Source organism: Sus scrofa, chromosome 1 (assembly GCF_000003025.6).
Source record: "Sus scrofa isolate TJ Tabasco breed Duroc chromosome 1, Sscrofa11.1, whole genome shotgun sequence".
Lineage (NCBI taxonomy): Eukaryota > Metazoa > Chordata > Mammalia > Artiodactyla > Suidae > Sus > Sus scrofa.
Window position 1 is genome coordinate 182502874 of NC_010443.5, and position 144179 is coordinate 182647052.

Here is a 144179-nt window from a genome sequence, read left to right on the forward strand (position 1 = left end):
ATGCCATGGGTGCGGCCCTAAAGAGACCAAAAAAAAAAAAAAAAAAAGATTTTTATTTTTTCTATGTAGTTGATTTATAGTGTTCTGTCAATTTACAATTCTGTCAATTATGACCCAGACATATATATATGTGTGTGTGTGTATATATATATATTCTTCTTCTCACATTATCCTCCATCATGTTCCATCACAAGTGACTAGATATAGTTCCCTGTGCTGTACAGCAGGATCTCATTGCCTATCCACTCCAAATGTAATAGTTTGCATCTACTAACTCCAGACTCCCAGTTCATCCCACTCCCTCCTTCCCTTAGCAATCACAAGTCTGTTCTCCAAATCCATGAATTTGTTTCTTTTCTGTAGGTAGTTCCATTTGTGCCATATATTAGATTCCACGTATATGATATCATATGGTATTGATCCTTCTTTTTCTGACTTACCTCACTTAGTATGAGAGTCTCTAGTTTCACCCATGTTGCTGCAAATAGCATTATTTTGTTCTTTTTTATAGCTGAGTAGTATCCCATTGTGTATCTATACCACATCTTCTTAATCTATTCATCTTTTGATGGACATTTAGGTTGTTTCCATGTCTTGGCTACTGTGAATAGTGCTGCAGCGAACATATGGGTGCATGTATCTTTTTCAATGAAAGTTTTGTCCAGATGTATATCCAGGAATGGGATTGCCAGGTCATATGGTAATTCTAGATTTGGTTTTCTGAGGTAACTTCATTAAATTTTCTTGGTTCAGAAGATTATGAACCTATGGGCTCAACCACTAGTGGGTTTTACTTACTAGAACATAATTAGATGGTTAGATAAGTTATTGATTACTTTGCCAGCAACTCTGATGCCCCCACCATGGGATTATTGCTTTTGAAATGTTAATTTTTTATTTTATTTATTTATTTATTTATTTATTTATTTTTTGTCTTTTTGCCATTTCTTGGGCTGCTCCTGCGGCATATGGAGGTTCCCAGGCTAGGGGTCTGTATAATCGGGAGCTGTAGTCTCTGGCCTATGCCAGAGCCACAGCAACGCAGGATCTGAGCCGTGTCTGCGACCTACACCACAGCTCACGGCAATGCCAGATCCTTAACCCACTGAGCAAGGGCAGGGATCGAACCCGCAACCTCATGGTTCCTAGTTGGATTCATTAACCACTGCGCCACGACGGGAACTCCGCTAATTTTTTTTAAACTTCCAAGATTCTTGCTGATAGTGCTAAAGAAAATCAGGGTTCCTCTCGTGGCTCAGTGGAAACGAATCCAACTAGGAACCATGAGGTTGCAGGTTTGATCCCTGGCTTCGCTCAGTGAGTTAAAGATCTGGCATTGCTGTGAGCTGTGGTGTAAGTCACAGATGCAGCTCAGATCTGGCATTGCTGTGGCTCTGATGTAGGCCAGCAGCTGTAGCTCCAATTAGACCCCTAGCCTGGGAAATCTCCATATGCCGCAGGTACAGCCCTCAAAAGAAAAAAAAAAAAAAAAGACAGAAAATGATTCTGACACTTGTTAAAACAATAAGGAAAACTTTCCCAGGACTGTTGTAGTCAGAGCATTGCAGTAGGGGAGAGAGAGGAGACTCAACTCCAAAAACAATAGACAGCTGGGGATTATAGCCAAAGAGTAGAGGGAGCCAGGTCAGGGGATGGAAAATTACTAAGAGGAGACATCAAGGGTACAGAGACTTGTTAAACCAACTTAACAGGATTCTTGCTGAAGGCAGGTCAAGGACATCTACGTCAAACGTGGGGGATGCAGAACTTGATCCCAGCAAGGATGAGGGCCAAGGTCGAAGCCTAGTAGAGAAGAGTCTGACTCAAGTTTGGTCAAGGAGAGAGTCGTTGTCCTGTGTGCTGAATCCGGGCTTCTACCTCAGAGAGGGGAGTGGGGCCTCGGTACAGTTTATCGGAGAGGGGGAAAGACCCTTCTCACACTTGTATTTGGCAGGTTGTACACACAGGGTTGCCCTGCAAGACCCAGGGTCAGCAGGTGGGCAGTGATTCTTGGGGGCCAGCCAGAGCTTCCAGGCCTCTGCCCGCTGTGCCTCCTCCTCCACCCACCCAGTCCAGCCAAGCAATTTGGGTCCAGGGAGACTTCGCAGTTTTTATTTTTCTATGTTCCAGAGTCAGAATAGAATCAGATCACATTTTATTAGTTTTACGTATTAAACAATACTGGAGGGAGTTCCCATTGCAGCTCAGCAGTAACAAACCTGACTAGTACCCATGAGGGTTCAGGTTTGATCCCTGGCATCACGTAGTGGGTTAAAGATCCAGTGTTGCTGCAAACTGTGGTATAGGTTGAAGACACAGCTTGGATCCTGCATTGTTGTGGCTGTGGAGTAGGTTGGCACCTGCAGCTCCGATATGACCCCTAGCCTGGGAACTTCCATATGCCACAAGTTCAGTCCTGGAAAAAAAAAAAAAAATCCTGGAAATACATTTTTAGGTTATAAACTTGACCTTGTCAAGTAAAGCTAATTCAGCTTTTTAAAATTTAGTATAAAATATACAAAGAATGAAATTTACCACTTTAACACTTTTTTGAGTGTATAATTCATTGGCATTAAAATCTATTCATATTCTTAACCGTCCATTTCCAGAAGTTTTCCGTTATCCCAAACTGAAACCCTATACCCACTAAACACTAAGTCTCCAACCCCTCCCTCCCATTAGTCCCAGGAAACACTGTTCTGCTTTCTGTGTCTGAGTTTCTGTCCTCTGTGAGGTACTCTTGTTCCCTCATGTAAGAGGAATCATATAATATTTGTCCTTTTGTGACCAGCTTATTTCTTATTTCACTTAGCATAATGTCTTCAAGTTTCTTCTGTGTTGTAGCATGTATCAGAATTTCCTTTTTTTTTTTTTTTTCTCTTTAGGGCCACACCTGCGGCATATGGAGGTTCCCAGGCCAGGGGTCAGATCGGAGCTACAGCTGCTGGCCTACACCACAGTCACAGCAATGCCAGATCCGAGCCGTGTCTGCGACCTACACCACAGCCCATGGCAACACCAGATCCTTAACCCACTGAGCGAGGCCAGGGATCGAACCCACAATCTCCTGGTTCCAAGTCAGGTTCGTTAGCCACTGAGCCATGATGGGAACTCCCAGAATTCCTTCCTTTTTAAGGCTGAGTAATATTCCATTGTATGTGTATATCATATTTTGTGGGGTTTTTTTTGCTTCATGTATCACTGGACAGTTGGGTTGCTTCCTTTTGGCTATTGTGATTAAGGCTACTATTAACATGAGTGAATAAATATCTATTTGAGTTGCAGCTTTTAGTTATTTTGGGTCAATACTAGATCATTTGGTAATTCTATTTTTAATTTTTTGAGGAACATCATACTGTTTTCCATTGTGGCTGCACCATTTTACATTCCCACCAGCAATGCACAAGAATTCCAAGTTCTCCACATCCTTGCCAACACTTCTCTTCTGTTTCCTTTTATAGCAGCCTTCCTGGCGGGTGTGAAGTGACATCTCATTGTGGTTTTGATTTGCATTTCTCTCATGATTAATGGTGTTAAGGACCTTTCCATGTGACTGTGGACATTTGTATATCTTCTTTGGAGAAATATCTATTCAAATCCTTTGCCCATTTTAAATTTGGGCCTTTTTTTTTTTGAGTTGTAGGAGTTCTTTATTAATTCTGGACCATAATCTCTTTCCAGATATATCATTTGCAGGTATTTTCTCCCAATCCATAGGTTGCCTTTTCACTATGTTAATAGCGTTCTTCTGAAGTTCCCTGGTAGCCTAGTGGTTAAGGATCTGGTGTTATCACTGCCCTGACTGTTGATTTGATTCCTGGCCCAGGAATTTCTGCATGCTGGGGATGTGTAAAAAAAAAAAAGTGTCCTTCAATACAGAAAACTTTTAAATTTTGTAAAAGTTGAATTTATTCATTTTTCTTTTATTGTCTGTGTTTTGATATCATGGCCAGATCCAGTGTCATGAAGCTTTTCCCCTGTGTTTTCTTCTAAAAGTTTTATAGTTTTAGCTCTCACATGAGGTCTGTGATCCATTTTGAGTGCATTTTTATGTATGGTGTAAGGGATGGGTCCAGTTTCATTCTTTTGCATGTGGTCGTTCAGTTTCCAAGCACCGTTTGTTGAAAAGACTGTCCTTTCCCTTGTTGATCATTCAGTTCTGTTTTACACCAAGAAGAGGAAATGGTTAGAATTACATTTACATTTATTCTTAGATTGACATTTCACTTTTTGATAGGTTTTTAAAATCTGTGCATCTGTCCCAGTTTTTGACCAGCTGTTTGCTCCAAGTCGATGGGGGTAGTGACCTTAACCTCTGCAAGGGATGACAAAACTCTGCCAGTCTGATGGTTTGGGGAGACCCAGACTCCTCCAGACTTTCTCCGTTGGGCATCCTGAAGGTTGAGCTGTCCTCCTAAGGAACACATTCCTTTAGTTTAACAGACCTTTAGGATGCCAGTACCCATGGGAAGAGGACAGAATGTTAGTCACTTACATGCCAGTGTGAATTCATTTACAACATTGCTTTCCTCCCAGCTGATTAGCTGAGAAGAAGGGAATTTTAACTTGAACATGATTAGAGGGTTGGGGTGAAGTAAGAAGAAAGGGAGAAGCACTGTTTTAAGGACAAGGCCACATTTCAAGGAGGACAAGCCCCCAGTGTGGCACTACCCTGGACAGCATGAGACATCAGGCACCTTGGATAGACACAGAAGAAGGGACTATGGCCCCGACGGGGAAGTAGGAGAATCTAAAGATAATTTTGCCTAGTCCACAGCTGTGCCGGGGAGAGGCTGTGGAAGTGAGTATGAGTAAGCCATGGACGTGCAGAACCAAGGCCCGGCCCTTTCATGTTTATTTTAAAGCAGTGGCAGATATTTCTCCAAACCTGGCCTCATTGCTTTTAGGTATTGTCTGTCCAACCCTTCTTTTTAAGGTAAAAATGAAAAGATTGCAGTGCTGAAGAAATCTCACTGGAGGAATAGGGCCTCTGGGGCAGCAAACGTTTCTGTGACCCCTGCTTTCACACCACACCACAAAACCCGCACACACCCACACCTTCTTGGGGCCTTGTCATAATTTCGTAATGATCCTAATTTGAGCTGATTACACATATTTAAATAACAGATATTTAAAATGTAGGCTAGGAGTTCCCGTCGTGACGCAGTGGTTAACGAATCTGACTAGGAACCATGAGGTTGCGGGTTTGATCCCTGCCCTTGCTCAGTGGGTTAAGGATCCGGCGTTGCTGTGAGCTGTGGTGTAGGTAGCAGACACGGCTCGGATCCCGCATTGCTGTGGTTGTGGCTGTGGTGTAGGCCGGCGGCTACAGCTCCGTTTCGACCCCTACCTAGCCTGGGAACCTCCATATGCCACGCGAGCGGCCCAAGAAAATGGCAAAAGACAAAAATAAAAAAATAAAATAACGTAAAATAAAATGTAGACTATATTGTTGATGCTTCTATACCTTGAGGACTGTACTGGGTATCTTAATTCTTCCATTCATACATTTCAAGAACTAGAGTGTTTTTAAAATTATTTAAGATTGGAGTTCCCGTCGTGGCACAGTGGTTAACGAATCCGACTGGGAACCATGAGGTTGCGGGTTTGGTCCCTGCCCTTGCTCAGTGGGTTAACGATCCGGCGTTGCTGTGAACTGTGGTGTAGGTTGCAGAGGCGGCTCAGATCCATCCTGCGTTGCTGTGGCTCTAGAGTGGGCCAGTGGCTACAGCTCCGATTGGACCCCTAGCCTGGGAACCTCCATATGCCGTGGGAGCGGCCCAAAGAAATAGCAAAAAAAAGACAAAAAAAAAAATAATAAAATTATTTAAGATTGACATTTTGTCCCATAAGCTCTTGTTTCTAGCCAGAATCATCTCTGCTACACAGTAGAGACAAATAGTTTTACGGTTGGGTTTGGTTATCTTTAAAATACCCTTTATTCACGGAGGGAAAGATGTGTTTAGATCACATTCAAAATTTCATTCATGCCTCATTATCAGTTAATTTGGCCATCTAAGACTTGACCATTGCTGGGTGTTGGTTCCATAGAAAGTGCCACTGACGCCGCTCCTTCCCACCCTTAGCTCCCTGCTGAGGATTTCCCTTTTCCGTGGCCCAACTACTTATCTCTCACTTAGTTGTACTGTCACAAGAGCTCTGACTTGTGACACTGGCTGGAGGACATCACACGCTTTTTCTCTTTAGCAAATTGCACTTGACTATTGTTAAGAAGTTAATCAGAGAGGCTATCTTGTGAGATAGTTAGGAAGTGGGCCTTCCAATTTCCATTATCTTTCTGCCAGCATCTAGTTTCTTTTTCTTTGCCATTTCAATGTTGCTCAACACTTCAGGCTGTCAAGTGACCAGTTCCCCGTGGGCTATGTGACCATCCCATTAACAGCTCTCTCTCTCTCTGTATGTATATGTTTATATGTATGTGTGTGTGTGTATATATATATGTTTACCAAACCAACAAAAGCATATTTTAGTACAGTGGTGCACATCTTGCTTGATCAGCTCATATATTTTCTTTATTTGCATTTTGAGGAACATTTTTTTCCTCTTTGGAATGATTACTGTTATTTGAGGTAATCTTTGATTAAAAACAGTACAATAGCTAGTAAGTTTTTGAATAGGGTAGAATAGAAAATACCTTTAATCTTAGATAAAATATTTCTGATAACATTTTTTTCTTTTTAAAGATTACAGTGTAGTGTCATGGCATGTATATGTACAAACTCATTAAGTTGCAAAATTAAATACATACAGGGATCTTTGGTGTATCAATAATGTCTCAACTAAGCTGCTTTTAAAGAAATAACTTTGGGAGTTCCTGTTGTGACTCAGCAGGTTACCCACCTAGTATCCATGACAACGCAGTTTCTATCCATGGCCTCGGCAACCAGAGAAATGCAAGATCCAGCAATCACTTCACTTTTTAAATTTTATAAACACTTTTAAAACTTTATTTTTTGTCTTTTTTGTCTTTTTAAGGCTGTTCCTGCAGCATATGGAGGTTCCCAGGCTAGGGGTCGAATTGGAGCTGTAGCCACCGGCCACAGCCACAGCCACAGCCACAGCAATGCAAGATCCAAGGTGCGTCTGGGACCTACACCACAGCTGATGCCAAGGTGGGATCCTTAACCCACTGGATGAGGCCAAGGATTGAATCCGAATCCTCATGGATACTAGTTGGGTTCGTTACCACTAAGCCACAACACAAACTCCTGTGAGGTTTAAATGAGATAAAACATGTATAATGTGCTTTGTTAAGTTCTTGCTCAGTAAGTGTTAGTTATTAGTGGAGGATCAATATAGCAGAGATCACTTAACATTTTTATTCTTATTTGGCTTTGAAAATTTTTTTCTGCTTGAGTGTGACTTTCTCTGGTATTTGAGGAACATGTTGGGATCCCACTGGGGAAGGTTTGGCTGAGAAGAAATTAGAAGAGGTCTCCTGCCCTTGTAGTGAACTTGGAAATTAACACCCAAATTTTATCGGCATGAGATTGTCTTCAAATTCCTAACAGAAAATGATAGTGGAGAAACCCTCAAATCTTTTTTCCTTGTTTGCTTTTTGAATTTTTTGTTTTCTTTTTTTTTCTTTTAGGGCCATACCCAGGGCATATGGAAGTTCCAGGCTAGGGGTTGAATTGGAGCTACAGCTACCAGCCTATACCACAGCCACAGCAACTCGGGATCTGAGCCATGTCTTGACCTGCACCACAGCTCATGGCAATTCTAGATCCTTAACCACTGAGCAAGGCCAGGGATCAAACCTGAAACCTCATTGATCCTAGTCAGGTTCATTAACCATTGAGCCACAAAGGGAACTCCTGAATTTTTTTTTTTTTTTTTTCATTTTTAGATAGCACCTGTTCCTGCTATGTTTTGCTTGGGCCAGTATTTAAATTGGCTCTGTTTTTTAACTTCAAAACAGCTAGTGGTAGGGAGAGAAGGCTAAGATTTTTGGACCTAAAAATAGCAAAATAAATAATCCCTAGCTGGCTTATAAAAAAACCAAGTATGTAACCACATTCACTCTCAGGCCTGGAGTACACTTTCCTCTGTCTGTCTTTCGTTAGAAATTTCCACCTCCAAGCCTTCCCATCATTGCAGGAAATCTTTTCCTTTGTGCCTGAAATACTTACTTACCCTCATTCATTTTGTGTACCTTCTCTCTCCCACTGAAGGGGCATGGCTGGCAAGCCTCTTTGTTCTAAGACAGGGACACACAGCAGTAAATCACAAGGATCTTGTGGGGACACAGAGAGGGCTGTCAAGGGAGTTCCCACTGTGGCACAGTGGGTTAAGAATCCGACTGCCCAGGCTGGGGTCCAGGGTTTGATCCCTGATCCCACATAGTGGATTAAAGATCTGGCATTGCCACAGCTTTGGGCTCAGACTCAGTCCCTGGTCCGAGAACCCCCATATGTCCCAGTACAGTCATAAAAAGGAAAAAAAAAAAGGAAAGAAAGGGTTGTCAGGGAAGGTCTCTCCTGGTTCCTGAGCGCCCACCTTGTGTCGGATGAGAAGGGCTCCGTTGGTCTCTCTTGTTTGCTTTACTTACTGTTGGGTTTTGGTGTCATTTTTCTATAAAAGGCCTAAATGGAATTTGCCAGAACGAGCTGGCTCTGAAAACTTCTTTGTGGTGACAAGCTTTCCAGATCCCTTTACAGAAGTTCCTCTGAGCACCGCAACGTAGTTTGTTGTAGAAAAGCAGATTTCGGCACATCCGCAGAGGGTCGGAGTTCTCCTCACCGCCCCTCCCCGGTGGCCGAGGTTCCCACGCTCAGGCTCCTTATCCTGAAATGGAAGGAGCCTGTTTCCAAAAGGGAGTTGGCCTTCCCGGGCGTCTTCTCCATGACCCCTTGTTTTGGAAGCATCAGTGTGTGATCCTCCTTTGTCTTATATTTCTATAAAACTGCTTTTGTCATTGTTGCTTTCTTATCTTTGGTCTCCGCTGCTTTTTTTAAAAAATGTAAGCGTCTGTATAATGAAGGTTATGATGATGCTGTACGTGTGTGTATTATTTTACATGTTTCTGCAGGGTGATCTTGGAGGGTTTGTCGCCCTCACCTTCTGGTTTCCCCGTCTGTACTTCTGAAGTTGTTGACTAAATTTGGCTTCATTTGAATAACTCAAACGCATACCGCATTACTCCACATGATTTTCTATCATGTATCTTAATCAGTTTCTTTCTTTTTTTAAAAAAAATTCCTCTCGGAGTTCCCGTCATGGAGCAGCGGACACAAATTCAACTAAGAACCATGAGGTTGTGGGTTCAATCCCTGGCCTTGCTCAGTGGGTTGAGGATCTGGCGTTGCTGTGGCTGTGGTGTAGGCCGGCAGCTGTAGCTCTGATTAGACCCCTAGGCTGGGAACCTCCAAATGCCGCGAGGGTTCGGCCCTGAGGAGACAAAAGACAAAAAAAAAAAAATTTCAATTTTAGGTTTTCACAAATATTTATTGAGCACCTATCATTCCCTCAGGTTAGAATTGGCATTTTCTCACTGACCTGGAACCTGGCTTCTAATCTTCCTGCCCTCAGGCCCCCTGTCCGGCTTCTCTCCCATCTTTCAAGGCCCTGCCATGTCCCCCACATCAGGCAGTGTCCCTGGGCTGCTTGGGCCCACAGCTTCTCTGCCTCCTGAGCACTTATCATTTCCATCTGCCCCTTGCAGTTAGTCATAACCAGCCATGTGACATGTACCAAACTTGTGTACAGTCTTACTCAATTACTAGAGTCTTTTCATCTCTGGTCCCTACCTCACTTAATAAAGTACTTTCTGCCTTCTGAGTGCTCAAAATAATAATTTTTTTTTTTTTAAGATAATAGCTCCTTGCCATCTGCTTCTCCAACTTCAGCTTCAGGAACCTACTTTGGTTTTCGGGTGACCAAGAAAATTTCTCCCTTTCTCAAAAGAAGAGTCAACCACACAGCGTACGTGCCTCACCAAGGAATTCATCTGAATTTCTAGATCTCTTGCTTACTTAGAGACAGAACTCAATTAATTATGTGCCAATTAGTTATTAGTTGCCTAAGAAATTGCAAAAGACTATGCCCCAGGCTTTGATGGAGCACAGTTTCTTAGTGCAGTTTCTCAAAATATAAATCAAGGGCAAAGGTTTATAATCAAATTTCATAAGTTTAGAAATCAGTTTTGCTTTGAAATCAACATAATTTGATCTCAGGCATTTCTTGGGACTAGAGGAAACATTTTTACTTCATGTTGTTTGCCTAAAAAGAAGAGTCAAAAAAACAAAAACTCTCTGGAAGATCTACATTCCCCAGATTCATCTTAACTAGTGAAGATGAACGAAAACATCTGTCCAGTCCCCTCTTTAAAGATCTTCGTAGGAGGAATTCTGGGCATGTGAAAGGAGTCAAGGTCACAGTGTAGGCCTCCGTCTACCATCCTGCCAGGTCTGCAAGGAACTCAGGGCGTTGCAAGGAACTCAGTTCTGGCGTCCTGCTAAGGATAAGTAGAAGGCATTGACTCTTCACTATGTGGTTGCTTTCAACAAAATTTATGAGAAAGCAAAAGGAAGTTTCTAAACTACTGCCAGATGGCAAGAACTTGGAGCACTGAAATGAGACTAAAACCCAATCAGAAAGAAGCATAACCTATTTAGGACAAGACATCGGGGCCTCTTGTGAAACTGAAGCATTTCCAAATCTTCTGTAAAGACATAAAGTCTGACCAGACAAAATTATTTCCTAGGTGTAACATTCAGAAATCAAAGTCATACCTGAGTGACAACAGTCTCCCATTTGCTGTCTGTTCTTTGTTCTTAAGTGAGTTTCTTCTCTGTTGAAGCTGCTTTTGAAGAATCCTTTTCCCTATCTTGGGGACAGATCAACTGGCATCGTCACCCTTCTGGTACAAATGATGGCTTTTCAAAATATACCCTTGTAAGATAGCTGTGTATGTGCCTAGTTTAGTCCATTGTCTTTTTTTCTATTGTCATTGTAGCCACTTTTGGGGTTATTTTTTAAAAGTCTTCTAACAGTTTTACTTACCTGTACTCACCCCTTACTTTGGTACTTTATGAATAGAGACATTTTTAAAACAAACAAGTCAAAAGAGATTTTAGGCATTTTCAAGTTTGCCTATATATAGCAGTGGTTTTTATCTAACATAGAGCCTACTGGCTTTCTGTTCATGAATTTTAAAGCACATTTCAATCAGGAAAGCCTCATTCCTTGAGAATCATTATTTTGTTCAGAATGTCTCACAAAGTCAGCATCTGAAGAAGGCTATTTCTGAAGGACACAACACCTTAACCGGAGAACAACACCTTAGCTGGAGAAGTAAGTCCTTGCTCCTCTGCTCTGACCTGGCTGGTTTAATAGTATTTGGGTTGACAGCTTCACAACTGCTTATGAGTAATAACACTGTAATTTGTATATTGACCAAGCCTTGAGTTTAAAGTTGGTTTTCTGATTGAGCTGATAAATCTGTTCTTCTCTTGCCCAGGTCCTCCCCTCTTGTTACTAAGCCTGCACGTTTATAGAATAATGATGCCGCCTGTGAGCATGAAACAAAGCAAAGCCATCTAGACCACAAGGGGACTGAACCCCTGACTCTGGGCTCATTAGCTCCATTCTTCAACCAGGGCAGCTGAACAGTCAGCCAATTAGTGATTCACTTGGCAGCAGGGGCCAGACTCAACGTGCTGATCTAGTCCAGACCCAGGAAAAGTCTCTCAGAACAGAGTGGCAGCTGTCAAGAGCAAGACTTGCTCACTTCTGTTTGTAATGTTAGAAAAATCTTGCATGTCTTAAAACTTGAATCATACATACACTGTGCTCTGCAGCTAGATTTTCGATTTCACATTAGGTTGAGATCCACCATGTCATTTTGTGTAGTAGAATTTATTTACCGCTATTTTGATTCCGTTTTATGGGTAATATAGTTTATCCATTTTACCACGATCGACATTTGATTTCCAGTTTTTTGCTGTTATAATTAGTTCTGCTGTTCATGTTCATGTGCGTGTTTCCTGGTTTGCACATGCAAGAGTTTCTCCAGGTTCTTCTGCGTTACCTAGAGGTGGAATTGCTGGCTTGTAGGAAACATCTTTAATTTTCCCAGATGGTGTCAAAGCATTTGTGCAGGGCTCTGTTTCCATTTACACTCCCACCAACAAGTATTCCGGTGATTCGCCATCCTGGTCAATACTTGAAATCGTCAGACGTTGAAAATTTGACCAATGAGGTACATGTGAAATTGTATTTTAATTGTATTTCAAAATCCGCCCCCCCCCACTAGTTTGGTTGAACAGTTTTTCATAGATATACTGGCCCTTCGGTTTTCCCCTTTTGTGAAGTACCCATCTCAGCATTCCATCCATTTTTCGCTCAGCTTTATCAGTCACCGTGTGCATTTGCATTATGGATGGTAATCCTCTGTCAGTTGTGAGCAGATATCTTCTCCCAGTTTGATTTGTCTTGTTGCACCTTATATTTTTATGATAAGCTCTCATTTTAAGGTAACTGGTTTGTATTTTTTGTGTCTTATTAATACACAGAATCTTTCCTCAGTGGCATGTAAATGCTGTCCTCTGTTACCTTTTCAAGTTTTATACTTGCCCTCCCTATAATTACTTAATGCATTTGGAATTGATTTGGACTACGACATATGTAGATGAGGTGAGTGGTCCAGATTCCTTCTGTAATGGGCAGTCCTTCATGTTTCATGCTGATCTGCAAGACTGGCTCTCAGAAATCAAGTTTCTGTACATGGGCATGTTTGCTTTTGGAGTCTGTTTGGGATCTTATATGCACCCCTCTGCCAACCCTACACCTTGCATCTCTGGTTACAGGATGTCTTGCTATCTGGCAAGGCGCGTCCTCTCACCTGTTGTTCTCCAGAACTGTTCTAGCTATTCTCGGCCCTTTGGTCTCCTGGAATAGAAGAAATGCTGTTGTCTAAATGTTCGTTCTAAGAGCTAACTGAATTTGTAGTTAGGCAAGGAAGATAGAAACCAGGTTTTTTGGTGTTCTGATCAGTAAATCTGACAGTAAATATGTTTACTTGAATTATAAAAAGTTCATCTAGATTTGAGGAGTTCCCATTGTGGCTCAGCAGAAACAAATCTGACTAGTATCCATGAGGACGCAGGTTGGATCCCTGGCCTTGCTGAGTGGGTTAAGGATCTGGCGTTGCTGTGAGCTGTGGTGTAGTTTGCAGATGCAGCTTGGATCCCGAGTTGCTGTGGCTATTGTGTAGGCCGGCACCTGTAGCTCTGATTCGATCCCTAGCCTGGGAACTGCCATATGCCACAAGTGCGGCCCTGAAAAGACCAAAAAAAAAAAAAAAAAAAAAAAAAAAATTTAGATTTGAGATGAAAATTTATGCTCAGAAAAAGTGGGTTTTTAAATTGTGCAGTATCTACAAACCATATTAATACAGGTAAGTTAACCCTGTCTGGTTGATTTTGCTGTTTTTAATCACAAATTTAATTAACATTGAATTTGGACCACTTCCCTGAGCAGTAATACAGATAATGTGGGACCAGTGAAGCCACATGAAACTGTAATTAGATCTCATGAAATAATGGTCTCAAATTATTTTAAGTGCTTGTAATTTTTAGTAATATGCAGGCCTCTGCACAGATATCAGAAGGGAAACTCAACTAGGGGCGTGTGGGTGTGTGCTGATAACTATTTACTAAGGGAATAAATAGAGAATCTTAATGTACACATTCAGCCTGGGAAACTTTGTATTGTTTATTAACAGAGAAAGCAAGAGAGGAATCTGCACAGTGGGAAATAAGGTCACCAGATAAGGCTTTTTTTGCTACTGTTTCCTGTTCTGGGTGGCTCTGCCCTCCACTCCGAGTTCCATTCCTCCTGCCCAGATTGACAGTTTCCCATTTCCTGTCACTCTTTACCGACTCCCCCATTCTTGAGCTGCCAAACCAAAGCAGTTCAAACAGATAAAGACATAGTTAATTTGCTGAAGAGCACAGAGCTTTCAGTAAACAGTTTCTTCCTGGATCTTAACTGTGTAGAGACGATAGGAACCTTATCAGCAGAGTAAGAATTGGTTCAACTTATTGTCTATTAGGTTTACACCCAGATGGCAAGTCAGCTCATCCTTGCCTTTCTTTGCAGCTGTATAGCTACAAAAAGGGGGAATAGTTATAGCAGCCACAAAAACGCTTTGGGAGAGGGTGGCAGGAATTTTTGGAATCAGCATCTCCATTTTTAGAATAAAGCGGAGCATAGACGGCAGCTGTGCAGGATCATGCATGTAGGAGAGGCATGTAGGAAGTATCAGTGATGATACTTTGTCACAAAGGGATGGAATTCAGAAAGCCCTGCTCTTATTTTCTAAATTATCAAAGTGGTGAAGATGTTACCATGTTCTGATTGATAGTCTAAGAACAGCAACAGCCCTTGTCAAATTGAATTATGGGGGGAGAAATAATTATGAAAGGCATGGGGATAGGGTTGCCGTCCAGAAGCTTAAAAAAGTTTGCGTTGAAAAAAACCTAACAGTTGGAGTTCCCTTGTGGTTCATTGGGTGAACAAAACTATAGCATACAAAATGAAACAAGCAGTCTGCCACACTGCTGCTTCCTGGCCTGTGTAAGAGCAGGTCAAAACTGAAGTCTTCTTTCCACAAAGCTTGTGTCTCTGGGGTGATGGGTGTGTTAATTAACTAGATGGTGGGAGTCCTTTCATAGTGCGTACCTACATCACATCACTGCAGTGCACACTTTTAAGTACCTTACAGTTTTGTCAATCACACCTCAGTAATGCCAGGGGAAAAAAAAAATAAGTTCATGCCTCTGGGTCTTTGACTTTTGAAGTTCAAGGTTATGTAAAAAAATTGTCCCCAGTGAAAATTATTAATTAACTCCATCAAGGGCTTCCAACTGATCTCTAACCTGCTGACGTTAGAGTTGGAAGGGAGGTTGGTTGGTCTCCTCTGCCCTGTGCCTTCATGGCCCAAGCAGATGAAGATGAGTCACCAAGCAGAAACCAGAAACTGCATCTCTGGAGGCCCAGTCAGTGTTCATCACATTGGGCTTCATTTAGAAAATGAGGAGGTCGGATTGCATCAATCTTTAGAAGAGATAATGTGGAGTTCCTGTCATGGCTCAGCAGAAACAAATCCGACTAAGATCCATGAGGACGCAGGTTTTATCCCTGGCCGTGCTCAGTGGGCTAAGGATCCAGTGTTGCCATGAGCTGTGGTGTAGGTCTCAGATGCAGCTGGAATCTGGCGTTGCTGTGGCTGCGGCGTAGGCCAGGGGCAACAGCTCTGAACCCCTAGCCTGGGAACTTCCATATGCTGAGGGTGCAGCCCTAAAAAGACAAAAAGAAGACATAATGTATATGAAAGCATTTAGCATGCCTCTTAATGCATAGTTGGTGTGCAAAAAGGTTTCTGTCATGTTAAACTATGCTGAGGCTGAAAAATACAAAATTATAATTTGTATTTATTTCTTTATTTCCAAAATAACCATCATTATACTCAATAAATACATAGTTACTGATCCTAGGTAGAAACCATGAGGCTCAGATCTGGTCCTCAAAGATGTAATAATTTATTAGAGGCAATAGGATATACTCAATCCTAATAAGGATGATTGCTCTTAAGTTCCAAAAAGGACCAAATTTAGTGGCAGTTCAGAGGAGAAAAAGAAAATGGTTACAAGGAAACTTGGAAGTATTTATGGAAGAAAGAACACTTAAGTTCTAACATTTCTAAAATGTTAGAAAGCTGAGATTTGGACAGGGGGCATCTAGAAGATTTGAGGATGAAGAGATCCCAGGTTTGCGGAGTGACGTGGAGAAAGGCAAGTACAAAGTGTGTCTGGAGAATGGGAGCCCACAGTTTGAGTGAATTGCCAGAGACTTTGGGAGATAAGAACACACAAAAAAAAAGTGAGCTGGAAACAGACCACCAAAGATCTCTGAGCACTTGGCTGGGGCTTTCAGCTTTTATGCTGTGCAACCAGGTGTTATTAGAGCTGAAATACAGCCAGTGCTGTGCTGGGGCTAAATTAATGTCAGAATTTCTGGGAGGGCAGCACGGCACACCAGAGCTGGGAAATCAGCACAGAGGCTCTTCTCCTGTGTGGGGTTCAGGTATGCCAGAGACTATACGTTAAGGCTTTTAGCAAATGAATGTACAAGTTGGTGACCTGTACTTAAGATGAGGAAAGGAAACACATCACATTTTCTTTCTAATGGAAAGGAGCTCTTAAAAAAGTTTCAGAGCGAGGCCTATTATGACCTGGCCTCAGAGTACGAAGAAGAGCCATGGAGAATGTGACACAGACCAGAGACCTGATTCAGGTGATGGTGAGGGCAAAGACAAAAGAGACACTGGGCTGCAGGAGGGAAATATCAACAGGGCTTGGCCTGATTAAATGCAAGCAGTAAAAGATAAAGTCCAGAACTGAAGCTTTGAGTCTGAATAATGATATGATAGCAGCAAAAATAGGGAGTAAGTTCATAAAAAAATGTGTTTCTTAAAAACCAAGTCATTTTGCTGTTTAAACCCAGTTCTGCCCAAGTCAACAACATCTGTTCATCTGTCATATTTCTGATTATAGCTACATTTCTAGCATATAAATATTTTACAGTTCATTCTCAAGCAGTAGGAAAAATAAATTCTCAATTTAAGTGGAAGAATCCATCTTAGAGATTAAGTATGTCTCTCTGGTGACACTCCAGAATAAAGTTCTCACAAGCTGCAGGTAGTACATTTCCAAAAGGTAAATGTTCATTTGAACAAAGTTAACACCATGCAACAGTAAAAACAAGAAGTACGAAAGAAACATTAAATAAAAGATTTTGCTTTTATTTAAAATAAAATGCATTTATACAGTCTTTAAACCTTGGCTTATTGGACAATACTGGTAATCCACCCCTCCCTGGCACCCTTTTGGGCTACGTGAGCTAGGAATTTTCTGACTAGCACCAATGCAGATTGTAACAGCGCGACAGACTAGAACACAGCCAGTCCAGGCATTAGTTAAGGACACTGTGGCAAATCACAACTATGATGAAGTCACTCTTAATTTAGCAGATATTAAAACTGCACATTAATTATATTTTAAGGAGCATTTAATTAATGCAAAGATGCTACATCTAAGCCATTTGCTAGTTGTGAGTAATTTTTAAAAAAACTGTACAATTTTATAAAATTTGTGTTTGTACATTAGTTACACAAAATGCATACTTCATAGACCTTTACTTCATATTGTAATGCAAAAGTTGCATATTTTAGGCAGACAGTGAATATGCTGGTGAATACTAAGTGTCATAATACAATACGGTGTAAAAATAAAAACACAAGACAATATACATACATGCTTATTCAAGGACAAAAACCAGGTGTAACGACTAATAACATTTTTCCTTCAAAATCAAACAATGACATTATTAAATATCAGGCATCTTTTGAGGCCTAATTTATTTTGGGATAGGGAGGACGGATGACAAATGGCTACTAGAAGTAGAATGTTTTTAAAATATAAGGTCAAATTAAAACATACATTAAAACACATGCATTAAACATGACAAATAGACTTCATATAGTTTAAGCCCTGGATAGCTTTAAAGTAGATGGCTTGAATTTCTTAAGTGTTTGGCTAGCTTGAACCAGTGATGTTTTGTTCCTCACTTGCCCACTACTTCAGTTTTCAATTTCATGGCCCCAAGGAACGTGTGCCATATTAAGTCCGTATATTGTATCATGATAGCAGATTAATAGTCGTGCTTGTTAGTGCACATATTAACTGATTTGGTAAGGCAAAAAAGTTTTCATGATAAAATAATAAATTTCAAGCTTACTTTATTAAGCAGCATATAACAAACAACAGCTTTTAAAGTTAAATAACTGTTATGGCCGTGGAGTTTCATTACACAGCATTTCTATTCACACCCAACCACTGGTAAGTTTGTAGAACATCTCTTCATCTAAACTCTCATTTTGGTCTTTTGCACGTGTCGAGAGAAATATGTAGCCACCAATGAATTCATGAACCACTTTGCAATCTACTTCAGTACAGATGAAGGACAATCGTACTTCATCTGCAAACTCTACAGTGACCTGGAACAAAGACAGAGAACTATCAGTCCCAGCAAAACTCCAGATGCTGTGCTATTTAAGGCCTGTCCTTGTCACAAAAGCTCAAATATTTTTTTAATCCCAAACTAATAATGCATTCAAGTCCAAAAGAGTAAGTAGAGTTTACTAGCCCCTCCTCTCTTCCTTTTTAGTTTCCTTGTTCTGAAAAGGAAGACTGAATGCAAGGGGCTTAGGTCATTAAGTTCCCAAATGGTCTCTGGTGATTTAATTAATGAGAATCTCTCTCTTCAAATCCTGGGAGAAAACCTACTTCCTGTGTTTAATTCAATATCTGCTTTAGATATTTAACCTTTAGGTCTCATGTTTGAGTGTTTCAGAAATACAAGATTTTATACAGTAACTGAAATTGATACAACAAACCCAGTGACCCTAAAACAAATGACTTATTAGTGAAATATTGTTTCTTTTTAAATGATATTCATATATTCCAAGGCTGGAAGTAGCATGATATATAGATGTGCCAGGCTTTAGAGACGTAAGGATCCAAGTCTGAATCCTGATTCTGTTGCTGAGTGTGTGGGCATGGACAAAGACGGCCCTCAGTCCAAGTTTTAGTGTCTTCATTTGTAAAGCAATAGGATAATCCATCTACCTGAGAGGGCTGAGGTGAGGTTTAGAAATGGGGTACAATTGTAAAACATCTAGTATCATGCCTGGCACACAGTAGGCATGCAATAAAGAAAAGCTGTTCTTAGTGGAAAGGATTTATTCAGTATAGAAAGACAACTTCAGAGATCAGGCAATATTATAATTAGTATGTTCTTAGGATTTATACCAGTTTCACGGTGTCTTGATTACCACAGCTTCGTAATATTGCCTGAATTCTGGGAGAGTGATGCCTCCTGCTTGGCTTTTTGTTCCTCAGGGTTGCTTTGGCAATTCTGGGTCTTTTATGGTTCCATAGAAATTTTTAGATTGTTTGTTCTAGTTCTGTGAAAAATGTCATGGGTAATTTGATAGGGATTGCACTGAATTTGTAGACTGCTTTGGGTAGTATGGCCATTTTAATTATATGAATTCTTCTAATCCAGAAGCATGGAGTATCTTTCTATTTCTTCGAATCCATGTTTTATAGTTCTCAGCATATAAACCTTTCACCTCCTTGGTCAGGTTTATTCCTAGGTCTTTTAATTTTTTGGGATGCAATTTTCAAAACTATATTTTTATATATTCTTAGAATATCTGGGCTAGTTATGAAATAGGCAAGTTTAAGTGGGAAATGAACAGAATAACCAACCATGTGTTTTGTTTTGTTTTTGTCTTTTTGCCATTTCTTGGGCCGTTCCCGTGGCATATGGAGGTTCCCAGGCTAGGGGTCTAATCAGAGCCATAGCCACTAGCCTACACCAGAGCCACAGCAACACGGGATCCGAGCCGCATCTGCAACCTACACCACAACTCACGGCAATGCCGGATAGTTACCCCGCTGAGCAAGGGCAGGGATTGAACCCGCAACCTCATGGTTCCCAGTTGGATTCGTTAACCACTGCGCCACGACAGGAACTCCTATAGGCCTTTTTAATTCATTCGTTTTTATTAGACGGCCTATCTATGTGTTCAAACAGCACAGCCAAAGCTTACCATTTTTATTTCCCAGTTTACATTCCACTGTTTCATGTTACTAAAACGCCACGTTTTCATAGCATCTCCTGTGCTGGCATCCATCCTAATCAATCTGTTGTACGCAATTCCAATAAGTTCTTCTTTTTTGCCCCCTTGGAACCTACAGCATTAAAAACATAAATAAATGTTTTAAAACATGTTAGGGGTGGTTAAGGGGACATTTCGGTCTATTTTTCTTCTAAGATATGTGCTTTTTAATTCTAAAAAAAATAGTGCTACTCTTAAACGACTAAAAACAAAAATGCAATCATTTTGAATTTTTGATGAGAAAAATTTAAGTATATAAAATAACATTCCAACATCTAAACTTTACTTGTAATAGGTTAATGGATCTCAGTAGGTAGGTAGCATTAAATGCTTAATTTCTTCCTTTTTTTTTTTTTTTTTTTGGTCTTTTTTAGGGCTGTACCCACAGCATGTGCAAGTTCCCAGGCTAAGGGTCAAATCAGAGCTGTAGCTGCCAGCCTATGCCACATCAGATCTGAGCCATGTCTGTGACCTATACTGCAGCTTACAGAAACACCAGATCCTTAACCCACTGAGTGAGGCCAGGGATTGAACCAGCAACCTCACAGATACTAGTTGGATTCATTACCACTGAGCCACAACGTGAACTCTGTTAAATGCTTAATTTCTAATTATATGAAGTAGACTAAGTAAAAAGGCACAGGTTAAGGTTTACATATAGGTGATTAGTAGAACCACTGACCTTGCGATAAAATGTGTGATGCCAAATTCTGGTAATGACTGCCAAGCTTGAATAAATCTCATCTTGGCTTCAATTAGACTCATCTGAGCTACATTCTGATGGGCCTCCAAGATTCTTGCTGTTATCTAAACATGATTAAACATCATCTTTACCATTACATATTATTCTTTCATGGTACAATAAAGACAAAAAAGATTTTTAAAAATTGAATTACATGCCCCACCCCAAAATTACATGTTACAAGAGTTGGAATCAGGAAATATTTGAAGCTACATTCAAGAATTTTAATAAAATAATGAATTTCCAAAATTTAAACTTCAATTTTTTTTTAATTTGTTTTCATATATCAAGAAACAGTAAGTACTATTAGGAGTGGATAAGTGGCATTTTTTGAGAATATTCATGTACACATATATATGATACTGTCCTATAAAACCACATTTCTAATCTTCATATATATGACGGGTTTAAAATTCAGCACCAAGGTACATAATCAGAATGAATACCTAGAACACAAGTTTCTTTTCTTTTTTTTTCTTTTTTTGTCTTTTTGCCTTTTCTAGGGCCGCTCCCGCGGCATATGGAGGTTCCCAGGCTAGGGGTCCAATTGGAGCTGTAGCCGCTGGCCTACACCAGAGACACAGCAATGCGGGATCCGGGATCCGAGCCGCGTCTGTGACCTACACCACAGCTCATGGCAACGCCGAATCCTTAACCCACTGAGCAAGGCCAGGGATCGAACCTGCAACCTCATGGTTCCTAGTCAGATTCGCTGACCACTAAACCACGACGGGAACTCCACAAGTTTCCAACAGGAATATAAACAGCTTTAAAGGACTTGGAAATCACCATAATAATTTAAAATTTTTTCAAAAGGAATCATTAGAAAGGTTATTATTATTATTTTTTGCTGCACACATGGCATGTGGAAGTTCCCAGGCCAGGGAGGGACTGAACCTGCACCCTAGCAGTGACCCAAGCCACTGCAGTGACAACTCCAGATCCTTAACCACAAAGGAACTCCTGGAAAGGTTAATTTTTAATTTAAATTACACTCATTTTGGGGTGATTATTCCCTCAAAGAATAGAAGGAAATTAATCCATGAGGGGGAGATTGTAGCTAGGGCTATAAACACTTAAAATTTATTTCTTTTTCTCTCTCTTTTTTCTTCTTCTTTTTTTTTTTTTTTTTTTAATATGGAGAACTTACCAAATCTCTTATATAGCCTGGCTGTAGATGGCAATGCGAGGAAAAGGAAAAGGAAGCAGAAAGAAAAAAAAAGGCAATCAGAAAAAACGGCAATGAAGCAAAGAAAAAGTTGCGGTAACCTGCAAACCAAAATTCCAGCCAAAAACCATGCAAAAAAATTGCTTTAGGTAGAAACCAAGCAAAGTAAATAAATGCAAGTATGAAAATGAAAATGAGAAAGGAGTAATTACTTTCCATTTAGAATACTGAGAAACACTCCACATTATTTTAGATTGTTATGTGTTACTAAAATTAAGGGTAGAAATTTATAGGGAGAAAATAAAAAGAACAAATTTTAATCTTTCCCCCCTCATGTACCAGTTCTTACTGGTTAGGGTAAAGCTAATTATTATTTTAGTAGCAAAATAAATATTAATATTCCAAAGCTTTTAATACTGTCTCATATTGAGTCAGATAATACAATCCATGCACTTCTTTCCAGAAATAAGTTGAAGGCATAAAATAAGTGCAGTGACCATACTGTTTCTTTGTTTACACAAGAAAAGCAAAGCCCTCAATTACCATCTGTTTTTTGCATCCTTTTTCCTGGAAGGGAAGATAAAAATATGCCATACACTAGGAGCAGTGGCTATAAATGTATTATTCCATTTCAATTTGGATTAACATGCATACAATGTAGAACAACTCTTTTCTTTAAAAAGTAAAAGTCCAGTTTGGGGGTTATATTTATGTAAAAAGTATCTAGAGAAAGTTTAATATATAGTGTTGAGGAATTAAAGTAAACTACGTATAACAAAGACTTTTTTACTTGCTGGATGGACCCAAGGACTTTAATCCCTGGTGGTGCAGTTGAATGACCCCAAGGCCTGCACATCTTAGACTGACCTAACTTTTGAGTGCCACTGGATTACAGAGGTTAGCAAACAATTACTGAGCACTGTGTCCAGTGACTAGTACAGCACCTGACATAACGGCAACCAAACTCCTGCCTATTAGCACCGACTAGGTGTCAGGGCAATACCTGGTCTCCGCCTTCTAGGAACAACCTCCAAGTCTAGCTAAGGAAAGGAGAATTAAAAAAGAGTGTACATTTGATAAGATGCCAATGTGGCAGACAAGGCTAGAAAGATCCTTCACGTCAGATTGCATACATACTGCTATCCTGCCTGTTAAAGACAGTCACACGTCCTTTGTCCTCAAGAGAATTTTCAGCTAGCCATCTAGTCAAGAATCGAGAGAAAAGTATCTTTTCAAAGGGAAAATGATCACTTTAAAGGCTTCTGAGAAAACAATTCAATACTTGTCTGACAGCTAAACCAACATTTGGCAATCTTCACAATTATACTTTAAGACCTTTTTTTCCTGATGGCTGACAGGGAAAGGAAAAGACTACTAAGATTTGAAACTATTTACTGCCTTTGAAGGCAAATAAATCCACTTTTAGAAACAAGTCTCATTACGAATAAATTTTAAATGAATTAACTAAGAATAAAAAATGTTAGTACTCGATTCACTTTCCCTCTTTAATTTAAGATCTACATTCCACAAAGCTCCCCAGGGCAGCACTGCCTCCATTCCTTACTACTCCCACGTCATACGACTGTGGGAGAAACAATTTCCATGGAGCTTACACAGCTCTGAGACTTAAGACAAGTACTTGGTGATTAAAACTTCTGAATATTTCTAACTAAGCGATTTCAGACCTATATGATAAACTTCACATTTATTGCCAAGAAAAAGTATTCTGGGTATGTCAAGACTGGGCCTTTTTAGTACTGTTTTGAAATTATTCCTTAACGAAGATACAAACGAAACTAGATTAAAACGAAATATTTACTTTAAAGGTCTTCTTCATCCTTGTCCCAAACCGAAGCCCTTTCCTTTTATGGCATTATGCTGGGTGTAGGGACTACTGGGGGCTATCCCAAGTGAAACTCCCCTGCAAAGAACCTTTTATGTTGTACTAAAGAACCATTTTTCTAAACAGCGATCCTTTTATGGTACTAATTTCCAAGAAAGGAATTCTAAAGAGTGAACAAAAGTAGTGAATTTAAAAGAAAATATACCAAACTCTGTCACTTGACACAAACCTTACTAGGTTTGGACTGCAAGTATTAAGTAAAGACAAAGTTAAATGTGGACTACTTATATTAATAAACTCTTGTAAAGTTTACTTCCAAAGCTGGAAAAGTCAATTTCGATAGCAAGAAGAATCATCACAGGTTTGGTTGGGAGATGCTGGCTGTGCTCTGTATCAGGCTTATTTTATATAAGGAATAAGCTGCATGAAGTAAGAAACACAAAGCAGTAAGACCACATTCACTTCCCTGAAAGAACATCCTGTTAGCAGGATGATTTCCTCTGGTTGTTTAGAATAAATATGCTCCCAACTATTCCACCTCCTTATCTGTCCTATTAAAATAAGTGTTTTTTTTTTTTTTAAATGACCAACTTAAAGTGACTAAAAGCTATTTATTTCTTCTTTTACATTTTAACCACCTGACATGAAATTAAGACTACCAATTAGGACTAAGAAGTTGGGGAAAACGAAAGTATATATAGAAAATTGTACAACAAGTTGTATAACAAATAACAAACAAACCAGTAGAAAATAGTAGATGAAGTAAAGTGAATCAAATACCTGCTTGTTCTTGTACTTTTTTAGATAGCGAGGGGACACCAAACATTCAGGATTTATATCAGTTGTGATCTGCTCTGGTATTAACTGAGGATCTGGATTTAAGTGTTGCATCTTCAGAAAGGAAAGAATATTTTGAACTTCTACATTATAAGAACTGTCCGCCATAGTCTTGCCTTTGGAAGCCAGCCTGCAGGCTGCCATCCAGTGCGCATATTGTTTTTCCTGTGAAAAGAAGTATCAAGGCTTGAGACCTATCACAAGATGGGTCCTATGAGTATAAAATATAAGAATGAATGGTCAACTCACTAAGGAATCAAAAAAGATTGGAATTTACTTTTAATCAGAAAACTCACATTGTCACAACGAAGCCAGATTTCATTCATGCCCTCTGCAACAGGAATGAGGAGTTTAATGTTAAATTTTTGGCCTGAAATGTTCACGTCTGGGGTAACTTCACACCCTGTAATTAAAAAAATTATTAAAATGGTCAAACTTACTGTTAAGAAATCCCAAGCCAATACAGGCAGACTTCATTTTATGGCATCTCAACATGCTGAATTTGCTGTCATGGAATCTATAAATCAAGGAATAAATTCTTTACGCTCAGTGATTTTGTTTGTGGTAGAGCAAAGAATGAGATCTAATATATGAGAAGTTAACTGCACAGAGTTTGTGGCCCTCACAATTCAGAGAACTTGTGAAGAGTTGGAAGAGAAGGAAAGGATCCTATTAAAAGGATATTTTACCAACATCACTTACAATATGATGTATCCCACAAGTTTTATACTTGTAGTTTTAGTATCATTCAGTTCCTCCCAATCTCACGTTATCTGGGATTTTTAAAACTTTCAAATGTAAAGGCGTTTTTAAATATCCTTCTATAGTTACATTCTAATTTAATTGTGTTTTGGTCAGAAGAAATGACTATTATGACGCCTTATAAAAAAAAAAAAAGTCTATGTGGGGGGGGATAGCCAGTTTGAGCTGAAGTCCTATATGAGGGCCTCCTCAGGATCCCACTGTTCCTAATTCAACTGTTCTCCCCTCTTATTCCTGTGCAGAAGGAGAAAGCCTAATGGCACTGGGGAGGTGGGGTGGCAGAGGGGGGTCGGGTAGAGAAGCAAGGCTCTCCTGATTCAACTGAATGCTCCTGGGCACAGGCGTCCTTCCAAAATTCCAGGGTATTGGCATACTAAACTAATAGTTCAATTCAGAGGGTGACCATCTGAACAAAAATCGTTTCTTAAAGCCATTTCTTTGTAGATATGACTCAATCCATTGATCAACCGTATGCACAATATTTTAGGAGTCCATCTGGTATAGAAGGTAACATAAACTTACATACTTTGGAAGTCAGTATGAAAATAACTGGCATTCAGAATTTCCATTTACTGGCAAGTTTTCAGTAACACATACATTTATGGATAACAAAAATCCATGTACTCAACTCTGTTAACCATTACCTGGTGGCTTTACAGAGGAGAACACAGATTTACTGAATGTATAGTCCGTTAAGTAATGGGGCAATGGTCAGCATAAATTAGTAACCAGTGAGGAAGAGCTCTTAATCAGGGATTTGGGTCCCAGACCTTGCTCAACCACTCATATCCAACTGATTTATGCCCAAATTTCCTGACCTTAAACTCTACCTCACTGATGCTGCAAGGATCATTAAGATGATGTACATGTCAAAGCTCCCTAAAGGGTATTCCAATCATTTCTGCTTTTAGTTCATGTGTCCCTCAGTATGTCTCATCGCCATCCAGCAGGCTCTATGAGGAAGGACGTAAACAGTTAGCAAGGCCTGCCACTGCCCTTTTCTCTTTGTACTGAAGCAACTTCTCCCAGCAGAGAGAGTATAAGGAACAAGAATAATAAACCTCTGTGTATCTACCATATAGAAAAAATGTTTAAATTGTCACTTTTCCCCCTTTACATAAATGTTACAAGTATCAAATTAAAGAAACAGAACATTTTGGATAAGGGATAGATAGGTCTGTCTCCTCTCCAAAATTAACTCCAGTCATGATTTTGGTGGACTCCCCCCCGCCACCCTTTTACTTTCTTTTAAAAATATTTACTGCACATAAGTAGCTGCCATAGTTGACTCCTTCTACACAATTACTAGAAGTGACCAGGAGTTGTGTGGCAGTGTGTTTAACCTATGAAGTTAAAACAAAGATGACTGGAGATAGACCATCTTTTCCATAAATTTCATTAATCATTCAAGTAGATTTAAAGTACACAAAACCAGAGTTCCCATTGTAGCTCAGTGGTTAACGAACCCGACTAGCATCCATGAGGATACGGGTTCAATCCCTGGCCTTGCTCAGTGAGTTAAGGATCTGGCGTTGCTGTGAGCTGTGGTGTAGGTCACAGACACAGCTCAGACCCCGAGTTGTTGTGGCATAGGCCAGCAGCTACAGCTCCAATTCGGCCCCTAGCCTGGGAACCTCCATACGCCGCTGCTGCCAGTGAGACCCTAAAAAAAGACAAAAAGACAAAAAATAAAAATAAAATTAAAAAAAATACAGTACACAAAACCAAAATAATTAGGTTTCTTTGTAAAGTAAAATACCAAGACAATTAAAAAGAGAGACAAAGTGGTAACTCAGGCTCATGTAGGCACAGAGGCACTCAGTGGCTACGCCTCCTTGCTTTCTCAGCTACCTGCTTCGGTGGTAACGTGCTGGACAACACTATAACCCAGTTACCAGCCTCTGAAATGTTAAATGCAAACAGCCCACTGTGATCACAGTCTTCAATCCTATATCTCAAATTCTTTGAGAGACCCAATCCGGTGAGCGCACAGCTTTCTCCCCACCCACTATATGTTCCCACCTTCCTTCCCTGCAGTCCAAGCTAGACACCACTTCACCAGATGTCACCTCCAGCTCTCCAGACTCATGGTCTTTCCATCACATACACTTAGCAAAACCTTAACTCTGGCTCAACCCAATCATCTACCGTTTACTTGCTTATGTTCTGGCTGCTGAGCACTCTAGAAGCGGGGAGGGAGTCACAAAACTGAGCAGGTAAGTTTCACTAGAAATTCATCAGTTTTCAACTTCAACCTGACCCATGACATTTACAACCTGTCTTTAGGACATTCTCAACAATGTTTATTTCAAATCTTAGACCTCCTCTGCCACTTGCTCTTAGGGGACAATTTCATCTGTTATTTTTCCAAGAACATGAAAGCCATCAGAAATGAGGTCCCCCACCTTTCTGCCACCACAGCAGAAAAAAACCTAGCTGCCCTCATGTCCACACAGTGAAATGGGGTCTAAGCCCCTAAGGCCCTCCTGTCTGAGTGGGCTGAGCTTTCTACCACCACCAGGAACCTTGCTCCACCACAGAGACCCACTCCTCCCACTTTCCCTCCTTTCTCTGCAAGGTGATGTTTCCATCAGCATTTAACCTCCCGAAGTCCTTCTCATCTTAAACTATAAAATGCCTCTCTCTTCTACTTGATACCTGTCTCTTCTATTACTGCTCTCTTTCCTCTTTCCCTGTCACAGATAAGGTTCATCAAAAACTATCTTTATTTCCTATTTACTTCTCAAAGACTATACTTTGGCTACCATACCCAAAAATCCATTGAAACCTGCTGAATCTGTTATTTAAAAAAAATTTTTATTATACCTAACTTAAAAATGTTGTCAATTTCTGCTGTACAATATCAAGTAACCCAGCTACGCACATATATATGTTCTTTTTCTCCTATTATCTTCCATCATGTTACATCACATGTGATTAGATATAGTTCCCTGACTGTACAGCATTACAGTCCCATTACTTATCCACTCCAAATGCAATAGTTTGCATCTATTAACCCCAAACTCCCAGTCCATCCCACTCACTACCCCTGCTGAATCTATTCTAAATCAAGGCCACTAACCACCTCCATGTGGCTAAATCCAATGGAAGCTTAATCTTTATTTTACTTTCCTGTAGCATTTGACACTATTGACTACTCTGTCCTTTTTAAAACACCTTTTACCTTAACTTGTATCATCCCTCATTTCCACAGTCTTCCTATGCATTTTTTTTTTTTTTTTTTTTTTTTTTTTTGCTTTTTAGGCGTACCCACGGCATATGGAGGTTCCCAGGTTAGGGGTCTAATTGGAGCTATAGCTGCCAGCCTACACCACAGCCACGGCCACTTCAGATCCGAGCCTCGTCTGCAACCTACACCACTAACGCTGGATCCTTAAATACACTTAGCGAGGCCAGGATTGAACCCGGAACTTCATGGTTCCTAGTTGGATTTGTTTCCACTGAACCATGATGGGAATTCCTCCCTATGCATTTTTCATTTTTGTTTCCCTTTCAAGTTCCTCTCCTCCAGTCTGCCCTATACCTTAAATATGGGTGCCCTGCAGGGTTCTGTTCTCATTAGCCTTTTCGTATTATAGACAACTATTTCAATGGCCACATATATTTTTAATACTAACTGCTACAACATCATTATGTGCAGCATGCATCTCTCCCATCTCCAAATAGATATCCCACTGGCACCTTAAATTTAAAATAATCCAATTAAATTAAGTTTATTTTTCTCCCCAAACTCACTTACTCTCAATCTTAATCTCACCCTACCCACCCAACCATACAAGCTAGAATCAAGTCTCTCCCCTAGCCTCTCGCAGGTCTGTCGACTGAACTTCCTCAGTATCTCCTGAAGGTGCACCCTTTTCTCTATCCATATGATGAACCTAACCTGAATCACTACCACTGCTCTGAAATCTCCCCGTTTTACTATAGCCAATATAAATATGATGGATCCTATCATTTTCATGTTAGGGTCTCAGTGTTACTTCATCGCTCCTGATTTTTTCCTTAACATTTTTATCCTCTGACAGCATTACCTCCCATGTTAGCAAGATATGGATATGGATATTCAACAGCTATTAAGGAAGGAGTCACCACCCCTGCCCCCACACCTTCCATTCCACATTCTAGCAGCACAACCCCCGCTACAGTTGCTGATGCTTTATTCCAAGCATGTTTACACACCAGTCTCTTTTACCAACTCTTTTCTTCCACGGATCACAATTTTCTCTTTTGGATGTTCACTCCAACATAATTTCCCCCATAAAGTCTCTCCTAATTCCCTCCACCATCACGGAAGAGTAACTGATAGAGCACCCTTACCTCTTTGCTCCTTTGACTTGCTAATTACTTTTTAAGGTACTATTTATTGCCCAAGTTATAACTGTTTATCTCCTAACATACCCTAAATATCCTGAAGGATAAGATTAATCCGTGCTTGCTCACATCTCCAGTGCCTGGCACAGTTTGTGGCACAAGAGATCAATCAGCATCTGTTGAACTGCATTTTTTAGAACTTTGCATTTTAGGAATCTTAGGGGCCCTAGAGAGCATCTAGTCCACAACTCACTACTCAGAGGAAGATGCTGAGGTCCAGATAGGCTATTTTTCCCAAAATCATAGGGCTTGTTTAGTGGCAGAGCAGAATCTAGGCCATTTGATTCTTGGGCTAGTGTTACCTTCAACCAGTGTGATGTGCTTAAAAAGCACTCCTTTGGGAGGACGGGAGAAGTGAGACCAGGACACCCTGTAAACTGTTCTCCATACCAGGACCTGACTCCTCACTTATACAGAGAGAAGATTAGGGATGTAACAGGGACAGATAAGACAGAGGCCAGAAGACAGCCTTGAAGGGAAGCAATATGAAAGCTGTGATGGGGAGTTCCCGTCGTGGCGCAGTGGTTAACAAATCTGACTAGGAACCATGAGGTTTCGGGTTTGATCCCTGCCCTTGCTTAGTGGGTTAAGGACCCGGCATTGTCGTGAGCTGTGGTGTAGGTTGCAGATGCGGCTCAGATCCCGTGTTGCTGTGGCTCTGGCGTAGGCCGGTGGCTACAGCTCCGATTGGACCCCTAGCCTGGGAACCTCCATATGCCGCAGGAGCGGCCCTAGAAAAGGCAAAAAGACAAAAAAAAAAAAAAAAAAAAAAAGCTGTGATGGATTCTGACAGTAACAGGGGACTTCCTGCTGTGGCACAGTGGGTTAAGAATCTGACTGCAGGAGCTTTGGTCACTGCAGAGGCGTGGGTTCGATCCCCAGCCCAGCATAGTGGGTTAAAGGATCTGGCATTGCCACAGCTGTGGTGCAGGTCACAGCTTCAGGAACTTACATATGCCATGGGTGTGGCCATAAAAAGAAAAAATGATAGAGACCGAAAAGTTAGACTCCTGACCTAGAAAGGCAGTGAGACTAACTAAAAGCTTTATGAAAATTACAGAATTGCAATGCATGGGCATAGCAATCTTCTACCCAGGGCAGAGGTTTTTCTATTTTTTAAAATGTGCGTAACTATAAAGCAATAGTTTGGCTGACTACCAGGAGAATAGAGACAGGGTAGAGATTTGGATATCTTGTTGAAATATACTAAAAATATTCCAATGTACCAAGCAAAATTAAGAATAAGATCTAGAGATTTAACTCCAGAGCCCAGAAGCACCTAACTCCTTTCTGAACTGCCTCTCCAACCCCTTGACTCAGTTGGGAATTCAAGTCTCACAAGAATGCATCTGATTGGAATCTAAATCTCGCTGGAAATGAGTCTGGAAAATGTATTTTAGTCTTCTAGCTTTTGCTATAAGGGAATTCACAGTAAAAGGAGTGTGGAATAGTGAGGAACTGATCTACTGCATCCTCTGCCAAGCATGCTGGCTACCAAGAGTGCAGTGAGTGCTTTGTGAGCTGGTGAGAGAGCAGTTCTCAGGGGTACATCTTCCCAGAGGAAGTGGTATCTAAACTGGAAGTGAGCTGGGCAGTTTTAAATAACATCACCACAAGTGATGAGAGAGGATCTTGGACAGTCTGCAAAACCAGCTAAAGGCCGTGCAGAGAAAGAGGTGGCAGGATGTGCTCCAGCTGCAAAAGAACCAGACCAACCTGGAGAGGAAACTTTCCTACCACCTGAACCAGGGCATCTAACACATGAAAGTGGTGAAGGAATGGTGTGAAGAACTAATACAAGTAACTAAAACCGCAATGAAGCTCTAACTCCACAGATCTGAATGGGGGAAAAAAAAGACCAAACCCAGTAGCTCTGAGCCTTGGCCAGGCTCAGTCCAGGCCACAGGAAACAAGCCTGCCACAGCTGCCACAAGAAAGCAGAAACAGGTCTAGCTACATGTGCCTCAAATGCCAGCCCCTGTTCTGAGACAGCTTTATATTTGAAGAGACAAGAGGAAACCAATGAGATTCAGGATGGCAGCTAGAAGAGACAAGAGGAAACCAATGAGATTCAGGATGGCAACGAGGTTATCCTGGGACTGTCCCAGAAGCCATGATGAAAACAGTGTTAAAGATGACACTTTAACAGGGAAGAAGTGTTGGCAATAAGGAAGAACCTTGCCAAACCCTGCTGGTGTCAGCTAACCCACTGGTGAGCCAGAAAATCAAAAGTCTGGGGATCTGAGCTGGACTAGCTTGTCATCAGTAAAGGTCAGGAAGAGGAGTAGGATGCTGATGAGGAAGAGAGAAACCAGCAAAAACTGGGAGGTGATGACTACAGCACAGATGAAAATTAAGCAGAATCTGAAACAGGTAAGCAGGCAACTCCTGCAGAATGAGGAAAAATTCAATGTCCTGATGCTGAAGAATAGGAAAGAGATACCATAAATTTTCTTAGGATAAAAGTAGAGGAAGTTCCCGTTGTGGCTCAGTGGTAAAGAACCCGACTAGTATCCATGAGGATGCAGGTTTGATCCCTCACTCAGTGGATCAAGGATCCAGTGGATCAAGGATCCAGCATTGCCGTGAGCTGTGGTGTAGGTTGCAGACATAGCTTGGATGTTGCATGGCTGTGGCTGTGGCATAGGCCAACAGCTGAAGCTCTGATTCAACTCCTAGCCTGGAAACTTCCATTTGCCACACATGTGTCCCTAAAAAGCAAAACAAACAAACAAAGAACAGTAGAATCCCATACTTCAAGTGAGGACTGCAGAGAGACTACAACAAAATATTCATGTGAAATTGAATACATACCTAAAGGAGTAAAGGAGCTGCTAAAAAATTTCTCCCCTTAGCAAAATGAAATTTATGAGTGTTAGCTAATAGATATTCCACCATCAATACTGGTCATTGCAAGGCTTCCCTTACCTCTTAGGTTCATCTGATGAGCTGGTGTGCCACTGGATTCTTCTTTGCTCTTATAGCAGGAAATAGATGTATCTTTAAAGGTGCACCAATATTGCTTGTAACCTTTTAGAGTCAGCTTTTTTGGCCTATGTGTCAAATAGAATTAGGAGGAAAACACTTTTGAAATAACTTTACCAATGCTATGTTTTAGCAGCAAAGTTTCACAATGTTAAAAGCCTGAGACCAAGCTTTACATATGCTGAATTCGATTCCCTTTTGGCCATTATATTCAAAGTTGCTATTATTGGATTTGCCCCTTCTTTTTCAATCAATCTTCTCAGGAAGATCTTACAGTGAGTAGGCAGAGAAAGAGAGCAAGACCAATATTCCAGTACTTCTGTCAGTTGTAGCCATCTATATCACTAGCGGGTCACATAGGAAGGGCAGGAAAATAAAGGTGAAGTAAATGTCAATAATTGGAAGGTTCCCAGGTCCTGTAATTAACCTCATGGTGCCCGTGCAACTGCCTCTTGTTTATCTAGCAAGACTAAAGGTGAGGGAAGTGCCTATCTCTCAGGGATGTATTTCAGTGGTGACTTTAACTTACCACTTATGTCAAACTTGAAGCATGAAGAAGAGAGGATAAGGAAAAATATAGGTCAATGCCAAAGGTGTTTATAGGGAGAACAAAGTGAGGTTAGGAAGTGGCATGTGACGTTGGGCTATCAGCTCAGATGTGCTCCATATATGGAGCTGGTATAACACTTAGCTACAGTAAATGGTTTATTTCACAATGGCTTATATTCCATATCACCTCTTTTCCTCTTCCTGCCTTAATGCCTTGCTCTCTTGATTCTGTGCAATATGACTGATCAGATCAATTTTTTTTAGAAGTCTGGATAAGATACACTAAAACCTTGTTATAAATGTCTCATGAACAAATGAATAGAATTCAAAGATTCTGGGGCTCTGAACAAAGAAATAACTACTGACAACAGCAGCTCATTATCTACTGCTTTTCCCCAGATGGGATGCTTTACACTGATAAGCCACTATGTGGGTCAGAATCTGCATGATGCAATCCACCTAGGTTTCACAATCCCGCTCCCTCTGCCCCTCCCACACACCCCTCCCCCTGCCCCTCCCACACACCCCTCCCCAGGCTTAAGAACAATGTTTATCACATAAAACAACTTAATAAAATTAAAAAAAAACCCACAACTTGAATGAGTATTGTAATTTTAATTTGGTAAAGAAGGTTATTTTCTCTCATTTCAATTTAGTGTTCATCTAATTGGTAAATGTTCTTATAGATGCATTTGACAGTCATTTAACGGTAAATTTAAAAGATGTGACCATTGCTATAAAACTGATTTATTTATTAATATTTGGAATCTCTCCCCTTTCTGTACTTACTTGAAAACTTTAATATAGTCAGCAAGTTCAGGAATGGAAGTGATGTCACCCTAGGAAAAGAAATCATTAAAAAAAATTTTTTTTTTAATTTGAAATTCTAATGTTTAGTATTGACATCAAGAACCAGCTTATTCAGGAGTTCCTGTTGTGGCACAGAGGAAACAAATCTGACTAGAAACAATGAGGTTGTGGGTTCGACCCCTGGCCTCACTCAGTGGGTCAAGAATCTGGCGTTGCCATGAGCTGTGGTGTAGTTTGCAGACACGGCTCAGATCCTGAGTTGCTGTGGCTGTGGTGTAGGCCAGAAGCTACAGCTACGATTCGACCCCTAGCCTGGGAACCTCCATATGCCATGGGTACAGCCCTAAAAAGACTAAATAAATAAATAAATAAATAAATAAATAAAAGAACCAGCTTATTCAATAAATAATCAAAATTACTTATAATAGATATTACAAAGATTTTAAAGGCCAATCAATATTATACGGCCATATAGTACAATGGTATTTTTTTTTTCTTTTTAGGGCCACACCTGTGGCATACGGAGGTTCCCAGGTTAGGGGGTGGAATCAGAGCTGTAGTCGCCAGCTACTCCACAGCCACAGCAACGCAGGATCCGAGCCTCATGTGTGACCTACACCACAGCTCACGGCCACACCAGATCCTTAGCCCACTAGTGAGGCCAGGGATTGAATCTGTGTCCTCATGGATGTTAGTCAGATTTGTTAACCACTGAGCCATGCTGGGAACTCCTGGTATTTTCAAATGACATAAAAAGCTATTAAAAATTTTATCTGGAGTTCCCGTCGTGGCGCAGTGGTTAACGAACCCGACTAGGAACCATGAGGTTGCGGGTTCATTCCCTGCCCTTGCTCAGCGGGTTAACGATCCGGCGTTGCCATGAGCTGTGGTGTAGGTTGCAGATGCGGCTTGGATCCAGCCTTGCTGTGGCTCTGGCGTAGGCTGGTGGCTACAGCTCTGATTCAACCCCTAGCCTGGGAACCTCCATATGCCGCGGGAGCGGCCCAAAGAATTAGCAAAAAGATGAAAAAAAAAAAATTTTATCAAAATACCAACTTATACAACCCACAGGAATATATCATTGATTTCTAATATAGCTAAAACTATCTGTAGCTCCATATAGAAATTTTGTAAAAAATAAAAACACTGAGATAAGTATTTCTTATGTAAAAACTAATTCCTAAGCACTTAAAAATTTTCCAGAGACCTATTTTTTTCTTCTTCTATAATACTTCAAATTTGGAGAACTCTAAATGGATTTGACCATGACTTGAGATTAACATCTCTGCAGAAGGGGGAGGGAGTGGGAGGGATTGGGAGCTTGGGCTTATCAGATACAACTTAGAATAGATTTACAAGGAGATCCTGCTGAATAGCATTGAGAACTTTGTCTAGATACTCATGTTGCAACAGAAGAAAGGGTTGGGGAAAAAATGTAATTGTAATGTATACATGTAAGGATAACCTGACCCCCTTGCTGTACAGTGGGAAAATAAAAAAAATTATTAAAAAAAAAACAAAAAACAAAAAACAAACATCTCTGCAGAAATGTCCCCCCACTACTTGTTAAGAGAATGTGTAGTGTCAGAAGATCTACCTTTACTGTGTTGGAAGTACTAGACACTAGAACATTATTAAGAATTTTCCTGAAAGTTTCCAGAAAACCAACGTCTGTATTCTCTAAAGCAAAGATATTTCTCTATATCCCCCAAACACTTCCCAAATCCTAGTTCCACAAAAAGGTATAAGCATCAATTAAAATTAAATGAGAAGGTAAAAGATTCACCCTACCAAAATTGTGGATGTTTTTCCCCCTTCCAAAGTAATCTCCAGGTCTGAAAGGGCGGCATCAACTTCATCAACTTCTTTGTCACTGTTGTTCAAATGATTCTCTGATGTCATGATTGACAGCTTATTGATATGATACTGAAACCAAAAGTGATATTTCGTTTAAATGACTGTTCTAACTAGGAACTTTAAAAAAATGAGATTCTATCTGTACCTATACTGAATGCTTTTTATCACCTAATCTGAAAAGCTAAAAAGTCTCCAAGAATTAGAAGGATAGGAAAATAGGCATGGCACCTGAAATCAATATCCTAAATCTACTAATATTTACTCAAAAAAAATAGCATCTTTGGACAAATACAATTAAATTTGGTTTGGGAGTCCCTAGATTTAGAGAGTTAACATATTCTCCACCAAGCTCTATATGAGGAGAGACTTTTAACTGTCTTTTTTTTTTTTTGCACTGCAGTATTGCATATCCAGAATGCAACCAGAAACCAAGAGATAATGAACAGAACAGAATATGCATAAGGTCTTCTGTAGAAATGGATTAACAGTGATTATATTAGTACTATTATGTTGAAAACTAAAGTTTCACTTTCCTTTCATCCTCAATTCAATGTTGGAAACATGATCAGAGGGAGATGGCATTCATATTATCTCTCACACATTAGAATAAGATAGATTACGTTTATATGTGAACACACACACAACCCCGACACACACACAAATACCCACATTTACATATGAGTGTATGTATAATGAGTAGTGGTAACTACTCCTATAGGTAGACAGAAAAATCTTTGGGTACAGAGCAGCTAATCATAATCTTAAATACATTTAGGTAAGTGACTTAGAACAAATATTAATGATTAGATTTTGATGCTAAACTTTACAGAGGTTTTATACAAAATTAACCAGAACTTTTAAATGACTTAATCAGTTACTTTTCAAAGCACTAAGTAGCAATCCACATTTTTGATGGGTTCATTCACTGAACACAATCTAGTCATCGGAACATTTAGTGAGATAATCCTGAAGCCAATTATCAACATTCCTCTGTATTTTAAGATTTAGTAAATTAGTAATGACTAGTCTCTGGCTGTAACTTCACTTGTGCTGAAATGAATCCTTACAGTGGTAGAAGCTTCCATATTCACAAATCATGGAGAAAGAGGTAGATTGAGGCCCTCAGGCAGTAGCCTAAAACATCAGGGTATATTAAGAAACATACGGAAAGGTGGTTAAAAATAGAGATTCTCAGCTTTACCCCAGAGATTTTGATTCAGTAAATCTGGGGTCCAGTCTGGAACTTGCAATTTGACTAAGTGCCTTACATGATTCTGATATAAAGGGTCCTTATGAGTTAAACTGGAAAAGTCCTGACTATGAACGGGAGTGGTCCTAAAATCCAGATTTGCCTTCAAAAGTCACGGGTATCGGGAGTTCCCATCGTGGTGGTGCAGCAGAAACGAATCCAACTAGGAATCATGAGGTTGTGGGTTCAATCCCTGGCCACGCCTCGCTCAGTGGATTAAGGATCTGGCGTTGCTGTGAGCTATGAGGTCACAGACACAGCTTGGATCTGTTTGCTGTGGATGTGGCATAGGCAACAGCTCCGATTAGACCCCTAGCCTGGGAACCTCCATATGCCACCAGTGTGGCCCTAAAACACAAGATGAAACAAAAAAGTCATGGGTATCTATTAGATATTACAGTACATCACTGGACCGAAATGCTTGAAACACAGGGTTACTAACTTATTTTCCTTAATCCACAGTTTCTTACTTTGAATTATTTTATTTCTTTGAACTAGAAGCTTTAAGGAAGGGACAGTTCAGAGTACAGCCTGTATCTAAAATAAAAAATACTAGGCATCTCCTTGCCATACTTTCAGAGTTTCCACCTTCTTGTACTGGATGGCTTCCAAGAGGCTTTGGGTCAGTCACTGGGAAGGCTTCTGACAACTCATGGTATTTTTAGTCCAAAATTCTCTCAATGAATCTAGATTCCCCCCACACACACACACCCATGGCATGTGTAAATTCCTGGGCCAGGAATTGAACCTGCAACATGGCAGTGACAACACTGGATCCTTAGCCTGCTACGCCACAGAAAACTCCCGAATTTAGATTTTTAAATGGTCCAGGAAAGCTATTTTGGAGCATTCAGTTTCCATGAATTAAAATCCGTGGTTCTGAGGTGTTTTCTACTGCATCAAAATGGAACATCTAATGTTAGGTGAGGATGGGGATTGGGGAAAGCTGCAAAATAATCCCATTTCTGTGACTACACAACTGTGTGTATAGTCATTCAACAGTTATTTTTTTTTGAACACCCACTGTGTGCCAGGCACAGTATAATATATCTGTTGGCTTTAAAAAAAACATTATTTTTATAATAAAAAGGTAAGAAATACTATACCAAAAAACCTGTGGTTCTTCTGATGTATATTTTATATGTCTTATTATTCTGTCACCAGCAAAATTTCACTTGAAAATTACGAGCCTATATTCTAAGTGAGAAAGATATAGAGAGAACACCATAACCAAGTGAGGTACTTAATTTAATTCAAGTAATTCTTCAGATAGTCTGAATCATCCAGAAACACAATAACAGAGTCTTAACTAGTTGATTAAGCAAGACTTTAGAAAATAACTAGTTAAACTAATTCATCTATCGTTAAAGATTATCCCTGCCTGAGCTTCATTTTAATTCCCTTCTTCCAGTAATATAAACTATGGATAAATGAGCTGTTCTTCCTCTGTGAAGGACAACCTTTTTTTTTTTTTTTTTTTTTTTTTTGCCTTTTCTAGGGCTGCTCCTGCGGCATATGGAGATTCCCAGGCTAGGAGTCTAATCAGAGCCGTAGCCACCAGATCCTTAACCCACTGAGTAAGGCCAGGGATCTAACCCGCAACCTCGTGGTTCCTAGTCGGATTTGTTAACCACTGCACCACGATGAGAACTGCAAGGACAACTTTTTGAGTCTTAACTGAGAAGGCTTTCTGGGTACATAGAAGTATTTGGAAGACTGAAAGCATGTTTGTGTTCCAAAGAAAATATTAAATCATTATTACAATTAAAAGCTTTTCATAACTGAATGTCAGCCTTGCTTCCAGTACTTAAAAAACATCAATTTTATCAGAACTCTAGGTGAAAACAGAATTCCACTATAATCCGAAAATACTCATCAAAGCCTCACTCAGAGGCTTTGAAATGTAAGAAATATTAATCTAGGGGTCGAGGAGACCTCAGTGTCTCCAAGAATGCTGCTCTGTGGATGCCACCCTAATATGATTTTACCAGAGGGAATAACAGTAATGAAGCGGACAATTAATTTTTTTAGTAAGCCCTACTGTAATTTTGAAACAGGTGGTATGCAAGAACCACATTTAGAAAAATACTGGTTTAATATTAGCTGTCTAGTTCTTAAGGATTCTCATTCTAAAAACTTAGTTATGTTTAGTTTCACTAGTCTCTTAAAATTTTATAATCTTGAAAGTTATTCATTTCTGCCATAGCCCATTTTACAAATATTATCATGCCCAGTTATTTATTAAATTATGCAAAAAAGCTTCATTTCAGCAATCTGATTTTTACTATAGATTTTATTTCCAGGGGGAAAACTGGATAGTTTGAAGCTAGTATACATCTGGGGGTGGGAGGATATTTTTCTCCTACAGGATAAAGAAAAGTAACTATTAAGTATACCACTAAATTCTTACATAAGAAAATACTACACTAAATTCACATTTATTTTGCCTTCTACGTGTCTATTCACTTTAAGATTTTATTTTTTCTGTTAGAGTTGATTTACAATGTTCTGTCAATTTCTGCTGTATAAAAAAGTGACCCAGTCATACATACGTATATACATACACACACACACATTCTTTTTCTTACATTATCCTCCATCACAAGTGACTAGACATAGTTCCCTGTGCTACATATATAGCAGGATCTCATTGCTTATCCACTCTAAATGCAACAGTTTACATTTACTAACCCCAAACTCCCCCCTCTCTCCCCCTCCCTTCTATTCCCTTTCTACATAGGAAAAAGTAAAATGCTATCAAAATGTTACTGGAATTACTATGCCATTTCACCATTTAAATAATCCCCTAGCCTTTTCCCCTGCAAACTCCCATTAACCCATATTCTCCACTACCTGCAGGGCTGCAAACATCATCATTTCTTCTTCGGTGCATTCAATTTCTTCCAAGAGGATAGCCCATTTGGCCTGCTCATAAAGCTGATTGATTCTGATTGCATCATACTGCAACAAAAGACACACAATTCTTTTGTAATATATCACCTTTAACATTAACAATAAAGACAAAAAGCTATCTATTCAATATACATATATATACACACACCTAACTGTTCATTAAAAATGGCATTAAAAGATGCCAAAAGATTTTTATGTATTTGGTATTAGAAGTAGCTTTTGTCTATTTTTTTCCAGGGAAATAACCATTAGGTATCATAGCCCTTAACAAAAGGAACTTAACTTGAAGACATTAAAGTGAGGTAGAACTAACTCCTTTTCAATATTATTGTTGCAACTTACCACACTAACATGTCATAACCAGAGAGTAAATCAGTCATTTCAAGGAATATTTGCTCACTGTGGAAAAGCACACCCAGACAAAGTGGCAGGTCCACGGAAACTAACCATTTTAAGAATCCAGCAGTTCCCATTGTAGCTCAGCAGTAACGGATGCAACTAGTATCCATGAGGATGCAGGTTTGATCCCTGGCATCACTCAGTGGGTTAAGGATCTGGCATTGCTGTGAGCTGTGGTGTAAGTTGCAGACATGGCTGGGATCTGGCGTTGCTATGACTGTGGCATAGGCTGGCAGCTCTGATTCAACCCCTAGCCTGGGAACTTCCACATGCCATAGGTGTGGCCTTAAAAAGCCAAAAAAAAAAAAAGAAGAATCCAAAATAGAAGGTGTGAGTATGTGCGCGCATGCGCGCGCACACACACACACAGGAAATATTTACTTATACTGAATTATCCATTTAGTTATGTTAATAAAAATAAACAGTAATATCTTCACAATACTATCTTAGGATGGTAACAGAATACACAGCCCCCTCCCACTCCCTGCAAATGTAACTATATTCCCAGAACAGCTTTGACTTTACTAAAATTAGGTATGATATAACCTAAAAAGGAATTTAAATGACTTTTAATAATTCTACTATATATGTTTTGCTGTTGTATAATTATTTAAACACATAATTTGAAATGATACACACACATATATATACATTAAAATCTAGACTATAACCTAGACACAAAGGGATGAGAATCAGTCAAGAGAGGCCCCCTCCACCCACAAAATTCAAAATACAAACAAATGAAAAGCAAAAGATCCAAATCTCTGTGCTGTGTGTTTTCTTGGGCAGGGGGCTGGGGAGCAGTGGGGTTGAGGGGAAACATTCCAGATCTCTATAGCAAATTAAAATCTTAACAGAAAAGCAGAGTACTTCAGTAGTACAGATGATGCCAACCATCTGATGGTAAAAACATATTACAGTGTTTGGCTATTAAATTGGAAGACATGCAGACTATAAAAAAAATTTTTTTGAAGCAACATCTTCTGAGATATATAATTAGAAATCTGAAAGTAACTGAATAGGCTATCTTTCAGAAAACTTTTCTTTTACCTAAAGTACAACTGAAGAGAGATGTTAAAAAAAAAAAAAAAAAAAAAAAAAACATTAACTTTACCAATTCTGTAGTACCAAGTGCCTTTATTTTTTTTTATTTTTTTATTTTTTTTGTCATTTCTTGGGCCACTCCCGCGCGGCACATGGAGGTTCCCAGGCGAGGGGTCGAATCGGAGCTGTAGCTGCCAGCCTAGGATAGGCTAGAGCCACAGCAACGCAGGATCCGAGCCGCGTCTGCGACCTACACCACAGCTCAGGTCACGGCCGGATCTTTAACCCACTGAGCAAGGCCAGGGATTGAACCCGCAACCTCATGGTTCCTAGTTGGATTCGTTAACCACTGCGCCACGACGGGAACTCCTGCCAGGTGCCTTTAAAATACAAATCAACTAAAAACTCAATTATCTTAACAAAAAAGAAAAGCATTTAGTTACGCTCCCAACGTAATAAAACAATAGACTTATTTAAAATACAGGTGCCTTTCTCCAAAGCTCTGAGTTTTTAATATTATTCAAGACTTGCTATATACAGCCAAACAATTCCTCACCCCAACAACCTCCAAAAAAAGCAAACAAAAAGAACAAAAGAGATCCCTCTAAACCCTCGATACCTTTGGATTCAAATCAAAAAAGCTGTAATACTTGAATCGGAGCAGCAAGGCCTCATTTTCCTTCACATCTTGTTCCATGAGAGATCTTGAGGAATCAAGCCACCTGGGGAAATTAACAAGAGCAGTGGAACATAAGCAAGACAGAATTAATATTTCTACCTCTATGTGGATAAAGATATTTATTTATTTATTTATTTTGCTTTTTACGGCCATACCCTGGGCATATGGAAGTACCCAGGCTAGGGGTCGAATTGGAGCTACAGCTGCCGGCCTGTATCACAGCCACAGCAACACAGGATCCAAGCCACATCTGCAACCTACACCACAGCTCATAGCAACAATGGATCCCCAACCCACTGAGCAAGGCCAGGGATCAAACCCACATCCTCATGAACACTAGTCAGATTTGTTTCTGTTGTGCCACAACAGGAACGCCAAGAAATTTTAAAATTATGTCTATACTTTAAAACTTACCCTTGGTTGATTTTTGCTTTGTCAAGAAGGGCTTGAGGCTTGAACATTTTCGCCAAGATTTCTGGTGATGTTATTGGTTGACTGACGGCAAGTATACCGGGGTTGCCTTCTGACAAAGCACTGTCACCGAACCAAGCAGAAGTCGGTGACAAGGGGCTTCCATCATGAGCATCGTAAGTGGGGGTCATTGTTTTACTATAAAGTCCTGGGCTTGAATATATACTTCCTAATAAATAACATGAAAAATAGGTAGTTAAGTATGAAGCATGGTATATTAGTTTTCAGTAACACATGCTATAATGATATAAAGCATACTCTGAAACAAAAACTTCATTCTGGAATGGAAAGCCACAGTACATTATTTTACCTGCCTTAAAAACATGAAATTAACTCTTTGTATTAAAAACACATAATAACAGGCTCAAAAAATATAATTAAATTGGTGGAAATTCTAGGGAAAAAATCAGTTTGAGAGTTAGAATATAAGTTAAGGATATTGCTGAAGCAGACAGACCAACATTTTTGTTTTTAATTGTGCCAAGGCTCACCTTTCAGAGGGCCAATGTAAAGAACATCAGTGCCTATAGGAAAGGAAAGAAAGGAATTCAGAAGGTAAAGGAAAAGCAATAACAGAAGACAGAAACAAAGAATGAAAATGAAAAGAAGGGAAAGGAAAAAACAGATTTTTTTTCCTAATTGTGAATCATAAACTGAAGTAAATATTTCCAGTGGATTTAAGAGTAAAGAACCTTAGAAGCTATAACCTATTAAGTTTTTGTCCAATTCAAAACAATGAGGTTGTGCTCTAGTCACATGTTTAGTGACAAATATGTTTACATTTATCCCCCTCTAAAATCACCACAGTTTTAAGACAGCTCAATGTAACTGAATAAATTCACATAAATTAAGAGAATAATTTTATGTTGATGTTTTCTCAATGAATAGCTCAACCCATTCCAAAAGATTTACAAATAAAGTATTAAAGCAAAGGGATGGGTAAAATTTTGTCTAGAAAGAGGCTAACAAAGAAAGGTACATTTTATAATTAAACCCCTCAAGGTAGAGATACTGTCTTTTTAATCTTTCCTGCCTCAGTGTTAAAGGGGTAGGCATACAGTAAAGGCTACGTTTTTTTTAAAAAAGTTGAATTAGTCCACTGATCATCTATTCTCTGTCATTTAAACTACAAAAATTGGAGTTCCTATCATTGCTCAGTGGTTAACGAATCTGACTAGGAACCATGAGGTTATGGGTTCAATCCCTGGCCTTGCTCAGTGGGTTAAGGATCCAGCGTTGCCATGAACTGCGGTGTGGGTTGTAGACGTGGCTCAGATCCAGCGTTGCTGTGGCCCAGGTGTAGGCCAGTGGCTACAGCACCGATTAGACCCCTAGCCTGAGACTCTCTATATGCCACAGGTGTGGCCCTAGAAAAAGACCAAAAAAAAAAAAAAAACCTACAAAAATTAAGGCGATTATATTAAGACTTAAAAAAAAATTCAGAATGACACTAAGAGCACCTCCCTTTCAAAGTCCTAACTCTGTTAATTATATTTTGTCCTGTAGTCATAGTTTTTAAAAAGAAAATGTGTAAATGTGTGCCACATTATTAATGAATGATGTTATTAAATGGAATGGCTGTTTTCCTTACCTAGTTTAGGAATATGCTTAAGAATTTCTCTCCTCTCTAAGGATACACTACCCCCAAATACACAATGATAGAAACAATTACCTATTTAAAAAAGTGGTGGTAATACTAGAGATTTTTGAAGTTGTAAAGACAGTCTAAGAAGAGAACACAAAGTGAGAAAAAGGAAAACAAAAAACAAAAAAAAAAAACCCAGCCTCTTACTAGCCACAGGGTATCTGATTTGATGTCCCTAAAAATGTGTTCTCTCAATGAATACTAAAGCAACTTGCAGAATGTGAACACTGTTAAATAAGCAACAAAGACAGCTGTGAATGATCCTTTTTGGCGTTCAAGGAAGAACACTGGGATATTTCGTTGTACCTTTAGAAGCAAGAACCGTAACTCCAAGGGCATTTTGTGATAAGGTTACTTATTAAAAGGGCTGAAAACATTACTCCAGCTCAGCTCGGCAAAAAAGAATTCTGCTATAGAGAGTATACATGTAAATAAGGTGTGGAAAAACATTAACTTCTAGGCAGAATCTTCTCATGGTTTATTTCAAAGATCTAGCAAACAAATCTTTTAAGAAACAATTAGAATATTGCCAATTCACTCCTGGTATGATGAATTATAGTTACTATTCTGAACTGAGTAGAGTAAGAATTAACAATTTTCTTTATGAAGTTTCTAAAACAAAGAATGTAGGGGAATTCTTGCTATATGGCACAATGGGTTAAGAATCTGACTGTAATGGCTCAGATCGCTGCAGAGGTGTTGGGTTCGATCCCCTGGCCTGGTGCAGTGGATTAAAGGATCTGGCGTTTAGATTTAAGATTTAAAAATAAAAACAAAAGATTTAAAAATAAAAACAGAAAAAGTAGAAAATACAGTCCCTTAAATTACGCAACATTTAATAGAATCAGCCACCCAATCACTTCCCTTCCCTCTTTCTTATACTTTGTATAATTTCCATTTCATATTTAGTTACTTCATTTTTCCCATTTATTCTTTTTTTGTTAAGCAATCTATAGTAAGAACTCATTTAGTGCTCCCAACAACCCTATTCTCATTTTAAAGGAGCCAGCTGAGGAACAAAGAAGTTAACATACTTGTCTAATGTCAAAAGCTATTAAGTTGGAGAGCCAAGCTGTAAGTCAGAAGACTGAAGCTGAACACACTGCCTCCCAGGTACCATAACTTATTTAAGCCATTCTCAACTGGGGTGCATTTACTTATTTTATGAGTTTTATTACTGATGTCACCACTGCTACTGCAAGCAATGCCTTCCAATAAACACTTGTACTTATTTCCCAATTCTAGCAGCATTGCTAGGTCAGAGGGTACTGAAATTTAAATTCCTTTTAAGTCTCAGTTCAATGATAATCCCAACTAGTCTGTATTCCTGATTGCCCAATTTAAACCACATTTGAAGTAGAAAACTAATACAGGATAAGATGAAGCATCATATGTACTCAGCAACAAAACAGGAGTTTGCTAAACAACATTGAGCAATAACTTAAAAACCATAAGGAGAAATAAATACTTCAATAAGCTCTATAGTCTTGGGCCACCTACTGTAACTATTAAAAAGCCAATGTAACCTAATTGCTCCTCAGAGTATTCCTATATTTTAATACAGTAGAATCTGCCTCATAACTTGGTTATTATATATTCATATATATCTTAAAAATACTAGAGTACTTAATATACTTAAGAAACTTTTCCATCAAAATATCTAGCTCATACTAAGAAAACATTTACACTTAATTTAAAAAATCAATGTTGATATTACAGATAAATTAAAATACATAAGTATAAGTATGAAATAACTATAAAAGTATTAAGAGGACATAGAGAAGACTTTCTATAATATTTGTGAGGATTTTCTTAAGAGTGAAAATCTAGAACTATAAAGTAAATAAGAGATTTGACGACATAAAAATGTACAACTTTAGTATAGTAAAAAAGACTACAAACAAAGATTTTTAAAATGCTAGTATGGGTAAAATATTTCTCACATTAAAAGATTAATATCACTAAAACAAAAATATAGATAAAAGAAAATGGGCAAAGTCCATGATTAGAAAATTAATAGAAGAAATAGGAATGCCTAATAAATATATGAAATATTACTCAACTATCATTCCCATTATTCACCAGGAAAATTAAAGTAATTCTGAGATTATTGTCATACTGGCAAACATCTGTAAAGATCTGCAACATTTAGTATTGGGCAGAATGTAGCAAAGGGGCATTTACATATACTGTTGATAGGAATGTAAAGCCATCACCTTTATACTTTTTGGAGTATTGTCAACCCTTGAATGTCACAGGTTTGAACCAGGTGAGTCCACTTATACATGAATTTTCTTCAACAGTAAATACTATTGTACTACATGATCCATGGTTGCTTGAATCCATGTATGCAGAACCTTGGATATGGAAAGCCAACTACAAATTATACAAAGATTTTTTTTTCCTTCCTTTTTAGGGCCTCACTTGCAGCATATGGAGTTCCCAGGCCAGGGGTCAAATCAGAGCTGCAGTTGCCGCCCTACACCATAGCCACGGCAATACAAGATTCAAGCCGCATCTGTGACAACACCAGATTCTTAACCCACTGAGTGAGGCCAGGGATCAAACCCGCAAGCTCATGGATACTAGTCAGGTTCTTAACCTGCTGAGCCCCAATGGGAACTCCTATACAAAGTCTTTTGATTACAAGGAAGGTGGACCCTCAAGCCCCACACTGTCCAAGGGTCAACTGTATGTTTCAATTTCGGGGAAAATTTTTGAATTATCTAACATAAAAATTAGATTCTACCTAGCTAGAGAAACAGTTAAATGTAGTTTCTCTACATGGAAAAATCTGATCCTATATACAGAAAGATAGGTACACCTACTCTGACACAGAAAAATTACCAAAACATACTATTTAATGAAAAAAAAACTCACATTGCAGAACAATATATAATTATTAGTCTCTCATTAATGTTATAAAAAATAAAACTAGACATGCTAATAGATATAAAACACAGAAAAGATACTGGCAAGTTGTATTCCAAATATTTACAACATAGTTACACACAGCAATCAAGAAATGGCTACTTCCTGACAGGGTTTAGCAAGAGGTAAACTGAAGTCAAATTTTCACCTTTGGTTTAGTACATTTCTGTATTACAGTACTTCAATTTTTATGAGACTGTATTAATGAATAACTTTTGTACTTAAAAAAATGGTATGATGTCCCTTACTATGTATCATTGAGCGAAAAACACAAATTACAAATGTGTGTATAACTCAGTCCCAGTTTCATCATTTAAAAACAAATACAGGAGTTCAGGTCATGGCGCAGTGGTTAACGAATCCGACTAGGAACCATCAGGTTGCGGGTTCGATCCCTGGCCTTGCTCAGTGGGTTATAACGATCCAGCGTTGCCGTGAGCTGTGGTGTAGGTCGCAGACGCAGCTCGGATCCCGAGTTGCTGTGGCTCTGGTGCAGGCTGGCTGCTACAGCTCTGATTAGACCCCTAGCCTGGGAACCTCCAGATGCCGCGGGAGCGGCCCAAGAAATGGTAAAAAGACCAAAAAAAAAAATAAAAAAAATAAAAACAAATACAGGAGCTTCCAGGTTGATGAACGCCTGGCAGCTCCAAGAAGGCAGGGAAGTTCGCACTCCTTCCGGGAGCCTTGCCTAAGCATCTTTCATCATAAACTGCTTCCCACTGACCACAAAACTCAGCCCACATGTGAACACTGGGAGGAAGTTGGTGTCCATCTGCCATGATGCATCAACTTGACTCTTTGGCCACTTGTTCACGCAAAGTTACTGAGGGAAGAGACAAGACGGTGGAATAGAAGGACTCGAGCCCACTTCCTCTCATGAAAACACCAAAATCAAAACTAACTGCTGAACAACCATTGACAGAAAACACTGGAACCTACCAAAAAAGATATTCTATAACCAAAGACAAAGAAGAAGCCACAAGATGGTAGGAGGGGGGCTTTCACTATATAATCAAATCTCATACCTGCCAGGTGGGCAACTCATAACTGGAAAATAATTATATTGCAGAGTTTCTCCCACACGAGTAACCATTCTGAGCCCCGTGTCAAGCTCCCCTGCCTGGGGGCTCTGGCATCAGGAAGAAGAGCCTCCCCCCTGCCCACCGCCCCAAGCATTTGGTATTGAAGGCCAGTGGGGCTTGAGTGCAGGAGCTCCATAGAACTGGTGAAAACAGAGACTCTACTCTTGAAGTGAGCACACAAGGTTTCATGTGCAGTGGGACCCAGAGCAAAGCAGTGACTCCAAAGGAGCCTGGGCCAGAGCCTACCTGCAGGTCTTGGAAGGTCTCCTAGGGAGGCAGGGGTTGGCTGTGGCTCACTGTGGGGACAAGAATACCAGGGATGGAGGCACCAGGAAATATTTATCAACATGAGCTCTGTTGGAGGTCACCATTTTGGCATCAAGACCTGGCCCAACTCAATAGCCTGCAGGCTCCACTGCTGGGATGCCTCAGGCCAAATGACCGTCAGCAGAAAGGCTACCTAAAGTCACCCTGAGCCCATAGCCTGCTCTGAACATACCCCTTGACACAGCCTTGCCCACCAAAAGGACAAGACCCAGCTCCATCCATCAGTGGGCAGGCATCAGTACCTCTCATCAGAAAGCCTGCACAAGCCCCTGAACCAACCTTACCACAAATAAACCCAGTTAATCTATGACAAAGGAGGCAAGAATACACAATATAGAAAAGATAGTCTCTTCAATAGTGGTGCTGGGAAAACTGGATAGCTAACATGTAAAAGAATGAAATGAGAACATTCTTTAACACCATACATAAAAATAAACTCAAAATGGATTAAAGACCTAAATGTGATAATATAAAACTCTTAGAGGAAATCATCAGCTGAACACTCTGGCATAAACTGCAGCAATATCTTTTTGGATCTACTTCCTAGAGAAATGAAAATAAAAATATAAATAAACCAATGGGACCTAATTAAACTTGAAAGCTTTTGCACAGCAAAGGAAACCATAAACAGAACAAAAAGACAAACCAAAGAGTGGCAGAAAATATTTGCAAACAATCCCAACATGGGATTTCTCTCCAAAACACACAAACTGGGAGTTGCCTGGCAGTCTAGTGGTTAGTACCCACCGCTTTCACCACTGGTCTGAGAACTAAGACCCCACATCAAGCTGCTGAATACTGCAGCCAAAAAAGAGAAACAAACAAATAAAATATGCAAACAGCTGATGCAGCTCAATATAAAAAATATAAACAACCCAATCAAAAACAGGCAAAAGATGTAGACATTTCTCCAAAGACAGAGAGATGGCCAAAAAGCACATGAAAAGATGCTCAACATAACTAATTATTAGAGAAATGCAATCAAAATTACAATGACACAAAAATAAAAATAATACACTGTCTCCCATGAAAAGATGCTCAATAATTATTAATTATTAGAGAAAGCAAATCGAAGTACAATGCTGTTTGACCTCACACGGGTCATAACAACCATCATCAAAAAGACTACAAATAATAAATGCTGCAAAGGATATGGTGAAAAAGGAACCCTCCTACACTGTTACAATAGTGGTTGTAAACTGGTACAACCACTATTGAGAACAGTATGGTGGTTCCTTAAAAAACTAAATATAGAATTGCCGTACAATCCAGCAATCCTACTCCTGGGCATATATCCATAAAAAAAAACATTATTTGAAAAGATACAGGAGTTCCCGTCATGGCTCAGTGGTTAACAAACCTGACTAGGAACCATGAGGTTTCGGGTTTGATCCCTGGCCTTGCTCAGTGGGTTAGGAATCTAGCATTGCCATGAGCTGTGGTATAGATCACAGATGCAGCTCAGATCCCATGTGGCTGTGGCTGTGGCATAGGCCAGCAGCTACAGCTCCAATTAGACCCTTAGCCTGGGAATCTCCATATGCTGTGGCAGTGGCCCTAGAAAAGACAAACAAAACAACAATAATAAAATAAAATAGAAAAGATACACGCACCCCAATGCTCACTGCAGGACTATTTATAGCAGCCAAGACATGGAAGCAACCTATATGTCCATCAGAGGAATGAATAAAGAAGACGGGGTACATATAGACAGTGGAATATTACTCAGCCATAAAAAGGAATGAAATAATGCCATTTGCAGCAACATGTATGGACCTAGAGATCAACATACTAAGTGAACTAAGTCAGAGAGAGACCAAACATCCTATGATATCACTTATATGTAGAATCTTAAAAAGAAGTGATACAAATGAACTTGTTTACAAAACAGAAACAGATTCACAGACTTCAAATTTCTGGTTACCAAAGGGCAAAGGCGTAGGAGGGGCATAAATTAGTAGTTTGGGATTAACATATACACACCACACTACTATATATAAAGTAGATAATTAACAAGAACCTCCTGAATAGCACAAAGAACTCTATCCAATATTCTCTAATAACCTATATGGGAAAAAGAATATGAAAATGGATATATGCATATGCATAAATGAATCACTTGCTGTACACCTGAAACTAATACACTGTAAATCAACTTAATATAAAATAAAAAATTTTTAAAGTATAAAAAATATTTTTAAAAATCAAATACATATCTCTGTTGTAATATGTGAATTTTTGCTGTGAGCATGCATTATTTTTACAATTGAAGAATAGATTTAAAAAAAATGTTTGGATGTTTAAAATGACAAATTCCAACTGGAAAAATGGCATCCTATATGTTGATTTTCCTTACAATACCAAGTAACTGAATTATTGATTACTTTCTGTATTACCTTAGGACCCAGACATTTCCTTTGTCTGGCTGCTTTAAGATTTCTTACAAGTTTCTAACAAGGTAATTTTCTAGTTCTATTACACAATAAATCCCAAAATTAGTAATTTGTAAGTCAGCACTATACAGTAATTTTTTACTTGGAAAAACTGTTTCCCACAGACATGGGATCAAACCACTTCATCTGGTTCCCTACTCATAGGTTCTTAAAGATTAGATATTTACCCAGCTATGGCTAGTAAGCGTCAATATATTCTAGAGCATAGCCCATAAAAATAACAGAATTTTATAATTCTGATTAAGAATTTAACTAAAGTCTGAGAATCATTCATTCACTCATGATCCTTTACCTCTTAAAACATTACTTTTTTTAAAAAAGGCTTTTTTGACGTATAATTTATACACCAATATTTTATCTAACATTCCTGTTAGAATTCAAGATATATATATTTTTTAATGGCCACAACTGCGGCATGTGTAAGTTCCCAGGCTAGGGGGTCGAATGGGAGCTGCAGCTGAGGGCTCTACCACAAACACAGCAATACTGGATCTGAGCCACATTTCTGACCTATGCCACAACTTGTGGCAATGCTGGATCCTTAACCCACTGAGCAAGGCCAGGGATTGAACCTGTTTCCTTATGGACACAATGTTGCGAGTCTTAACCTGCTGAGCCACAATGGGAACTCCAGAATTCACAAAATATTTAAATATTGTACCTGGAGAGATGATACTATATAATGGTTAGAAACATGCATGCTAGAGCCAGACAAACCTGGTTTTGAATCCTAGCTGTGTCCTAATTAGCTCTGTGACCTTAGGCAAGTTAAAATTACTTAATCCTTTTAATGTTCTCGCCTTGTATGTAAAATGGGGATAATGCCACCAAAATCACTGGTGTTGAGAGAGGATCAAATAAAAGATTATGTATTAAGTTATCATTATTAAGTTATCATTTATTGAATATATATATGTGTGTGTATGTATATAAAATACATATAAAAGTGTTAACCATGCTCACACTGAGCATATATATAAAAGTGTTAACTATGATCACACTGAGAAGGTCACAATTCAAGAAGCACATGGGAACTGAACACTGAACCTGTTTCCTCCTCAGTAAAAATGAAGATTATGCCTACTCATTACCACAACCTGTAGTACAGGAACATTTGTGAAGCACTGAGCACAGTGTCTAACATCCCAAAGATGTCATAAATTGAGATATATGGACATTTTGCTAATAATTATGGACAAAACACACAACTGATCGCATTTCTCAGTAGTTGGTCGGTCTAAATAATTGACTAACATGACTCACAAATCATAAAAGCAGGCAAACCAGATTATTTAACATTTCTTTTAAAAATTAATCATGGGGAGTTCCCACTGTGGTGCAGCAGAAACAAATCTGACTAGTATCCATGAGGATGTGAATTTGATCCCTGGCCTCGCTCAGTGGGTTGGGGATCCAGCACTACCATGAACTGTGGTGTAGATCGCAGACGTGGCTCAGATCCCAGGTTGCTGTGGGTGTGGGGTAGGCCAGCAACTACAGCTCCAATTCTACCCCTAGCTTGGGAATGGCCCTAAAAAGCAAAAAATAAAAAATAAAAAATTAATCATGGGAGTTCTCATTGTGGCACAGTGGGTTAGGAATTCAGCTCCAATAGTTCAGGTCACTGTGAGGCAGCAGGTTCAATCCCTGGCTTGGTGGAGAGGGTTGAAGGATCTGGCATTACCCCAGCTGTGCTGTAGTCACAGCTGCAGCTCAGAGTCAATCACTAGCCTGGAGACTTCCTCATGTTGTGGGTGTGGCCATAAATTAATCACATGTTTATAGGATTAAGATGGTGGAACAGAAGGACTGGAGCTCACCTTCTCTCATAAAAAGCAACAAAATCACAAGCAACTGCTGAACAACCGTCAACCAAACAGACTACAAACTATTAAAGATATCCTAATCCAGAAGACAAAGAGGAGGCCACAATAAGATGGCAGAAGGGGCAATTACATGATAAAAGGAACCTCATACCACAGAATGGAAAGTAACCGTATCACAGACACTCACCTATGGGAGTAAGAGTTTTGAGCCTTATGTCAGGTCCCCACGCCTGGAGCTCTGGCATTGGGAGAAGGAGCCCCCGGAGCATTTGGCACTAAAGGTCAGTGATGATTGTGTGCAGGAGCTCCACGGAACTGGGGGAAATGGAGACCTATTCTTGTTTTTTTGTTTTGTTTTGGGTTTTTTTTTTTTTTGCTGTTTTAAGGCTGCACCTGCAGCATATGGAAGTTTCCAGGCTAGGGGGTCAAATCGGAGCTGTAGCTGCCAGCATACACCACAGCAACTCAGGATCCGAGCCACGTCTGTGACCTACACCACAGCTCACAGCAACGCCAGATCCTTAATCCACTGAGCAAGACCAGGGATCGAACCCACATACACATGGATACTAGTTGGGTTCAGTAACCACTAAGCCACGAAGGGAACTCCTTTTTTTTGGGTTGTTTTTGTGCTTTGTTTAGACTCTTTTCTTGAAAGATACACACAGACTTTCATGTGAACTGGGTCCCAGGGCAAAGCAGAGACTCCCTAAGAATCGGGATCAGGCCTGCCTACAGTTCTTGGAGGATTTCCTGGGAAAACATGGGGTGACTGTGGCTCATTGTGGGGGAAGGACATCGGAGGCAAAGGTCTCAGGAATAATCATCAGTGTGTTCCTCTTGAGGTGGCCATTTTGCAAAAATCTGGCCCCACCTGTCAGGGCTGAGAAGACCCAGGCCAAACAATAATCCAAGGGGATCTAAGCAAACAGACTGCCCAGGCTGGCTAAAGACTCCCCAGGCACACAGCAGCCTCTAATCCCACCCAGAGACAAAGCCTCACCCACCAGAAGGATAAGAATCAGCTCCACCTACCAGTGGGCAGGCACCAGTCCCTCCAATCAGAAAGCCTACAGCAAGCCCCCATACCAATTTCAGCCACAAGGGAGGTGGGCATCAGAAGCAAGAGAGGCTACAACTCTACTGTCTGCAAAACGGAGACCACACCAAAAATCTATACAAAATGAAAAGGCAGAGAATTATGACTCAGATAAGGAAACAAAAAAAAAAACCCAGAAAAACAGCTAAGTGATCTGGAGATTATCAACCTCCATGAAAAAGACTTTAGACAGTGAAGATGATTCAAGACATTAGAAATCAAAAAAAAAAAAAGACATTAGAAATAAACTGGAGGCAAAGATTGATAAATTACAAGAAACACTGAGCCAAGAAATACAAGATGTAAGCATTAAGCAAGCAGAGATGCAAAATACAATAAATGAAATAAAAAATTCATTAGAAGCAACCAAAAGCAGAATACAGGAGGCAGAATGAATAAGCAAGGTGGAGGACGGACTAGTGGAAATCACTGACATGGAACAGAAAAGAGAAAAAAGACTGAAAAGAAATGAAGACAGTCTAAGAAAATTCTGGGACAATGTTAAAGGCACCAACATCCGTATTATAGGGGTGCCAGAAGGAACAGATAAAAAGAAAGGAACAGAGAAAATATCTGAGGAGATAAGAGCCGAAAATTTCCCTAACATGGGAAGGAATCACTCACTCAAATCCGGGAAGCACAACGAGTACCATAGAAAAGAAACCCAAGGAGGGACAACCAAAGACGTATATTAATCAAACTGACCAAAATTAAAGATAAAGAGAAAATACTGAAAGCAGCTAGGGAAAAGAAGCAAATAACATACAAGAGAACCCTGATAAAGTCATGGGCAGATTTTTCAGCAGAAACTCTGCAAGCCAGGAAGGAGCACAATATACCTCAAGTGATGAAAGGAAATAACACCGACCAAGATTACTCTAACACAGCAAGGCTCTCATTCAGATTTGAAGGAGAAATAAAAAGCTTTACAGACAAGCAAAAGCTAAGAGAATTCAGCACCACTAAACCAGCTCAACAACAAATACTAAAGGAACTTCTCTAGGTGGAAAAGAAAAGGCCACAACCAGAAACAAAAACATTACAAATGTCAAGGCTCACCAGTAAAGGCATATATATAGTAAAGGTAGGAAATCATCCACACACAAATGTGCTACCAAAATCAGAATTCGTGAGAAGAGGAGGGTACAAATGCAGGAAAATGGAGATGCAATTAAGAGACCAACAACTTAAAACAATATTGTGTGTGTGTGTGTGTATATAGACTCCTATATCAAAACTTCAGGGTAACTGCAAACCAAAAATCTATGATAGATACACTAACAAGAAAAACAACTCAAAATACAACACTAAAGATAGTCATCAAGCCACAGAGGAGAACAAGAAGGGAAGAAAAAAGCCCAACAAAAACAAATTCAAAACAGTTAATAAAATAGCAATGAGAACATACATCAATAATTACCTAAAACGTAAATGGACTAAATGCCAACCAAAAGACATAGACTGGCTGAATGGATACAAAAACAAGACCCATATATATGCTGTCTTCAAGAGACCCACACGAACTGAAAGTGAGAAGATGGAAGAAAATATTCCATGCAAACAGGAATCAAAAGAAAGCTGGAGTAGTAATACTCATATCAGACAAAATGGACCTTAAAGAATATTATAAGAGACAAAGAAGGATATTACATAATGATCAAAGGATCAATCCAGGAAGAAGATTTAACAATTGTAAGTATATATGCACAGGATCACCTCAACATATAATGCAACTGCTAACAACTTTAAAAGGAGAAGTTGACAGTAACACACCCCACTTACAGCAATGGACAGATAAACCAGAGAGAAGATCAACAAGGAAACACAAGCCCTAAAATGACACATTAGACCAGATGGACTTAATAGATATTTCGAGAACATTCCATCCAAAACAGCAGAATACACAATCTTCTCAAGTGCACACAGAACATTCTTTAGGACTGATCATATTCTGGGACACCAATCAAGCCTTGGTAACTTTAAGAAAATTAAATCATATCAAGCATCTTTTCCAAACACACTGCTATACAACTGGAAATCAACGACAAGAAAAAAACTGCAAAAAACACATGGAGACTAAACAATATACTACTAAACAAACAATGGATCACTGAAGAAATCAAAAAGGAAATTAAAAAATACCTAGAAGCAAATGACAACAAAGACACAATAATCAAAAACCTACAGGATGCAGCAAAAGCAGTTCTAAGAAGGAATTTTATACCAATACAAGCCTACTTCAGGAAACAAGAAAAAGCTCAAATAAACAAGCTAACTTTACATCTAAAGCAACTAAAGAGAGAAGAACAGACAAGGCCTAAAGTTAGCAAAAGGAAAGAAATCATAAATATCAGAGGAGAAATCAATGAAATAGAAATGAAGAAAACCACAGAAAAAGATCAATGAAACTAAAAGCTGGTTCTTTGAAAATATACACCTTAGATTCATCAAGAAAAAGAGTACTCAAATCAATAAAATTAGAAATGAAAAAGGAAAAGTTACAGTAGACTTCACGGAAATACAAAGGATCATAAGAGACTACTAAAAGCACCTATATGCCAATAAAACAGACAACCTAAGAGAAATGGACAAATTCTTAGAAAAGTACAATCTTCAAAGACTAAACCAAGACAAAATAGAAAAGATGAATGGATCAATCACAAGTATTGAAATTGAAACTGTGATTAAAAAACTTCCAACAAACAAAAGTCCAGGACCAGATGGTTTCACAGGCAGTCTATGAGACATTTCGACAAGTTAACACCTACCCTTCTGAAACTATTCCAAAAAATTGCAGAAAAAGGAATACTCCCAAACTCATTCCATGAGGCCACCATCACCTTGATACCAAAACCAGACAAAGATACCACAAAAAAAAAGAAAATTATAGGCCAATATCACTCATGAACATAGATGCAAAAACTCTCAACAAAATACTAGCAAACCAAATTCAGCAATACATTAAATGGATTGTACACCATGATCAAGCGGGATTTATCCCAGGGATGCAAGGACTCTTCAATATCCATAAATCAATCAGTGTGATACACACCATTAACAAAATGAGGAATAAAAACCATATGATCCTCTCGATGCATGCAAAAAAAGCTTTTGACAAAATCCAACACCAATTTCTGATAAAAAACCCTCCAGAAAGTTTTTTACCTACCACAACATGATAAAGGCCATCTTTGACAAACCCAGAGCTAACATCATTCTCAATAGTGAAAAGCTGAAAGAACTTCCACTGTGATCAGGAACAAAACAAGGATGTCCTCTCACCACTACTATTCAACATAATTTTGGAAGTCCTAGCAACAACAGTCAGAGAAGAAAAAGAAATAAAAGGAAACCAAATTGGAAAGGAAGAAGTAAAACTATCACTATTTGCAGATGACATGATACTATATACCTAGAAAATCCTAATGATGTTACCAGGAAACTGTTAAGAGCCCATTAATGAATTTGGTAAAGCTGAAGGATACACAGAAATTGTTAAACATACTAACAATGCAAAATCAGAAAGAGAAGTTAGAGAAACAAACCCATTTGCCAACGCATGAAAAAGAATAAAATACTTAGGACTAAAGCTACCTAGAGACAAAAAACGCTGATGAAAGAAATCAACGGCGACACAGACAGACAGAAAGACATACCATGCTCTTGGATTGGAAGAATTGACATGGTCAAAATGACTATACTACCCAAGGCAAACTAAGATTCAATGCAATCCCTATAAAATTACCAATGACATTTTTCAGAGAACTAGAACAAAATATTTTAAAGTTTGTTTGGAAGCACAAAAGACTCAGAATAGCCAAAGCCATCCTGAGAAAGAAAAAGAGCCGGAGGAATCAGGCTCCCTAGCTTTAGACTATACTACAAAGCTATAGTCATCAAAACTGTATGGTATTGGCACACACACACACACACACACACACACACACACACATACACACACACACACAAAACAAAAAAAAAACAGAAAGAGATCAGTGGAACAGGATAGAAAGCCCAGAATTAAGCCCATGCACCTACAGTCAAATAATCTATGACAAAGGAGGCAAGGCTATACAATGGAGAAAAGACAGCCCCTTCAATAAGTGTTGCTGGGAAAACTGGACAGCCACATGGAAAAGAATGAAATTAAAACACTTCCTAACACCATACACAAAAATAAACTCAAAATGGATTAAAGACCTAAATATACGAGCAGATACTATAAAACTCTTTTAAGAAGAAAACATGAGCCAAACAGTCTCTGACATAAACCACAGCAATATCTTCTCAGAGACACCTCCTAGAGTATTGACAATAAAAACAAACAAGTGGGACCTAATTAAACTTGAAAGTTTCTGCAAAGCAAAGGAAACCCTAAACAAATGAAAAGACAACCCACAGAATGGGAGAAAACATTTGCAAATGAAGCAATTGAAAAGGGATTAATCTTCAAAATTTATAAACACCTCCTGCAGCTTGATACCCAAAAAACAAACAACTCCATTAAAAAACTGGCAGAAGAACTCAACAGACAGTCTCCAAAGAAGGCATATAGATGGCCAAAAAACACATGAAAAGATGTTCAACATCACTAATTACTAGAGAAATGCAAATCGAACCTGTTATGAGGTACCACCTTACACTGGCCCAAATGGCAATCAGTCATCAAAAGGTCTACAAACAGGAATTCCTCAATGGTCGTCATCAAAAAGTCTACAAACAGGAGTTCCCATTGTGGCACAGTGGAAACAAATCTGACTAGGAAACATGAGGTTGCAGGTTCAATCCCTGGCCTCGATCAGTGGGTTAAGGATCTGGCATTGCAGTGAGCCACGGTGTAGGTTCCAGACGTGGCTTGGATCTGGCGTTGCTGTGGCATAGGCCGGCAGCTGTAGCTCCGATTAGATGCCTAACCTGGGAACCTCCATATGCCATAGGTGCAGCCCTAAATATACAAAACCCACACACAAAGTCTACAAACAAGAAATGCTGGAGAGGGTGTGGAGAAAAGGAAACGTCTTGCACTGTTGATAGGAAAGTAAATTGGAGCAACCACTGAGGAGAACAGTATGGAGATGCATCAGAAAACTAAAAATAGCATTACCATGTGATCCAGCAATCCCACTCCTAGGCATCAATCCAGAGAAAACCATTACTCAAAAGATACATGTACCCCAGTGTTCACTGCAGTGCTATATATAATAGCCAAGACATGGAATCAACCTAAATGTCCATCAACAGAGGAGTGGATAAAGATGTGGTACATACTACAATGGAATATTACTCAGCCATTAAAAGGAAAGAAATAATGGCATTTGCAGCAACATGGTCAGACCTAGAAATTATCATGCTAAGTGAAGTCAGTCAATGAGACACCAACATCAAATGCTCTCACTTACATGTGGAATCTAAAAAAAGGACCCAATGAACTTCTTTGCAGAATAGATACTGACTCACAGACTTTGAAAAACATGGTTTCCAAAGGAGACAGGTTGAGGGGCTGGGGGGATAGGCTGGGGGTTTGGGATGGAATGCTACAGAATTGGGTTGTGATGATCACTGACAAATATAAACGTAATAAAATTCACTGAGTTAAAAATAAAAAAAACCATGTTACTTTTCACATGCATATAGGATTTTTCTGTATAGATAATCAGTCTTTGTGATCATCTATCTTCGTATACTTTCTCAGCATTTTACATCAACTCCTCAAATATTTTTAACTATACTGCTTGAGTGTAGAAGTGTTTTTCATCAAACTCCTTGGGTGTAGACACTAAAACCCACTATTTTTCTTTTTGCCTATAATATTTTTTAAAATTTATTGTCATATATTTGACTTACAAAATTAAAACCTCTTTTAAAAAAAAAAAATCCTTCACTCAAAACACTGTCATTTCACAGACACAAGGGAGCACAAAAGTGCATGGTTCCATTCATATGAGGTTCAAGAACAGACAACACTATTCTGTGCTGAGAGAGGCAAAAAGTGGTCATTAGGGAAAAGACATGCAAGAGGCCTTCTGGGTTTTCGGTATCATGCTATATGCCAGATCATGTTTCTGGATGGTTACAAGGTGTATACATCTGTAAACATTCATCAGTAATTTAATATCTGTTCATTTTATTGTTTGTAAAACACACACAAAAAACAACTCAATTTAAAAGAAAAAGTTACTTACTCTAAAAGATCTGTCATTTTCCCTCATCTTAATTCATCATCCTTTGTCTTCAAATTGTCTTTTCTTCCCCCCCCCCCCTTTTTTTTTTTTGACAGGCTAGGGTTTGAATCATAGTTGCAGCTACTGGCCTATGCTACAGCCTCAGCAACACCAGATCAAAGCGGAATCTGCAAGGTACATTGAAGTTTGCAGGAACGCCAGATCTTTAACCCACTGAACAAGGCCAGAGGTTGAACCCATAATTCTCATGGACACTATGTTGGGTTCTTAACCCACTGAGCCACAACAGCAACTCCCAAATTGTCTTTTCTTAAAGCACTATATAACAGCTCTCATTTGCAGTTCTAAAACCAATCCTACTAGATTTTAACCACTCCAAAATAATCCCATAAATATACTTCTCCATGCGGTTCTTTGAGGATTAAATGAATTTCCATTTAAACTAAAAAAGATAACTGCAGGTAGGGGCTATGTCTAATGTCAGATGCTTTCATCTATATAAATCAAGTTTACATCAGGGTTTAAAATTAACATTCTAATGACAGACACAATCTTTTGTTCTCTTTTACCTCCTTCATCTGTCGACTTCTACCACAACTCAAAACCCTTTCCTCTCATTCCCTCCTCCACACTTCACTGGAATTAAACTTGATACTCTTTCCAAAAATTCCTTCGTTTTGTAACATATTTAGAAACCAATGACTCTACAATGCACTAAATTCCTTGGCCTGAAGCTCCTTGGAGGTCTCTCGCCCATGAATTGGCTCAAATGGCTTATTTACACATCTTGTTCTTTTCTTTTGCCAGGATGTCCTTTGTTAATATCATTCTTTCTGCTTGGATGGCCTTTTCTTCTCATGAAAATCCCAGTCACTGGAATCCTAGCTAATTCACAACTTACTAACCCAAACCATAAACTGAATATACCCTATTTGGAATTGTTTTGTCTTCTGAATTCCTATAACATTATTTTCTACAACATTCATTTAACTTTTGTGTATTACTTCCTTAAATACAGTAACTGTGTTTTTCAACTAGCCTATAAATTACTTAAGAGTGAGGATTCTCTTATTTCTTGGTACCTCTCAAATGTAATCAGTACATGAGTAGTGACATAAAAGTTACAAGGTATGTGACTTTAGACATTCCTAACTTTACTGTACCATAATATCTTCACCCATATATGTGAGAAATAACATAATCCACTTCAGTGGGTTGTAATGAGAATTAAATGGATTTCCATAGGTAAAGTGTGTGAAATATTTCTGGGCATGCATAAACTCTATGTTTACGGTTTACTTTCATTACCATCATCATCACCCCAGAATTTAAAAAACAAGGAGTGAACTGAATTAGTAAAATCAGCTTACCGATTTGCTTCAGGGTTTTATGCTAAGAAATGGATTTGTAAATGTGTGGCCAATGGGAACATGGGAAACTGTAATGTCCCAGGACTAGAGAACTGTGTAATATAGTTAATTAGTCATATCACTTCCCCAAAGACACTACCTATGTTCCTACTGAATGCCATATGCTGAGTTTGGTCCTGGTAACAAAAAGGTGAGAAACAGTCTCTTCATACAGGGCGCTCACAATTATTAGGGGAGAACATAATAGTGTAATACAAACACATAAAGTCTGGTGACTTATGACTTAAGGGTACCTAATTCAGGTTGGGGAGTAATGGAAGGAAGGAAATCTGAGAAAGCTTCTTTTTTTTTTTGTCTTTTTGCCATTTCTTGGGCAGCTCCCACGGCATATGGAGGTTCCCAGGCTAGGGGTCTAATCGGAGCCGTAGCCACTGGCCTACGCCAGAGCCACAGCAACGTGGGATCCGAGCAGCATCTGTGACCCACACCACAGCTCACGGCAACGCTGGATCATTAACCCACTGAGCAAGGGCAGGGATCAAACCCGCAACCTCACGGTTCCTAGTCGGATTCGTTAACCACTGCACCACGACGGGAACTCCTCAGAAAGCTTCTTAAAGGAGCAACACCTTAAAGGAAAGGGTAGGGAGGCACTAAGAGACCAGCATATGCAGAGCACAGAGAAAGATTTCAGTAACCTGAAAAAAGGAATAATGTCTTAACTAAATAGTGGTGGTTTTCATAAAATACCAAAAAAAAAAATGGAACTAAATACTGAAAAAAAAACTACCCAATTTCCACAAAGCAGAGAACTGAGCCCAGTTAAGCTACTGTCCCCTTTTGACTTTTCCTGAGCAGAGAACCAGCTTTTCTTTTTATTGATGCAGCTGTTAACACTTGACATGATGATCTGTACATGACAGACTGGCGATTTCAAGACTGAAAAAAAGATGCTGAAGGTGAGTGTTCTTCAAATTGACCACTCTCCTGAGCTACAGTCTGTTCATTCCACTGTCAAAACACATAGGCAGATCTACCATATATCACAAGGAACTATACTCAGTATCTTATAATAATCTATAAGGAAAAAAAATCTGAAAAAGATTATATATGTGTAACTGAATCACTGTGCACTATGCTTATACCTGAAACCAACATGATACTGTAAATCAACTATACTTCAACTAAGAAAAAAAACAACACAAAGGCACACAGTCCGTGGTTCTGACATGCGGCCAGTGCTTAGTCAAAGCCTTACCTGGTCCAGGGGTGATAAGAGGCCCCTCTAATTCAAGTGCCTCATCCTCAGACTGGTCATCTAGCTTTTTCTTTTTTTTCTTTGTTGGATCTCTCGGTTTTTTCAAGAGAGAAAGCTCTTCAGGGTGTCTGATATCTGTTAAAATAAGAAAACATTATTTTACTAGAATAATGGAAAATTCAAACATTTAACACTTGGTAAATCTATTAATCCATTTCAAGATAAGAATTTGTAATTTCCTTCTATGTATGTGTTTGTGTTTTGCCAGATACTAAAGCCATGCAAAAGACTGAAGTATGACACTTTTAAAAACAATATACCAAAGCAGTCTTAATTCATTACTATCCAATAAATGTAGTTACCTCAAAGTGGAAAGATAATCATCCACTAGGGTATAGAAAAAAATATTAGAACTCACTTTTTTAAAAATCCAAAACTCTAAGAAGTTAAAGGTTTGTATTGTATGGTAGCCCTCATTGATTCTGTATGCCATAAGTTACACCAGATACATCAAGTAGGAAGTTCCTGTGTGGTGCACAGGTTAAGGATCTAGCATTGCCATAGCTACAGCACAGGTTCAACCCCTGGCCTGGGAACTTCCATATAGCACAGGTGTGGCCAAAAACAAAACAAAACAAAACAGGCATGTCAAAATACAATGCTACCTTTCCTTTATGCTAAATTTTATATTCAGTAATAAAGATATACCAGAATTATGAGCCAGGATCTATTTATAATAAACTACATAGCAATAAAATTTAATGTTCAAAATCAATATAATGTTATCAAGTAGAATACAAATCTAGTGGAAGATTAGACTACATGAACTATACATATAATTACATGCTATATAAATATAATACAATATGTGTCTCAAAAACTATGGGGCTGAAGTAGTGGGAAACTTAGGAGAAAGGTTCTCAGGTGAAAAAAAAATCAGATTTTAGTTTAAAAATGAAATTTTCTTGACGTTTCCATCGTGGGTCATCAGTAACAAACCCAACTAGTATCCATGAGGACTCAGATTCGATCCCTGGTCTCGCTCAGTGGGTTAAGGATCCAGCGTTGCCATTAGCCATGGTGTAGGTTGCAGACATGGCTCAGAACCCAAGCTGCTATGGCTGTGGCTGGCAGCTGCAGCTCTGATTCAACCCCTAGCCTGGGAAGTTCCATATGCCACAGGTGGGGCCCTAAAAAGAAAACAAACAAACAAATAGAAATTTTCTTTAGTTTCTGGTTAAACATGTATGTTGAGTCTGTGCATTATTTTCACTCCTTTCCAAAAATCATACCAAAATGTAAAGAAAACATGAACCTAAAAGGACAAAAATAACTGGAGAAAAATAACAGATAAGCAACAGCAGAAAAATGCTGAGACAAAAGCCAGATGGCACATGACTTAGCCAAGTAGACAAATAGAAAATCAAGGTGTTTGTAGGAGATACCAATGGGAAACACACAGACTCACCATGCCAAACATGAAGCATAATCAAGTACTGAAAACAGAGAGACAAGAAAAAGGAATCCTGTCCCATATTGGACTAAACCTACCCCTTAGATACACACTACACACTCCTTAGAGGAGAATTCCTTAGAGGAGAATCTCAATAGCCCTAGGGAAAAGATCTTTTAGATACAGATATTTGAAAAAGCTTGCTTAACATCTAAATCTACAGAGGGATGACAAGCTAAACACCATTCAACTGGAGCTTCCCATTAGGTAACTGTATGAATGGACAATCAATGACTGACAAACATTAGAGAAAGGACTCTGTGGCAAGTAGCATTCTAGAGATAACTCCTGAAAATTCCTGTCCCTGGTTATACAATCATACACTAATCTAGGGACTGCTGTGAAGACACTTTGCAAATGGAATTAAGTGACCAACTGATTTCAGGGAGATTATCCTGGATTCTCTCATTGGATCCAGTGCAATGAACAAGGAGCCTGCCTAAGAGAAGAGAAAGGCAAAAGAAAGCAGAGGAAAGATTAAGAGAGGAGAGGTCATATAGATTCAAGGAGTTTGAAGAACTGGACTTGCTATTGCTGGCTTTGAAGAAGGAAGTGAACCACAAGTCAAGGAATTTGAGAGGCTTCTAGAAGCTGGTAGACAAGCCAGGGGAGCTTCAGTCCCACAACCACATGGAACCCAATTCTACCATGCAGAATTTTTCTCCTAACCTTTGAGAAGGAATAGAGCCCTGCTGACACCTTGATTTTGGCCTTCTAAAATTCTAAGCAGAGGACTCAGCTGAGCCATGCCATGCTCAGATATTCCACCTACAGAAACTGTGAGATAATAAATATATGTTGTGTTAGGCAGCTAAGTATATGGCAGCAATGGAAAACTCATAGACCTTGTACTATGAAAGAGACCACATGAAAAGCAAAAGGACAACTTGGGGAGACAGATAATCCAAAGAACAGAACAAAACCAAACCAAAAACATTTAATTACAAATCTCAGAAAAATAAGACAATGACATCCATGAGAGATGAAGAGGATGTTAAAGAATAACCAGAAATGAGACGGCGATCTTGGCCATTAACAAGGGGAAGGGGAAGGTCTTAAGTCCACAACTCCTTTTTTTTTTTCTTGGTGTTTTTAGGGCCATACCCATAGCAATATGGAGGTTCCCAAGCTAGGGGTCAAAGTGGAGCTGTAGCTGCTGGTCTACAACACAGCTACAGCAAAGCAGGATCAGAGCTGGGTCTGTGGTGCACACCACAACTCACTGCAATGCCAGATCCTTAACCCAATGAGTGAGGCCAGGGATTGAACCTGCATCCTTGTGGAAACTAGTCAGATTCGTTTCTGCTGAGCCAGACAAGAACTCCTTAAGTCCACAACTCTTAAATGTGTTTGTGAATACCTGGGTAATGAACATCCAGAGAGAAATATAAACCACTGAAAATTAAAATTTGATACCCACAATAAAAAATCCAACAGAAGATGTAAGTCAGGTTAAGAGGATCAATCCAAGAATAATGTCTGACTAATCACTAGCAACAAAGAGAAGAAAGAAGACATGGGAGGAATAAAGACTCGTTACCATGAAATCTCACAAGGGCAAAGGAAAAAAAATCCTAAAACATTCCAGACAGAAGCAGCAATCTACAAAGAAAGGATGAAAATAAAAAAATTAAGAACACTATCAGGACTATAAACAGCAATATTGGAAACTAAAACAACTCAACAATGATTTCCCAATTCTGAGAGAAAATATTTTCAACACAACATTCTATCAAAGTGCAAAATAAAGACATTTTCAAATTTAACAACTCAAAAATTTATATCCCATTCACTGCTGATGATGGAAAATACAGTCCACCACAAAGGATTAATCTCTAAAATATACAAACAATTTATACAACTCAACAGCCAAAAAGCCAACAAACCAACTGAAAAATGGGCAAAAGACCTGAATAGACATTTCTCCAAAGAAGATATACAGATGGCCAATAAGCACATGAAAAATTGCTCGACATCACTGATTATTAGAGAAACGCAAATCAAAGCTACTTTGAGGTACCACCTCACATCAGTCAGAATGGCCATCATTAATAAGCCCACAAATAACAAATGCTAGAAAGGGTATGGAGAAAAGGGTACTCTCCTGCACTGTTGGTGGGAATGTAACTTGGTATAATCACTACAGAAAACAGTATGGAGGTACCTTAGAAAACTAAATACAAAACTACCATATTACCCAGAAATCCTACTCTTGGGCATATATTCGGACAAAACTTTCCTAGAAAAAGACACATGCACCCACCTTTTATATTCATGGCAGCACTATTCACAAAAGCCAAGACATGGAAACAACCTAAATGTCCATCAACAGATAAATGAATTAAGAAGATGTGGAATATATACACAATGGAATACTACTCAGCCATAAAAAAGAGCAAAATAATGCCATGTGCAGCAACGTGGACGGAACTAGAGACTCTCATACTAAGTGAAGTAAGTCAGAAAAAGAAAGACAAGTACCATATGATATCACTTATATCTGGAGTCTAATATATGGCATAAATGAACCTTTCCACAGAAAAGAAAATCATGGACATGGAGAACAGACTTGTGGTTGCCCAGGGGGAGGGAAGGGAGTAGGATGGACTGGGAATTTGGGGTTAATAGACACAAACTATTGCCTTTGGAATAGATAAGCAATGAGATCCTGCTGTATAGCACTGGGAACTGTATCTAGTCACTTATGATGGAGCATGATAATGTGAGAAAAAGGAATGTATATGTGTATGTGTGACTGGGTCACCTTGCTGTACAATAGGAAATTGATTGAACACTGTAAACCAGCTATTATGGAAAAAAATAAAAATCATTAAATAAAGAAAATACAGTCCACCAAAATAAAAGCACAAATCAACACTGAGGAAAATGCAAGGATCATTTGCCTTTTTTTTTTTTTTTTTTAAGGGCTGCGCTCGCAGCATATGGAGGTTCCCAGGCTAGGGGTTGAATCAGAGCTACAGCTGCCAGCCTACACCACAGTCACAACAATGCCAGATCGGAACCACGTCTTTGACCTACACCAAAGCTCACAGCAACAGCGGATCCTTAACCCACTGAGCGAGGCCAGGGATTGAACCCATAACCTCATGGTTCCTAGTCAGATTCATTTCCGCTGAGCCACAACAGGAACTCCTCATTTGCATTTCTGCACGTGCATTGAGACAGAAGGCATTTTCTTTGGACATTGGTGAAGGGAAGTTTTGGGGCTATGATTGTATACTTTGACCTGGAAGCAATGTATTTCAGATTGGGGCAGGAGTATGGAGAGACTTCAGAGTGTGTTTAGGAAGAAAAAAAAAAGGAGGGAGGGAAGAGATTATCATCAGATAATGCATTTGATCATGAAAATTAGAGAATCAAGAAGGTAGAAGAATCAGCAACAGAGCAGGTTAAAAATTAGACAAATGAAATAAGGAATATAAGATAGGAAACATAAAAGTATACACTTTTCATTTAGCAGGTAAAAATATTTACCTTGTTAAAATAACATAAACAATGATACCAATTTAGTAAAAAACTGTAACAGTTATAATAAAGAGGAAAAGAAAACGTTGAATAAAAACAAGTAAACAGATATCTAAAATAGATAAACCAAGAAATAACAGTATAAGCACATATTTAAATTATGGAACTAAAAGTCTGAAACAGTAAAAAGTAGAAAGTGGTAGGGTTGTGTATAGGGGCTAGGGAGAAATAGGGCAGAAAAGTGGTTTTATGTTATATGCTTTTTGAACTCCATATCTATGACTTTAATTAAAAAGTAATTCTAAAATCTTTCTGCTTATTGCATAAAGAATGAATTGGAAGGAATAATAATAGATAAAGGAGACCATTTAAGAAGCTGCTGGAACAACCTAGGAGAGAGATGGTGGTGGTGTGGACTATTAGAGCAGTAAGGATGGCAGAAATGGAAAGATGTGAAAAGATTCAAGATCTTGAAGGCAAAATTAACACTTTTAGGTGACTAATGAAATGTGTACTAAGGAAGACAATGGTGCTAAAGATGACTCCTAAGTTTCTGGCATGTCTATCTGGGACAGTGCCTTCATGATATGGAGACTTACTTCTGAGGAGCAGAGTGGGGAAGAGGAAACACAGGTTTGGAAAGGAATGCCTTGAGATCAGTCTCGAACATGTTCAATTTGAAATTTCTGTGAAAAAAATGGTTTTGTTATAAATAATGTTTCAATGAGCAAATGATGGCTTTCTAGAAAAAATAGATGGCTAGGAAAAAAAAAAGAGGATAAATTAAGAACAGTCTCAACAAGAATCTGATTTATGCACCCCCCACCCCCACTTTAAACAGTAAGAAAGTAAAAGAAAAAGGTTTTCAGATGTTAGACAACAAGAAGCACAGGAGATTAGAGAAACAACAGAATGAGCCCTTTGAATACAGCAGGTTACTGTCCAGCAGTAGTTCAGGGTAGGGAGGGAACAAACAGAGTCAGGTCTTGCTGAGCTGAGATATCTGAGATTGAATCCAGGGAGGCCCAGATAGCTATAATTTGTAGGTCACAGTACCAGGGAGAAGAGAGTTCCAGGGAAAGAGAGAGAGGGAGTGCTCTGGAGATCTGAGGCTATCTGCTGGGGTCTGGCTGAATACTGGTCTGTGCATTACTGAAAGGAAAGTCTAATATACAGGGTATTAAGAATGCCCAAAAGGAAATTAGCCCATGGCTAATGGTGGCTCCTAACATGCTCTAATGAAGCTTAAAAGCAGGTATCAAAAAGATCCCATTCTAAGTAATTTGACTGTTGACCCAAGGGGGAAAAAAAAAGCCAACACTACTTAAAAAAATACAAAAAGAAATCCAGTTACCAACAATGTAAAATTAATAGACTCCTCTAGGAATTCCTATCGTGGCTCATCAACAATGAACCCAACTAGTATCCATGAGGATGCAGGTTCGATCCCTGGCCTCGCTCAGCAGGTTAAGGATCCTGTGTTGCCGTGAGCTGTAGTGTACATCACAGATGTAGATCCTGTGTTGCTGTGGCTGTGGCATAGGCCAGCGGCTACAGCTCTGATTTGACCCCTAGCCTGGAAATTTCATATACCATGCTGCGGACCCTTAAAAAAAAAAAAAAAGACTGAAAAATAAAATCAAATGAATAGACTCTAACATTCAATCAAAAATTACCAGACATAAAAGAGGCAGGAAAATATGACCTATCACCAGGAGAAAGCAGTTAAAAAAAAAAAAAAAACAAAAGCAGAAATAACTACAATGATATAATCAGTAACCAAACATATTAAAAAAGCTATTAAAATGCACTCTAAATGTTTAAGAAAGGGGAGTTCCCGTCGTGGCGCAGTGGTTAACGAATCCGACTAGGAACCATGAGGTTGCGGGTTCCGTCCCTGCCCTTGCTCAGTGGGTTGACGATCCGGCGTTATCGTGAGCTGTGGTGTAGGTTGCAGACGCGACTCGGATCCCGCATTGCTGTGGCTCTGGCATAGGCTGGCAGCTGCAGCTCCGATTAGACCCCTAGCCTGGGAACCTCCATATGCCGCGGGAGTGGCCCAAGAAATAGCAAAAAGACCAAAAAAAAAAAAAAAAAAAAAAAAAAATGTTTAAGAAAGGATAAAGAAGCATACAAATAATGAAGAAAAAATTAAAAGTTTTATGGGGTTTTTTTGTTTTGTTTTTTGGTTGTCTTTTTAGGGCTGAGCCCACGGCACATAGAAGTTCCCAATCTGCCAAAACTCACAAAAGAAATAGACAATCTGAATAGGCCTATATCTGTTAAAGAAATTGAATCAACAAATAATAATGTTTAAAAACAGAAATGGCCAGATGGGTTCACCGGTGAATTCCACCAAACTTTTTTTTTTAGTTTTATTGAGGTATAACTGACATATAACACTTTAAATTTAAGGTGTATAGATAGCATAATGACTTGATTTATATTGTGAAATGATTACCACATTGATTTTAGTTAACATCCATTATCTCATAAAGATATCAAAAAAATTATTTTCCTTGTGTTAAGAATTCTTGGAGTTCTCCTGTGGTGCAGCAGGTTAAAGATCCAGCATTGTCACTGTAACGGCTCAAGTCGAAGTTCCTGGCCCGGGAACTTCCACATGCCACAAATGCAGCCAAATCTGCAACCTACAGTGCAGCTTTTGGCAACAGTCATATCCTTAATCCAGTGAGCAAGGCCAGGAATTAAATTCACATCCTCACAGAGGCAACATCAAGGTCTTAACCTGCTGAGCCACAACGGGAACTCCAAGGATGTCCTTTCTTATCACTGCTTTTCATTACTGTACTAGAAGTCCTAGCTTATGCAATAAAAAGAGAAAAAGAAAAGGTGTACAGATTGGGAAGGAAGAAAACTGTCTTTGTTTACAGATAACATGACCATCTCTGTAGAAAATCCAAATGAACTGACAAACACTCCTAAAACAATTATAGCAAGGTTTTAGGACACAAGGTTAATATAGAAAAAGAAATTGCTTTCTAGCAGTGAACATGTGGAATTTGAAATGTAAAACACAATACTACTTACATTAGCACCAAAAAGTGAAATACTTAGGTGTAAATATAACAAAGTAGGCGCAATATATAAGGAGAACTACAAAACTGTGATGAAAGAAATCAAAGAAAGAAATAAGTGGAGAAGGAATTCACTGCTGGTCTAGTGGTTAGGATTCAGCACTTTCATCTCTGTGGCAGAGGTTCAATCCCTGGACTGGGAACAGAGATCCTACAGTAAGCCATTAAATGGGATGAAAAAAAAAAAATCCAGATTCTGTATAAATCCCTTATAACATTTAAGAATAATATTTAAAATATTAGACATGTGAAGCAGAAAAATGAGACCCATAATCAAGAAAAGGAAAAGTCAATAAAAGCAGAATTCACAAAGTCTCAAATATTGGAATTAGAATGTAAGGTCCTTAAAACAGCTATAGTAAATATATTTAAAGATGCATGGGATAACATTAATATATTGAGTAAACACATGCGGGAGTTATCAGCAAAGAAATACACTACCTAGATATATCAGAAATAAAAAGTATGTATCTGGGAGTTCCCTTCATGGCTCAGCGGTTAACAAACCCGACTAGGATCCATGAGGACAGGAGTTGGATCCCTGGCCTCACTCAGTGGGTTAAGGATCCAGCATTGCTGTGGCTGTGGTGTAGGCTGGCACCTGTAGCTCCAAATAGACCCCTAGCCTGGAAACTTCCATATGTCGAGAGTGCAGCCCTAAAAAGCAAAAAATAAAATTTTAAAAAATAAAAAATAAATAAAAAGTATGTATCTGAAATTAATATATAGGTATAATTTGAGTCCTAGTAGTGGAGAAGGAAGAGTATGGAGTAGAATAAAATCTGAAGAAACAGGAGTTCCATTGCGTCTTAGTGGGTTAAAGACCCAACATTGTCTCTATGAGGATACAGGTTCAACCCCTGGCCTTGTTCAGTGGGTTAAGGATCCTGTGCTGCTGCAAGGTGTGGCACAGGTTGCAGATGTGGCTTGGATCCAGTGCTGCTGTGGCTATGGCATAGGCCTCAGCTGCAGCTCCAGTTCAGCCCCAGTCCAGGAACTTCTGTATGCCACAGGTGTGACTGTTAAAAAGAAAACTAAAGAAACAATGGTTGGAAATTCTTCTAGTTTGGTGGAAAACATAAGCGCCTACAGATTGTAGAATCCATGAAATCCAGCTAGAATAAATAGAAAGAAGGAAAGGAAAGGAAAGGAAAGAAAAGTGAAGAGATGCTCCATGTTGAATGACAGGAAGACCTGATCTGTCAGGATTTCAGTTCACCACAACTATAGATTCAATGCAATCCCGATCAAAACCTCAGCAAATTATTTCATAGGTATTGACAAATTAATTCTAAAGTTTATACAGAAAGGCAAAAGACCCAGAATACCCAAAACAATACTGAAGAACAAGAGCAAATTTGGAGGACTGATACTAAGTGACTTCAACTCTTACTGCAAAAAGCTATAGTAATCAAGACAAGGTGGCATTAACAGATAACAGCAAATAGATCAATGGAACAGAATACAGAGCCCAGAAAGAGATCTACATAAATACAGTCAACTGGTCTTTGACAAAGAAGCACAGGCAACACAATGGAGAAAAGATAATTTTTTAATAAACTGTGCTGTAACAACTGGACATCCACAGCAAAAAAATGAATCAAGATCATACATCCTTCACAAAAATTAATTCAAAATGGATCACATATAGTCACGGAAATTCAGATTATATACCACTACACATCTATCAGAATGGCCACTATCTAGAGCACTGACAACACCAAATGCTGTGAGGACCTAGAGCAATAGGAATTCTCAGTCACTGCTGGATGTGAATGCAAAGGGGTATTAGGCACTTTGGAAGACAGTTCAGTAGTTTCCTACAAAACTAAGCATATTCTTACTGTATGATCCAACAATCATACTCCTTAGTATTTACTCAAAGGAGTAAAAATGTATGTTCACCAAAAAACCTGCACATGAATGTTTATAGCAGCTTTATTTATATAAGTGCAAAACTTGGAAACAACTAAGACATCTGTCAGCAGGTGTGGAAAATAAACAGTGGCATATACAGTCAATGGGATATTATTCAACACTAAAAAGAAACGAGCTGAAAAGACATGAAGGAAATTTAAATGCATATTGCTAAGTGAAAGACAACAATCTAAAAAGACTACATATAGTATAATTCCAATTGTATGACATTCTATAAAAGACCAAACTATGGAGACAGTAAAGGGTACCTTCTGCTCAGTTTTGCTGTGAACCTAAAAGTGCTCTAAAAAGGTTATTAATTTTAAAAATTGATAAAGGATAAAACAAGCAATGCAAAAAAGAAACTGAAATGGCCATTAAAGACATACAAACATAGTTATCTTATAAATCAAAATGAAATACTGTTTTTTTTTTTCACTCAGAGAAGCAAACACTAAAAACTGACAACATTCAGGTGTTCGTGACAACTTGGGGCAATGGGTTTTCACACTGCCAGCTGGAATGTAAACTGGTATAACCACCTGGGAGAGCAATTTGACAGTATCTGAAGTGAATTATGTGTATACTTAGAACACAGCACTTTTACTCTCTACTTCTACATAAACCTGAAATAGAAATTCCTCCACATATGTATAAAATGTCATAAGCAGATAGCCATACAGCAATTGCAGTAACATGCTTTGTTTGGGGATATTTATACTCACAGACATGGATACATGTGTGTACAAGTACATATATGTGTGTTTATGCATTTTCAAATGTACTGGAAAGATACAACTAACCTTACAATATTAGTTGCTTTGTGAAGGGAAATTGGAGGAGAATTTGAATCAAAAACTTTACCTATATGATTCTGACATAAAAAAAAATTTAGCAAAATGATACAATACTGGTCACTCTGCTTGTACAGCAGAGACTGACAGAACTATTAATCAACTATATTTTTTAAAATGATAAAATATCAGCTATCAATTCTACATAATAGGATTTAGGTAACTGCTATATATATTCTTTTTATTTTTCTTAAAAATTCCATTAAACATAAAAACCTTATAATTTCAGTCATTATATCAAAAGAGTAAGGTCCTGTATCTTTCCCAAATCTATGGTACAATAGTTACATACTGATGATAATGCCAATGGTTCACATTTTCTCTGATGGTCGAATACTTCCTGTCACATGACAAAACTGGGTCAGCCAAAAGTAATCCACACCTCACTTCAGAAAACATAAACAGAACTGCCAAAAGAATGTTCAAATTGCAGACTGGTTAAGGAAGACAACACTCAAAGTCATTTCCTTAGGAACTGTGTCAGGCCTTTGCTAAAGGAAGTGACACAGTTTGCCTGAATTATTAAAATCGAATACTGACTTACATGAAGGAAATGCTACGAAACTACATTCCTCTGAAAATAATGCCTGCTCTCTTTCCTTCCCATGAAAACAGTCATCAGAATGAGGTATTAAATAATAATAAATATATGATATACTTCTAGTAAGGAAAGACCTCTACTAGTTTCCTCCCGTTCCACCTTAACTTTATCTTAACGTAATATAAAAACTTTAAGGAATAAAGTAACAGTTTCACATACACACAAACATAGATAGCTCACTCCAATCTCTACTCCTTGAGATAAACCAAATGTCAGTCATGAGTTTACACACATCACACAACTCAAAATTTTGTGAAGACTTTATCTAATACTTACTGAAAGTCTTACAGATGTCAGAAACAGCTTTGAAGACTCTATCAGAGAAATTCACTTTCACCTTCACATACTTCATGTTGGGAAGTTGCAGGCGGAGCAGTTTGTGCTGGGGCGTGAACTGAAGCTTAGCATCTGCCTGAATGCCATACTTATCCAAGGTCCAATGTGTCTTGAGAAGCCATGTTCTCTTCTTTTCCCACCACAGAGCGTGGTCAGACCAATCTTTTTTTACATCTATTAAAAAAACAAACAAAACACTTAAAAATCACCAAGATTTGGAGTTCCCATTGTGGCCCAGTGGTTAACGAATCCAACTAGGAACCATGAGGTTGTGGGTTCAATCCTTAGCTGCGCTCAGTGGGTTAAGGATCCAGCGTTGCCACGAGCTGTGGTGTAGGTCGCAGACGCGGCTCGGATCTGGCATTGCTGTGGCTGTGGCGTAGGCAGGCAGCTCCAGCTCCAATTGGACCTCCAGCCTGGGAACCTCCATGTGCTGCGGGTGCGGCCATCAAAAGACCAAAAAAAAAAAAAAAAAAAAAATCAAGATTACATTGAGAGAAATTCTAAGCAGAAAACCAAATAACTAGGTACTTAATATAAACAATTAGTTAAATACTAAGTGCCTGTTATGTGTCAGGTACAAAAGAAATACTAAACTGCAGAGAAAACACACTCTGTCCTTGAAAACTGGTAGCTAAGGCAAAATACACACAGTAACTAATGATACTTATGGTAGACTCAAAAGTGAAAGCACTCACAGAGTAAGCACTCTGTGTGGGCATTCAGAGATCAAACACAACCCTGGGGACTGGAATCAGAAGGATCAGTAATGAGGTGGAGTTGGGGGTTCTGAGGAAGGCTTGATGAATGGGCAATATTCTGATGATAAAGTAGGTGTGAAGGCTGAAGTACACAGGGCTGTGGATGCATGTGGAGGTTAAGAAGCAGTGAAAAGTAAGGTAGAACCAAAGTGAACAAAAACCAATATCCTAGGTGAAGAAGAGACTGGAAAAGAGAACATCCATGAGTTACACTTAATAACTTAAAAGAAAACAAAAACAAAAAACCTACATCCCAACCACACACCCAAATACATTCCAAGAAAAAATGACTTACAAGTCATACTGTCCAACATTTTTCCCCAATATATATTTCAGTATAAGTATAAAAGAAAGCATTAATATCTGTTAAACTATTTAACATCCTTATGCAATTAAATTAAATGGACTCAAATAAGGAAGAGTGTAATTTACACAGGATTTGGCTGCCCCCAAATATGGCAGATCAAACAATAAACTTACAAATAAAATTAATTTCAGCTAATTCTTAAAGTAACAATAGAAGTAAAGACTTTTTGGATCAATTATTGTTAAATTAAGAACCAAAAAAGGGGATATATTTATTAAAAAAAAAAAAAAACAAAACATACAACAGCCAAACAAAACAAAGCCTTCCAGGGGAAGAAAGTGAAAATGGAAATTATGATCATCATTCAGATATAAATCTCATTTTAACATAGCTTTAAAAACAGTTGGTCAACTTTAAGAAGGTAAATTTAAAAGTATATACTAACCTGAAATGTTTTTTAGCACTACTTGTCTACCTGAAAGCCTCAGGGAGTAAAAAATCAAATCATCACATTGATTATGAGCCTAGAAACATCTTCTGTAATGGTGACATTTACCTGATATAATTAACTTCTCCTCTTTATGGAAGAAAACACACCACAAGGTGGAAAAAGACCTACAGTTCTCCTGACATTACAACAGTATTTTAGGAGTTTCTGCTGTAGAAGGGTGGGTTAAGAATCTGACTGCAGTAGCTTGGATCACTGCAGAGGTAAGGGTTTGAATCTGAGCCTGGTGCAGTGGGCTAAAGTATCCAGTGATGCTGCAGCTACAGCATAGGTCCCAGCTGTGGCTCAGATTCAGTCCCTGGCCTGGCAACTTCCATGTGCCATGGGTGTGGCCATTAAAAAAAAAAAAAAAAAAAAAAAAAAAAAGATCTAACCTTTCCCATCAACTCCACCTTGGTTTTCTATACCACAGGAATAGCCCCTCCTGCATCCAGCAAGAATAAACAAGGGCAAGAAGAACATATAATCCAAAGATTATGTACTAGAAACCTTATGAATTAGTTTGTTTCCCCATAGAAAGAAAATCTCCTACTGACTGGCAGCACTGGTAAGATCAGTCTTTTTTACCCACAAAAAATAGTGGATAAATAACAGTATAGGGAGGGAAATTTATGCTCAATAAAAGCAAAAACAGGACACCAGAAAAGATCTTCAGTGTCGATAGTGCACATGCCAAGAGACAAAAGAGAGAAAAGCAGGCATTCTGACAGCAAAAATAGTTGTCAGTATCAGAAGATGGAATTGTTGGCCTATGGGAGCCTGTGACACGTTCAAGTAGCTTAATTTTTTGAAGCATGCTTTTTTTTTTTTTTTTTTGGTGTTTTCAGGGCCACATCTGTGGCATATGGAGGTTTCCAAGCTAGGGGGGTTGACTGTAGCTACAGCTGTGGCCTGTACCATAGCCACAGCAACGCAAGATCCCAGCCACATCTGAAACCTACACCACAGCTCATGGCAATGCCGGCTCTTTAACCCACTGAGGGAGGCCAGGGATTGAACTCACATCCTCATGGACACTAGTCAGATTCATTTCTGCTGAGCCACAACAGGAACTCCTGAAGCACTCTTGAAGACCCCAAATGCCAGCAACCTAATCAGCATCAATTACAAGATAATTACTAACGCAGAGGAAGAACAAACAGCATCTATAAAATATTAATTCCACAAATAGCTGCTGAACATTTCCTACATGCCAGAAGGCACAGTTCTAGTGGTAGAGATACAGTGATAAGAACAAAGTTCCACCGTCTTTGAAGAAGGCCAGTACAACCAGAGTAGAGAAACAGAAGCATCAGAGAGCTAGGCAGGAGCTTACGTTCATGATTTTTAAATCCAGCCAAACCTTCTGCTTAGAGCACCAGCAGACTCTACATTCTACCGCATTCTACCCCATATCTATACCTGGGTGTCTCACAGGCATCTCAAACTTATATATCCAAAATTCAATCCAATTTTCTCCTAGCCTTACTGTTACTAAATAGCCCTAACCATCAACCTAGTTGCTCTAAACAGGAATCTAAAAAGTAATGAATTCTTCTCTTTCCCCTACTCCTCTATCAGCAAGCCCTTTAGTTCCACTTCCCAAAATCTCCACTGGCAGAACCCTTTTCCAGGTCACCATTATCACTCATACTAACTACTAATTCTAGCACACTGCACAGGTGACTGGCATATATTTGATAAATGAATCCTCAATACTGAAAATTTTAAAGATCCTTCATTACTTCACAAAAACATTAATCCTGGATTTCCCACCATGGTGCAGCAGGTTAAGAACCTGACTGCAGCAGCTTGGGTTGCTGCAGATGCGTGGGTTCAATTCCCCTAGACGTGAGAAATCTAACCCTATCAACTTTTTCTTCGTTCACTGAAGACAATTCCTATTGTATAAAATGATTGTTTCAAAAGTCCATTTGTAAGTCTTAGCACTTAGATTTGCCACAAAGAAACATTATAAATAGGTCCCAAATCAGACTATGCTATTCAAATCTAAAACAGCCCAAAGTATACTACTAGCAATCTTACACTAAACTGATTATCATAAGGCTTTTTGTGGAATATGGTTGATGTTGAACTAGAGATATAAAGAAAACTGGTAAGTGGCACCTGCACAGTGAGTTAGAGGGAGGGGAGAAAAAGACTGTTGTTGGTATGTTGTGAAGGAAACAGGAATTCCTGCTAAAGTAGGGCACTTGGCCACCCTCTTGTCATCTTTCTTCCATAAACCCCAGAAATTAACTGGCCTCCTTCCTTTTACCCAGCTACAATCTGTTGTCTCAGGCCAAGGTTTCTTTCCTTTACTAAAGCTCCTCGTAATAGAAGAGCTTTAGCTTCTGTTTTCCTCTCCAATCCCTGAAATATACAACTACTCTAATGCTCCAAATGAGGTTATTGCCAATAATGTGTAAGGACAGAGTCTAAAAGTTAAATGAATGCTTAAAGTTTTTAAAATGATCTCTATAATAATGGTATCCCTAATGTTTATTGAAATTTCAAGAATATTAAATATTAATTTTATGTTTCAATCACATAATCTTTTGTTCTTAAGAAATCCTTACTCTCTTCTAGGTCTCTCACCTCCCAAACTCCTTTTAATTTCAAAGCTGAGGGGGCTAAGGGTACCCCTCCGTTGCTTTTGGGATGTGCCCTTTTGTTCTTATCTTTCTAATCAACTCAGATCCTCAAAAAAGGAAAGAGGCAAAAAGGACTAAGTATTGCTCTTCAGGTACACAATCAATAAATGAATAAACATTTTCCAAGGATCTACCATATGCCAGACACTAAGCTAGGCCATGGGAATATAAAGTTAGTTACATATGAATTCCCATTCTAGATGTGCTTATAGTCCAAGTGAGGGACATAGACAAATACAATGAGCTAAAAAGATAAAAGAACAAAATGCAACAGGAGCAAAAAACTTTAAATGTGAAAGAATGATTAGGCTCTGAAGAAGAGGTGACATTTTACCTGGGTCTTAATAATGTGGGAGTTGGAGTTCCCAACATGGCTCAGCGGAAACGAATCTGACTAGCATCCATGAGGATGGCAGGTTCAATCCCTGGCCTTGCTCAGTGGGTTAAGGATTCAGTGTTGCCATGAGCTATAGTGTAGGTTGCAGATGCACCTTGGATCTTGTGTTGCCGTGGCTGTGGTGTAGGCCAGTGGCTATAGCTCCAATTCGACCCCTAGCCTGGGAACTACAAACAAAACAAAACAAAACAAAACAAAACAAAACAAAACAAAAAAAAACCCCACAATGTGGGAGTTCTAACATGTACGAAGAGTAACTGACCTACAGATAACAGAGACTCTCAATCAGATGGTTTGATGAAGGTAATTATGATGGGATTATGGAAAATAAATCAGAAAAAGGAAGAATTTGGCAGCAAGAAATTTACTGCAGTATTCTGGGATTAGGACCTGACTTCAAGCAGAAGCTAAAGAGAAGGAGCCAAATTCAAGGGACACATCTAAACTAGAATCACAGGCATCAATGATACTGATGAGAGGACAACTGGAAGATGATGATGAAAGCTAGAAAGTGTCTGGCTTGAAAATCAAATGGACAATAACAATAGCACTGATATTTGTTTACTGAACATTTAGTATGTACAGTAGCACTTAACATACTCTCATTTAATTCTCACAAAAATGTTAAGTGGTAAATGCTAATATAATCCCTGTTTTAGAGATGAGAAATCCAAAGGACAGAGGAGTCATATAACTTGAACAAAGGTCAACAGGCTAGCATACTCAGAAGTCAGGATCTGAATCCAGTGAGTTCCAAAGTGGCATTCTTAAATAACTCTCCATTAACAAAGAAAGTTATTCAGAAGAGAAGCATGTTTGGACACACCAAATTTGGGAATAAAGAATGCATTTATAGTTCAGAGTAAAAGCCTGATGATTATCCTGCACATTTCTTGTAGGAAATAGGTATTTAGGAGTGAGAAAGATGACAGACTGGACATCTATAAGGAAGTCAAGAGATTATTACATAAAGTGGGAAGGGGTCTTGCCAGAGAGACAAGTGAGCAATGAGAAGTGAAATGTGGGACTGGACAAAAAAAAAAAAAAAAAAAAAGAGTTCCCCCCATGGCCTAGTAGTAATGAACCCAACCAGTATCCATGAGGACAAGGGTTCGATCCCTGGCCTTACTCAGTGGGTTAGGGATCCAGCGTTGCTGTGAGCTGTGGTGTAGGTAGCAGATATGGTGTTGGTAGCAGATGTGGCTCGGATCCTGAGTTCCTGTGGCTGTGGTGCAGGCCGGCAGCTGTAGTTCTGATATGACCCCTAGCCCAGAAACTTCCATATGCCGCGTGCGGCCCTAAAAAAAGGCCTGCTCTTCTTTACCTTGGCACCTGCTTTTCCTACCTCAGAGCTGAGTGGCCTGCCCTGGGAGGAGGACTACTGTAAGGTAGATTTCTAGCAATCTTGAAGTCAAAGAGCTGTGGCAGAATAAAATTCTGGAGAGAGTTTCCACAATCTTTCCACAAGTCTGACATAGCTTGTGCTTTTCCCCTGCCCGTATCACAGGGGTGCTTACAAGGCCCACATAAACTGGGAATTGAAAAAATCCTCAGAAATCAATCCAATCTAAATTCTTCCTATAGATAAGGCAACCAGGTCCAGTGGAGTTGGTGACTTGAGGCCCCACAATTCCTCAGCGACAGAGAGATCAGAATCAGTTCTAAGAGATATCTCATGTGTCAACTGAAAGTCAGCATGAAAAAAATGGGTTCACAGACTAAATTTATGTTCACTCAGCTCTTTCCAAGGTAAACAAACATGACCTTCCAGGCACAGAGAAACCTTGTCATCAGAGACTGCTATTTCATTAGGGGCTCAAGGAGCTATGGTTAAATAGTCACTCAAACCACTCCATTTCTCTTCTCCGATACTACCCATACACTAGAAATGTCAATTTATTTATATACAATGGACACTAGTTCTCACATACACCAAGAAACTAATCAGTTCTAGGTATACCCTAAGAAAGATTAAGTACTACACCAGATAATTAAGGACTGGACCATGGTAACTGTAATACAATTGAGAGTTGGTTTCAACAGGCCCTGCCTAGAACTGACCAACACTACAAAGTCTCTCATTAGTTCACTCTCAAAACACCTTATGTGAAGGTGTATTTGTAATAGTCATATGTTTGACTGATTTAATAATGGCAACTACAGGATTTCCCACCATGGCACAGTGGGTTAAGAATCTGGCTGCAGCAGCTCGGATCGCTACAGAGGCGTGGATTCAATCCCTTGCCTCAAAACCTCCATGTGCCACAGGTGCAGCAATAAAATAATAATGATGATGATGATGATGCTGATGGTGGCAGCTACAGACAATAAAACTCAAAAATATTATGGTTAGTACCCATTTAACTACTTGAATGCATATACTACTACACAAAATTAAACTGAGGTTAAAACAAGTGAAGAACATGAATATCAACTGCAAAGAAGCATATTAGAAAATAAACCATTTTTGATTTTATATCAGAAATTAAAAGTATAAAATGAATACTTTATCATAATCTAAAAATAACTGAATTACCTTCCAAGTCATTTCTCTCTTAAGACTGTTCTAGAGAGACCAGAAGTAAATTACTCAATTACTTTTAATCTTATTTTAGAAGAGCAACCTTCCCCTTCCAGAACTACCCTTTATTCTGGAGGAATAATCCCCAAAGGATTCTCAGCAGTGCAACACTACCTACAACTTAACTAAAGTTACTATAATAGAATTATTTGTATACTAGAAAGAAGTATATTCCTGATTTTCCAAGCTATGAAAAGAAGAAACAGATCACTTTAAAAAGTCCCAGAGCTGGAGTTCCCGTCGTGGCTCAGTGGTTAATGAATCCCACTAGGAACCATGAGGTTGAGGATTCGATCCCTGGCCTCGCTCAGTGGGTTAAGGCTCTGGCATTGCCATGAGCCGTGGTGTAAGTAACAGCCGAGGCTCGGATCCTGCGTTGCTGTGGCTGTGGTGTAGGCTGGCGGCTACAGCTCCGATTAGATCCCTAGCCTGGGAACCTCTATATGCACAGGAGCGGCCCTAGAAAAGGCAAAAAGACAAAAAAAAATTTTTTTAATTAAAAAAAAACTAAAAAGTCCCAGAGCTAACTCAGCTAACATATACCTTTGTTAATGAATAAAATGAAAAAAGAAACATTGCCAATAAAGCATGTAAATATTCCATAATTCAGTAATTGTCCCTCGCTCATCCCATCTAGTCGACAAGGGAAAACTATACTAAGATCATTTATTAACCTAATCTTTTAATCTTTAAAATTAACTATATTTCTCCAAGGCCTAGTTTACTTCTTCTCCCTCAGTTTTTCTTTCTATCCACATACTATGTAATTAACTTCCCAAACTGCCGTTGTATCTGTCCCTTCCTTTCTTTATACACTGCTCTAGTTCAAGTCCTCAAGAACTCTTACCTACTATAATCCCATTTTTAAAAATAAAACTCGGGAGTTCCCGTCGTGGCTCAGTGGTTAACGAATCCGACTAGGAACCATGAGGTTGAGGGTTCGATCCCTGGCCTCGCTCAGTGGTTTAAGGATCCAGCGTTGCCGTGAGCTGTGGTGTAGGTCGCAGATAAGGCTGGGATCCCGAGTTGCTGTGGCTCTGGCATAGGCTGGCAGCTACAGCTCCAATTAGACCCCTAGCCTGGGAACCTTATCCATATGCCCTAGAAAGACAATAAATAAACAAATAAAATGAAAATAAAACTATCTGAGCTATCTTTTAAAACGCAAATTTGGCAATTTTGCTTCTGTATTTAACTTTCCAAGTCTGTCTGTTGCTTATAACCTCTTAATAGGTTATACAAATCCTAACCACCATACCCACACTACTTAGCTATCCCCAGGCACAGCTCATGCTCTGGCATAATTTCTGAAACAACCTGGTGTCTTGTGCCTCTTTGATTGGATGCCTTCCAGGATGCTATCCTGGTCCTACTCATCAAGATGACAAAATTCTAAACAAAACTCAAATATTACCATCTCCTGGAGTTCCTGTCGTGGCTCAGTGGTTAACGAATCTGACTAGGAACCATGAGGTTGCAGGTTCGATCCCTGGCCTTGCTCAGTGGGTTAAAGATCCGGCACTGCCGTGAGCTATGGTGTAGGTTGCAGACTTGGCTTGGATCCTGCATTGCTGTAGCTGTGGCTTAGGGGCGGCTACAGCTCCGAATGACCCCTAGACTGGCAATCTCCATATGCTGCAGGAACGGCCCTAGAAATGGCAAAAAGACAAAAAAAAAAAATTTACCATCTCCAGTCTTCACTGACCTTCCTGTCAAAACAGGTACATCTTAGCACACTGAATAATATATCGCCCTTGATTATAATTAATCTTGTGTGATTCATTTTATGTAACTAACTTCCTCCTCTTAATTAAGGGTCTTTGATCTTATTTATCTTGTATCTTAAAGGCAGAGCCCAGGGCCAGGCACATAGAATTAAACCAATAAATACCTGTAATATGCAGTTAATATGCAAAGATATTTTATTTTTTTAATTTTAGTGTTTTTTTTTTTTTTGTTTTTTGTTTTCTTTTCTTTTTAGGGCCGCACCCACGGCATACAGAGGTTCCCAGGCTAAGGGTCTAATCAGAGCTACAGCTGCCAGCCACAGCAACACGGGATCCACGCTGCATCTGCAATCTACACCACAGCTCACGGCAACGCCAGAACCATAACCCACTGAGTGAGGCCAGGGATCGAACCCACAACCTCATGGTTCCTAGTTGGATTCTTTTCCACTGTGTCACGACGAAAACTCTGTTATTTTAATAATTAATGTGGAAAATTATAATTACTCATGACATTGGAGTTCCCATTGAAAACTTACAATTCTTTGTAAAAATTTGTCAAGTATAGTTAAAATACTACTTTTCTATGCATTGGCAAATTGTCATATTCCTTTCTAAGTTTGGATCAATTCCTAACATTTTATATTGTGTACTTTCAATATCATGAAATATCTCTTAAGAGTTCCTTTAATTGGCAGTATTTTGCTTGTCTCTTCCTCCAAAACAGCTTCATCTTTTGTCATATCACTTTTCTCATTTATCTCGATAAGTTTGCCTTCACTAAATTCCTTTGGTTGTGTACCTAGAGTCTCTCAAATGGTGACAGCACCCACATTCCCATGGTGAACTGTTTCTTCTATAACTCCATTTATGTGTGATTCAAATTTCACTTCTGGCATCATCAGTTTTTGGTTTTTTTGCTGCATATTTACCTTTGTTGGCCAATTCCCTCTTTCAATTATCCATTTAAAAAAACAAACAAACCTCATGAGTTTATCAATAGGAGACAAAGAGACACAAGTACACACTTCGCTGCCTATGCATGAATATCAATATATAATGACCAGGCTTCGAAATAAGTGACTTGACCAGTCACTGATCATGATACACATAGGCTACTGACATTGTCTACAGTTCACTGTAGACTGAAGAGCCAGAAGCCAAGTTGGTACTTTATGCACTTACTCAAAGTATGGTGGTAACTAAAATGTGAACCATGTTGTTGGATAACTGGTATTAACTAACCATGATGACTGAAACCTGTGCATATTAAAACTGTGCAGGATACTGATTTTTCCAAAAATCTGCCTGATTCGTTCTATTCTATTCTCTCTCTCTCTCTCTTTTTTTTTTTTTTTTTTTTTTTTTCGGTTGTGCCTGCAGCATACAGAAGTTCTAGGGCCAGGTTTCAAATCTGCACCACAGCAGCGGCCTGTGCCACAGCAGAGACAATGCTGGATCCTTAACTCAGTGAGCCACCACGGAACTCCGGATATGTCCCATTCTTAAAAAAATGTTCTAAATCTATAGGAGAAGTGGTAAACTGCTTCAAAGTTTACATAGTATTCAAAATGTCAACATATTTCAATTAAAGTACCCAATTTAGTTTTAGCATAAGCAAATTACTGCTGTACATTCAATGACTAAAGAAAACGGATTGGCCAGTTACCAAAAAAATTTAGAAATTGCAGTTCCCTGGTATTGGCACTGCTGTGGCTTGGGTTCAGTCCCTGGCCTGGGAATTTTCCTCATGCCATATGTACGGCCAAAAAAAAAATTTAGAAAATTAAAATTTTTTTTTCTTTTTTGGCTGCCCCAGAGGTATTTGGAAATTCCTCGGCCAGGGACTAAATCTGGGCTGGAGCTGTGACCTACACCACAGCTGTAGCAATACTAGATCTTTAATCCACTGTGCTAGGCCGAGGATGGAACTGGAGCCTACAGGGACAAGCTGGATCCTTAACCCCCTGAGCCACAGCAGGAACTCCAGAGAAACAAAGTAAACTTCTGATAAAAAGTAATAAATTGGTGTTTCTTAGACAAGGCTAACTTGATTGAAAATTTAGGAAATCACTCATCAAAACAAAATAAAATCAACTAAGTTTACAGATCGCCTTTTGAAGTTACAAACCCAAAATAATATTTATTAATTTCAAAATCAATTATTTGCTATCACGAAATATACTAACTCAAAGTAGATGAGAAATTACCAGATCTCATAAACCATGCATGCAGTTATAGAGTGCACACAAACAGAAGGCAAGCTCATTATTCATTTCCAGAGGGTGGATAACTTTCTATCCAATCCTGAAGGCTTACTACTAATTTGGTTCAACTTGGCTTAGTTCCTAGAAGACTGGACTCAGTCCATGCAATGTCAACATCTGACAAATTCTGAGAGAGTAACATCAAGGCTGAATTTATCAATTAGTGTTTGACTCACACAAGTACTACAGTTAGTATTTGACTCATAGAAGAACTAACGATTTGTCTTTTTTTCTTTATGGCTCCACCCACGGCATATGGAAGTCCCCAGCCAGGGATTAAATCCAAGCTGCAGCTTTGGTCTACGTGGCAGCTATGGCAACACTACCTCCTTTAACCCACTGTGCCATGGATCAAACCCGAGCCTCCACAGCAACCCAAGGTGCTGGAGTCAAATTCTTAACCCACTAGGCCCCAGCAGAAACTCCTGGATTTGTTTGTCTTTTAAAGTTGGTCAAAGACATTAGCTTTTCTATAGTTCAAAAAAGAAGTAACTTGGAATTTTTATTGCCTTTGACATTTAAAATTTATCCCAGAAACAAATTCTAACACAAGATTGGAGTGTAGACTAACTGAAAAAAATATGTCTTGGACTCCAAGAGGCCTCTTTCTGCTTGTATCTTATGTTACTGGCATATACATACATGATGAACTTCAAATTTCATTTTTTTATTTTTTATTTTTTTATTATAGTTGATTTACAATGTTCTGTCAATTTCTGCTGTACAGCAAAGTGACCCAGTTATACATATACATATATACCATTCTCTTCTCACATTATCCTCCATCATGTTTCATCACAAGTGACGGAACTTCCAAGTTTTAAAGATATGATGTCTCTTCCACTTTAAAAGCTTTTATTGGCATCTCGCAGCTCTTAGTATAACACTAAACCTTTTTTTTTTTTTTTTTGCTGCACCCACTGCATGCAGAAATTTCCAAGCCAGGCTCTGAATCTGAGCCGCAGTTATAATCAGAGCCATAGCAGCAGTGACAACACCAAATCCTTAACCACTAGGTCACCAGGGAACTCCAATACTAAATCTTTAAACCTGGTTTACAATGCGCTTTAAGCACTTGCTGCTGCTTCTCTCTTTTTTTTTCAGTGCCACACCTGTGGCATATGGAAGTTCCCAGGCTAGGGGTCCAATCAGAGCTACAGCTGCTGGCCTACACCACAGCCACAGCCACGCCAGATCTGAGCCACATCTGTGACCTACACCACAGCTCATAGCAACGCCGGATCCCCAACCCACTGGGCGAGGCCAGGGATCAAACCAGCAACCTCATGGTTCCTAGTTGGACTCATTTCCACTGTGCCATGACAGGAACTCCCTCACTTGCTTATTTCTTAAGCCTGTCAAGTCACTGATTCCCCAGGACCACTGCTCCATCATCCCTAGACTTGTTTTTTGTTTTGTTTTGTTTTTAGTTTTTTTTATTATAATCACTAGATGTCTTTCGGTTCCTCAATGGCAGCCCTCCTTTGCTCCCATGCTCTCATGCAGGGACTTATCTTCTCCCAACCTATTGTTCTTTTATCCCATGCCCTCACGCTAAGACCCTCTGCCTCTCTTCTGGCTAATTTCTACTCCATTATCAGCCCTCAATTTAAAAGTAATTTCCTCCAAAAATCCTTCCCTACATACTACATCAGGTTCCCTGGTTCACACTCCCATAACTATTTCAATTATCATTACACTCATCACATTATCGGAACAACTTACTTAAAAACTCTCTCACCCCTAAGACTGCAAGTTGAGTGACTGTAAAGAATAAACTGTTTGTTTACTTCTTGTCTCTCTCATTCATAGTTCAGCTTCTAGCATTAAGTTCTCAGTTAAAACAGCTAAGCGGGTAAGTGAAGGAATAAGAGAACAGACTATCATTTCCTCACTTAACTATATCTCTCCTCTCTATAGTCTTACCTTCTGCTTCTCTAAGCTAGTCTCCAATACACCATAAACACTGCAATCCTCAATCTGGAATGCCTTTCTTTTCACCCTGGCTCTTTTCAAATAAAGCCAGATTCACTCATGCTTCTAAACCTTCACCATTTTCCTATACCTCTTATTTGGCACTTTACAATCAGACTGTCAACTCAAAGCAATCTTGTTTTCATTTTGGTACTAGAAAGCTGCTCATATTTTGATTGGGGAGTTATATTCCACTGCCTAATATAATGCTTGGCCCTCCAGAAATATTTGCTTACTTCTACTACTGATGAGGTCAAGTTCATGTACTTTCTTCAATCACCACAAAAGCTTCATGCTATAGGAGTTCCTGCTATAGTTCAGTGGGTTAAGAACCTGCCTAGTATCCATGAGGATGCAGGTTTGATCCCTGGACTTGCTCAGTGGGTTAAGGATCCAGTGTTGCAACAAGCTGCAACACAGGCCGCAGATGTGACCCAGATCTGGTGTTGCTGTGGCTGTGATGCAGGCCAACAGCTGCAGCTCCCATTTGACCCCCATTATGTATTCATTTAATCCTCACAACAACCCTATGAAGTAAATATATTATTATCCCCGTTTTACTTGTAAGAAAACCAAGTCATAGCAATGCTGGATAACTTGACAGAATGACACAAAGCTTATGCAGAGTGAAACTCACCCTCAAACCCAGGCAATATGGTTTCAGGGAACATACTCAGAGTTCAGAACCATTAAATAAAATTTACAAAAGCAAGAAATGAGAAGTGGTTTCTGGTTAAATACTACATAAATACAATGAAAACAAATTAGGCTACTTCAACCCACAGTTTGTTTTAGGTTTACATTGTATTTGAAGGATAACCAAGGATAACATTTTATCATCTCTTTATACGGGCATTCTACTAATTACCAGGGATTCTGTTAACACTTTTTTTTTTTAGGGCCACGCCTGCAGCATATGAAGTTCCTAGGCTAGGGGTCGAATCAGAGCTATAGTTGCCGGCCTACACCACACCCACAGCAACGCCAGATCCAAGCCTCATCTGCAACCTACACCACAGCTCACAGCAACACAGGATCCTCAACCCACCGAGCAAGGCCAGGCATCAAACCTGTGGCCTCATGGATCCTAGTCAGATTCACTTCCCCTAAGCCACAACAGCACCTCCAACACTTTTAACATCATTCTTAGTTCTTACATTAATTCCAAGTAACAGAGAAGTAAAGTAAGGTTAAGTGAGATTAATAATCAGGAGAAGTTAAAAGAACATGCCAAGGTCATATATAACTCCAGGTGGCCATGTCTTAAACTTATGTTCTTTTTTTTTTCCCTTTTCTCGGGCTACACCCATGGCATATGGGGGTTCCCAGGCTAGGGGTCTAATTGGAGCTGTAGCTACCCGACCTACACCACAGCCACAGCAATGCCAAATCCAAGCTGCGTCTGCGACAAGCTGCGTCTGCGACCTACACCACAGTTCACAGCAACGCCGGATCCTTAACCCACTGAGCAAGGCCAGGGATCGAACCCACAACCTCACAGTTCCTAGTCAGATTGGTTAACCACTGCGCCACGACGGAACTCCAAGACTTATATTCATAAACACTAATGAAGTTCACCTTTTAAAGAAGGCATCTGCCTAATCGAGGATATTAAATTTACTGAAAATACCCTCCATTTTAGCAAAATTTACCTGTAATTTTTTATATATTGGAACAGAAAACCTACTGTTTCTAAAACATCTTGGTCACTTTTTAAAATTTTTTATGGCCACACCAGCAGGATATGGGTTTCCAGGCCAGGGATCAAATCCAAGTTGCATCTGTGACCTATGCCACAGCTGCAGAAACACCAGATCCTTAACCCACTGCGCTGGGCTGAGGATAGAACCAGCAATGCCACAAAGACAAGCCAGATTGTTAATCCACTGCTACACAACAGGAACTCCTGTCATACTTTTAAAAAATAATACGACCCAGAGTGATGCAAGGTTACATAATAAAGTTAAAATACATTCCTAATATGGTAGAGAATAAGTCAGCACTCTTTGGCTTACCTTTATAAATGATACATTCTCAATCTTTTATAAAATATTATTTCTCTAGCTCAGTAAAAGAGAAAATTTAACACAGCTACATTTCAGTCATCAACATAGCTACATTTACAGGAGTTTGGGGTTAGCAGATGCAAACCATTACATTTAGAATGGATAAACAACAAGGTCCTACTCAATAGCATAGTATATCCAATCTCCTGGGATAAACCATGACGGAAATATATATATATAAAAAAGAATGTATAAACAGGTATCACTGAGTACAGCAGAAATGGGCACATTGTAAATCAACTGTACTTTAATAAACAAACATACAGAACTACATGCACAGAGGCTATTCTAAAAACACTTAATGTATATTTACTAGCTTAATCCTTACAATTATCCTAGGATAAAGGTACTGTTATTATTCCCATCTTACAGATGAGCAACCAGAGGCACAGACAGGTAAGTCACACAGTACAAGGCTGCACAGCTAGAATATGGTAAAGTTAGGAGTTCCCACTGTGGCTCAGTGGAAACAAATCTGATTAGCATCCATGAGGACACAGGTTCAATCCCTGGCCTTGCTCAGTTGGTTGAAGATCCAGCATTGCCATGAGCTGTGGTGTAGGCCGCAGATGCGGCTCGGATCTGGCATTGCTATGGCTCTGGCATAGGCTGGCAGCTACAGCTCCGATTGGACTCCTAGCCTGGGAACCTCCATGTGCCACAAGTGCGGCCCTAAAAAAAAAAAGAGAAAGAATATGGTAAAGTTAGCACTATGACACAATTAGGAGGCCCTCCCACAGTCTATGTTCCACAACTAGAGCTTTCTATCATAGCAACACCTTGCATAAAACTTCGCATAAAACTTCACAGAACACCTTGCATAAAACTTTAAAATGATACAGCAACTGCTTGCTTTTTTCAAGTTACTTTTCATTTCAAAGGTTATGAAATTTAGGAACTACATTAAAGAATATTAAGCTAGGAGACACTTACCCAACAGACATCATCATCTACAATCAATAATGCTGGCACTTAATTGGTGTTTTATTTATAACCTTGAGTGTTCCATAAAGAAAAAGATATCAAAACCATCATTAACACTGATGCTTTAAAATTACAATTGATCTTTAAAATACCTGATGTAGTTTTTAGTTACAGCATAATATAAAAATAAGATAGGTAAATATCCGGAAAAAGAGGCACTACAGATTCCAAAGCAAATGTCACCTTCTCTGGGCTCCATAACCTTAAAAACTGTATAAAGGTGGCCCAAGAATGCACTGAAGCTGGATGGTCCTTATACAAGTAAATAGTAAATAATGGAGTCTGAAAACTGAATTGTGAAAGGAAGGGAAATCCAAATGTAAACTTCACATTTCAATCATTTATTGCTTATCTTCTTAAGTACACTAATTCTCTCAGAAGCAGAATTATTGAAACTGAAAGAAAATATCAGAAAATAATTTGCAAAACATTTTACCACATAACTCTGAGTCACTCTGAATAAATAGTATAATATCTTTTTTTTTTTTTTTTTTTTTTGTGCCTGTAGCATGTGAAAGTCCCATGCCAGGATCAAACCCACTCTACTGCAGTGACCCCAGCTGCTGCAATGACAATGCCGTATTCTTAACCTGCTGTGACACAAGGGAACTCAAATAATTTTCTTTTTTTTTGTTGTTGTTCTTTTTTTTGTTCTTTTAGGACCACACCCACAGCATATGGAGGTTCCCAGGCTAGGAGCCAAATCAGAGCTGTAGCTGCAAGCCTATGCCACAGCCATAGCAACACAGGATCCGAGCAGCATCTGTGACCTACACCACAGCTCACAGCAACACCAGATCTTTAACCTACTGAGCGAGGCGAGGAATCAAACCCATGTCCTCATGGATGCTAGTCAGGTTCATTACCCGCTGAGCCACTATGGGAACTCCTCAAACAATATTCTTTTTTTTTTAATTTTTTTTAATTTATTTTATTATTATTTTGTTGTTGTTGTTGTCTTTTTTTTTGCTATTTCTTGGGCCGCTCCCGCGGCATATGGAGGTTCCCAGGCTAGGGGTCTAATCGGAGCTGTAGTCTCCGGCCTACGCCAGAGCCACAGCAACGGGGGATCCGAGCCGCGTCTGCAACCTACACCACAGCTCATGGCAACGCCGGATCATCAACCCACTGAGCAAGAGCAAGGACCGAACCCGCAACCTCATGGTTCCTAGTCGGATTCGTTAACCACTGCGCCACGATGGGAACTCCTCAAATAATATTCTTAATGAAAGAAAATAGACCAGGATTTAAATAATGACCCTTTGTACACAACAGTACTGTTGCAGTTTATCTTCTAGCTTAGAGATATCATATTTGAAAAGCAATTTTCAAAGAACTCAAGTAACATTACAAAGGTAAGGGAACAAACATAAATGAAGACATATTCTGTATTTATCTATATTGTACAGATAAGGAAACTGAGATCTTAACATGAAAACTCTGACTTAAAAAAAATAAAATCACACAGCTATTAAATGGGATGGTCAGGACTAGAATCTAAACTTAATTCTTTCCATAATATTTCTATAATATTATACCCTGAAACTTTAATCAAAGATGATTCACTACAGATCTATTTTCACGACAAAAGTTCTTAAAAATCTAAGTTTCCTAGTAGACTGATGATATATCAGCTTTTATTGGACTGTTATTTTACATCTTGCATTCTACCATATTAAAGTTGTAATTAATTATTTTAAATTGGTACGATGTAATACTTCCTTGCCGATATATTACAACTATACCTCATATATCCCTCCTTTAACATATAAAAATAAACAGAAGCTATACAACTTATAGAACAAAAATCATGCAACCTTGATTAGGCAATTTTCTTACATAAGACAAGTATTTAAAAGTTCAATCCTGGAGTTCCCGTTGTGGCGCAGTGGTTAACGAATCCTACTAGGAACCATGAGGTTGCGGGTTCGATCCCTGCCCTTGCTCAGTGGGTTAACGATCCGGTGTTGCCATGAGCTGTGGTGTAGGTTGCAGACGCGGCTCGGATCCCGCATTGCTGTGGCTCTGGCGTAGGCCGGTGGCTACAGCTCCGATTCGACCCCTAGCCTGGGAACCTCCATATGCCGCGGGAGTGGCCCAAGAAATAGCAAAAAGACAAAAAAATAAAATAAAATAAAGTTCAATCCAGAAAAAAAAAAGGTAAAATGAACTTTCTCCAAATTAAACACTTGCCTCTTTGAGAATGATACTTTTAAAATAAGAAGATAAGCCACAGACTGGGAGAAAATACTACAAAACATGTATCTGATAAAGGACCTGTATCTAAAATATAGAAAGAATTCTTAAAACTCAATAAGAAAACAAACACAACTTAAAGAAAAAAAAAAAAAACAGGCAAAAAATATGAAGACTGATGGCATATAAGCAAGTGAAAAGCTTCCCATCATTGATCATTAGGGAAAACTGAATTAAAATTGTAAGATACCACTACATACTTTATTAGACTGACTAAAATTGAACAAACAAAAAAACATCCACAATACTAAATTAGGGAAGACTGAGAGCAATTGGAACACTCTTAAAAATTTTTTTTCAATTCCTATACCCTGATAGTCATGCAAAATGATGTGGTCACTTTGGAAAAGTTTACCAGTTTCTTACAAAAATTTAAGTATATACTTGGGATACTATCCAGCAATCCCCCTCCATGGTAATTATCCGTGAGAAATGAAAATACATGTTTATGGAAAAGTTTACAGCAGCTCTATTCATAATCTCTCCTAACTGGAAACAACACTGGTAAACTAGAAACACTGGAAATAACTGGTAGATGGATAAACTGTGGTACACATCCAAACAATAGACTGTAACTCAACAATAAAGAAAACTGATACACATGAATCTAAAATGTATTAAGCTAAAAAATTTTAAATAAAATGCATTAAACTAAGTGAAGGAAACTACACTCGATATTACATGTTTTCATTTACATGACATGCTAGAGAAGGCAAACTATCAGTAGTTTTCAGGAGCTGAGGTTGAAAAGTTGGGCTGATTATAAAGGACACAAAGACATTTTTTGGAGTGTGGGGAAAGATCTTTTTTTTTTTTCATTTTAGGGTCATACCTGCGGCATATGGAGATTCCCAGGCTAGAGGTCGAATCCTACACAACCACAGCTACATGGGATCTGAACCCTGTCTGAGACCTACACCACAGCTCACAGCAACACTGGATCCTTAACCTACTAAGTGAGGTCAGGGATCAAACCCATGTTCTCATGGATACTAGTTGAGTTTGCTATCACTGAGCTACAACAGAATTCCCAGAAAAGCTCTAAATCTCAACTCGTTGTTTTACAGAACTGCATACAATTGTCAAAACTCAGCACATTATACTAAAATGTATGAATTTTATTATATGTAAATTATATCTCAGGAAGCTTGACATTAAAAATTAACAAGCAAAAAATGCAACAATTACGCAAAATTTTGTTACAAGTGAATTAGAATGGAGATGAATTTGTAATCACAAACCCAAGTGTAGAATGAACAATTAAAAAAATTATTTTAAGAGTTCCCTTGCATTGCAGTGGCTCTGGACACTATTGTGGCACAGGTTTGATCCCTGGCTCAGGAACTTCCACATGCTGCAGACATGGCCAAAAAAAATTATTTTATGATATTCTTTTAGAATATTTGTTTACCTTACGCTGGACATATATACCCATTTTGTAATGTATCACAGCATTAGCATTATAAATTTTTATTTCAGTAAGATAATTACAGAAATAAAAATACTGTATACATTAGCTTTTTTCTTAAACTACTTTCATTAGTTCCTGAATAGACTCAATGTTTTCATATGCCAAGACATGATTCTATATCATTTATTTGTTATAACTGAATAAAAAACATACTCCTGAGGCCTCCATGGTTATAAATTTTTCGAATCTCTGGAATACCACCGTCCACTTATTGGTCCACTCCATTTCAGAAATCTCATGAAAACAGTAAATAGTTCTTCGCCACATTACAAAGGCAGGTGTGTTTGGAAGTGAGCAAAAGGGTGGAATGATAGCTATTTTCCTTGCTGTTTAGGGGGTGAGAGCACAAAGCAGTCCCAAACCAAGCTCCTTTTGAGGAGTAGACTTCTCCATGATTAAAGGTGGAACCTATTAAACAATCTAGATAACATTTTAACTTCTTTTCAAAGGAGTTCCCTTCCCCCCTCTCCAGTTCAGTATACTCAGGGACTCTAAATGCCACTGAGAGGAGTTCCCATCGTGTCTCAGTGGTAACGAACCCAACTAGGATCCATGAGGAGGCAGGTTTGGTCCCTGGCCTCACTCACTGGGTTAAGTAAGGATCCAGGGTGCCATGAGCTGTGTTGTAGGTTTCAGACATGGCTCGGATCCCTTGTTGCTGTGGGTGTGGCTATGGTGTAGGCCAGCAGCTGCAGTTCCCATCAGACCCCTAGACTTGAAAGTTCCATATGCTGAGCATCCGGCCCTAAAAAGTAAAATAAATAAATAAATGAATAAATAAATGCCATTGAGAAAATAGCCACTCTCATTTGTATAGCACAAATAGTCCACACAATGCATCTTTTACCCGTAAGATCTCTTCTCAGCAAGACCTATGACAAAGGCATTTTTAATTTGCATTTTACAAATGTCAAAACCCACTCAGCAGGTTATATCAGCTGTCCAAAGATGACCCAAGCCAATATGTGGCAGAGCTAGAATACTGTTTATTATTCTATGTATACATTAGCATCTACTACAGTCTAAAGACAACCGACATTATGGGAAATCTATACCCAGTGATATCTAAAAATACTATCTCTACCTTATCTGATAGATAAGAAAACTGAACTTTAAATATTAAAGTATATGAAAAAGGACCTATAAAAATATTCTGGAGTGAAATTCACAGATAAAGAATCTCATCATTGAAAAAAAGTTAAAATAATGTATTGAAAAGACAAAGGCTAAGGAACTGGTCCATAGGGTGGCTATGAAGTCTGGAAACAAGTACTATTACTATACATGCATCTTAACATAATTTTTTTTCTTTTTTGGCTTTTTAGGGCTGCACCCACAGTATACGGAGGTCCCCAGGGTAGGGGTCAAATCAGAGCTACAGCTGCCAGCTTACGCCACAGCCACAGCCAGGCGGGATCCTCGCCTCATCTGCAACCTACACCACAGCTCACAGCAACACCAGATCCTTAACCCACTGAGTGAGTCCAGGAATCGAACATGCAACCTCATGGTTCCTAGTTGGATTCGTTTCTGCTGTACCACGATGGGAACTCCTTAATGTTATATATATATTTTTTTTTCTTTCTTTTTTTTTTTGTCTTTTTTGCTATTTCTTTGGGCCACTCCCGCGGCATATGGAGGTTCCCAGGCTAGGGGTCTAATCAGAGCTGTAGCCACCAGCCTACACCAGAGCCACATCAACGTGGGATCATTAACCCACTGAGCAAGGGCAGGGACTGAACCCACAACCTCATGGTTCCTAGTCAGATTCGTTAACCACTGCACCACTTCGGGAACTCCTCCTTGATGTAATATTAATAAAGCACATATTACCTACTCTCCTACAGTTCTAAACTTGGTAGCCATTGTGTATATTAAAGTAGACTAAGTAAAGACATAAACATAGTGACAACTAATTGTTGAATGAGACACTGGATGTAAAAAAACAAAGGCCAATACTAGAACAACTGGAAAATGTGAATATGCATGCATGTTGGACAATAGTATTGAATCAGTGTTAAACTTTCTGAATTGGTAACTGTAATGTAATGCATAAGAGAAAGGCTTTGTTCTTAGGTGATTACATATTTTAAGTATTTAGACATGAAGGGTTATGATGTATGCAACTTCCTTAAATGGTTCCCAAAAATATCTGTGTATAGTATACAGAGACACCAAATGGCAAAATGCTAACCAATGATCTAGATGAAGATTATAGTATTCACAGTTATTATTCTTGAACTTATAAGTTTGAAATTTCAAAAGATGAAGAGTTGAGGAGTTCCTACTGTAGCACAGTGGGGGTGTTGAGATTCCGACTGTAGCAGCTCGGGTCATGGAGGAGGCACAGGTTCAATCCTCGCCCGACATAGTGGGTCGACACAGTGGGTCGAACGATGTGGTGTTGCTGCAACTGTGACATGGACTGCAGCTAAGGCGCAGATTCAATCCCTGCCCTGGGAACCTCCATGAGTGCAGCCAAAAAAAAAAAAGAGAGAGAGAGAGTTGAAGATAAAAGGCAAAATATTAAGTTTTCTTTTAGCTTTTTTCAACAGCTAATAGACATTTCCAACAAGATCTTTTCTAAGAAATTGAACTAAAAATAGATATATTCTTTTTAGTGCCTCTATAAAAAAAGTTAACTTTAGTTAGAATCAGAGTATTTTGTTGATTTTTTTAAAATATGGTATAAAACGTGGCAACAAACAACGGAATAGCTTATACTTTATCAGGTTCTATGAGAATTTTAGCAAAATTTACATACTGTCCTTTATTTTTAAGGAGCTTCAAAAGTGCTAAAAACAGACAAAATTCAATGTCCAGTCCTGTGGATCATTAACAGCACTCTAAGCCCTGAGTAAACTTGCTATCAGATAGTACATATTTAACTAAAATTCAACTCACTCTAATATATTTGATTTCCCATTAAAGTGTTTCTCCCACCCCACTCCAAAAGATTTTCAAAATTTTTTATCTTAATATTAGGAATGCAGTGAGGCTGCATCAGAGACATTTTATTTCCATTAATTCAACCATAAGGCGGGGTGGGGTGGGGGGGGGCACAGGATTTCAACAGCAGACACACCATTCAACTAAATAAGTATGCCTTCCCCCAAGGAACATGAAGCAGGAGTCTAAGAAGGGAGCTGTCCAGTAACATATGCACTTCTCCCTATGACCTCATGCCAAGCTCTGATCCTAGTATTTAAAGAATTTTTGTGTAACAAAGCCCCTAATGCAAGCCAGTTTTTTCATCCGGTGTGCACCTAAAGAAATTTATTTTTGGAGATTCTGAAGGAAAAACTGAATATTCTGTACTTCTTTGGGATGGAATGAATGTATGAAAACCATACTTCATGACCCCTTTAAGGGATTTTTAAGGTAATTTGAACCAAAATCTTTTTTTTTTTTTTTTGTGGGAGGGGTTTGTCATGTGTGCTAAATTCACAATTTAACTCAATCCTAACATGCAACTCCAACATCAATGTTCTCTATTTCATTATTATGGCAAGAACATGACACACTTTACGTCAAAGCAAGGATGACGTCTTTCCAAAGGGTACAGCCAGAAACATATTCCTCAAATTTTCTAAGTCAACACCATACATTTCTTGTTAGTTACTCCTGAGCCTGCCAATTTTCATTTACATTTTTCCACTGGATTATTATTTAATCTGAACAACTTCTACATTTTTTCTACTCATAGAATCAGAACTAGAAGAAACTAAGAAATCACATAGCCTACTCCTCCCTCCAATCTCACAGAGCTGTTAGCTGGAGACTTCCGTTCCCTGAGCTCCATGTTATAAAAAATTCCTTACTCTCCAACTAACATTAATTTTTATAAAAAGGTAAAAATTTAATTGCACAGTTTTAAAAAGACAATTTTTATAAAGTGATACTAAAACAAAGTGAAACAAAGCATTGAATCCTCAACATTTACTAAGCTCTGAATCCTACTGAGTAAGTTTTAATACTTCTCAGTGATCCTCAGAGGAACATCAGAGAACCCCCTAAAACTTGGCTCCTTCCTTTTAACACTTATTTTAAAATACATTATTTTATTTTTATTCTGATGTCTTATTTTTATAATCCTTAACCCTGATGTTTTATATTTTAACTCTTTTCTTAAAAAAAAAAAAACTATCGGCTTTGAAAATTGTTTTTAACAAAAAGTACAATAAGTTTTAAAAATTCTACTTAAAGCTTTCAGTCTAGATTTTTTTTTTTAAGTGAAATAACTTCACTTTCAGAATGAGGTATAAACATTGGGGGGACTGATGTGGAGATTATTTGCCTAGCATCAACCTACAATAAAGTCACAAATGTAAAGTTTCTGTGACATCAGGATATAATTCCCTAAAGCCCACTTTTTCATGGTGTGCACTCTTTACTTTCTTTCAAAAGATTAGTGCAGAATAACAAATGCATTATATACTAAAATTTAAGAAACAGTTCAGATCTTTGAATTAAAGTCACAAACCTAAGCATCATGGTGGAAAGACCTTACCTGAAGCTCACAGGTTCTTTACAAAATTCTAACTAAATATAAAGATGTTGCTGACATAGTAAGGAAACATTATTTATTTTCAGCTTGCTTAATTAAAGTGCCTAAATCTGGGATGAACACTATACCTTCAAAATAAGCCTGACCAACAAGGGCCAAACCTTACAGTTGCGTCATAACCTTTTTTTTTTTTTTTTTTTAACCAGAGACCTCTTTGAGAAACTAACAAAAGCTAAGAATCCTCTTCCCAGAAAATTTCATATGTCCACATACACACAAAATTTTAAGGCAGTGTTGAGGGGAGGGAGGAGTCACACAGACTCCACCAATCACAGAGAAATAACTGCTACTACTGATTATATGGAAGACAGCCTTAAGACATAATGTTTTGGTATTCGTACACACTCTGCTGATGAGAATAAGGGTATCCAACAGGCATCTGGAGTTTGAATGCTGTCTGTGGTACCATAACTGTTCCAAGGCTAAAGGAACCTGGTTCTGCTAAATGTGTCCACCACTGCTCTTCAATCCCTGACACGGGAGACCCTGTACCCTCTCATCCCTACCAGGATCTCCACCTCTTATTATCCAGACTTGAGACTGGCAAGCTGCTTTGATCTACTTTAGCTGCTGACAAGTAACCATCCAGCATGCCCTTTAATATCTTCAGTAACACAACTTAGGGCTCCAGAAGGCAGGCCCACTCCAGTTTTAGGCAACCCTGAAGAATTATAAGGTAATTTTCTAATTTGATTAGCCTGGTTTGTAAGTTTTAAATCCTGTTCTGAATTTCTCCTCTATTTACCTGACAATGGGTAACAAAACAGCTTGCTACTCACAGTATCCAGTCCTAAAACCAGGAGCAAACAAATAATTTAGCTCTACTTTGACCAAACAGGAAAGTCAGAATTACGCTGAAAAACACTTTCTATTTCAAAGTCAAAATCTAAAATAATTGGTATTGGTTCAGTTTAAGAACCATGTAAGGCTTTCATGTACACATTTCCTACCTTGTTGGGCTTCTTTTCACAGCAAAAAATTTTTTTAATGAATTAAATTAAAAGATTAAAATTATAGTCACTGAAAATTAACATCAGTTCTATGTACAAATAGTTTATTCTCTGTATTTCTATTTATGCCTGTGATTCTGTAATAAAACAGCTCTAATCAATGCAACATAAATATAGATGTCATTATTTATTCATGAGGTAAAGCCTGGCTTTCAAGAACTATAAGTTGTCTCAGTCACCTTCAACAGCTCCTTTTTCACAATAACAAGCATCTCTTATTGAAACCAGTTATTAATAAAGCAATCTCTGAAGCAAATGCTTGTTTCCTTTGAAAACAAAGGAAATATAAGCAATAATATTTGATATTTTCTTCCTTAAGTAATTCCACCCTAGTGTTTAAGAAGAAAGGTTCAGAAATACTTTACAAACAGTAACTGATTTAGTCAAATAAGATAAGAACAATGCTAACCAACAGTTAAGTGGATAAACATAGAGCAAAATCTCATTTTAAAAGGGCTACCCAGGGGGCTCCTTCCTGGGCTGTGTCTCAGAAAGCCAAACAATGCACACAATCCTAAGGAAGAGGCTACCTTGTAAGGAGCTTCTTTACAGTCCTTCAATAATTAAACCTCCTGCAGGGCTCCAAAGGTCCACCAAAATGAATTTTGTCGTATTCTGCAAACTTCACAGAGGCACTACTTCGGTAAGTTTATATGATAGCTATACACTAATCCCTTGGTAAGAAATACACTTCCTGACAACTAACCACTTCTCTACTTTTCCAGAGTGCTTGTAGAAGGAATGCTGTGTTTTAAGACACACCCACAAAGCCTAAAAAGACAATGCCACACATATCCACTTATCAAAACTTGTATTACAAACAAAAGGCACATTAAAGCTCAAGAAGAGAGTCCTCTAAGCACTCTCTTGTAATAAAATCATCTACTGAATCAATTTGGTTGATTCTTTCAGATGAAAATGGTTTCATCCATCACAAACATGATATGAAAAATTTTCTTACACTTCACATTGTTGGATATTCCATTATTTAAGGTCAGTTTTAAATCAGTGTATTTGTACCCAAGAAAATATTGTCTATCTCGAATCAGTTCAAGAATGTCTGTTTTTTTAAAACAAAATTCTTTCACTAGCTTGGTGTTTTTTGGGTTTTTTTTTTTTAGGGATGCACATGTGGCATATGAAGCTCCCAGGCTAGGAGTCGAATAAGAGCTACATTACAGCCACAGCAACCTGGGATCAGAGCCAGCTCTGCGACCTACACCATAGTTCACGACAATGCCGGATCCTTAAACCACTGAGCGAGACCAGGGATTGAACCCTCGTCCTCATGGATACTAGTCAGGTTTCTTACCCCTGAGCCACAGAGAAAATTCCTCACTAGCTTGTTATTTACTTACATAAAACCGCTCAAAATAGCTTAAAGACTAGACTACAGATAGTCAAAAAATGCCCCACCCCTGAAAGAGTGGATGACTGGAACATTTTAATATACTCCATCACGTAGCAGTACAGCTACAAAACCATCATACTGGCGCCAGAAGTTGCACATTTTCCGGCAGAATTTGTTCTTAAATAGATTTTACATCATCCTCAGAACCAAATGTCACCAACATTCAGGTACACTGATGATAGTAATCGATAACCACAAACCCTGTGATATAATCTTCTCAATATTCACTTGCCCACTTTTCTCATTTCTTTTAATGTGAAATCGCTAAATGTAAAGAATTAGGAGTTTTCTTAGGTAATTAAGTTTATTAACTGGGAGGCTGGAATTACCACGTTATGAAAACTTCAAAGAATAACAATACAAAACAAGATTCAAAGGGAAAACGCTCTAAATACTGAAAGATGTTACACTTTTTTAAAAACAGTATTTTCGGGATGCCAAGGAAGATTTCCAAAACTCACCCCTCCTCCCGCCTTAAGTTCCCCCACCCGCCGCCCGCCGCCTCTAGTCTGGTAAGTCGTTACTCTGACGCGGCTGGGATGCTACTTACCGAGTTTTTCCACCAACTTGAGCATCACCCCTCCAATGTGCACCTCCCCGGTCACTCTTAGGGTGACATCGCGGTTCAGGTCCGTCACATGAACGCTCAGTTCCCACGTCCCATCCGCATAGCAGCCATCTGGCATCCTTATCCCGTCCAGAGCCATGGCTCCTTCCTGCGAGCACGGAGGAAATGGCTCTCGTCAGCGTCACTCCCCCAAAGGAAGGCAAATCCCACCGAATTCGCAGAGTCGGCCGCGGGGTGGGAGAAGGTGGAAGACACGAGGGTTTCCGCACCAACTCGGGAGAGCGGCCGCAGGCCCTGCTGCGGGCAGGATTCTGCGCCCCGCGCCGCTTCCCGGCGGCCGCTCCACGCTCCCGCCCCGCCGCGGCCCTTGGCGGACGCGGCGCAGCCCGCCCGCCAGCCCCGCGCGGCCTCAGGCTAGCGGCCCTCGCCTAGCGGACCGCGGCGGGCTTCACCTGCCTGCCGGCCGCACCCAGGGCGGGAGACGCCGCCCGCGGACTGCACAGTCCGCTCCCCCACCCGCCCTCCTCCTCAGTCCCCGCCGGCCCGGCCCCTCACCGCGCGTTCCTCCAGCTCCTCGCGCTCCCAAGCCCGGGCTCGCGCTGCAACAGGCGCGGGGGCGGCGGCTCGCCGAGCGGCGGCGTCGGGTCCCCACCTCAGCAGGCAAGCGCTGCCTCCCGGCCGGAGCGACTAATGGAGTCCGCTCTTCACGGCCCCTCGCCTCTCCCTCCGTGCTCCACCCCTCTCTCCCCGCCCCCTCAATCCCAGTCCAGCTCAGGCCGGGCGCGCCAGCTCCCTCCTCCCCGCCCCGCGGAGCTGCCCGCAGCGGGTCCAGCCGCCTCGCCCCTCCCCCACAGTCCCCAGCGGCCCCGCTGGGGGCCAGAGCCGCTTGGACTCCCGGGTGGGGGGCGGGGCGGCGCACGGCGGGGGAGCGAGCTGTGCGGGGGAGGCGGGGGGCGCCCGCGGTGGCAGCAATCTCGGCCCCGCCGATCCGCTGCCCTTTTATGGAAATGAAGGACCCGGCGTAGGGATTGAGTCCAACATCCGGGCTCTCGCCGGCGGGACCTGAGGAGGGGGAGCTCGGGGAACGCAGAAGCCTCCTACCCAGCGCGGGTGGGCGCTGGGCGCTCCTTGCAGCGCTCGGGTCTCAGGCTCGGCGAGCGCCCGCGGCGGCGGGTGTCTTGGCTTCCAGCTGGATGAGGGGGCCGGTCCGTGAGAAATGGTTACAGGAAATTCCCAGGACAAGGTCGTTTTCAGGGAACAAAGTCCCCCGCCCCCTCCCCACGTCTGGAGCGAGCCCAAAAGTCTCGGGGCGATGAGAGGTGCCGCTCTCCGGGAGCTGGAACTGGGGGTTGGGGACATAAAAACTTTTAAAAAGTAAATGCCCAAGCCAGCTCCGTGAACATCCGACAAAAGAATGAAAAAACCCAAAGGGAGTTGAACCACAAAAATTGCTTTGCAAGCAATGTCCGGCACAACCAGCAACTCCTACTGGACTCCTAAGAGTTTGCTTGCGCTCTTAACCCATTAGGAAGCTCCAACCAGAAGTGAGTCACATAGGTTCTACGATGCTCGTATGGGGGGGGAGTGCAAATCAGGGAAGTGAGTTTTATTCGAAAACTGTTTCTGCAGCCTCTTCAACTCTGTACGTATTTGTATGTTTTTAAATATGCAATTTAGAACTAACAGTCTACTAAGGCGTTTAGATCGATATACATCCTCTACCCCACCCTCAGCCACACCTTGAAGGAATTTTAATAGCTCCGGACCGGGGCCAGCAGGTACTGGAAGAAATAAAGAGCTTTACCTGTTGACGCTGACCAGTGATGGAGAACGGTCCTCCTGCTCCCAATTTTCTTCCACTTCCCCCTTTTACTGCCACACTCTGGGGAGAGGGAGCCAGTCAGAAGCAGCTAGCGGGGGAAAGTGCCTCGCTGGCAAAAGCATGGCTCAACAAATTTAAGTCAGGGAGACTCGGATAAAATGTCCCAGATTCCATAAAAGACCCCAGTTTTTAAAAGTCTCAAAGTCTTCTTGAACCTGTGTCAGTCTCTTCGAAGAGGACCTCCCCCTCCCCGCAAACAACGATGTGTTCAGCAACACAATTGGGAAACGAGGTTAGAGGCCTCAAGAAAGGGGTGGAACCCATAAAAGAATGAAAGAGAAGCAGCGAAATTTAGTCAGATGCCAGAGGTTTGGCACCAAAAATAGGGTAAAACACTACAGTATTTTCAGCTACTCATCATGGAGAAATTGATGCCTCGAGTCTGTAGTCTCTAATCTCTATTTCTACTCATGGATGTTCCAAATCATTCACTTGGAAGCAGTATGGACAACCAGAGAGGAGGGAACGTCTATGTAAATTGCGGTGTTGAAAATATCGAGGAAAATGTTTTTTAATAAAGTAGAGAAAAACTTGTTAGGGTTAAAAAATATGTACATGTAGTTGTAAAATCACGAGCATATTTTGTCTTAAATATTCAGAGCAGAGAAAAAAGACTGAAAGGAAATACACCAAAATATTAAGAAGCTCTCTGGTGTTGAGATAATAAGAGTTTTTTTTTGTTGTTGTTTTGTTTTTCCCTCTTCTTCATTTTCATTCAGGCTTTGCATTCAAGACTTGTCTGTTACTGCCTTGAATTACATTCAGCATATCAATTTCCATGGACATGCCATTACATTCAAAACGATAGACACAACTGATAGAGTAGCTATTGGACACCTGGACAGGACTTTTGGGGGTTTCCTTATGTGTTTTTTAAAATCCCCCAGTAAATTATAAGTTCTTGGATAGCAGGGACTTCAGATTCTTTGCACTGCACAAAGAAAATGGAAAACATGCTGGTATCAAATTAACACAGATGTCCAGGACACACTAGTTCTGCCCCATGGAGATATTTCAGTACCGGGGAAGTCCTGACTTGTAAATCTACATATTTATTTCTACACTTTATCCCCGCAGGGATGTGTGGCAATGTATAAGGATACATAAACTTTGAGATAGCATACATGGCACAAAACAAGGAGGAAAAAAAGGACAGGAAGCAAGGGTTCGAGATTTAAAATGGAGCCGGGAATGAAGATAAGAATTGTACCTTAAGACCTTTGCAAGTGCTCCCATAAGCTCCGAATAACTATGGTTTCTCAAACATGCCTTTCAGAACCAAAAATATGCACATCCTTTCCTTCCGACAAATTTGTCGAAGTCAACTGTCGTCTAAGAAACCATTTTACTACTCAGTTTCCACATTCTGGTTCTTGCCTCACTCTTCAGTGAGTTACTTTCTGAACAATCTCCCACCACCTCGCCGACTTCTCTGACTGCTGCCCACTTCTCTGAGTGTTTCCTAAAGGAGAGGGAGCAGGGGGTGGGATAACATTGCATATAACAGCCCCATTTCTTAGCATTTGAAACAGCTTAATTATTGCTTTATAAGAGACTTTACTAGTTTAGAAAATCAGCAGTTTGTGTCTGAGCCGTATAAAGCACAGGAAGCCAAGGACCTTCGAAAGAACCATTGGAGCAATAGATTGAGAAGGATGCAGCTGGTCTCTTTAGCCTTCTTTTTGAGTATTTCAAGCTGTTTCTTGCTTTGAAGATTAAAGAGGAGTCAGACTTGAATCTCTGAAACTGGGGATTTTTTTTCCTAGATTGTCAAGTGAGACCTTCAAATGCATTTCTTAAATGTTACTTCCACCTAATGTTTCCTAGTGTGTTCAGATGTGGAATCTTATCTGAAATCCCCTACTAGAACCTCTAAGACAGTGCAATACTTGTGGTACTTACATCATACTGAAAAGTAGCCGAGAACTCCAGTGTTTGGAAGAACGGCTCAAGCATTGAAAGCAGCAATATCCAAATAAGGTCCCAAGCACTGGGCTTAGGTTTAGACCAAATGATACCTCGCAGATCTGCCGTCAAATGCAGCCCTCGGGTTTAGTAATCCGCAGGTTGACTTCAGCTTCTTCTCTGAGTCTACTTAAATTGTGCTTTACATTCTTAAACGGTTAATACAAAATATAACCACTGAGTTTGGGGTTAGGAGAAAATAAGGGAAAGAGAGCTTGGGGTTAGGAGAAAATAAGGGAAGGTTTGTATGAATGTGAATGGGTAAGGGTTAGTTTAAAATGCATTTAAAAATGCCATTCAAGGCCAGCAAGATGAAATGTAATGAATTATTCCTGTCAAATAACCAGGTGAGCAGAATTCTCTCTTTGTCTCAGGGACTGCCAAAACTGGTAAAGCTACTAAGGAGGTAGAAATCAAGGGGCATGGAATGCGAACTAAGAATGGGAAAGAAGATTGCAGGGGCTACTTTTCTTTTGATAGAAGTGGGCCTTCACTGGAAACGTCAAGAAAAGGATTGCCAAACTGAGCAACAAGGATGATTTGCTGAGGAGACACAGACCTAAAGAAAGCCTCTGAGATAACAACGAAATCACTACTTCAAGGGGAAGGAAAGGTACTGTTGGAATTTCTGCTCCAGATTATAAAAAGCTTTTTGTAGAAAACCATGCTGAGTGATACTTAGGAAAAAAAAAAAGCTTGAACTTCACATCACCTTGTGAAATGTTCTGCCTCTGAAAAAAATATGAAATGTTCGTATATATACTCACACAAACAGCGTAGCTAATGGTGTGCTTAGCACAGTGCAGGGCACTGAGACAGACATGTAGATATATATCATATGCCACAACCTCTTAAGAAACACCAATCTAATATAGGAGACATTTAAAACACCAGAAAGGGAGTTCCTGCTGTGGTGCAGTTGGTTAAGGATCTGGCACTGTCACATAGGTCACAGCTATGGCTCTGATTCAATCCCTGGCCCAGGAACTTCACATGCCACTGATGTGGCCAAAAAAAAAAAACAAACAAAAACACCAGAAAGGATATCCATATGCAAAAAGAATGAAGTCATACCACTGCCTTATACAAAAATTATATACAAAAATTAACTCAAAATGGATCATAGACCTAAATGTAAGGTCTAAACTTTAAAATTTTTAGGAGAAAATGTAGGAGTAAACCTTTGTGACCTTAGATTAAACAGTGCCTTCTTAGATAGGACATCAAAGCAAAAAGGACAAAAGAAAAACTAAGCTGGATTTTATCAAGATCAAAAATACCTTTTTTCCCAAAGTGTAGCATCAAAAATGTGAAAAGACCCACAGAATAGGAAAAAATATTTGCAAATCATTTATCTTTTAAGGGACCTATATCTAGAATACATAAAGAGCTATTACAACTCAACAATAAGAAGAAAAACAGCCCAGAGTTCCCATGTGGCTCAGCAGCTTAAGAACCCAACATAATATACATAAGGATGTGAGTTTGATCCCTGGCCTCATTCAGTGGGTTAAGGATTTGGTATTGCCACAAGTTGCGGCATAGGTCTGCAGCTGCAATTCGGTCCCTAGCCTGGGAACTTCCATATGCCACAGGTACAGCCCCAAAATTTAAAAAAAAGAAGGAGAAGAAGAAGAGGAAGAAAAATAACCTGATTAAAAATGGGCAAATGAGGAGTTCCTGCTGTGGTACAGTGGGTTAAGAATCAAACTGCAGTGGCTCGGGTCACTGCCAAGGCCCATGTTTGATCCCTGACCCAGTGCAGTGGGTTAAAGGATCCTGCACTGCCACAACTGCAGCTTGAATTCAGTCCCTGGCCCAGGTACTTCCATATGCTTTGGGTATGGTGACTAAAAAAAGGGGAGGCAAATGATCTAAATAGATAGATAGTTCTCCAAAAAAAGATGTGCAAATGGCCAATAAGCACATAATAAGATGCTCAACATCACTAGGCATCAGGGAAATGCAAATCAAAGCTTCAATGAGATACCACTTTTACACCCACTAGAATCATATAATACAAAAGATGACAGCCACAGATGCTGCTCGGATCCTGCATTGCTGTGGCTGTGGCTGTGGCCGGCAGCTGTAACTCCAATTGGATCCCTAGCCTGGGAACCTCCTCCATACGCCACGGGTGCTGCCCTAAAGAGCAAAAAAAAAAAAAAAAGACAGGAAGAAGTACTGGCTTCGATGTGGAGAAATTATAACCCTCAGACATTGCTTGTGGGAATGAAAAATGGTCAGCTGTTTTGAAAAACAATTTGGCAGTTCCTTAGAACATTAAACATAGAGTTACCATATAACGTAGCAATTCTATTCTTAAGTATATACCCAAGAGAATTGAAAGCATATGTCCACACAAATACATATATGCAATTCTTTTTTTTTTTTTCTTTCCTTTTTAGGGCTACACCCATGGCATGCAGAAACTCCCAGGCTAAGGGGTCAAACTGGAGCTGCAGCTGCTGGCCTAAGCACCACAGCCATAGCAATACCAGATCTCAGCCGCTTCTGCAACCTATACTGCAGCTCACTACAGCACTGGATCCTTAATCGACTGAGGAGGCCAGGGATTGAACCTACATCCTCATGGATACTATTCAGGTTCATTACTGCTGAGCCACAATGGGAACTCCTATGTATACAAATATTACCAATAGCCAAAAGATGAAGACAACCCAAATGTATTTCAAATGAGGCATGAAAGACACTTGGGTTATTTCCATCTTTTGACTATTATTAAATTCATTTAGAGATATTTTTTAAATGATTCATTAAAAAATTAGAAGGGAGAAAAATTCTATTACTCTAAAGACTAAGATGTGAAATACAGGCCCCCTTTGAAGACTGTGACAACCTAGCCCCTGAAAGAAATTCATCAATGCAGCCAGAGAATGTTTTATGAAAATAAATCTAAGCAGATCTGAAGGAATAGGCAGAATTTGGCCTTTCGAGAGGAGTGGTATATGAAATCATGAGGTAAGTGAGCATGGTGTGTTCACCAGCCAGGGAGAGAAAGGAAGAAATGCCAAGGAGATGCTCTGGGAAAGAGCGAGCATAGAGCGAGGCTGACTAGGGAGGATAGACGTTTAGAGTCCAAGATAGGAAATGGGGAGCCATTGAAAAGCTGGTGCACAGGAGTAACATCATGAAAGCAACGTTCAAATGAGAGTAACTCAAGAAGAATATGCATGATGGATTGGAAGAGCAAGGGACTAGACTGGAATCTGTTCATAACTTTGATGTAAGAAAGAGTTTTGGCTGGTAAGGTAAATCATAGGGGGTAGGAGATAGAGGAAATTTCAAAAAATTCTTCTATTGTTAAAAGTTTTTAGGGCGTTCCCGTTGTGGCTCAGTGGAAACAAACACAGCTAGTATCCATGAGGATGTGAGTTCAATCCCTGGCCTCATTCAGTGGGTTAAGGATCCAGCATTGCAGTGGGCTGTGGTGTAGACGGGCAGCTGCAGCTCTGATTTGACCCCAGACTGGGAACTTCCATATGCCGCAGGCAAGGCCCTGAAAAGAAAAAAAATAAAAAGGCTTATAGGAGTTCCTGTGTGACTCAGTCGGTTAGGTACTCAGTGGCTTGGGTCACTGCTGTGACACGAGTTCAATCCCTAGTCCAGGAACTTCTGAGTGCCACAGGTGCTGCCCCCTCCCCAAAAAAAAGCTTTTGTGTATTTTTGATGTTCTAAGTGCTGTGACTTACATGTTCTTCACAACACCACGAAGTTTTATTATTATCCTTATTTGATGTGAATTAACCAAGAACCAGACTTATTATCTGGTTATATAACTCACTCTAGAACACATGGCTGGTATATGGAAGAACTGGGATTAAAACCGAGGTCTGAAAACATAAGGTCATAAATGCTTCCAAGTGTTTACGTTTGAGTGACTAGTAAAAAACAATGGAGTTACTGATCTGGGAAAGGGAAGTTGGGAGGAGCTGATTTCAGGGACCATGGGAAAGACAAGGCTTTAAAAAAAAAAAAAAAGAAAGAAATATTGAATTTAGGATGAAAGCCGTTTATCCCAGTGGAAACAGAGGACAATTAGATAAATAAGCTAGGCATCTTTCGAGAGGACCAGGTCACACAGAGTAAAATCATTACCATAGAGGTGAGCCTTCATGGATGGCTCAACTCCCTAGATGAGATTGATTCTTGAGGGACTGCTCCCTAAGGGCAGAAGCAGGAAGAAGAGGCATCTAAGGTGACAGAGAAGAAAAGGATCAGAGGCTGGAAAAAAATCAGGTTAGTCCAGGGTCAGGAAAGCCAAAACAAAGAAAGAAACCATTTCAAGAAGGAGAGGTGGTCAGTAGTATCAGATGATGCTGAGAAGTCCAGAAGAATAGAGTGCTAGAAGAACACGAGGCTGGGGAAAATCATTGTTCACCCTGCAGAGACCACTTTAGAGCTGACCCAGGACAGATTGCAGAGAGCTAAGGAAGAAAGGGGAAGTTTATCAATGAAAGGAAAGCAAGAAATAGGAGGTGCCACGGGAGCAAAGATGCTTTTCAAAACAAAGGAGACCCGAGCATTTGTAAAGGCTATGGAAGATATAAGGGGGAAATTGTTGCTTAATACTAAAACCAAGATCCCTCTAGGATTGTCTGGGATAATGCCAAAGATTCAGGGGGGAACAGAAGCAGCCTTTGCCAAGACAGAATTAAAACATGACATGTCGCAAGAATAGAATTGGGTTATTGGAAGCCTCTAGCCATCTTATAAAAGTGGAAAAGCATAGCAGGATACAGCAAATCGGTGCAAAAACATATTTAAATAATGATGTTAATATTAGTCAACAAGAGGGTGGAGCTGGCTGGGTTATTGTGCTGCTCAGATGGACACCCTCCCAGGAGGTCAGGTTGGGGCCGGGATGTAAGAAAGGAAGGATGTGATTAAGAGATTATTTCAGTACAAAAAGGGCAGATTCAGAGGCTCATAAGGGAAAACCAGTGGTAACAGCACAGATGCCAACTCGCCTGGCCCAGAGGTATGGCTGGGGGTCAGCTGGCCTGGGGACAGTACGGCCATCATTATAAGTCACTGAAAGGCCACAGGCCAAGAGGTCAACCCCCAAAGCTGCCTTCATGCAGTCAATTCCTGCAACACAATAGAAATTTCCACTGATCAATATTTTCTTGTTAATGAACATGCTAGCCTCCTCCCTGATTTTCAGCATTATTTATTGTCTAGCCAGTTCCTTCTTATTTTCAAGGCAGGTAAAGGGCTGACTCCCAACCCCCATTCTGAGAAAGGATCCCTACCCTTTGTGCTTTGTATCACAATGTCCTCTTCAAATGCATAAACCCCCTATTCTTCCCAAACCTGGAGTTCCAGTTCCACTAAAAGAGCCAAACCAGAAAGTCACCTACATTTCCAGTTGCCCAAGGGCCAACTCAGTCCAACTCCAGAAGGACAAAAGTGATTTTGTCCACTTGCTCATAAGTAGGTGCTCAAGTGACAGAAAATTGACCGCAGCTGAACATCACCACCTGGTGCCTGGGAGGTGTCACTGCAAACCTTTTCTCTCCCTTGAACTAAATCCAACAACAATTTCATTAAGAACTTGGCAAATGGCTGGAGTTCCCGTCGTGGCGCAGTGGTTAACGAATCCGACTAGGAACCATGAGGTTGCAGGTTCGGTCCCTGCCCTTGCTCAGTGGGTTAAGGATCCGGCGTTGCCGTGAGCTATGGTGTAGGTTGCAGACGCGGCTTGGATCCCACGTTGCTGTGGCTCTGGCGTAGGCCGGTGGCTACAGCTCCGATTCAGCCCCTAGCCTGGGAACCTCCATATGCAGCGGGAGCGGCCCAAGAAATAGCAACAATAACAACAACAACAACAACAAAAAAGACAAAAAAAAAAAAAAAACAAAAAACTTGGCAAATGGGGAAAAAACGCACCTGTTAAAAGATAAACTCTTCACTTTTGGATCCCATCCTTTCTTTAGGATTGGGCTTTTGAAAGTATCCACCCTATTCCTGCATCAGCAATTTTCCCTTGTTTCTAGGTCATTGACTATTACCATATAAACAAACTCTGTCATCTCCCATTTAAAGAAAGAAAAAGGAATTTCTTGATGACATGTACCCCTCCACTGCCCATTACTGCTACAGTTCCCTTGAACACAAAACCACACAAATGAGATACCTATATGCAGCATCTCTACTTCCTCAAGTCTAAATTACTTTTAAACTCACCCCCAAATTCGTCTGTTTCTGCCGCTCCACTGAAACTAATGACCTCTATGCTGCAAAGCACACAGTGCCTTTTCCATCCTCCTCTCACTTAACCTCTCAGCAGCATTAGATGCTGTTTGCTCTTTCTAAATTCTCGCTCCCCTTAGACTCCAGAAATTGCCATCTCTTTATTTTTCTTCTGCCTCCCTGTCCTCTTTTTTCAGTTGCCCTGCTGGCTCATTTGCCCCTAGTCAATCTCTAAATTCAGCATGGTAGGTGTGGGATGCAGCCTGTGACCCCTTTTCTTCTCTGTGTGCATTCTCTCTCTAGCTGAGCTCCTCCTACCTCGAGACTTAAAATACTGTCTCTAGATTGATGATTCCCAGTCTCTAGCTCAGAAGTCCTTGGGACGCCACACTTGGAGACTCATGCGTAACAGACATTTCAAACTAACCTGTGCAATATGAGACTGACTTTTCTCCAACATCTAGTTCTGCTCCAGTGTGTTCCATCTCTGTGACACCACCCATTTATCCCTTTAACTGGGTGTCACCTTTGACTTCCCACATTCCTTTACCATTCCTCTTCCAATTAACTAACTTCACCTAAGTCTGTCTGTAAAATAGATCCCCAATTCATCCACATCTCTACCTCTCCACTGTCACCACTCTAGTCCTGGCCACTTCTCACTTGCGTTACTTATTCTATAGCTTTTCTTCCTTCCTTCCTTCCTTCCTTCCTTCCTTCCTTCCTTCCTTCCTTCCTTTCTTTCTTTCTTTTTTTGTAGCTGAGTCCAGGGCATGAGAAAGTTCCTGAGCCACAGCAGTGACATCAACAGATCCTTAACCCCCTGGGCCATCAGGGAACACCTCAATAGCCTTTTTCTTTTTTCTTTTTTTTTTTTTTTTTTGTCTTTTTGTCTTTTGTCTTTGTTGTTGTTGTTGCTATTTCTTGGGCCGCTCCCGCGGCATATGGAGGTTCCCAGGCTAGGGGCTGAATCGGAGCTGTAGCCACCGGCCTACGCCAGAGCCACAGCAACGCGGGATCCGAGCCGCGTCTGCAACCTACACCACAGCTCACAGCAACGCCGGATCGTTAACCCACTGAGCAAGGGCAGGGACCGAACCTGCAACCTCATGGTTCCTAGTCGGATTCGTTAACCACTGCGCCACGACGGGAACTCCTCAATAGCCTTTTAAGTGTTCTCTCTGCTCTTTCTTTCTCCAGCCCTTTTACTACACAATACCTAGAGTAATCCTTTAAATATGTAAACCACAACATTTACTCTTCTCTTGGAAATGTCAATAGCTTTCCATCGTGCTTAGGATAAAGTCCAAACTCCTCACAAAGGTTTAAAAAGCTTCCCTGGACCCACCTGCCTCACTGACCACTCACTACTTCCAGTCATCAGGCCTCCTTACTCTTCCATGCCGTCATCTCCCATTTCCCACTGAACATTGACGCCAAGGGTAGAATTTCCTTGGCTCCCACCCTCAGCCTGCCTGCCTCTGCACAAGGGGTCCTCTCCTCCTTTCTGCCATTAGGCAGAAGAGGCATCCATGTTCTGATCAAAGGTTAATCCATCTGTCCTGCATCCCATTTCCTCCTATTCTTGATTCATCAATTCTCAATTCTTCCTCTCCAGGGTCTTCAAACACTCGCCTTGATCAATGGGTCAGGGATCCAGCATTGCTGTGAGCTGTGGTGTAGGCCAGCGGCTACAGCTCTGATTCGAACCCCCGCCTGGGAACCTCCATATGCCATGGTGCAGCCCTAAAAATGTAAAAAAATAAACTGCTTTTGAGAAGTTTTGCTATCTATGAGGGGAGGATGGCAACCAAGGAGACAGTGAGGTCCAGGGAGGGCTTCCTGACCAGTCCTCCACCTGCCTTTTAAATGTTGGGAAAGACATGAGCACATATAAATGCTGATAAGAAGTCTCTGGGTTAAGGCGAGTGTTTGAAGACCCTGGAGAGGAAGAATTGAGAACCTGTGTCCTCATGGATACTAGTCGGTTTTGTTCCTGCTGAGCCACAATGGGAACTCCTCTAGATGCCCTTCATTCATAACTTGCTGAAGGGCTAGCAGAGCAATTCACAGGCTTCCTGCCATCTACATTTCAACATTTTTTTCTTTTATATTCCTCCTAGTCTCCTTCTCTTTCCTTTCATAAAATTCAATTTTTTCATTTCATGTTTAAGACAATGACCTTCTCCACATAATACTCTGACTCTCCCTTAGTTTGGTCTGAGTTTATCTTTTAAAGTATTTCCTTTCCAACCAAAATGTCTGTCCTCCTATTCTAACTATAGAAATGACTCCTTCCATAACAGGCACTTTCATTTTCAAACCACAGTATTCCTGGACGTCCATTCTCAAAGCTTATAAAGGCTTCTACTTGCAGGCTAACCTGGACTCTCACACTTCTACAGGAGGTGAACAGATGAATACATTTTACATAATTTTTCACTCCTGAGAATTAATCAGCCCTCATATCAATTTATTTTTGTGTGTGAGAAAATGTGGAAAGGACACATTCCCCTTTTCCCCACATCTTTAGGTCTTTGCCCACCTCTGTTGCCTGCATGAACCAAGGGGAGAGTTGTTAATTCATAGTTCAGAGTCCAGGTTATTATCTGGGACAGTTCTGTTAACAGGCAAGATCACTGTACGTTAAGTTGGAACCCATCTCCAGCATCTTTGAGGTAGTAGGTCTCCTCCAGATGGGGCAGCTCAATGCCTCCTGTCTTTCATTCCATGTGACTTCCAGAGACTCCTTCCCTTCTATTGGGGAGAAAGAAATGAGACCTCACTTAGACCATAAGCAGAAGCCACATTCTCCAATTCAACCAGAGACTTCCTCCTTCCCTATGGGAGCATGAAATGCTTGCTCAGGTAGTAATGAAGTAGAACTTTTTTTGCATTTGGCTCTTTGTTTTCATGTGGTTGAGCCAACGGATGCTGGGCAGTGCAGGCCCTGGGCATGCCTGGGTCTCTAGTTTAATACACCCAGAATAGGACTCAAACCTTACCTCCAACCTCTATTAAAATATTAATTTTTTTTCAGGAACTCTGAATAGCAATTTCAGAGCTTAGGCCTGAAATTGAGCATACGGATTTTGCTTCTTGGCAGAATCTTTAAAATAAATAATAGAAAAGCCCCAACAAGTCTTCCCGTCTGTCTCCCCCAAACCAGAACAGGATCATTTCCTACATTAGGCCTGTCTAATGTTTTATCTGATTTAATTTTTAATATTTTGGATGATGACTTTCACAATTTCCCTGAGGAGACCATTTCATAATTCAATAGTTATCTCTGAGACAGGGAGTGTTTCCAGTAATCAACCCAAATTTTTAAATTTCATCTTCTTCTCTTGGAGATTACTTCCTCTCTGTGAAAAGATAAAATCTGCAAATATGGTATAAGTATACCAAAAATTTCCCTGTAGGCATTCTATTTCTTTAGCCTCATCAATGAAATTAATACCCCTAACCATTTGCTTTTATTGTTTTTCTGAACATCATTTTTTTTCTATCCTTTTCTCATCTATATGAAGTGCTTTTTGTTTTGTTTTGTTTTGTTTGCTTTTTAGGGCTACATCTCAGCATATGGAGGTTCCGAGGCTAGGGGTCCAATCAGAGCTGGCCTACACCACAGCAATGTGGGATCCGAGCCGCATCTGTGACCTACACCACAGCTTACGGCAATGCCAGATCCTTAACCCACTGAGCGAGGCCAGGGATCGAACCCGAAACTTTATGGTTCCTAGTTGGGTTTGTTTCCACTGCACCACGACAGGAACTCCTGTATGAACTTATTTTTACTTGTCTCATTCTTTTTTAAAAATTTGACTATTTTAAGTTATGGCTTTTTGGTGGTAAAATGTACATAATATACATTTACATTTTAGCAGTTTTTAAGTGTACAGTTTAATAGCATTAGGTACATTCACTTTGTCATGCAACCATCATCACCATCCATCTCCAGAAACTTCTCATCTTACCAAACTGAAACTCTACCTATTAAGCACTAATTTACCATCCCCCCATGCTCAGTCCCTGGTAACTGTTTTACTTTCTGTCTCAATGAATTTTACTACTGTAAGTGCTTCATATAAGTTCATTCTTATTCTACTTTACCAAATTAAAACAATTATTTTATTGAGGCATAATTTAAAAAAAATTTTATTAAAGGATAGTTGATTTACAATGTTCCTTCAATTTCTGCTGGACGGCAAAGTGACCCAGCCACCCATACACACTCATTTGTTTTTTTCCATTTTCCTTCAGGTTCTTACCCAAAAAACTGGATTCAGTCTCCTCACTGCACAGCAGGACATTCTTGTTTTTTAAAGGAACTAACACCTCTAAACTCTAACAAGCCATGATTTTAATTGATGTCAAAAATAACAATAATCTTATTACAGTTGTAGTAGTTCAAGGGTGATATTCAAAATATATAACAACTGTCATGGCAGAGGCACTGGGCAATGAGAACAAAGCTCAGCCCAGACAGAGTGGATGATGGATGCAGAGAATAGCACAGCCTGACGACCAGTTACTACAGCTGCACGGCAACTTTGTCTCACAGACCTCACTCTAATGTGGCTATTTGCCTTGTGTTTTTAGATATTTTATTTTCATGAATATAATTGTGCAGCTAATTTTATTGGATTCCTGGATTTTTTTTTTTTTTTTTTTTTTTTTTTTTTTTGGTCGGGGGAGTTGGAGTTGCAGGTCCCCTGAAGTACAGGGGGGAATGTGTAATTTCAAGGAGAATGCTGTCAGTTGAAACCACAGAAAACTCCATCAGAGTTGTCCCTTGAAAGACAGGGGTGAGGCTTGGCATAAAAGAATATTCTGACCTATAAATTCTTTTTTTTTTTGTCTTTCTAGGGCTGTACCCATGATATATGGAAGTTCCCAGGCTAGGGGTTGGATCAGAGCTGAAGCTGTCAGCCTACACCACAGCCACAGAAACACTAAATCTGAGCCGTGTCTGTGACCTGTGCCACAGCTTGCAGCAACTCTGGATCCTTAACCCACTGAACAAGGCCAGGGATCAAACCTGCAACCTCATGGATACTAACTGGGCTCGTTACCACTGAGCCACAACAGGAACTCCATGACTTACAAATTCTAAGAAGAAAATTTATGGTGATAAGCAAAAGGAACACATTTTTTTTTTTCTTTTTTGGCCAAACTTGTGGACATGGAAGTTCCCAGGTCAGAGATCAAATCTGAGCTGTAACAGTGACCTATGCTGCAGCTGCAACCTCCCCTACAGCTTTGGCAACACCTGATCCTTAACCCACAGCACCACAGCAGGAACTCCAGGAACACATCTTTTTTTTTTTTTTTTTTTAAACAAAAGATACTAGGACATAGCAATCTAGGGGAGGTCACAATATAATTTTCAAAAACATGACTTTCCTATAAATATGTAATAAGCACATGTCAAAAATTTGTTTACCTTATTAGTAAATGAAATAGTAAGATGGTGAAATCGATACAAAGAGGATGTAGGAAGCTGATATATAGGATTGATGTAAAAAAGAATGCTGGAATAAGACGCCAGAATTAGATACAAAATTGGTAAATGTTTTAAGGACAATAAAGCCATAACCTTTGAGGTTGTCTTATTGACTGGACAAAACTCATGATCAATTTTCTATGATAATATTTAACTTTAGAGAGTCTGGGTTCTAATCAACAGTAAATGGTCAACCAAACAAAGTTACATTTCCTAAACAGTCAGGCTTGTTAGGTGATCTTGTTAGAGATGATGCTCTAGGAGAATACTGAAAGGGCACATAGTACTTTCTGTTTTATTTGTAAGTTTCAGGTACTTTTTCTTTACAATGATGCACAGAGAGCAAGTCTTATCAAATCTCCCATTGTCCTTCTAAAGGCCCATCTAAGGGTTGGTGGGAAGTCCTTTCTGCCCGAAAAGACAATTTGGGAGGAGACCTGAATGCGGATTCACCAAGTTTTTTGTAACACCCCCCACCCCCGATCTAATTACATCACCATGAAGCTCTATCATAATGACCTTAGAGGGTTATAAAATGTGTCTTTAACAAATCATGTCACTCAGTTCTAACATTTGGGTTCCAAATATGACCTCTTATACTATGTCAACAGTGCCACAGAAAAATCCTAAGAACAATGCTATGAATACCCATGTATCTTCTGCTTAGATTCTCTCATTGTTACCATTTTGTACATTTGTGTTCTCTCTTCCCCTTTCTCAGATTCCCACAGATATATTTTCTGGAACCATTTGAAAGTTAATTGTACATATTATGAAATTTCACTTCTAATACTATGAAATGAAGTCCTAAAAATAAGATTTCTGGGAGGTCTTTTTGTCTTTTTCTAGGGCTGCTCCCTCGGCATTTGGAGATTCCCAGGCTAGGGGTCTAATCGGAGCTGTAGCTGCCCGCCTATGCCAGAGCCACAGCAACTTGGGATCTGAGCCGTATATGTGACCTACACCACAGCTCATGGCAGTGCCAGATCCTTAACCCACTGAGCAAGGCCAGGGATTGAACCCACAACCTCGTGGTTCCTAGACGGATTCATTAACCACTGAGCCACGACAGGAACTCTTTTTTTGTTGTTGTTGTTAATTGTGGATCCTGTGATGCTTTACCCAGATCCTCCTTCAGGGATGAAGAACTTCCTCCCCTCCCCCCCCCACCACCCACCACCGTTTGGGGAGTGCCCTTGGCAGGGAGCCCTTAGCTGTTGGCCTTCCTTCTCTGGAAATTGTCTTGGCTGGCGTGACCATGAAGTCCAAGGTCACACCCTCCCCAGGGCCACGTACATCCTGAGACTGATTGATGTGGAGGTATAAAGGCCTGGACGCCTTCCTGATTCAGGACAACTCGGAAGGGCCATTCCAGCTTCAGCTCCCCAAGGGTCATGAGGCCTTAGCTGAGACTGCACTGCAACCTGAACTTTCTGCTCATTTCTGCTTTTTTCTCTTCTTCTCTTCTCTTCTGTAGGTGTTGATTCTAAGAGTACTTCGTAGTGAAATCCCTGCATACTAATCTCCATATCAGAGCTGGCTTCTCAGGAACCTCAGCCTGTGCATATATGTTGCCAGTGGTGGCTTGAGAGAGCTGAAATTAATATTATCAGTTTTAGTGACTCATTCCAGAATTTTATCATCATGGCAGCTAAAAAGTACTTTCTTATGTTCGACTTAAAAACTCTCCTGTTTTGGAGATCTGTGGCGCACAGGGTGTTAAGGATATGGTGTTGTCACTGAAGTGACTTTGATTGCTGCTTTGGGACAGGTTTGATCCCTGGCCTGGGAATTTCCACATGCCACGGCCATGCCCGAAACAAACAAATAAACATAACTCTTCTATTTCAACAGTCTCCAAGACATATTAATTGAAAAAAAAGTAAGATACAGAAGGTTGTGTATTGTGAGCATCTATTAGTGAAAGACAAAGAGAAAGGGAGAATGCATTTACATACAGGCTTACATGTGCATAGAATATATCTGTAAGGAAATAGAAGAGATCTATAATAGAGGTTGCCTCAGAGGAAAAAGATCATTGGTCTGGGCAGGGGGCTTACTTTTACTGCAAGCTCTTATATATTACTCTTCTTTCTTTCTTTCCTTTTTTTTTTTTTTTTTTTTTGCTTTTTTTTTGCTTTTTAAGGGTTGCACCTGTGGCATATGGAAGTTTCTAGGTTAGGGGTGGAATCAGAGCTGCAGCTGCAGCCTATGCCACTGCCACAGCAACACCAGATCTGAGCCATATCTTCAACCTACATCGTAGCTGCAGCAATGCTGGATCTTTTAACCCACTGGGCAAGGCCAGGGATCAAACCTGCATCCTCATGGATACTAGTTGGGTTTTTAACTCACTAAGCCACAAAGGGAACTCTGATATTACTCTAATTTCCATTATGTACTATATAGATTTCTCTTTTTTTAAGGCTGGAAGCAAAATAAGACAAACTGGTAATTGTTGATAATTCTGAATGGTAGGAATATGGGTTTGTATTGCATTGGCTGCAGTTTTCTCTAGTTTTAAAAATTAAAAAATTTCTTTCTTTTTTTTTTTTTTTTTTTTTTGTCTTTTTTGGGCTGCACCCACAGCATATGGAGATTCCCAGGCTAGGGGTCCAATGGAGCTGTAGTCCGCCAGCCTACGCTACAGCCACAGAAACTCAGGATCTGAGCCACATCTGTGACCTACCCCACAGCTCACGGCAATACCAGATCCTTAACCCACTGAGAAAGGCCAGGGATCAAACCCACATCCTCATGGATGCTAGTGGGGTTCATAAGCAGCTGAGCCACGACAGGAACTCCTAAAAATTAAAAAATTTCTTAACCCCAAAAATCCATCTGTTTAAATCGATTTCTTCTTGTGGACATAGAGACCATCCTATTTACGGAAACACTGCATTTATTTGAATGTGTTCTGCGAATGAATAAATGACAGTTCTTCTTCACCTCTTATTCTACAAACAGGGAAATGTGCTATCATTTGAAACAGGGCCACTAAAACCAGGCCCCCTGCCAGGCACACAAACATGAAATGTCCTGAAGTGCTAGTTAAAGCGGGCTGGATCCTCTCCCTTCTACTTCCTGTTTGCCCAAGTGTGCACAGGGCAGGGCCCGATGAACTCCTCTGCTGATAGAAGGCCGGACAGCAAACTACAGAAAGGGAAGACCCAGCACAGCTTTGCCCAGTAGATACTCAGTCTCTGTTTTTGACTCACTAATGACCACTTGGCCATGATCAATGCCTTCGTCTCTGGGAGGGGCCTGATGTTTTGCCTCCTGGGACTTCACGGTGAGTAAAGCTCACTGTGGTGCTGCTTTGCTCGCAGCAGCTCCTGAGGACTCATCCATCCCTGCAAACTGGAAACAGACCAGCTTCCTGTCTTTCTGAATGCAGGAGAAAAGGGATGACCTTGAAAAGTATTAACCTTGCAGCAATACCCTGAAAAGTAGTGCAATAAATCAGCCAAATATCAATTTAGAAACTCTGAGAAGAGAACAATGCATAAGGTATGGTTTTATAACAACTGATGCTTGTCTCACTCATCTAATTTCCTTCTAGGTGGAGGGATAAGCCTGGTTGAAGGAAAAGAAACAATAAATTACACAATTTTTTAACCTATTGAAATTTTTCATTTTTGCCTTGTACAACAAATTAAAATGAGAACAACACATTCTAGACAGATCTATTGGTAGGGTGATTAAAATCTCAGACGAATCATTGTCAATCATACAACAAATGTGTTCCAAAGGGATTTCAAAGGGATTGTGCAGATATTGGCTCTGCATTCATTTTAAGCAAGACATGTTTATCGAACACTTAGTATTTTCCAGGCACTCTTCGAGATACTAGGGATACAGCATTGATCAAAACAGACTAAAATTCTTGGCCCCATGGAGCTTACATCTTAGGGGAAAGAGAATATACACAAATTCTATGTTAGATAATGTTAACAATTAAAAAGAAAAAAAAAAAGTAGCAGGGATGAGGAACTAAGAAGTGTAGTGTACATTTTTAAATAAAATGGCAATTGGAGTTCCCGTCGTGGTTCAGTGGTTAATGAATCCGACTAGGAACCATGAGGTTGCGGGCTTGATCCCTGGTCTCACTCAGTGGGTTAAGGATCAGGTGTTGCCGTGGGCTTTGGTGTAGGTTGCAGACGTGGTTCAGATCCTGCATTCCTGTGGCTGTGGCGTAGGCCAGCGACTGCAGCTCTTATTGGACCCCTAGCCTGGGAAACTTCATGTGCTGTAGGTGCAGCCCTAGAAAAAGGCAAAAAAAAAAAGAGAAATAAATAAATAAATAGAATGGCATTAAAAGGCCTTATGAGAGTGTGATGTTTGTGTAAAGATTTGATTAAGGTGGGAAGGCATCTTGCAGATATTTGGAGAACACTTTAGATGTGAAAATGGCATGTACAAAGGCCCTGAGGCAGGAGTGTGCATGGTGTTTTGCACTGAGCCTGCAGCAGAGTGAATAGGTGTGGAGGTCACAGAAGTAGCAGGAGCTGGTCGGACAATTTACTATTGTCAGTAATGACTACTAGATGTTCAGTACTAGGTACTGAACTCTTTGTATCTGGGGTACACCCCATCATGTAAGTCTAGGTAAGAGGCAGAATACCCTCAGCCACAACCATTGACCTGGAAGGAAGCATCTCCCCTCTTCCTGGTCAATGAAGAAACATACAGATTGTCAATGGATTGTTCCTACTCAGGACTGGGAGCCACAGAGGAAGAATCAAAGCCTGGGGCACAGGCACAATGGCAGTGAGAGCCCCATGGCAGCAGTCTACTGTGCAGTGTGTACAGCACCAGCAGCAGTGTCCCGCCCAGAGTGTCACAGAAGGGTCAACATGGCTATGCCTTCCACCAAGCCTTCCTTACGTTTCGTCCATATTCTGAATCTAGTTCTCCAACTTTCCTATCTTCCATCAATTAACTGGTGAACCAACAAAAACTCCCTCTGTTTAAGCTAGCCAGAATCACCTCTTGTGCCGTGGTAGAGAAAATACTGACAGATAATGATGGAACTCAGGATTATAGTTCAAAATATCCTTTATAGCTGAGGTACTAATTAGTAAAAAGCAGAAAGACACACAGAGAGAAAATGAATAAATTAATCCTACATTCGTTACTACTAACCACAGCTGGGGTGACAGTGAGTCACCAACTAACATAAAACAGGTCTGTACAGTAGTTCATGCTCCCAAAGATGACTGGCTGCAATGATGTCTTCTCTCCCACATGCACATTTGCATTGTGACCTTGCCATTCCCCCAACAAGAGGTGGCCTATGTTTCCTCTTCCTTTGAATCTACGCTGGCTCTGGGACCTATTTTGACCAATAAAATGTGGCAGAAGTGATGTGTAATTTCCAAGGCTGGTCTTCCGTCTTGGAAGTCAGCTGTCCTGTAAGAAGGCCCCCTGCTGTGCTGGAGAGAGACCAGTGGAGAGAGGCTTGAAGATACCTTGAACACTCCAGCCTTGACCAAATTCCTACCAATGCAGCCCCATAAGTAATGTCATTTGAAGTAGGACCACCCAGCTGAGCCTAGCCCAAATTCCTGATCCACCCAGTCCTGAGCAAATAAAATGGCTGTTTTAAGCCACTATGTTATGGGGCTGTTTGTTACACGGCAACAGATAAGTGAAACATACAAATATTTTCACACGATATTAATTAAGCACTTAATTGCATGAGGTTTACAAAGACAGGTGTGTGTGTATGTGTGTGTGTGGTGGAGGAAGGTCAAGGTGATGTTTGGGAAAATTGAAGGAGGAGAAAGAAGAAAAAAACAGTTAACAGAAGGGCTTAACAGAAGGGCTCACCTTTCTCTCAGGGCCATATCTGAACTTGAGAAGCACTGGAAATCAGTTTATTAAACTGACCTGTGTTCAACTATTGATCATACAAAACCATTCATGTACCACCCCATCCTTCAGTGGAGAAATTGGTAGACATGACTTCATTGATTTTGCTCGTGGATGCATCCCCAGGTGACTGGAATGGGAACTGGGAAGTGCAGGAAATAAACACACATGGAATCCTCAATATAATTTAACGCTTTTACCTAGTAAGTGTCAGAAATGTAATGCAGGTTTTCCAAACTGATGACTGGTGAGATGGGAAGAGGTGGAATGAGTTAATTGAGGAACAGTTCCAGAAACCTATAAAATAGATATAATACTATTACCAGAAACTCAGAAAAGGTTAGAAAGGCTAATCATCAAAATAACACCAAGGTTTGTGAAAACTATTCCTCAAAAGGCTTTAAACCTGCATTCTTCAGCAATAGTTCCAATTTAGACTTCTGATTTTACCTCCATCTTTTTCTTTTCTTTCATTTTCTTAAGTCAGAAGACCTTCACTCTGGAAAGTATAAAATATACATGTAAAGAGATAAAGGAAATGGAGCCCCTCGCTGCTTTGGAGGAGTGTGGTCTCAAGGCCCCATGAACAAGGTTTGACAGAGGGTGGCATGGCCTCACTGAGGGTCCTCAGAGGGCCTGGAGGTCCAGCCTTCCTGAGGGGAGATGTGTCTGGTTTTACGGTTTGGTCTAAATGCCAGACACTGTTTAGGCTGAACAGCTTCATCAGATCCATTGCTCTGCTTTGAAGAAACGAGCTCTGACAAGCCTTTAGTAAGTTCTGGTCTTATTGATTGGCCCTTTCCTGCCCCTCACTGCCCTCCTGCTGATGATGGAGCTGTGCCGTCCCCAAAAGCTCTCCTTTCTCGTCAACCCTGCCAACCAGCCACAAAGGATGGGGCACCTGGATGGAACTCCCTGTGGCCAAAGGGGACGCTGGCCTGTACAGCAGCAGACATGTAGAGGACACATATCCGGGATCCCACGCATGTCTGTTCTGTACTGGGGAGCTGACAAGGAACCCCCAGGTGACCTCTCAGCCTCTGGAAGGAGCATGGTCTTGACCCTGATGCATTATGCCTTCCTCCAAAGTCCCACAGGGCTCTGGATGTGGACGGACACTCTGACTCCTTCCTCTTTTTTTAAACCTCGGCTGAATACAGCACATTAGCATCTCAAGCAATATCAAAGTATTTGATCGTCAAAAGTGCCAAAATGACTGAGTTTTTTCCCAAGGGGAACCCCAGCATGCTGCTTTGTCCAAATGACCTTGGCAAAAACTGCAAAGTTTACACATACGCCTGCTCCACTGAAATGAACTCATACTCTACTATATCGTCCAACATTCTTATGGATAAATGCCCAGAAGTGAACTCATAAAGCTGAATAATTTTTCATAAAATTAAATAACTTTTTCAGGTCATTGATTTGTGGTCAAACCTTAATTTATCCTTTAGCAAATGTCAGGTATTGATTAACCCACAGATGAAAAGTTTTTTTGAAATAAAGTATAAAGTCAAAATGTTAAAAGAATTATACATTGAATCATATAGCATCATATCAAGATTGTACATCATTATCATAAAAAACAAACTTATGGTTACCAAAGGGGAGGGGGGAGGGACAAATTGGGAATATGGGATTAACAGATGCTCACAACCATATATAAAATAAACAACAAGAATTCACTCATTAAATATCTTATAATGGAAAAGAATTTTTTAAAATAACGAAGCCGACTAGTATTCATGAGGACACAGGTTCAATTCCTGTCCTTGCTCAGTGGGTTAAGGATCTGGTATTGCCATAAGCTGTGGTATAAGTCGCAGAAGAAGTTCAGATCCCACATTGCTGTGGCTGGGAACCTCCATATGCCTTGGGTGCAGTCCTAAAAAGACATTATATGTATATACACACACACACACATATATATAATGGAAAAGAGTATTTTCTTTTTTTGTCGTTTTGCCTTTTCTAGGGCCACACCAGCGGCATATGGAGGTTCCCAGGCTAGGGGTCTAATCGGAGCTGTAACCGCTGGCCTACACCACAGCCACAGCAATGCAGGATCTGAATCATGTCTGCAACCTACACCACAGCTCACAGTAGTGCTGGATCCTTAAACCCGCTGAGCAAGGCCATGGATTGAACCCGCAACCTCATGGTTCCTAGTCAAATTCATTAACCACTGAGCCATGACAAGAACTCCAGAAAAGAATTTTTTTAAATGTAGATATATATAACCAAATCACTTTGCTGTGCTCTTGAAACTAATACAATATTGTAAATCAACCATACTTCAATTAAAAAAAAGAAAAAATTTCGATATGCACCATTATAGGCATTACTGACAACAAAGATTAGAAGCAACTCAAATGTCTCTAAATGAAAGTTTAGTTAAGTAAATTATGATACATCTATTTATTGAAATACTGTACAGCTGTGCCAAAGAATGAGGAATCAAGTTATGAACAGGTAAGGAAAGTTTCCTCAAACATGGTAGCTTTAAAAAAGTGTTACACTTTAGTCGAGAGAAGTATAAGCATGTATTGAAATGTGCTTGTCTGTGCATCAGACAACTCTAGAATTTCATATATGTAAGAAATTAAGAAGAGTGGTTATAAATGAAGGGTAGGACCTGGGTTAATGGGAACATGGATTGGATGAGGGGAGACCACATAACTTTTTATGCATTTTGGTTTTGGCCTATGAAATGCATTACCTATTCAGAAAACTAAATTTTAAAAGAAGACTAAAGGTGTATAATGCAAAACTTGAGTAACTCAGATCCTATGCATCGGGAGTTTGTGGTGAGTTGAACTTATTAAAGGAAGGGGTGGTGAGTTCCATCTTCGTTCCACAGGGAAAGGGGAAGGCCAGAGACTCTGGGAGAGAAACAGACTCTCCTCCAAGCCTCTAGCTCTTGCAGAGGAGACACAGGGAGGAAACACGCCCCTATCCTGGTCCCAGCTTTACTCAGGTCCCCTACAGAAAGTCCAGTGCAGGTGCAAGTTTTGAACAAAAGCCTAAAACCACTGGAGGTGTGCATTCAACAAACATTTATTAAGTACCTTCTGTGGGACACAGACAATAACAGTCAACTCCAGTCCTTAAGAGAATCATGATCCAGGAGTGTGGGCCGGAGGCAGGTAAGGAAAGTGGTGTGAGACAGTGTGACAGGTGCGCCTCCAGCCTGGGAAGGTTTGCATGTCAATACATGGGGAGGGCTGTGGCTGTGGGGTCGGGACTCCCCTAGTAGGAGAGAGAAAGCTGAGTTTTAAGACTTCCAGGTGTGAAGTGAAAAGGAAGACAGGAGGGGATTCAAGGAGAGGGCATGTGATGAGCAGAGTCACAGACACATGATTCTTCCAGCTCCTGGCATGGGGGTGGGGGTGGGTGTAGGGGTGGGGGGCGAGGGGGAAGACAATGGCAATGATAATGCTGGAGAGGAGACGGAGAACAGATGAGGAAGGGCCAGGCTAAGTGCTCAAATTCTGCCATAAAGGCTAAGGGGACTTACACACTAGGTTGGGGTTGTGGGGAGAGCTCCACCACCACTGAAGAGGGAGAGGGCATACTTTGCCTGTGAATTACTGCTTGTGACTGTTATTGCCCTAAATGTACAACTGCCTTGCTAGGTTCTGGTAATATGTACCGTGTTTGTTACTATTATTTTTGAGAGCTAAGACAAAGCAATATTATCTCAGTCGGAGTGCTAACAGGAAACAGATGGCATGTTCAAAGTGGGTTGATTCTAGGTAGGGTTATTTACAGAGGGACAATACACAGGTGTGGGTGAAAGGTAGGTGTGGGCAGGGATGCTATAGGGACCCAGGTCTCACAGCAGCCTGGTGGACAGTACACGCCTAAGCCAGTTGGGACTGAAGGTCTGTGACTCCCCTACCCTCCATGCTTATGTTGAAGCCCCTCAACCCCCATGTGATGGTATTAAGAGGCGGGGCCTTTGAGAGGTAATTAGGTTTAGATGAGGTTAGCAGGAGGGGTCACTATGATGAGATCACCACTTCTATGAGGAGACCAGAGTGCTTGCCCCCGCCCCCCCACCACCCCCGGCCCTTGCCCCCGCCACTCCCGTGAGAGAACAGAACAAGAAGGCAGCTGTCTGAAAGCCAGAACAGGAAGTGGGCTTCCACCAGAAGTAGACCATGCTGACATCCTGATCTCAGGCTTCCCGGCCTCCAGATCTATGAGAAACAAATTTCTCCTGTTGAAGCCACACAGTCTATGGTATTTGTCATGGCAGCCGAGGCTGACTAAGCCAGGCTGACTAAGACAAAGCCCACAGGGACGAAGGCGGGAACAGCTACTTGAATGCGGAAGCAGTGAGAGAGCCATGCCTGATTGAGAGGGGCGGTGAACTTGGGTTAGGACCTCACAGGGAGCAAACCAGTGCACGGAATATCCTGACTTCCCCCTTTCCCTCCCACTCATCTCCCAGGCACTCCGAGGGCTGAGAGGGCCAGAGATATGGGTCAGTCTCCAGGGACTGAAAGCAGGGGCCGGAAGGATGGAGCATGGGTTTAAGGAGCAAATGCCAGAGGCTCAGCACAAACATGATAATTCAATTGCCCTCACCTTGTCCTTTCCTGTGTTTCTCCTGCCTCCCCTGAAAAAGTAAGACAGAGGACCTTTGCTAGGCAAAGGCACGACTTAGAAAAGGCCAGCTACTGTAACAAATTGACTCTAAAATATATAATGGCTCAAATACCGTAGAGTTACTTCTTGTTCACAGAATAGGACCCAGTGAACTGCATGGTCAGTAGGGCTCCTTCCTGGGCAGCTGGGCTGAAGGAGGCTTTGCTGGCTTCCAAGGTGGTCGTGGGGGTCATCTGCATTCCAGCCAGCTGCAGAGGGCAAAGAGCAAGAAGGGTCAAGAACGGGGATTTAATGGGCCAGGCCTGGTGGTGACACACACCACCAGGCTCCTCCCATTGGCTGGGATTCAGTCGCAGGGCTGCTCCTGTCTGCAAGAGGGGAGCTGCCACATGTGGTCTGGCCACGTGCCCAGGAAGAAGAGGAGAAGCAGCCAACTTCTCTGCCACAGGCTGGAAACGATGGCCTTTAGCAAAACTGGTTTGTACTAAGCTTGTGCTAAAATATGCTTTAATTGAAAAGAATTTTTTTTATTTTAAAATTTAAAAATCAAGACTGAACTCTTGATAGAACCACACCACTCCAAATGGTTTTCTAAAGTTAAAGTTCAGCTCCCACAGTGAGAACTGTAAAGTGTTGTGCAGTGTGTGGACCAAATCACTAAAATTCTGAATTAGCCAAGAATGTCAAATTTGAATTGCAAAATGTCTAGCTCCTTCATTTAACTTTCCTTACAGAGAAAGGTCTCTCTGCTTCCAGTTTATATCTTTTGTTTGATGGCCATCATTCTCCCACAATGTATGTGAATGAGCCCGATGAAGTCTTTGAAATTTGCTAAGAGCACATCAGGAATATACACGGCCAAGGATCACAGATGTTCATGATGTGAGAAGAAAAAAGCAATTCTGTTTAGATGGCTTGGTAATTAGTTGGAGTATTATAATATAGTCCGTCATGGGTCCATTAAGAAAATTAATCTATGATTTTTTACTGTAGGAGCTCTCCTCTTGAAGCTCCTCCACGGTCCCTGGCATGGCAATTCACTGCTTTCATGTGGGCTGCTGTGTGCTATTTCCATGCCCATCATAGTGAATCATACATTCTCGGTTATAAGCCTGTTGCCATCTTGAGAGCAGATTCCCTGCCTTATTGTTTTTATCTTTAGCCTCTAACATATTATAAGGACATGAAGCCAATGCACTTGATTGAAAGAAAGAATATGAATACCAATGAGTGCAGTTTTATTTTGGGTCTCCCAAAATACTTATTGAGAGACACAATAATCAATATCCTTAAATTTAACATTCACACAGAAGCCTGCCTCAGCTTGCTATTGGAAAAAACAAACAAACAAAAAAAGGGCCTATATTCTAAGGTCACTGTCTTTGCTTTTTTGAAGAGTCTACTGGTAAGTACCATGCCAGCGTGCCCTCACTCTTACTCACTCTTACTGTGGAAGGTGCAAACATACCCTAACAATCCACAGTTATAGCAAAGAAATTAAACAAATGGAGGAAGACAGATTTGATCTGCAAACAGATTTCAGGCAACAGCAATATAACAAAGGACTGAAATCTCACAACTGTGTGACAAACATTTTTAGCAGTATCACTCTCCTTTTCTTTCTTTCTGGCTGAGTGCTTGTCATGTGGAAGTTCCCTGGGGCCGGGGATGGAACACGAGCCACAGCAGTGACTCCAGCTGCTGCAGTGGCAACACCAGCTCTTTAACTCACTCGCTGTGCCCACCACAAGGGAACTCCCTATCACTGTCCTTTAAAAAAAATGTTTTTAAATTGAGGTATGCTTGGTATACAAAAAAAGTTGTACATATTTGCAGTATACACCTTGATGAGTTTAGAAAGTAAGTATACAACCTTGAAACTCTCACCACAACAAACACTACTGTAAACTTAACTATCACCTCTGAACATTCCCTTCTTCCCTTTTGTGATTAAAAACATTTAGTACAAGACCTAAATTCTAACTTCTGTTTTTTTTTTTTCTGGTCTTTTGTCTTTTTAGGGCCGTACTCACGGCATATGGAGGCTTCCAGGCTAGGGGTCTAATTGGAGCTGTGGCTGTCAACCTACACCACAGACATAGCAACACAGGATCCTTAACCCACCGAACAAGGCCAGGGATGGAAACCATCACCTCGTGATTCCTAGTCGGATTCATTTCCACTGTGCCATGATGGGAACCCTAAGACCTAACTTCTTAACAAGTTTTGGAATATGCAGAACAGTAGGAGTTCCCATTTGTGGTGAAGCAGTAACAACCCAACTAGCATCCATCAGGACACAGGTTCCATCCCTGGCCTCACTCAGTGGGTAAGGATCCAGAGTTGCCATGAGCTGTGCTGTAGGTTGCAGACTCGGCTCAGATCCCGAATTGATTTGACAGCTCTGATTTGACCCCTAGCCTGGGAACCTCCATATGTTGCAGGTGTGGCCCTGAAAAGACAAAAACAAAAACAAAAACTTGCACAACAGTATTATTAACTATGTGCACTCTCTTGTAGGGCAGGTCACTAGAACTTACTCATCTTGCATAACTGAAACTGTGTACCCTTTGGCCAGCACCTCCTGATTCCCCCTACTTTCTGCCCCTGGTAACCACTATTCTATTCTCGGCTTGTATTGCTGTTCTTTATGTAAACAAATGAATCGTTTGATAGATGTTTGTTTTTGATTAAGCAATTGTTGGCTAAAAGGTGCTCTTACGTAACTGAAAACTATATCACAGTTTATAGAAGCAACAGGAATATTATGTTACTTTTTTCTTATTTGTGCACTTGTGTGTTAAGGAAGGCACAAGAAAAACCTCAAGTAGCACAAAAGCATGTATATACTTCAAAATGACTCCCTCCCCCCTTTGTTTCTCCAACCTTTACCCCCTTCAGCAGAGGCATCAAATGAAGCCGTTTCTTGGAGTTCCCACTGTGGTGCAGTGGAAATGAATCCACCTAGTGTCTGTAAGGATGACGGTTCCATCTTTGGCCTCACTCAGTGGGTTAAGGATCTGGAGTTGCCATGAGCTGTAGTAAAGTTCGCAGATGTGGCTTGGATCCAGCATTTCTATGGCTGTGATGTAGGCTGGCAGCTGTAGCTCTGATTCAACCTCTAGGCTGGGAACTGCCATATGCTGTGAATGCAGCCCTAAAAAAAAAAAAAAAAAAAAAAAAGATACCCTTTCATGCATATCCTGAATTGAGAAAGTCTAAACACATTCAAGCAAGCTGTTTTTTTTTCCTAAAGTTACGTATGTAGTTAGCAATATGATTTTTAAAATGTTTTATTTGGCATGTACATTATGAAAAATGATCTGAGTCTTGAATTTTTATGTAAGTCGTGGAGATGCTCCTTCTTAATCACTTATAATCAGAGGCCCAAAGGACAGGGTCTCAGAGAAGTGCTTAAATCCTGTGTTAGTTTCCTAGGGCTGCCATAGCAAATGACCTTACACTGGCTGGCTTGAAACAATAGAAATGTCTTCTTCTACAGGTCTGAAGTCTGAAATCAAGGTGTTAGCAGGAAAATCTGGCCTTTCTCCCTCTGGCTTCTGGTAGCCTTAGGTCCTGGTTTACAGCAGCATAAATCCAGTCTCTGGCTTCACCTTCACTTGGCCTTCTTCTCTCTGTGTCTCTGAGTTTCGAATCTCCCTCTCCTTTTATCAAGACACCAGCTATTGAATTTAGGGCCCATCCTAAATCCAGGATGATCTTGAGATCTTTAATGTGATTGCATCTGTAGAGACCTTATTTTCAAAGAGAGTCACATTCACAGGTACTAGGGGTTAGGGCTTGGACATATATTTTTTGGTGACACAATTCAACCCACCACAAATCCTCATGTACAGAAAAGCCACAGATTCCTTTCTGGTCTTCCATCTGGCACCAGGGATTCCTCCAGATCCAAGGGGCTGGGTCACCAGAGCCACATGACTCTTGATATGAGCCAAGTCTTTACCTGGCAGACACTAAGGATGGGGGCTCCTTTTCTGGGGTGTCCTTTTCCCCTCTCTCCTCTTTCCCTACAAGTATTTACATTCAGTGCTTATCACACCTCTAGGAGACTACGGATTTAACAGCCAGTAAAGCAAAGTTCCTACCTTTATCAAGCTAATATTCCAGGGGAAGACAAATTATAAACAAATAAAACCTAATATGTCAGATGATAAGGGCTATAAAGAGAAAAACCAGAGGAAGGGGACAAGGAATGATGCTACCCTTAGACAGGAAAGTCATGGGAAGCCTCTCTGGTAAGCAGAGACCTGAATGAGAGGAGGAGTCAGCCATGCAGTGACCCCTTGCAGATGGAATGGCTGCAAAGATTTTGTGATGGTTATAGAAAAATATGTCCAAGGAATTCCCATGTACCACAGTGGGTTAAGGACCTGGTGGTGTCACCATAGTGGCTCAGGTTGCTTCTGTGGCATGGCTTTGATCTCTGGCCCAGGAACTTTCACAGGCTGAGGGTGCAGCCAAAATAAAAATAAAAATATGTCTAAGAATGCTTGGTGCTCTTAAAGAGGTGGAGCTTGACCCCTCCGCTGGAGTGTGAGCTAAATTTGAAATAAATAGAATACAGCAGAACTGATGGGATGTTACTTCTAAGATCAGGTTTTAGAAAGATCACAGCTTCTTCCTTTTTTTTTTTTTTTGTCTTCTTGTCTTTTTGCCATTTCTTGGGCCGCTCCCTCAGTATATGGAGGTTCCCAGGCTAGGGGTCTAATTGGAGCTGTAGCTGCCAGCCTACGCCAGAGCCACAGCAACGCAGGATCCGAGCTGCGTCTGCAACCTATACCACAGCTCACGGTAACGCTGGATCCTTTAACCCACCGAGCAAGGGCAGGGACCAAACCTGCAACCTCATGGTTCCTAGTTGGATTCATTAACCACTGCGCCATGATGGGAACTCCAGAAAGATTACAGCTTCTACTCTGGTGTAATCTCAGACCATTTTCCCTGGGGAAGTGAGCTGCCCTCTGCTCCATAGAGAGGCTCATGTGGTAAGAAATTGAGGGCCATGCCTGGCCAGTGGCCAGGGAGAAAAGGAGGCCCTCAGTCCCAAATCCATGAGGACCTGAAGCTGCCCACAACCTCATGAGTGAGCTTAGACCCTCCCCCAGTGGAGCCTTCAGATGACACCGTAACCATAGCCGAAAGCTTGACTGCAACCTCATCAGAGACCTTGAGTCAGGAGTCCCCCAGTTTAGCCACTCCCAGCTTTCTGACCCTCAAACACTGATAAATAATAAAGCTTAATTATTTCAAGATGCCAAGTGTTGGGATAACTTATTATGCAGCAAAGCATAATTTATCAAGACCCTGAGGCTGCAGCTTGCTTGCCAACTTGAAATGTGGCTAGAACAAAGTGAGTAGGAGGGAGCAGGGTAGGTGATGAGGTCAGAGAGCAAAAAAGGAGCCTGCTCCTGTGGAGTCTTGTGGTCAACAGTAAGGACTCTGGCTTTTGCTTCTTCTTCCTTTTTCTTTTCTTTTCTTTTTTTTTTTTTGATTATGCCTGGGGCATGTGGATCAAACCTGAGCCCCAGCAGCAACAACGATGGATCCTTAACTCCCTGAGCCACCAGGGAACTTCAGGAATATGGCTTCTAATCTGAATGAGGTGAGGTCCTGAGTGCAAAGTTCTGAGTAGAGGGAAGGCGTGATGAAAAGACAGATTTGATGGGACAGGGAGCTTCCTTAGTGGCTCAGTGGTTAACGAACCTGACTAGGATCCATGAGGATGTGTGTTCGATCCCTGGCCTTGCGCAGTGGGTTAAGGATCTGGCATTGCTGTGAGCTGCAGTATAGGTTGCAGACTCAGCTTGGATCCCAGGTTGCTGTGGCTGTGGTGTAAGGCCGGCAGCTATAGCTCTGATTCAACCCCCTAGCCTGGGAACTTCCATATGCTGCTGGTGCAGCCCTAAAAAGCAAAAAAAAAAAAAAAAAAGATTTGATGGGACATACTGAATCAGGGAGGGTTGAATGTGGGAAGACCAACTGAACAGCTACTGCCACAGGTGACTGCTTGGACTGGAAAAGAGCACTTGGGATATAGAGGCAGAGGTAGTGGTAACGGTGCTGAGAGGGGACAGGGTTCCAGATGGATTCTGGTGGTGAGACCAGTCATAAAGGAAAGAAGGGCACATTTCTGAAGAGGCTGGCCTGTTGGCTAGAATTAAGATCATTTTATGAAAATTCAGGGAAAAAGATGAAGTAATAAAATTGATTTCCAAAGCATCTGGAAGCCCTCTTCTCTGGATTTTGGCTTCTTGGGAAGACTTTTGTTTTACATGTATCTTCATGTTCTTTTTCCTCCCCCTTTTCTATCTGCTAAAATCTCTCCCGGGGAATAGTACATGGAACTTGTCCCCTGTAAAGTATATATAATCAATGAGACAAAAATTGACAGCATTTTTTAATACTAGCGATAAGCAGCTAGAAAATATAGAATAGGAAAAATAATATATATTTCCACATTGGCAACAAAAACTATTAGGATACCTGGGAATTGGCAAAGAATATATTAAAGTTCTATAAGAAAAAATTTAAACCCTATTAAAGGGTGTAAAAGAATATCTGAATAGGAGTTTCCGTCATGGCTCAGCAGGCTAAGAACCTGACTAATATCCATGAGGACGAGGGTTTGATCCCCTGCCTCACTCAGTGGATTAAGGATCTGGTGTGCTGTGAGCTGTGATGTAGGTCATAGATGTGGCTCAGATCTGGCATTGCTGTGGCTGTGGCATAGCTGGCAGTTGCAGCTCCAACTTGACCTGTCATCTGGGAACTTCCATATGCCAGAGGTGCAGCACTAAAAAAAAAAAAAGATCTGAATTAACGAAGAGATATTTCATGCTTATGAACAGAATGACATAAAATGAAAATGCAGATTCTAAATTATCTATAAATTAAATTCAATTCTATCAAAATGGCAGGGTCTGACTGTTTTTTGAGAAACACTGAAAATTTATCCTAAAATTTATTGGGAAACATGAGTTCATGATTTAGCTAAGTCTACTTTGAGAAAGAAAGGCAAAGGGAATATTTGAAAGTCACTGAGCCATGGAAATTCAAACGTTATGGTATTCATATAAGAACAGACAAAATGGACAACTGGAACAGAAAAACAGAACTCAGAGAAGGATTGAAACTGGGTCCCCACATGTAAGTGTGAGAAAGGATAAACTGTTTACTAGCTGGGAAAACTAGTTCAATATATTCAGATAAATTAAACTGAATATCTATTGAATTAACCAATGTTGGCTTCAAGTGGGTTAAAGACTTATTTTCAAAGCTGTCATGAAGTTAATAGAAAAAAAAAAATGTAGATCTTTGTGACCTATGTGTGGGGAAAGATTTCTTGAAATCACAAACCGTGAGATGAAACAAGATTGGCAATGCTAAGGCTGCCCTTTCTATTCGCTGCTGCTGTTGAGTGCTGGGCCTCCAGGGTCACCCATGCAGACATTTTGATATGAGCCAACTTGGTGGCTCTTCAGTCCTCTCTGCCGACGGGTGAACTCACCCCCAGAGACACAGGCAGCCCCTCCTGCCCTTGTCTGAGACGCTGTGCAAGTGGAGTCCCATCTTTGTCACTTCCAGGAAACCTGTAAAAGCTGCCTCTTTCCACCTTTCCTCTATCCCATCCTCCCCTGGACTCAAATCTGTCCTCCAGGCTGGGCTTGAAGTACAAAAATTCTTTATTTTTCTCTGGGAGAAGAAGAGTAGTAAGGACCACTCAGGCATTTAGAAAAAAATATACAACAAACTCAGCTCATGCAACACAATGAGTAATTGAGGGAGGGAAACCCTGAGGTAACACTTGCTACTGCCCTCCATAGCAATGGGTTTTGAAAATTCAGAGAAGACTTTACTCCATGTAACACCTGCTTATTGACTCAGAATGTCATTATGATTTCAATTTTTAGACCTCGAGCAACTTAAGGGCCTGTGGAATTACTCTGAGATTTGGAAATGAACATCAAAGGGTTTTATGCCTGGCACATTCTTAAGTTGCAGAACCTATACTAAGACACTGGACAAAGAGAACCCAGCCCCTGTCTCAAGCACCTCACAACCCCCCAGGTGGTGGATGACTGACATGTCAAGACAGAAATATGGTGGGAAGTAGTGTGTCTAAGGAGGCTGGTACACATGTAATGCTGTGGATGCCCCCGGCTTCCTTGAGTCTGACAGTTAACTGCAAGGCTGAGCTTTCTCAGGTAGTGCTATTCAGTGTTCTGAAACTAATCATAACTTTTTTTTTTTTTGGCCATGCCCACAGCATGTGGAAGTTCCTGGACCAGGGATTGAACCCACGCCACAGTTGTGATCTGTGCCACAGTTGTGGCAATTCTGGACCCTTAACCTGCTGCGCCACAAGGGAACATCTTACTCATACATCTTGATAGTTTAAAATTCTGCTTGAACTAGTAGAGTTCATGAAGGAAATCTGAATAACTGGTTAGTTTTGAACATCCTCAAAATTAAGTGAAAAAGCTAAAATAATAAAAAATACAAGATACATCTTTGACCAAACTAGGCAACTTTTAAAATTCTGTACTAATTAGGGAGCTTTTGACAGCAAGTAACAGAAAGTCTGACTCAGGCAGGCTTAAAATATAAAGAAATGTATTAAGTCATATAATAGGAACTCCAAAGATATGGCAGGCTCACAACGACATTAGTCACTGAGATTTTTTTCTGCCTTTCTTCGCTGTTGTCCATAGGATTCATCTGAAGACTGATTGCCCTTGTGTTTCTATTGTGGCTGCCAATTTCCTGGCTCACATCCTCTGAGAAAGCCAGTAAAAGTCCTGATGGGCCAACTTGGTTCACAGGCCTGCCTCTGGACCAATAACAGTAACCAAAGAGATTGCCATGCGCTGTTTGGCTCAAACCTCAGTTACTGAACCAAACACAGGTGAATGAGGGAAAAGGATGACTGAAATTGGCCCAGGCCACTACAGCCCAGTCATTGACTGAGAATAGAGGGGATGGAGTCATCTTTCCCCTAAATCTCCTGGGTTGTGTGGGGGTGTTAGATGCCCGAAAAAGTTGGGGTTCTATTAGAAGGAGGGAAGAGGGAATGGTACCGAGTAGATGACTGAAAGTGACAATGCCAAGCCCTCATCTACAATAATGAGGAAGTGCTGCCAGGGGCAGCGAGGATCCATGAGGGCTGGTGAAGGTGCCCAGAGGCTGGACATGTGGGATCCATACAGATTCCCCCAATGGTATGCCTGGGCTGTGAGGGAGAATTCTTCACTCCCCTGTCAGAAAGGGATGCGAACAGGCTGGCTTAGGCTGGCTGCAGGAATTTCCAGGCGGCACCGAGGAGTGGCTGGGGAGGGCGGAGTAAAAGAAGAAACATGCTCCCTTGCTATATTTGCTGGCAGCCATCTGTCTGTGAAGCAGGGTAGGAAAAAATAGCTATGAATTGTGAACAGCCTACAGAGTGCTGCTTACTGGGGAGCAGAAAGGGCTAAAGCATCACATGTACATGCATAAAACTTGAGAACAACTTGAGAATGTGGAAAAGTTTTTACCAGCTGACAACCCTAGTGTAGTTCCTCCTGTACTCAAACCTACAAACTGCTCTTCCAAAAATACTCACCTCATGTCTGACCCTGCCACTTACTACCTGCATGCTCTTGGACTTCATTTTGCTCTTAGTAAAATAAGAACAATAGTACCTACCCTCGTCGAGTTGTGAGCGTTAAACAAGTAGGAGATGTACTTAGAAAAGTACTTGGAGTTGTAAGCACAGTGTAAGTGATGATGATGAGGGTGGTGGTGATTAAAAGAAGAGTAACAAGGGAGCTCCCCTCATGGTTCAGTGGTAACAAACCTGACTAGGATCCATGAGGACGCAGGTTCAATCCCTGGGGTAAGGATCGCTCAGTGGATAAGGATCCCGTGTTGCTCTGAGCTGCGGTGTAGGTTGCAGATGTGGCTTGGATCCTGTATTGCTGTGGCGTAGGCTGGCAGCAATGGCTCTGATTCAACCCCTAGCCTGGGAACTTCCATACGCCACGGATGTAGCCCTAAAAAAAAAAAGACAAAAAAAGAAATAAAAAAAAATAATAAAAGTAGTAAAAAAAGAAACTATATTTATAAAGAGGAACAGGAAAGAACAGATGCACAGCATAAAATAATATTGCTATGGAGCTATGGAAAGTCTGAACAAACCCAAGTCTGTAAATTTCTTTGGACAGTGACGTCTTTGCACCTCCCATTTTCTCCCTTTTTGAGTGGGAGTGGCTCCAGCTGCCATCCTTGGCCTGTGCCACCATTGTTTGCTGGGTATATGGGCAGATGGCTTGTCTCAGTCTCACAGGTTCACAGAGAGGAGTTGTGCTCTGGGGGGGGGCCTGGACTTAATGAACAACACCTGAGAAGCCTCAACCCCATCTGGGACTGATTTAGATGCTGAGGTACTGAACCTCAAAGTGAGACTGTAATGGGATGAGACTTCTGGAGAAATTCAGAGGTGGGTGGTTGTTTTGTTCTTTTGGTTTTGAAGGGCCGTGTCCATGGCATATGGAAGTTCCCAGGCTAAGGGTTGAATCAGAGTTGTGGCTGCCAGCCTACACCCCAGCCACAGTAACACGGGATCCTTAATCCACTGATTGAGGCCAGGGATCGAACCTGCATCCTCATGGATACTACTCGGGTTCTTAACCCTCTGAGCCATAACAGGAACTCCCTAGAGGTGGGTGCATTTTGCCTTTGGGAGGGACACCAATCGCTGGGGCCCAGAGGGCAGACAGACTCTAGGATGGCACCCAGTTAATCCTGTGTGTAATCTTTTCTCCTTGAGTGTGAATAGCGCCTGTGCTTTGCTTCTAACTGGTAGGTTAGGGCATAGGTGATGGAAGGTCGCTTCTGTACATTGTACTTCCATCAGGCTGGCAGACTCTGTTGACTCTCTCCCTTGCTGGCCTTGATGAACTGAGCTGCCATGGGAGAGGCCCACATGGCAAGAAACTTAAGAGTGGCCTCTGCCACCCAGCCAGCGAGAAGCTGAGGCCCTCAATCTAACATCCTACAGGGGACTGAATCCTGCCAACAGCAATGTGAGTTTGAAAGCTAATCCTTCATCAGGCCAGCCTCAGATGAGATCCCAGCTTTGGCTGACACTTTATAGCTTTGTGAACGGCTGTGAAGTAGAGGAAGGACACAGCAAATCTGTGCCTGGATTCCTGACCCACAGAAACTCTGAGATACTAAATGTTATTTTGTCCTTATGTTTCTGGTGATGTGTAGCAATGAAAAACTTCTACACACATGTATATTCAAACTTAGCTTCTGATAGAGGTAGCAGCTTAATGGATAAGGATTGGATTTTTTAGGAAATGGTGTTAGAACAACACCGTCTGGAGAGCGATATAGATGGAGCCCTACTTATCCTGCTACTACAGTAAATTCTGGCTGGATTAGATTAAAATGCTGGACACAAAATAACAATTTTTTTTCTTTTTAGGGCTACACCTGTGGCATATGGAAGTTCCCAGGCTAGGCGATGATTCGGAGTTGCAGCTGCCAGCCTACGTCACAGCCACAGCCACACCAGATCCAAGCCACGTCTGTGACATACACCATAGCTCATGGCAGCACAGGATCCTTAACCCACTGAGTGAGGCCAGGGATTGAACCTGCATCCTCATGGATACTAGTCGGGTTCATTACTGCTGAGCCACAACAAAAACTCCCACAAAGAAACAAATCTTTGAGGAAATCATATGGGGGGAAATTTTGTAATTTTAGGGAAAATATAATTTAAATGCTAAATACTCTGGATGACTAGAATGAAAAGATAATGACAACATAAAGCCAAAGTTCATAAAACCAGAGTTCTGTATGAAAGAAGCATTCTAAGTTCAGAGAGAAGAGAAACACCAAGTGGAAAAAAATGTCCTATATACACATCAACAAAGGGCTATTTTCTTAATTTGTAGAGTTCAATGAATCAGAACAAACAATGCCGTAGAGATGGGCAGAGAATGTAGTTCACAGAACGCAAATGCCAGGAGCTCTCAAACATAGGTAAAGACACTCAACTTCATTTGTAATAAGAAATTAAATTAAAATTATGAGACAAAATTTTTAACCTACCAATTGTCCAAAGTAAAAAAGTTGGTGATCCTGTGCTGAGGAACAGGGGAAACTCTCACAGATGTGAGTATACATTTGTATAGTCTCTATGGAGGGAAGTTTGTCAAAATATCAATGGAGTTCCCATGGTGGCGCAGTGGTTAACGAATCCAACTAGGAACCAAGAGGTTTCAGGTTTGATCCCTGGCCTCAATCAATGGGTTAAGGATCCAGCGTTGCCATGAGCTGTGCTATAGGTCACAGATGTGGCTCGGATCCCGAGTTGCTGTGACTCTGGGTAGGCTGGCAGCTACAGCTCCAATTAGACCCCTGGCCTGGGAACCTCCATGTACCACGGGAGTGGCCCTAGAAAAGGCAAAAAGACAAAAATAAAATAAAATAAAATAAAACTATCAAAATGTCAAAATATGGCATAGCAACCCCACCTCTAGAAATCTGACCTCAAATACCTGCACATGATATCTGTTCACAGATAATCACTGAAGCACAGCTTTGAATAGGGAAATATTGAAAATAACCATGCATATTAATAGGCTACTGTTTAATTATCTAGTTAAAAGCAACAGATGACAGAGGGACTTCTATTTGTACTGATATGAAACAATTTTCCAAGGTTGTTAAAAAGAACGGAACTTTGTGTAATGTATGCGATTTGTATAAAAGTTTACATATACCAGACATGCTTGTACATGCAAGGAACACTTTTGGAAAAATACGCCAGAAATAAATAACAGTGCTTGCTTCCAAGATGGAGAGTTAGGTGGTTGGGGTGGACAGAAAGGAGACAGACCATACTTCTTATTTTATAGTTTTTCAAATATTTTGGATGAATATTATGAATGTATTCTCTATTCTTAGTTATTAATAAAATTTTTTTTAAAAGAGGGTAGTATTTTGACACCAAATGCTGTCTCCAGGACTTTAAAAGGAAGGAGTGCTTTCAGGCAGTAAGAAAAAGCCAGTGAATGCCCCCTCTGTTGGTGTAAAAGGAGAGAACGCCCACTGCATTTTTAAAGAGCATCTTAAAATAGTGTTCTGCAAAGCTCCGTGGGCTCAGCTCTTTATGGTTGTTGGTTGGAGGACTGTCAGGGATTGTTTTCAGCAGCCAACCTGCAATCCTCTATATTCCAGGTTGTTATTTCTGTGAAAATGTTTAAGACTTAGCAGATGTGGCTAGAGGAGCTGAGGGCTCTATGCAAGCGGGTGGGGACGCTGCAGAGGAGTGGTCCCCATACAGTTTTCTCCGCATAGTTCTCTTTCCTCATTGCAGCCAGTGCTGTCGCTCCTCTTTCCCTGGTCCAGCCTTTGACACAAGCTCTGCAGCTGCTGCCACTGACCCCTCCTCCCTCCTTCCCTCTGGTCTGGAACAGCCCCTGCTGGCACGTCTGCAGCTGTGAGTCATTGCAAATGCTTTGCATTCCGGGATGTTCTGCAGGGTTTGGGTCTCCCCTGTGGCTTGAAGCACTAGGGAAGTTGAAAGGGAGGAGAGAAAGAGGCACCACAGCTGCCAAAACATTGCAAGGATGAGGGGAAAAATTGTTAGGAAAACTAAAAAGGTTTTGTGCTGCCAGGACCCTGGCCAGCCACACCCTGGCGTGGGCTTCTTGGTTGCTTGAGCAGGCCAAGGGGAGGTTGGGGAGGCCAAGTCGGGGGCTTGTCCAAGCCCCAGGGAGACCCAATCACACATCCAGAAGCACCACAGGCCATCTGGAGACCATCTCCATCTGTCCAAGAAGGACTGGGTTGAAGCCATTCTGGAAAGCAGAAATGTGTGTCTCATACAGACATATTTCCTTCAAATATCAGTTTACCTTTGATTCACTGGAATTACTTTGTTAGCTTATTCCTCTTACCCACCATCTACACAATTTATGTTTATATTCGGATCAACTGCTATCTCTAAACAGTAGCATTCTTTTTTTTTTTCCCCCTTCCTTAAAGCTATGGAACCCTATGTGGAAGTCTTTGTGTAAAAGAATAAATGTCCAAATGCCCTGGTTAATTAAATAGACATGAGTGGGAGTTGGGGGAGGGGAAAGCCATTGACCTTTACTTTCATTTCTCCCCTGATTTTTAATGCAAACTCCAGTGCACTAATCCAAACTTAAATGCATAATTAAGAAAATCTTTTAAATAAACTTTATCAAAGTAAAATTACATACCATAAAATACACCCATTTTAAGTGCAGAGTTTGATGCGTTTCATAATTTGAAACCACTGGCTTAGTGGATATGGAACACAATGAAATCAATGTACATTTTAAAGGGGGATCAACAGTATTTAATACTTACCTGTATTGTCCTAATCCCATGGGTGTGACATTGTCACATGTAAAAGCTCCTTTACCATCAAACAAATAATAGTTTGTTTCAATTTAATAATAGTTTGTTTCAATAGTTTCAATTTACTTTCGCTAGGATTTCATTGAAGAAAACAACATGGATTTTATAGAAAACAGAATTGAAGTGGAAAGAATTGCTAAATTTCCAATAATGTTTTCTTCTTTATAAGAAATATTAACTCCTAAAAGATGTCTTTAAGATTAGGAAGAGTTTTGGAAGTCACTAAGCCTATTTGAGTTGTGTTTCTATTTCATATACTGATTGACCCCTTCTATGAAAGATGGGTCACATGGTCTCGCATCGTCATACTCTCTCTCCCACAACTTTTATTATTTCTATATGTTTCTAACATTAACATTGTCTTTGGTACCAGTTCAAGAGTTTGTATTGGTCTATATTTAAATGGATTTGGTGTTCACCAACCCTTTATATGGCTTCCCTGTCCCTTCCTTCCTTCTTTCCTTCCTTTTTGAGCTGCACCTGTGGCTTATGGAAGTTCCCAGGCTAGGGTTCAAATCAATGATACAGCTGCCAACCTGCACCATAGCCAGATAGCAATGGCAGATCTGAGCTACATTAGCGACCTATGCCGCAGCTTGCGACAATGCCAGATACTTAACCCATTGAGTGAGGCCAGGAAACTCCTTGGATGTGGAGATATATATATATATATTTTTTTTTTTCCTTTTTAGGGCCGCATCTGCGGCATATGGAAGTTCCCAGGCTAGAGGTCAAATTGGAGCTTCAGCAGCAGGCCTACACCACAGCCACAGCAATGCCAGATCCGAGCCATGTCTGTGACCTACACCACAGCTCACAGTAACACCAGATCCTTAACCCACTGAGCGAGGCCAGGGATCGCACCCACAACCTCATGGTTCTTAGTCGGATTCATTTCTGCTGCACCATGTCGGGAACTCCTGGATATATAATTTGCATACTTCTTCTAACTTCTGTGTGGAATGTAAGAATTGAAATCTTTGAGGTTGTTTTGCATTTGTGAGAAATAAAAATGTCTGAAGTCAATTAAACTCTTTTGCTAGCTTTTGTGTAAACTAGTTCTACCACTCTCAGGAGCCACTGGCATCAAGAATTGAGAAAAGCTGTGGGGAAAGGAAGGCCTCCTCACCTTTGGCTTTCCTTGGCAGAACAGGGAGGACCAAGGCTTCTCGGGGGAAATACAATCTGGGAAATCCATACCAGCAGGATTCAGAGAGTCAAACAAGAGCTTCATTCAGGCTCCTGAGGGTTGCTACAAGCGATACTGCTGTGAGGATCCTTCTGACTACTGAGCATGCATGTTAATCTGCTTAACTTTTGTTCCTTGTTTTTACAATTATGGCAAATGATCTGGGTTAAGCAATCTTTTCTCCCTGTCCTGTCTTGTGGCACATATTTTGGCAAAGTCTGAGTGCGGCTTAAAGAACAATCTGTACCAAACAGAACAGGCTGTGAGCTCCTTGGGGTGGGAATGCGAAGGTGTGGAGAGAGCTCACTGCATTTTTTCTCTCTTGCACCTAAAGACAGTCAGCAAGCACATAGTAAAGGACAGTTGGATTGAACTGAAGTGAAAGGAGTGGCCCATAATATCAAAATCACACACAAACAAGGTATACTTACTAAGTAGCTAAGCAATTAAACTAATAGATAAAGCAACTTTTCGGCAGGAAGAGAAACTGGAAATGTATTTTTCTTTGAACTTCATATTATAGCTTGACA

General features: G+C 40.3%; 1 protein-coding gene and 1 long non-coding RNA gene across 14 annotated transcripts in view; both read right to left on the bottom strand.

Moving 5' to 3' along the window:
* On the bottom strand, positions 16808–104017 carry FERMT2 (fermitin family member 2). 13 transcript variants are annotated; one of them, XM_021102113.1, is made up of 18 exons: positions 103742–104017; positions 101920–102085; positions 74390–74623; positions 62645–62779; positions 42963–42995; positions 42415–42640; positions 41941–42043; positions 39819–39926; positions 35651–35785; positions 33839–33888; positions 32444–32568; positions 24658–24764; positions 24305–24526; positions 22225–22248; positions 21664–21684; positions 20454–20578; positions 19703–19844; positions 16808–18082 (listed from the first exon to the last, which is right to left on the bottom strand). In XM_021102113.1, exons 2-18 carry the CDS (start codon positions 102074–102076, stop codon positions 17909–17911), a joined length of 2121 nt encoding a protein of 706 aa, XP_020957772.1. In that variant the 5' UTR covers positions 102077–102085; positions 103742–104017; the 3' UTR covers positions 16808–17908. The 13 variants fall into 13 exon arrangements, with proteins under 13 accessions (XP_020957772.1, XP_020957719.1, XP_020957769.1 ...); XM_021102060.1 differs by lacking the exon at positions 103742–104017 and adding an exon at positions 103039–103126; XM_021102110.1 differs by lacking the exon at positions 103742–104017 and adding an exon at positions 102493–102700.
* LOC106509109 overlaps positions 121802–144179 on the bottom strand; it is a 22760-nt gene continuing 382 nt past the window's right edge. Inside the window, exons 1-3 of the long non-coding RNA XR_001306376.2 lie at positions 143590–144179; positions 128107–128242; positions 121802–123677 (exon numbers count right to left, since the gene is read on the bottom strand). The exon at positions 143590–144179 is cut by the window's right edge and continues 382 nt beyond it. This is a non-coding gene — a long non-coding RNA (uncharacterized LOC106509109). The remainder of the gene's footprint in view (positions 123678–128106; positions 128243–143589) is intronic.

What these genes read in the sequence shown, in the direction of transcription:
- FERMT2 (XM_021102113.1), bottom strand. Translation starts at nt 102,076, where the DNA reads ATGGCTCTGGACGGGATAAGGATGCCAGATGGCTGCTATGCGGATGGG. An exon ending in TGACATCTGTAAGACTTTCA is followed by an intron (nt 62,780 to 74,389) that starts GTAAGTATTAGA and finishes TTATTTTAACAG; the next exon opens with ATATCAGACACCCTGAAGAG. An exon ending in TCTTATCACCCCTGGACCAG is followed by an intron (nt 42,996 to 62,644) that starts GTAAGGCTTTGA and finishes CCTTTCCTATAG; the next exon opens with GCACTGATGTTCTTTACATT.